Source organism: Dromiciops gliroides, chromosome 2, assembly GCF_019393635.1.
Source record: "Dromiciops gliroides isolate mDroGli1 chromosome 2, mDroGli1.pri, whole genome shotgun sequence".
Lineage (NCBI taxonomy): Eukaryota > Metazoa > Chordata > Mammalia > Microbiotheria > Microbiotheriidae > Dromiciops > Dromiciops gliroides.
In genome coordinates, this window is record NC_057862.1 from 32081261 (window position 1) to 32224262 (window position 143002).

At 46.5% G+C, this 143002-nt stretch overlaps 2 protein-coding genes and 1 long non-coding RNA gene across 5 annotated transcripts; 1 reads left to right on the forward strand and 2 right to left on the reverse strand.

Annotated features, from left to right (window-relative positions):
* Positions 1–275: 275 nt before the first annotated feature.
* Positions 276–4019, reverse strand: LOC122738850. Of its 2 annotated transcripts, none has more exons than XR_006354651.1 (3): positions 3792–4019; positions 1958–2039; positions 276–963 (listed from the first exon to the last, which is right to left on the reverse strand). It is a non-coding gene; the product is annotated as an uncharacterized LOC122738850 (long non-coding RNA). The 2 variants fall into 2 exon arrangements; XR_006354650.1 differs by lacking the exon at positions 3792–4019 and adding an exon at positions 3272–3398.
* On the forward strand, positions 3145–67266 carry TSPAN15 (tetraspanin 15). Of its 2 annotated transcripts, none has more exons than XM_043980747.1 (8): positions 3145–3316; positions 43268–43453; positions 44262–44336; positions 53125–53220; positions 56257–56373; positions 64442–64489; positions 65690–65806; positions 66557–67266. In XM_043980747.1, the coding sequence occupies exons 1-8, from the start codon at positions 3221–3223 to the stop codon at positions 66722–66724; spliced, it is 903 nt and encodes a 300-aa protein (XP_043836682.1). In that variant the 5' UTR covers positions 3145–3220; the 3' UTR covers positions 66725–67266. The 2 variants fall into 2 exon arrangements, with proteins under 2 accessions (XP_043836682.1, XP_043836683.1); XM_043980748.1 differs by lacking the exon at positions 3145–3316 and adding an exon at positions 3676–3781.
* Positions 67267–118221: 50955 nt separating this feature from the next.
* On the reverse strand, positions 118222–118893 carry NEUROG3 (neurogenin 3). Its single transcript, XM_043980206.1, has one exon. The coding sequence runs from the start codon at positions 118891–118893 to the stop codon at positions 118222–118224; it is 672 nt and encodes a 223-aa protein (XP_043836141.1).
* Between the last annotated feature and the right edge of the window lie 24109 nt (positions 118894–143002).

Below are 143002 nucleotides of genomic sequence, written 5' to 3' on the forward strand. Positions count from 1 at the left end.
GACTCCTCACCTTGGACTGATCCACCCTTTGGGCAGTAACCCTTTCTGGTTACTGGGCTGTTATCTGATGTGACCCTGGCTCTGAGAAAGGTCTCAGGCGTGGCCTGTCACATAGTCATGAGCTGATAAAGGCTCAGATGAATTCAGCCATGTCCGTGTGAGTCAGGGAAGGCCCTTGGAGTAATGCCCAAGCCAGGGCTCCCTCCCTAGCCCACTTTCCTGGTATGCCTGGCTGGGCTTTCCAGAAAAAAGTTCCACACCCTGGAGCACAGAAATGGTGTTCAATTCAATTTAATAAAATTTATTGAGCTCCTGCTAAGTGCAAGGCCCTTCATTGGGTCCTGGGAAAAAGAAAAGGTTCTGTCTTCATGAAGCTTCTAATCTAATAAGGAAGATGTGACCTATACACAAATAGCTGATACCTGATTGACTGGAACGGAACAAAAGGAGCCAGACGAGGATAAATATAGGAAATTTAGGACATGGAATTTTAGAACAAAGGCTATTAGAATCGGAAGAGATCTTAGAACATAGAATGTCAAGGCTGGAAGGGCTATTAGAACAAAGAATATTGGTATGGAAAGGGAACATTGAATACAGAATGCTAGAGCTGGAGGAGATATTAGAGCAGACTCTAGACCACAGAGCATAGAAATTCTGAGCGGGAGAACCAAGAAAGCAACATATCCAGGTAAAATTTGTTGTAAATTTTCATTTACAACAATGTAAATGGGAAAACAACCCCACCCTCCCCAAACAACAGAATGCTACATAATTAAAATAACCAAGCTTATCCTCCAAGACATAATCATGCACCTTCCCTCCCTTCTTTGTGGAAGGGGGGGGGGTCCACGGATGTAGAACACTTCATGTGATGCCAGACTCGGGTAATGTGTTGGTTAGGTTTGTTGAGCTGCTCTTTTTTTCTTTCTTCTTTCCTTCTTTGTTATACAGGATGGTTTTCTGGAGGAGAAAAGAGAGAGAGGGTATTTTGGGAAATGGAAGTGAGGTAAAAACAAAATATAAACCAAAAAAAACCTGATGGAATCTGAGGGTAGAGGGGAGCATACTTTTTAGACTCTATTATTCTTGGTTGGTTTTGTTTTTTTGGTTTGCATTTTCTTTCCCAACACGGCTAATATGTGAATTTTGGGCGTGACTACACATGTATAATCTATATCGTGTTGCTTGACTTTTCTGGGAAGGGGGAGGGGAGTGTGAGGAAGAGAATATGGAACTCAAACTTAAAAATTCAATGTAGATTCCTGAACTGAGGAGTAATGTAGTATATATAAACAAAAAACCCCAACAACCCAGTAACTCATTTACATAGGAATTTCACATACATTATCCCACAGATTCTTAGCACTACCTGCTCAGACAAGCGTTACTACCTCCATGAAATGGGGAAGAGGAGGCTAGACTGATGAGAATTATTCACAGAGGCAGCTGAAGTCACAGTGGATAGAGCGCTGGTCCTGGAGTCAGGAAGACCAGAGTTAAAATATGACCTCAGACCCTTAGTAGCTGTGTGACGCTGGGCAAGTCACTTCACCTCTGTCTGCCTCAGTTTCCCCAACTGTAAAATGGGAGTAATAATAGCACCTGACTTCCAGGGCTGTTGTGAGGACCAAAGGCGATAATATTTGTACCTAGCCTCATTTTGGGGAGGGGCCTGGGCGTGCTAGCCTTTGTTTCTGTTTCGGATTTCAACACCAAGCCTCCTTGGAGTAAGTTTACTGTCTTTACCCATTTCAGCTCCCTTTTGTGCTGTTGTTTCCCCCCACAGAGCAAGTGCTGGAACTAAAAAGTCCTGAGTTTGAACCTGGGCTCTGCCACTGTCCATAAGACCCCTAGTTGCTTCTCTCTTTCTCTTCCTCAGTTTCCCTGTTAGTAAAAAAAGGGGGTTGGACTCTGGTGATCTTTGTCGATCCCTTTCCTAGTTTCTGACACTTACAACTCAATGTGGAGCCACTTGGAAATTCCTTCTTATTTTCTTGATGCCTTTTTCATTTACCACCCTTCAAATTGAACCTTGCCTTGAGACAAAGAAAAATAATCAAGTCAAAAATAAATAAATGAATGAATGAATAAATGAATAAATACATAAATAAAGGATACAGAAACCTTATTTGGCTAATGTATACATTCTTCTGTCCTGGTTGACACCCACCTCCTGGCTGTAGAGGAGACGGTTTCTTATTTTCTTATTTCCTCTCTTGGCCTTTTGTGGATTCTCCCCCCCCCCTCCCCACCCCGTGCCGGCTTCTCCCATTTCTCAAAGTTCATACTCTTTTGCGGATCTGGCCCCTTTCATGGCCGTAGTCATTATGGGTTTTCGGTTCAGTACAGCCAAAAGAGCGCTAGGCTCTGGCACCTGAGGGCCGGGTTCAAGTCCCACCCCCAGGCTCGCTAGCTTTGCAGTTTTGGACAAGTCTCCTCCCAAGATGTAAAATGAGACAGACCTAACAGATGTCCCTCTGGGCCTGGGCTTCTCCTCCTCTCTCTCTTCCTCCAGCCCGCTTCTAGAAGGATGCCCCCAATCCTCCCCAAGTCCTCCCGGTGCAATCCAACAAACATTTGTTGAGCCCCCTCCACGCGCCGGGCGCCTGGCCAAGTGCAGGGGATACAAAGAAAGGTAAAGCTGGTCCCTGCCCTCCCGGAGCTCACCGTCTAAAGAACGCCAGCAGCCGTCCTAGGCGGCTATGCAAGTGGAGCCCTAAGAGGGGATCCCCTCTCCCCACTCTCTGGGGCAGCCTCTGCCCGGCCACCTTCGAGGGGCGCAGGCTCCCCTCTCCATCCCCCGTCCCCGCGCGTGCCGGCGGGTCTGTCCCCCTCGAGGGCACTCGCGCTCCCTCCACAGCTGCAGGCGACGCCCCTGAGGGGCCCGCCGCCCCCCGGACTCCCCAGAGTCCGGACCCGGGAGAAGCTCGGGAGCATCCTCGCACGCACGCATGAGGCGCCTGCTGTGTGCGCCCGGAGCTCCAGCCAGCTCCCGCTTGGGCCTCCCCTTCCCCGCCTCCGGCGAGGCACCGCCCCCTCCCGCGTCCATTGGCGGCCTCCGGGGCCCGGGCGCGGTGATTGGCACGAGCCGCTGCCGGTCGGCGGAGGGGGCGGGGCTCCGGCCGGGTCAGGCAGCAGCTGCAGCCGCAGGTGGGGCCGGGCCGGTCCGGGCCGGGCGGCGGAGTTGGGGTCCATCAGCGGCGGCTGCGGGGCGACCATGGCCCGCGGGGACTCAGAGCAGGTGCGCTACTGCGCGCGCTTCTCCTACCTGTACCTCAAGTTCTCGCTCATCGTCTATTCTTCCTTCTTCTGGGTGAGTGACCCTGGCTTTGACCCCTCTCCCCCTCCCCCTCCGAGGGAGCCTGCCCGGCGGGGGGCCAACTCCTTCCCCGGGAAAAGCCGGCTGGCCGTGGGAAGCGCGCAGCCCCGCCCCCGGGGCCGGGATCCCTCCCCCCGGGTGGGCGGGGGTCTCTCCGAAAGCCGGGACTGGAGAGTAGTTGGGAGGGGGAGACGGAAGAGCACGAGTGCGAGGAAGCGGACCATGAGGGGGAGGGGATAGCGTGGGAATGGGGGGGATAGAGGAAGGGGGAGGGGTAAGAAGGAAAGCCCTAGGGGGAAGGGGCGACTCCGACCCCGAGGCGGGGGAGGGGCCAGGATGCGCGCTGGAGACCCGGGAAAGACTGGAGAATGAATGAACGGGAGGAGGTTCACTGACCGCTTCCTCCCAGAAGTCCCCCATCCCCCCGGGAAGCTAAGTGGAAATCCCGCTGGAGCCCAGGTGTGTGTACCTGGAGAGAGGGAGGATGCATCTGCCGCGGGATGGTGCGGAGCCGCCCGGCTGCTGGGGAAAGCGCCCAGGTGCGCTGACCCTTCTTTCCGTCCTTATTCCTATGACCTGGATTGGGGTGCAGTGAGGCGTCGGACCCCAGCCCCTCTCTGCCCTCCCGCTGGGCGCAGCTCGGCTCCGCAGGGCAGGTTAAAGAGGATTCCCTTCATTAACAGCAAACTGATCCAGTGTGGGGCTGCGCAAAGAGTACTGGCTTTGGAGTCGGGGAGCCCCGAGTCACTTCCTGGGCTAGTCCCTGTTGTCTGGGTTTCGTGTCTAAGTTTCCTCATCTATAAAACGAGGGTGTTGGACTGGATGACCGGTAAGGTCCCTTCCAGCTGTAAATCCGTGATCCCCAAGCTAATAGAGGCTATTGATTGAGGAGAGGGAGGGCGGCCAGGAAGGCGGTACAAAGGTAACCGGGAGGGAAGAGATGTTGCCGAGCACCTGTGCCCTGGCTACCGCGGGGTCCGCTTTCCCGTAGGGAAGAAGGGGCTGGGTCTTATTCCAGGAGACGCAGAATCACGTCTAAGGCCTTGCCACTCGGTGCATGTGTGTCTGAGCAAACGACTTACCTCTCCAAGGGTCAGTTTACTTCATCTCTGAAATGGAGGCCGATAACTCTCGTTTACAACCTACAGGGTTGAGTGGAGAGTGCTTGTTAACCTTTGCTAGGTAAACTTGACTGTGCTGTTAAATCCCGGGACTCTTTCAGTGCCCCAGGCGGGTTGGCCTAAAGTTGCTAAGCTGGCAGCTCCCTTTCCTAGCTGGTTTAGTGGGGAAAGCTTCTGGTTTAAGTTAAAGTAGCCCCCTCTGTTAGAGAAGCTTTGAGAAAGCCACTTTATGGAGGTGTTTGTTGCCTCCTTCCTGACGGTCCCCGATTTGACAATTCCACTCTACAGGCATTTTGTAGGGAAGACAGATGAAGTAGGTCGGAAAGACCTTTCTTCTCGTCTTGCCTCCGGGAAAAATCAGACACACCCTCCTGGGCAAATCACTTAATCACTCTGTGATCTGGGCAACTCTAGGATTATAAGTTGAAAACTGATGCAGCTCTGCCTTAGGAAAGGAAGTTTTTTTTTTTTTAACCTGAACTTCCGTATATCTAAGAAATCATTCAGTTAGTTCAGTTAAAAAGTGTTTCGTTTTACAAATGAGGAACAGGATGAGATTTTAGCTTATTTAGGGTCGATCAATATTTATTAAGCACCTACTATGTGCCAGGCCCTGTGCTAAGCACTGGGGATACAAAAAGATGGTTCCTGCCCCCAAGGAGCTTACAGTCTAATGGGGGAGACAGCCAGCAAACAAATATATATATACGAAGTGAGTTATATACAGGACAAATAGGAAGTAATGAATAGAGGGAAAGCACTAGAGTTAAGGGGGCTGGGGGAAGGCTTCCTGGAGAAGGTAGGGTTTTAATTGGGACTTGAGGGAAGCTGAGGAGAGAGGGTCAGTAGTCAAGCTGCGGGGGTGGAGCACAGGTTTCGCCCGTACAATCCCAGGAGGGGAAGAGATGGACTGTTTTGTTTCTGGAACAGCCTACAGTCTGATTTCAAATCCGGGTCCTTTGACTTCCAAATCAGAACACTTTCCACTGGGCCACACTGTCTTGAGGGGCCGGCCAATTGGACCTAAAGGAGCAGTAATGCAAAATGTTTGGGAAGGTGGGTGAGTGGGAGCCAGATTGGGGAGGATGTTAATCAGTTTACAATTTATTAAGACCTTCCTTTATTCCAAGCTACTCTGCTAAGTGCTGAGAATACCAGGAATAAAACAAAAACAGTCCCTGCCCTCTAGTTTATAGTGAGTGCCTGAGGTAGGATTTGAACTCAGATCTTCCTGTCTCCAAATCCATCATTCTATCCGATGCATTGCCTACCTGCCATGTTAAATATTATCATACGTGTAGGTATATGCAAGATATATACAAAGAGGATTTTTATCTCTTCTAGAGGCAATATGGCTTAGTGGATAGAGAGCTGGGGAAGTCTTGCCTCTGACCACCTGTTGCCCTGGGCAAGTCATCTGACCCCTTAGGGGTCTAAGTAGCTCTCTACAAATGGAAGTCATTAAGGAGGGACTGACCTGCATTGGCAGCTTGAGTTTTCTCCCCTAGAAGTACCCTATACCAATGAAAGGACATTTTAGAGGCAACAGGGAGCCACTGCAGATTTTTGAGTAGAGGAGTGACATGGAATTTGGCAATTGCATGGAGGGGGAAGACTCTCCACTGGATAGCCCATTGGGCACCTCCTTTCTAAAGTGGTACATTGTCTCAGAATGAAGTTATGAAAAGAAGAGAAGTCACCAGAAGACTTCACATGTTGCACAACAGGCATCACAACCTGTGCTTGCACCACCCAGGGCCACTCCAAGTTCAGGTTTGCAAATCCTTGTTTGTGTGTGTGTGTGTGCATGCAATGCATGTACATACATGTAAAATGCACGTTACACATATGTGTAGATGTGTCTAATATATCTCAGAGGATCATTTGGTTAGAGCCGGAAGGGGTCTCAGAGGTCTTTTAATTCACCTTCCCCGAAACCCAGGATAACAGAGGAGAAATGACCAGTAAGTGACTGTGGCCCAGTCTCTGCCCTGGGCTGCATGATCTCAGTTAAACCGTACAACAAGAAGCCCCCTTTGAGAGGATACAAGTACCCCCTGGGTTCTTCAGGCTTTATAGTCCCAATTTTACAGAAAAGGACACTGAGGCAGAAAGGTTAGTTGATTATTTAAATTAAATCCAGGTCTCTTTCTAATCCCTGAGTTTAGCTCCCTATCCACCACCTCACACTCCCTGTTAAATGAATCTTCTCATATTCCAACTCCTCTTCTAAGGACTGGTATAGCCCACAGAGGACTAGATCAGGAGTTTGGAAGCTGGGTTCTAATTCCAGCTCCCCATTAAGTAATTCACTGCGTATTGTTGTTATTGTATGGTAGGGTTCAGTTGTGTCCAACTCTTTGGTGACCTCTGGGGTGGTTTGCCATTTCCTTCTCCAGTTCATTTTACAGATGAGGAAACTGAGGCAAACAGGGTAAAGTAACCTGCCTAGGGTCACACAGCCAGGACATGTCTGAAGCTGAGGAAGTGTGTGATTTGAACTCAGGTCTTCTTGACTCCCGACCCAGTGCTCTGTCCTCTGCCTTAACTACCTATGTACATAGCCTTATACTAATCACATCACTCTTTGTGCCTCAGTTTCTGTATCTGCCAAGTGTCGATGTGGACAGCTGGTCTTCTAGGAGCACTTCCAGAGCTGCTAACTGTGATAATTTCTGAGTTCTGATGGCCTGGCCAAGTGTGATGGCTTCTTCCCGCCAGGCTCTTCTCGGGGAAAGGGGCACTGCCTGTGTCTTCTCCTCCCTGTCCGGGCCTGGACAATTCCCCTTCCCATCTGCTATGTGATCAGTCTCTAAGCCCCAGGGTCATGGGCCAGATCTCAGATTCCTTTTGCTTGAGGCTTACTTCCCAATGATCTGTTCTGCTCCTTCAGCTGCCTCTAACATGGGGTCTGTCACTGTCCAGCTCACTGAATTTCTTTCTTTTCTTTTTCTTTTTCTTTTTTTTTGCTGGGCAATGAGGGTTAAGTGACTTGCCAGGGTCATACAGCTACCACGGGTCAAGTGTCTGAAACCGGATTTGAACTCAGGTCCTCCTGAATCCAGGGCCAGTGCTTTATCCACTGTGCCACCTAACTGTCTCCCAGCTCACTGAATTTCAGCGGCTCTCACTGCCTCTAATGGGGATCTTCTATCATGGCCCCCTTGCACAGTCTGGGAAAACCTTTGTGGACCCCTTTATGTTGAAATATACTTGGCTATATCTAACCAAAAAAAAAAAAATTCACAGACCTCTGGTTTAGATCCCTGGCTTATTAAAATAGAAAACGTCTTTGTTTGGCGTTGAATTCCCTACCCCTTCACATTATTCCTCCACCCTGCACCCCCTATTCCAAGGAGCTGGCCAGCTGGCTGTCCCCTCCCCCCATGCCTGGAATGTCCCCTCCTCCGTCAGCCTCTTAGAGTCATTGTCTTTCTAGCTCAAGCGGCTTCCCGCCTCCTCTGGGCATTTCCTGATTCCCTCCCGTTGTCATTGCCTCCTCCTCCCAAATTACTTTGTATGTATTTTGAAGCCCGTTTCCAAACCCTAATTAGCCGTGTTCCTTGGGGGTGGTGGACATAAAGGTGTCATTTTTTTCTCCTCCAATTGCTCAGACCCCCTGAAAGGACCCTCTGAAAATGGTCCCTCCACTCTGGATTTGTGGGTCCCAGGTAAGGGCTCCTTGCTAACCTAGTTCCTGAAAGGTTGATCCTCTGCCCCGCCTGTTCTTCTAATGAGCCAGGTTCAAGTTCAGTGTTGTCATTTTTACCGAGCAGGGAACCCCGGGCCCTTCCCCTTTCTTGTTGCAGCTTGGCAGGATACTCCAGCCTCAGAGCCTTCCCTCTCTTCCTAATTTCATTCATAAAGTCTGGGCCAGGTGAGTGAGGACTGATATCAAGAGGAGAGTGGGCAGACCTATTGGCGTTCTGGTGACAAACAGTAATGCAGAGTTAGTCGGGGCCTCTTAGAAATCAGATCACTCCCTCCAGGATGCCTCTCTGTGGTTGCTACTTCGAGGTTGTTGCACCCATTTTAAGAGGAGGAAACTGAGGCCCCGGTCTGTGAAGGCTCATCCCCAGCCCTAAAGCTGCAGAGCAGCAGAGGCAGAGTCTGGTCATCTGGGCTCCGGCTCCAGGGTCCACTGAGCTGCCTCTCTAGTTGTGGTTTCCAGCCTCTATCCCAGGGGAGGCTTCAGGGATTTGCTAGGCGGCAGCAGCACCAGGGATGGGGGAGGCACCTTAGCTATCATCCAGTCCAGGGAGTCTTTTGAGGGGAGTCCTGGGTCCCTCTGACTGTCTGCTGAAGCCAGACTATGGAGTCCTTCCCAGAATGTTTTAAATGTAAATGTTTTTAAATAAAATAAATTACACAAGATTGTAAAATAAACCAATGATCTGAAAATATAGTTACCAAAATCTATATTAAAAAACAAACACACCCAAGTTTAAGGATTCCAGGTTGAGAACTCTCTGATCTAGTTTGATTTCCCTCCATTTTACAGAGGAGGATCCTGAGGCCTAGGGAGCTGAAGTGACTTTCCCAAGGTTATGCAGCTAGTTAAGGGCCAGAGCTGGAATTCAAATCGCAGCTGAGAACCTCTGACACCCTATCCCTCCAGAGACTGCAGACTCCCATTAGCACGAGAGGCCTGCTGCTCCTCAGGTTGCTGGGTTTGAATAGCAGGGGAGGCTGAAGGAGAGAGAGATTTATCAGGAGCTGGTTTCCCAGTTGGCCCTGCCTGGCATAAAGAAAGGCAAGCTGGGCTGAGGCATTGAAAACCACTCACAGCCAAACTAGCTCTCATTGTTTCTGAGCAGGGGCAAAGGGCTGTTTGCTCTCAGAGGCCTGCAGTGATAAACATCCCCTGCTCTGCTGGTGGTTTCTTTCCCAGGGTGTTAATCCATTTTTAAAAGGGATTTTCTGCTGGAGAAGAGCAGTTTGAGGTAGGCCAAGGTTTCAGGGTGACATCTGGGCCCCAGAGAGTCGGAGTGACCACAGGGAGGCCAGTTTTATAGCAGCAGGTGTGTGGATTGCATCGGGCTTTCAATGTTGGCATAGACGCTAATATTAATTAGCAGATCCCCTGATCATAGATTTACAGCTGGAAGAGAACTCGCAGGCCGTCCAATCTAAGCCCCTCGTGTTACAGATAGGGAAACTGAGGACCAGGTAGTATCAGATATAGGATTCAACGCCATGTCCTCTGAGAGTCTTGAATGGAGAGAGCGGAGGTGGCCTTGGAGTCAGAGAGACCTTATCTCTCCTACATCCTGGTTTTGTGAGGCAATTGAGGTTAAGTGACTTGCCCAGGGTCACACTGCTAGTAAGTGTTAAGTGTCTGAGGCCGGATTTGAACTCAGGTCCTCCTGACTCCAGGGCTGGTGCTCTTTCCACTGCGCCACCTAGCTGCCCCCTCAACAACTAGTCTTTAAGGGTCTCTAAGAGATTTCCTCCACTGGTTCCCTGCTGGATGCAGAAGTAGGAAAGGGGAAGAACCTTGGTCCTAATACAACAATTAGTTTTTAAATATAAATGAAAAAATTTCATTTCTTAGAACTGGAATCCAAGAGTTTTTAGTCCCAACTCCATGTTCTTTATGCTGTGGGGTGAGAAAGTATCATACTGTGTCATCAGGAGCCACAGTACCTGGGTTCAGATCCCAGCTCTGCCACATCCTGTCTGTGTGACTTTGGGCAGTCCTTTCCTTTATTTATTTGTTTTTAAATAATAATAAACATTTTTATTTATAGTTTTGAATTCCAAATTCTATTCCTCCTTCCTTAGATGGTAAGCAATCAGATATAGGTTATACATGTGCAATTATGTAAAACATTAACATATTAGTCATTTTATGTAAGAAAACTTTAATTAAAAATGAAAGTGAAAAATAGCATGCTTCAGTCCATGTTCAATCAATATCAGTTCTTTCTTTGGAAGCGGATAGCACGATTCATCATTAGTCCTTTGGGATTGTCTTGGATCATTGCATTGCTGAGAATAATTAAGTCATTCATAGTTCTTCATCAAACAGTATTGCTATCTCTGTGCATAATGTTCTCCTGTCTCTGCTCACTTCACTATACATCAATCAGTTCACGTGAGTCTTTCCAGGCCTTTCTGAAGTCATTTTGCTTGTCATTTTTTATTGCACAATAATATTCCATCACCATCATATGCCACAGCTTGTTTAGCCATTCCCCCATGGATGGACATTCCTTTGATTTCCAATTCTCAGCCACCACAAAAAGAGCTGCTATAAATATTTTTGTACAAATAGGTCTTTTTCTCTTTTGGGGAATGTCTTTGGGATATAAATCTAGCAGTGGTATTGCTGGATCAAAGGAGTTCTTTAGCCCCCTGGACAGAGTTCTAAATTGCTCTCCAGAATGGTTGGATCTGTTGATAAATCAACCAACAGTGGATTAGAGTCCCAGCTTTCCTACATCCCCATCAACATCTAACATTTTCCTTTTTTGTTATATTGGACAGTGCTTTTATGTTTCTGAGTTTCAGCTTTCTCATCTGTAAAAGGAGAGGATTGGACCAGATTGATGGATCAAACACCTGAGTTCAAATCTCACCTCTAACACATCCTAGGTAAATCACAACCTCTCTAAGCCTCCTGTAAAATGGAGACAATAAGGCCTTCAGTACTGACTTTAAGAGATATCATGGGGACAGGTAGGTGGTGCAGTGGATAGAGCACCAGCCCTGGAGTCAGGAGGACCTGAGTTCAAATTGGGCCTCAGACACTTGATACTTACTAGCTGTGTGACCCTGGGAAAGTCACTTAACCTTCATTGCCCTGGGGAGGGGGGGAGATATTATGGACTGGTAGATACAGAGCTGGTCCCCTAGATCTGGGTTTGAGTGTCCCCTCCACCACATGCTGGCTGTGTGATCTTGAGCCAGGCTCCCCTTTTCAGGATCCGGACCCTTCTCTAAGACTGTTAGGTACAAATCTGGAGACAGAGAGCTCTTCCCTAGAACCTGTTCTCCTAATGAAATTGCAGTTTGGGGAAAAAGAAAAGTTTCTCTCTCTGGGTTATATTGTAGCTCAGATGAGATAATGCTCATCAAGCATTTCACAAACCTGGATAAGTGATTGCTGCCATTTCTTAGGAGGATATAATTCCTGCAGAGCGTTAGGGGAGTGCCAGGAGGGATCTGGCCAAACAGCCTGAATTTGAGCCGGTGTTTGCGCTGGACCTTGAAAAGCTGGGAGGATTCAGACAGGCAGAGATGTGGAGGGCTTGGGGTCCAGGAGATCAGGGTTCAAATGTTACCTCAGACCCACGCTGTCTGTGTGACCCTCTACAAGTCACTTAAGTTTTCTGGTTCTCAGTCTGCTCCTCTGTGCTGTGCAGGGGTCAGCCTGGATGGCCTCTGGGTCATCATCTCTGTTCAGCAGCCGGTGCTGGGCCCTTCAGATCCAGAGAGAGGGAGGGCAAAACATGTTTAAAAGAATAAATAACTGAGGTGAGGTGAGGGGGAGTGAGAGCAGAGAAGAGCAGAGAGACTTTGCAAGATCCAGTTTTCTCATCAGGGTTCCTGGGTGTCTGACCTGGCCCCGTGGGGGGATGGCAAAGCAGCGTCCCGGAAGAGTGCTTTGGCCTCCTAGTTATACAGTGTTCTGAGAAGGACGAGCTCAAGTTCTTCAGAAACTATCTTCTCATTTAAGTCTGGCTTTTTCATTTTTAAGTTTCCTAATATATTGGATTCAAGGGTGTGGAGGAGGCTTCCCCCATCCCTTCCAATAGACGTGGGAAGTATGTTAGAGAAGTGGGCAAGGGCCGTCCCTGGAATCTCTAACCATGGAAACTCAGAGCTGGAGAAACCTTGGCATGTAGAAGACACAATGTCCAAACTGGAAGGGGCCTTGGGACATAGAATGTAGAACGTCAGAGCCGTGGAGTGGAACACAGAGTGTTGGAGAGACCTTAGAACGCAGAATGCCTCACGCTAGACTTGGAAGGGTCTTGTCATGAGGAATGGAAGGAGGGAGTACATTGTCATTGGGCTGGGAGGAGGGAGAGATGGGTTCTCTAGGAAGGTCTCTCTGGGCTTCTCTGGGAGGACTTCTCAGAGGAGGTGTTTGCCCAGTCGAGCCTTGAAGGGAGGGCCTTCAACAAGTAGAGTTGGGGTTGTTGGGGTCTGAAGGACAACCTGGGTGTGAGTAGTCTGGTGGTTTTCGGGGGTCACATGGAGCCGAGGAAACTCATGATCTCAGTGGGCGCCGAGAGCAGCCTGCTCCAGGCTGGAGGGCCCCTAATGTGACTGTCCGGAGCTGGCAGGAACCGTAAGGTGGTCTGGTCCCGTTCTCTCACACTGTAGACAAGGAGATCGAGCACACAGGGGCCTACTCATGAACGCACAGCAGGCCAGTCACTGTTACACCTGGAACCAGAAACGAGTCTCCTGCGCCTGCAGAGGTGTTAGAGCTGGGCAGAAAAGTGGCATCCGTGGGTCTGAAGAAGGAAAGTCCTTGGAGATCCGTTGGTCCAGCACCTGCCTTTACTGACTGGGAAGTTGAGGCCCAGGGAGGTTAAGAGAGTCCATGGTCACACCCAAGTTATAAAGTATAGAGCTAGGACTCCACCCTAGGGCCTTTCATGATCTGAGGGAAAGCTGCCTGGATTATGGGTGATTGATTGACTCAAATCCTTCCTTCTCCCATCCAAGGTGAAGCTTGATGGGCAGGTGCGTTGTTCTGTTCTTTGGGACCAAACACATTTAAAAGGTCACACTTTTGAGGGAGCCAAGAACTGGAAACAAAGTGGATGCCCTTCAGTTGGGGTAAATAAACGCCATGGAATGTTTTGTGCCATCAGAAATGCTGACCTTAAGGAGTTAGAGAAGCCTGGGAAATCTTTTATGAACTGAACAAATGAAATCAGCAAAGTCTGGAAATGCCCCCACGCCCACTGGAAATGGAAAGAATGATAAAAAAGGGAAACTGAATGTTGCCAGGTTACTAGCTGTGTGACCCTGGGAAAGTCACTTAACCTTCATTGCCCTGGGGAGGGGGGGAGATATTATGGACTGGTAGATACAGAGCTGGTCCCCTAGATCTGGGTTTGAGTGTCCCCTCCACCACATGCTGGCTGTGTGACCTTGGACACTTTGTCCCCAATCTATCCGCTTGCATTTATTAAGTGCCTATTGTGTGCCCTCAAGGAGTTTACATTTTATGGGGAGAGGCCTTGTGTACAAGATACATTTGATAGAGATGGAAGGTAAGGGGTGGGGAGGGTGTAGGGACTGGGAAATAGTTAGGGTTCTACTTAACTTAGATGATGATCCGACTGGAACTGTATTTACTGGGAAGGCAGAATCCCTTGGGACTGGGGAGTCTTTCTAGCAGGACTAATGAAATTTTATTTTATTTACTTCAGGATATTAGGAATTTAGAGACACTTCCCTCCTTTTTTTTTTACAGAAGTACTGGGGGTCCAGCGATGGAACACACACATAATAATATATGTACCTATATATAATATTGATGTAGCGTACTGCATAAAATATGGTCAGGCATGAAACCAAAGAATCCTGGAGAACTAGAAAGGAATGTTTTGAGATTCAGTGACCTGATCTTTCTCCCTCCTTATTGTCCTTAATGGCTTCTTTTCTGGTGACGCTACCTGAGGCTTGGGTGGAGCTCTGAGTGAGTAAACCAGATAAGCTGAGGTTCCAGAGGGTTTTTTTGTACCAGCCTGTTCCAAAACCCAGGTGAAAAGTCCCTCTGGGGTTTGGTCCTTTAATTCTGAAGGCCCTTGAGACTCTGGCTGAGGGTAGCTAACAATCAGAATCATAGTGGATATTTTTACCACTTCTTGGAGAAATTCAATATAGCATACATAATTATAAACAATTTCACATAGTATGCTTATTAGCTAAAATGAATAAAAATGTAATGTAAATGAATATGTTTAATTTTAATGAATTTTTAATTTAAAATTTTCATGAAAAACAATTAAATTTAATATAAAGCATTTGTCAAAATGCTTTATATTGAAAAAGTCAAGAGAGCATCCCAGCAAGAAAATACAACTGACATTTCCATCAAGAGGCAGTGTTTTATAGTTTCTCATCTATAAAGTGGGGTTAATAAGTTCTCTACCTCCCATAGTACTTATGGGCAAAGTGATGTGATGGAGACTTGGAGTAAGGATGACTTCTGACGCTATTAGCTGTGTTACCCTTCTGGGGGTATCTTGCACACCCAAAATTCCCTACACTTGTGAAATCATGGCTCCAACCCCTGCCTCCCACTTCCTCAGTTATATGTGTGTATGTCTCTCTCTCTCTACCTGCCTACCTACCCACCTACCTACCTATCTAGATATATATGGATTTAAGATTAGCAGTGTCATTTGTACACCCTCATCCAAGCTGATGTGTCTGGAGTCACACAGCTAGTAAGTTTCAGAAGCAGGAATTGAACCCTGGTCTTTATGACTTTGGTCTCCTAGCATTCTGTCCCCCAGGCCATACCACTTAGAGAGCCTTGCCTCTCCGAAGTTGGCCACTGGGTGGTAAATTCTTTTGGCCGCAGCAAATAATAAAGGTGATTACTGAGGCGGAGAGGTAGGGAGGGGTTTTGACCTGAGTTAATGGAGGGGGTGTGACAAATTCTTGGCTCCCTGGTTGAAGCCTATGAACACTGAGCTGAAACAAGGACCTGCCTCAGAGACAAACTTTTGGGACAGGCCCTGGATTTCAAGCTCAGTCCTTCCTCTCTCATTAAAAAAAAAAAATAGTTTTAGAGTCTTTTGTTTTTACCCATTAGTGACTTCCATCTCTACCCCCCACTTCCGCAGAACAAATCTAATCTCTCTTCCATCTGACATCCCTTCCGCTCCTCCAAGATGGCTCTTATGAGTCCCTGGGGCCGCTGGTCTCTTCCTAGTCTAACTCCGAGGAGCCTTGTTGGGAAGAAGCAAGACCAAGAAGGAATCTGTGACCCCGGGGCTGGTTCCAAGGTTTTATGCAGCGACAATGACCTAGAAGGCTAGACTGCATGGTCCTTTGAGCTGCCTTCTAGCTCTCCTCACTTCTACTCAGGGTGGAGTGGAGATGGGGTATATGTGGAAGGATTCCTACAGGCTCAGGCCTATTAAGCCCTGGCACTAGTCACTGATCCACGTTGTTCCCAGCTTCCCTTGAACAATTACAAATCAGCTCAGGATGGGGCCCCCGTGGGGGAATGAGAGGATGCCTGTTCCACTACTGATTTGCCCTGTGACCCTGCATAAGTCACGCACTCTCTGGGAGCCTCAGTTTTCCCATCTATAAAATAGGGGTGATAAATTCCTTGCTTCTCATGGTTGTTAGGAGCATCTTGGTATTAGAGGAAGATCACTGGCCCTAGCGTTGCGTGACCTGGGTTGGAATCTTGACTCTGGTGCTTCCTGGTTGGGTCACCTTGGGCAAGGCCCTGAGCCCTTCTCCCTTCATTCCCCCCTTTGTAAGATGGGGAAGTTAATGGTGGCACTTTTAGGCTTACAAAACACTTGGTAAAAGAACTCCGATGTTATCAATGCAAATATTGTCATCCCCATGGGACTGAGAGAAAACATTTCAGAAACTGAAATGATTTGCTCAAGATTGTGTCCTTGCAGGAAGGGTTGGAGCCAGAGCCAGTGACCCTGGGTTATTATGAGGACCAGTGGAAAGAACGCGCATTGGGTCTGAATATTGTCAGTGCCACTTCCTTCTCATATGACCTGGGGCCGGGAATCTCACTTCTCTCTAAAATGGGGGGTGGGCTAGATAATCTCTAGGGTCCCTTAAATCTAGGATTTTGTGATCTGATTCACTTCAAACACCTTTCAAATCTTAAGGTTCAGTCCTGTCTGACTCTTTGTGGCCCCGTTTGGGGTTTTCTTGGCAAAGATATTGGAGTGGTTTGCCATTTCCTTCTCCAGCTCATTTTATTTCTTTTCTTTTTTTTTTTTTAGTGAGGCAATTGGGGTTAAGTGACTTGCCCAGGGTCACACAGCTAGTGAGTGTTAAGTGTCTGAGGCCAGATTTGAACTCTTCCTGACTCTAGTCCAAGCACTCAGTGCACTGTGGTGCCCCCTAGATGCCCTCACTAGTTGTCTTCTTTCATTAGAATGTAAGCTCCCTGAGGACAGGGATTGTCTTGCTGGTTTGCTCTCTTTCTAGGTACTCAGCCTCCTCCTGTTCCTCGACATGACACTTGGCCTTTCTCTCAACATTTTCCCTAGGCTGTCCCCTGTGCCTGGAAGCTCTCCTCCTCCCCCTTCTCCCTTGTGCCCTTAGGGCTTCCTTTCAGACTCATCTCAAATTCTACCTTCTGCCTTTAAGTGGTCTTGATGGTCCCCCTTTGGCTGGTGCTTTTGTAGATGTGCCCTGTCAGGGTCTTGTGCCCATGCTGGTTGTCCCAGTCTCTTTGCTAGGGCCTTCTGGTCAGGGAGTGTGTGCCGACCTTTCTTTGTAGCCCCAGCTTGAAGTGACCTGGGCCTGACCTGTAGTAAGTGCTTCACGGCTGGTGGGGTGATCTCACTGGGCAGAGATAGAGGGGGGATAGCACCAGCTCTTATCTTAGGGGATACTGGATCAGATCCCACTCCTGAGGTTTCCTGCAGTGTCACCACCTCCCTCGATCTCAGTTTTTTCATCTGTGAAATGGAAAGAGTGGACTAGCAAACCTCTGAGATCTGGATCTTTGATCTTGAGTTGGTGTTTTAGATGTGGACAAAGGGCTTCTCAGAGATGGGAAGAGATGAGTCGGCTTTGGCAGGAATGTGGCGTGGGGGCAGGGTGCTCAGCAGCCAGAGATAAGGCTGGCACTCAGCCTGGCACAGCGAGCTCTTACCCAAGGCAGGCTGATTGATTGGAGGGTGGGAGGCCCTGTGCTGAAGATCTCTTAGAAATGAATGGAGGAGCCAACTGGGCCTTCAAACAGCCCGAGTGTTCCCCTGCCAGACACCTGCTCCATCGATTGCAAAACCGAAACTGCCTCTGGAAGCTCCGGACTGGCCCCGGGGCCAGTGACCCCCCAGTCACTGGGTGTGTGGGGACAGGCTTGGTCCTCACCAAGCAGTTGGCTCTTTCCAGGAGAGACATAGCCCACAAGGCGCTTTGATGAGGGCCCTCCGCCCTGTGAGGGGGATGTTTACTAAGCTGAGCTCATTTGCCTGGGTTGAGGAGGAGGAGTGAATCTCAGATGTGACTCACTTGTTCTGCAACCAGCCCAAGCCACACAGAATCCAGGAGCCCTGAAAGCCAGTGATTCCTGAGTAATTCAAACAGGAGTCCTTCCGGGAAGATGGTTACCTTTTCTTTTTATAATCCTCTAGGAGTGGTGAGATGAGAAGGCGTGCTGGCCTTGGCGTCAGGAGAGACTTGGGTTTAACCCTGCCTCTAGACTAGCTGCAGAACTCTTCTGAACCCTGTTAAGGGCTAAAATTCTAGCTAGTCTGTCTAAAATATCCAATGAGTGGTCACCAATAAATTATAAGCTTTAGCAAGAGTTAGACTTTTAAGCATTTATTAAGGAGGATAAGAATTTGGTAAAGAGAGAAAAAAAGGCCTAGATTCCTATCTATTAAAGGGAGAGCACATTTCTAGCTCCGCTCTCCACCAGTCCAAAGGAAAGAGCCCGAGACTGAGTGCCAGTCTCTTCCTTCCTCCTCCCACTAGCCCACGTCACTTCCTGATGTCAAAGAAAAGACTCCTGGTCTTGCCCTCAAAGACCTTCACTTCATGGGCGGAACTCTTCTACAGTAAGTCTCCAGCAGGTGGCGTCATTCCAATCGTTACAACCCCCACTTCCATCCATAAAATGGAGCTAATAACACCTGCAGCAGCTACAGGGCAAGGGTGACTGTGGGCATCAAACGAAGTGCTTTGTAAGCCTCCCCATGTTGATGTCAATATCGATGACAATATCCTCCTTCCTCCCCCGCCCCCAGGAGATGCCTCTGCCCAGAGGCCCCTCTTCTGACTGCTGAGAGCCTAGCCTGGACCTCCGTTTCAGGAGGGGGCCCAGCCATGCTTCCTTGGCTAGCAGCCTTGCTCCCCTGAAGGGGCTCTCCCCCCTCCCCATTAGAATATAAGCTACTTGAGGGCAGGCAGTGTCTTTCTTGCTTATCTTTGTCTTTCTGCTCTTCTGCCCAGTATCTGGAGCAGAGTAAGCACCTAATAAAGCATTTTCTACATTAGTCTTCCCAGCCCCACCCGAAGTACTTGTGTAACTCTGGGTAAATCATTTAACCTTTAGGCAGCCCTCTAAGACAAGTTCCAGGGGGCAGCTAGGTGGTGCAGTGGGGCCCTGGATTCAGAAGGACCTGAGTTCAAATTCGGCCTTAGACACTTGACACTAGCTGTGTGACCCTGGGCAAGTCACTTGACCCTCATTGCCCCACCAAAAAAAAAGACAAGTTCCAGAGCAGGCAGTTTGCTCCCCTAGGAGCTATCCCTGTTCCCTCCCCTTGAGCAGCAGGACCTCCTTCTCCTCCCTTTCCCTCAGACCCCAGTGTAGAACAGGGTACAAGTTTATAGCTTGGGGACTGGATTGAACACTTAGTTCCTCTCCTAGGCTTGGGGGCTGAGGGGCTGCTTCATTAACAAAGAGGAGAAGGGTTTCTAATTGTAGCTCTGCCTCTGACTCACTGAGCCAGTCACTTCCGTGTGCCTGGTCTAGCTACAGGAGGCAGTGTGGTTTGGTGTCTAGGGTACTGGATTTGGATTCAGTAAAACTTGTATTCACATCTCACCCAAATATTTATTAGCTGTGTGATCTCTTAACCTCTCTCTCCAGCCTCAGTGTCCTCATCTGTGGAATGGGGATAATAACAGCCCCTAGCTCATAGGGTTGTGAGGATGAAGTGACTTGGAAGTCCGCAAGATCTAGGTTCGAATCCTACCCCAGATACTTATTAACCGAATGAACTTTGTACCTGCTTCACAAGGTTATTGGGAGGTTCTGATGAGATGATGTACATAAAGTGTTTTGCCAACCTGCAAGTGGCCTAGAAATTTTAGCTTTATTATCAATTGGTTATTCTTTTGGAGGGGGGTGCGGGGCAATGAAGGTTAAATGACTTGACCAGGGTCACACACCTTATAGGTGTCAAGTGTCTGAGGCTGGATTTGAACTCAGATCCTCCCAAATCCAGGGCTGTTGCTTTATCCCACTGCACCACCTGGCTGCCCCCTCAGTTGGTTATTCTTAGAGGATCTCAAAGTCCTCTTTGCAGCTCAGAGATCAGAGCATCACAGAGTCGTCACAGAGGCCTCCTGCTCCAACACCCTCATTTTACCGACGAGGAAATGGAAACCCAGAGACAGCGGGTAAGGGACTTGTCCAAGGGCACCCGGCTGGTAAATGGCTGAGCTGGGTCCTCCTGGTCTAAATTCACTGCCCTTTCCCTGGGCCAAGCTTTGTTCTGAGACCCCCATCCTTTGGTGGCTCCTTTCGACCTTAGTCATGAGCACAGCCCGCATCCCCGAGCTGGTAGGACCAGAGACAGCGGCTGGGGCTGGTGGTGATGACTCAAGGACTTCTCCTTGTTTTCTTTGCCCAGGTGGGGGTGGAAAAATACAAAGAGCACGCGGGCAGTGAACCTGCAGTGGGCCTGTGGTATATCCCCCTGCTTGTCAGATGTCATTTGCTCCTTCCCTTTCTGCCTCCATCTTTACCTCCCTCTGCCTCCTGCTTGAATTTCCCTCTGGGGTCAAAGACACCCCTCCTCCCCCATTGACTTCCTGTTTGCCCTCTCTTCTCTTCTCCTTGCCCTCCCTCTTCCCTCCAGGCCTCCCCCCATCCCCACTTCAGCTGGTCTTTCTCTTACTTCCCTCTTATCCCAGGAGGTCACTGTCTGGGGAGGTTTTGGCCCTGAAGTACCTTCAAAGAATATTAGACATCACGTCAGACCTTCTGGCTTTCTGAAGTCATCTGGGCCAAGATGAGGAAACAGGCCCAGAGAGAGCAGGGGACCTGCCCATAGTCGTGCACCCAGTACCTGGCAGAGCCTGGCCTTTTTGGGTTTTCCTTTTATTGAACGCTGACGGGAAGAATACCTGTCCAGGGAATGAGCAGGGAAGAGATTAGGGAGTGTGATCTCTCTCCTCTGGCTGCCTCCCTCACCTATCTCATTTCTAGCCACCTCAGTTATAGAGAGTGGGTGGGCCTGGGTAGCTGCAGGGTCCCACCAGCCTCCTTCTTCTCCAAGACTGATATGGTTTTCCACTGGTCCTTGGCTCTGCTCTGTCCTCAGCCCCATGGATTTCACATTCAGCTTCCTGCAGTGTCACAGGCATCCAATCTAGAACCTCCAGAGACCATGCCCGCTTGGCTAACTTACTGTGTGACCTTGGGCAAGTCACCTCACCTATGCCTCAGTTTCCATTTCTGTCAAATAAAGGGTTTGGATCGGACAGTCACAAGCATCTAGGCTTTAGAGCTGGGGGGAGGGGGTGTCTTAGAGATCATCTGGTCCAATCCTCTTATTTTATAGTGGAGGAAACTGAGGCCCAGAAGGAAGTGCCTTACTCGAAGTCACACAGACAAAAGTCAGAAGGGATACTTGAACCCAGGCCTCTCACTCTCAGCCCAGTGTTCTGTTGAGAACTCTGAGGTCCCTTGGAACTCTAGGCCCTGGTGGAGCCTAATTATTACTTTCATTTTATAGCCAGCGTCCTGAGTGATTGGCCTCCCTTTGTTACAAAACTTGGTCATAATGGGGGGCGCGGGTTGATGGAGCCAGAACTTGGCTTTCTTGCCCCTCAGGCCAGTGGATCTTCCATTCTGCCAAGTGTCTTTAGATGTTTATGAATGAATGGACAGGGCCTGGCACATTCAACCCTCCTTTAAGGGACTACCAAGTATACAAAGCCAATAAGAGTACACAAAAGTGCCCGCAGTCATTTCTAGGGCTTTGGGAGGTGGGAGAGATGCCTAATAACTGGGGACAACAGGAAGGCCTTGTCTGGGTGTTGTCTCTCAGCTAATCCTTGACGAGAGCCAGGGATTCCAAGAGATGGAGGAGTGAGAAAGATGGAACGTTGGTATGAGAAATATGGAGTCAGTGCGGCTGGAATGAGGAGTGTGAAGGGGAGCCATGGGAAATCATTGTGGAAAGGTAGATTGGAGCCATCCTGGAAGGGGCTTTACCTGCCAAACAGGGAGCTTGTATTTTATGGCAGAGGTGACTGCGAGCCACGGAGGCATCTGCTGTTGGGAAGGCCCTGAGTAGATTTCTGCTTGAGCTGTGGCACCGATGTGCAAGAGAGATGGGCTGAAGGAGGGACTTGAGATGGGGACACTGACTGGGAGCAGTCCAGTTAGGAGATGGGGAGGGCCTGAACTAGGGGGTTATGGTCAGGGTTACTGTGGGTGGAGAAAAGACTTGGCAGCTGATGGGATACGTGGGATGACTCGGAGCTTGTACATGTGGATAACTGAAAAGATGGTGGTCTTTCCTGGACAGAAATAGGGAAGTTTTTGGTGGGGTGGTGGGGAAGTGGGACACTTTGAAGGAAATAAAATGGACATGTTGAGTTTGAGATACTTACGGAAGTCTGGGTAGAGATTTCCAATAGGCAGATCAAGATGGGGGACTAGAACTTGGGAGAAAGATGGGGGCCGGATATGTAGGTTTGGGAATCTGCTCCCTGGAGGTGATTATTGAATCCACAGGAGGTGATGGCATCAGCAAGAAAGAGTGTGTAGAGAAGAGGGCCCAGGTCAGTGCTCTAGGGGTATACCCTGGGGTTGAGCTAGACAGGTGGGTGGGGAAGCAGGAGAGAGCAGTGTCTCAAAAACCCACCAGAGCCAGATGGAGGGGTGGGCAGCAGGCAGAAGACTGGCTTCCCCATCCTGGTCTGCTCACAGCATCAGGGAGCTAGAGAGAAGTCACCTTGGAGTCTGTCGCTGACTCACCTATGGTCATATAGGTATTCAGTGGCAGAGCCTGGATACAAACATAGCCTCTCTGGAGCTTCATTTGGCGCCATGCCCCGTGCTGGCCTGCTGCCCTGTGGGCTGTGCTCTGCTCTCCAAATCTCTGAAAAGGGCAGGTGTTTAATGAATGACTGGAATTTGAGTTGAATTTGTTGACAAGGCTCTTGCATGGTTTGGACAAGTGTTCACTGGGGCCCTCTAGACTGGGCTCTTCCCTCAGGGATTGGGCTAGCTCAGAGATTGCTAACTTTTTGTGTGTTATGGACCCCTTTAGCAGACTGGTGAAGCCTATGGGACCCCTCCTCAGAATAATTTTGTTGCCTACATTCATAACTGAAGGAAAGCCTAAATTTCAGTTAGAGTCTGGTAAAAATAAAGATGTCTTTCTTTTTCGCCATCAAAATTCACAGACCCCCTGAAATCTATTCATAGACCCTTGGGTGGAGAGCTCCATGTTAAGAACCTCAGGTTAAGAACTCCTGGTATAAAACAAGATAGAGATGTTTACTGCCCCTGTAGATTTCTCCTTTATTTTAGAATTCAATTTTATTTTATTTTCAGTTCTGAATTCTCACCATCCCCCTACCCTTTGAGAAGAAAAGGGAAAAAACCCTATATATGCATGCATACAGACATACACATGTACACATACATGTAAACATGCATGCATATAAACATGTGCAAAACAAATCTCTGAATTAACCTTGTTCAAAGAAAGAAAGAATATGCTTCAGTTTGCACTCTGAGTCCATCAGTTCTCTCTCTGGAGGTGGGCAGCATGTTTCACCATGAATCCTTTGGAATCATGGTTGGTCATTGTATTGATCAGAGTTCCTAAGTCCTTCAGAGTTGATTATCTTTGCAAGCTTGCTGTTACTGTGTAAATTGCCCTTCTTGTTCTTCTCACTTCACTTTGCGTCAGTTTATAAAAATCTTCCCAAGTTTTTCTGAAACCACCCCCTTCACCATTTCTTATAGCATAATAGCATTCCATCCTATTCATATACTATAACTTAATCAGCTGTTCCCCAATTGATGGGCATCCCCTCAGTTTCCAGTACTTTGCCACCATGAAAAGAGGTACTAAAAATAATTTTGTACATCTGGGTCTTTTCCCTCTTTATTTGATCTCTTTGGGGTATGGACCTACTATCAGTATCACTGGGTCAAAGGGTATGCACAATTTAATAGCTTTTGAGGCATACATAGTTTCAAATGGCTTTCCAGAATGGTTGGACTGGTTCATAGCTCCATCAAGATTACAGTACCTTTAAAAAGAACAAACAACAAAAACCACATCCCCACCAGCATTTGTTATTTCCCTTTTTTGCTATCTTGACCAATCTTATGGATGTGGGGCAGTACTTCAGAGTTGTTTAATGTAGATTTCACTAAGCATTAATGATTTAGATAATTTTTTTCATATACTGATATGCTATTGATAGCTTTGATTTCTTCCTCTGACCATTTATCAATTTAGGGAATGGCTCTTATTCTTGTAAATTTGACTCAGTTCCTTATATAGCTCATGTGTGTATATTTATATATATATACACACACATATATATCAGAGCAACCTGCTGCAAAGATTTTTCCCCCTAGTTTCCTGCTTTTCTTCTAATTTTAGCTGCATTGGTTTTGTTTATGCAAAAACTTTTAAAATTTTATATAATCAAAATTGTCCATTTTACCTTCTGTGGATCTCTCTGTCTCTTGTTTGGTCATAAACACTTCCCTTATTAATAGATTTGACAGGTAATTTCTGTGTTCCATGGATTTGCTTATGTCTAAATCATGTATCTCTTTTGAGCTTAACTTGGTATATATGCTGTGAGCTGTTGGTCTATGCCTAGTTTTCACCAGGCTGCTTTCTAGTTTTCACAGAAGTTTTTGTCAAAGGGTGAGTACTTGCTCCAGCATCTGGGATCTTTGGGTTTATCAAATACTAGGCTATTGTGCTCATTTGCTCCTTGTATATTGTTCATGTCATTTTTCCATTGATCACCACCTCATTCCTTATTCAGTACCTAATTGTTTCAGTGATTACAACTTCGTAGTTGAGTTTGAAGTTGGTACTGCTAGACCCTTTTCCTTGCTATTTTTTCCACTGATTCCTTTGATATTCTTGACCTTTTATTTCTACAGGTGAATTTTTGGTTATTTTTTCTAGCTCCTTATTCTCTTACCAGAGAAGTAAATTAACTTAGCCAGTATTCTCACTTTTGTTATATTGGTTCAGCCTAACCTTGAGCAATTACTATTTCTCCAGTGATTTAGGTCTGCTTTTATTTGGGTGAAGTGTTTTGTTATCATGTTCATGTGTGCATCCTGGCAGGTAAACTCACAAGTATTGTATGCTGTCTGTAAGTATTTTACATGGAATTTCTCTTTCTGTCTCTTCCTGCTGAGTTTTGTTGGTAATTTACAGAAATGCCAATGATTTGTTTGGGTTAATTTTGTTAACTCGCAACTTTGCTCAAGTTCTCAATTGTTTTGCCCACACATTTCCCTAGGATGCTCTATCTGTGCTGGGAGACTCAGCTTGGGAAGGGGGACAGACCTTTTGTTAGGGAATCACTGAGTTAGCAAGTTGGTTTTTGCCTTGGGACTGGGTGTTGTCTATCTTTGAATGGGTACAGAGGGAGGCAAAGATTCAACCCTTGCTAACAGGGACCATGGACCACCTTCCCTTCCACCTCTATATCTGGGGTTCCTTGATTGGCTCCTGGATGTTGGGGGAATTCCTAATATAGTCTTTTTCTTTTTGGTAGGGCAATGGGGGTTAAGTGACTTGCCCAAGGTCACACAGCTAGTAAGTGTCAAGTGTCTGAGGCCGGATTTGAACTCAGGTACTCCTGACTCCAGGGCCGGTGCTCTATCCATTATGCCACCTAGCCACCCCCCTAATATAGTCTTTTACTTGCGATGTTTAGCCTAGAGAAGGGAGGCTCAGGGGGAACATTATTGTTCTCTTCGAGTTTTTGAAAAGCTGCCCCTCACAGGATTAGACTTATGCTGTTTAACTCCAGAATGTAAGACCAGGAGCAATGGAGGTGGGGTGGGGAGGGAGTAGAAAAGGAAACCAATGTAGGATTCTAGTTCTGAGCTAGAAGGAACCTCAGAGGTCAGACTCTTTGTCTTACATATAAGAAAACTGATCAATCAAGAAAAGGGAAGTGACTTGCCTGTCTGAAGTCACAGATTGTTTTTGATTGTTTTTCAGTTGTGTCTGACTCTTTATAATCCCATTTGGGGGTTTTCTTAGCAAAGATACTGGAGAGGTTTGCTCCTTCCTTCTCCAGCTCATTTTATAGGTAAGGAAACTGAGGCAAACAGGGTGAAGTGACTTGCCCAGGGTTACACAGTTAGGAAGTGTGTGAGGCTGGATTTGAACTCAGGTCTTCTTGACTTCAGACCCAACACTGCCCCAGGTAGCTGCCCCCTGATATCACATACGAAGCCAGTTTTATAATTCAAGTCTTTTGCCTGAAGATCTAATGTTTAATTGTCCCTAAATAGAAAGGGCTGCCTCTGGGGGTAGTGATTTCCTTATTGCTGGAAATCTTCAAGTGCGGGCTAACACATAGTAAGTGTCTAATAAATGTTTCCTGCACTGAGTTGAACTAACATTAGATCTTGTCAGCAGACCAGAACCAGCCTATAACCTGTGAATGGCTGGAGTCGAATAGAGACAGGTGAGTTAGGAATTAAAGAGAAGTTTTATTTTTCAGAGTGAGGGAAGCAGCTTGCAAGCAAGGACTCACGTACTGGGGCCCAAAGGCCTAGTGGCTGGGCAGGGAGCTGTAGTCCTGGGAATGAGGGGAACGCATTTGATTCATTGCAGGACTTCCTGAGTTTGTCTAGCGCTTGTCCAGCTCAGAGAACACCTGGTGAATTATGTGATTTTTGTCAGAGGGTGAGCTCATCCCGAGGGTGGGTGCAAAGGATTGTTGTCTTGCCCGCTGGGCCTTAGCTCTGGAAAACAGGGGGTCTCCTCATATTTTGCCAACCTAAAAAGTCCTAGCATCGTTGAGCTGGAAAAGACCTCAGCAGCCGCCTCGTCCCCTCTGGAGAAGTTAGCCATATACCCTTGACCCACTCCTGTCTGAGACTGCAATGGCAGCTCCCTGAGGGCAGGGACTGTAGTACATTTTGTCTCTTTATTTCAGGGAACTTCCTGTTGTCATTGACACTGGCCTTTCCAGAATTCCTGCTGGGTGGGGTGGCCCAGTATATCCTGATGTCTGGGGTCAGCAGACAGTTTGTGTCCTAGGAGGGCCCCTCCTCTGGCCACTTCTCCAGTGACTCATTTTTGCTTTGGGCTTCTGTGCTTGTTTTTAATTTATTTGCACCCCTACGAGGAGGGAAAGGGAAAGAAGCAGTAAACAGTAATGGAAAAAAAGAGTAAAAGAAAAAAGTGGAAGTCGATGTCGGAAGGCCTGGGCTCAAGGCTCACCCTTGCCATCGTGACTTAATCTCTGGCCTTCTGAAATCAGGGGATGGGCTAGATCAACTTGTCTTATCCCAGAGCGCATGAACCTGTTTTAAAAAATACTTTGACAGGGGGCAGCTAGGTGGCGCAGTGAATAGAGCACTGGTCCTGGATTCAGGAAGACCTGAGTTCAAATTTGACTTTAGACACTTGACACTTACTAGCTGTGTGACCCTGGGCAAGTCACTTAACCCCCATTGCCCTGCCAAAAAAAAAATTAAACAGAGGAATTAATTAAAAAAAACTTTGATAACTATATTTCAATATAAATAATACAATTGTAACCCTCTTTATTTTACTTTATCAATTTAAGAACCTTTTTCTGAGAAGGGTCCATAGGCTTCCGCAGACTGCCCAAGGGATCCATGATACAATAAGGTTAAAGTTTCCCTGGGATTAGATGATCCCTAAGGACACCCCCATTTACAAAATTCCATATCCCTATGTTCTCATTTATTCATCCATTCCCTATGAGGGAGTCTCAGAATTTGGAGTTGGCCTCCAATCCGATGCACTCCCCAAAGGGATCCCCGCTATGACACATCTAATAAGTGGCTCTCTGGCTTCTGCTTGAAGCCCTCTAGGAAGGGGGACAGCCCATGACCTCCCGGGGAAGCTGCCATTGTGAGGAAGTTTCTCTACCACCCACCGCTCCTCATTCTGTCCCTGGGGCCGATACCTTTTCCACGTACACCCCTTTAGATGTTTAAGATCTTAGATCTAGAGCTACAAGGGAATCTTACAGGAGGTCATTAGCTCTAACTCTCATTTACAGATAAGGAAACTTGGGCAGGGACGAGTCAAATGACTTGCCCAAAGTCAAACGGAGAATAAGAAGCAGGGTTAGGATTTGAATTCACGTCCAGCTGATGAAACCACAGAAGGAGACTGCTATCCCAGAGGTGAGGTGGGAATGAATGAATTTGCCAAGTGCACAGATGAGCCTCTGCTTGTTGTCCTTTGACAAGGTGGGAAGGAGTTTCTCTGAGGAAACTGGAATTCCCACCTGGCCAAAGATGACCATGCCTCTGGTGGCCTTTAAGAAGCCAGCCCCAGGAGCGTTTGAAGCATTGTTGAGGCAGGGAGCTGCTGAGGGGTGGCCCCTGAACTTTTACCGGAAGGCTATTGGAGGAGAGGATCTCTCTGTCTCCTCCGCCATTCCCATAGGGTTTTACCTGCCCAATAGGTGACACCACATCCAGCATGGAAATTAAGTACCTACTATGTGTCAGGCACTGTACCAAATACTTGATAAATATGATCTCATTTGATCCAACAATCCTGTGAGGTCGATATTGTTATTTCCCCATTTCACATTTGGGAAAACTAAGGCAGACAGAGGTTAAGTGACTTGCCTGGGGTCAAGCAGTGTCTTACAGCAGTAAGTGACTTATGGCTAGTAAGAGTCTGAGACCAAATTTGAACTTGGTTCTTCCTGCCTCCAGGACTGTGCCACTTAATGGAGAAGAAAGCCAGCTGTGATGCCCTGGCATTGGGGGGCTGAGCCTTCTGCCCAGTGGAGATGCTACAGCCATGGAGGGGAAGACAGAGAGGTTAGGGACTCACCAGCTACCATTTTGCCTCTAGAACCCTCAGGTTTAGGGCATCATTTTCATCTCAGGTGCCCCCCCCCCACCCCAAAGCGGACACTTTAACCTCTATTTCTCCGTGATTCTCACTCGAGCTGGAGAAGCCACCCTGGCCATGCTTAATTAAGAGAGTATCCAAGCATCCAGCCTCCCAGCCCCGAGGGCCTGAGCGCTCAGGAGCACCTCAGTGCAGGGTTTGTTTGTCTAGCGCCAAGCCTCTTATATAGACCATTCCCGGGAGGATCTGTGGCTGGAAAGGCATCCTTAGGATGCAGGATCCTCCCCTGCAGAGAAAGCAGGCCCTTTAACCACCGGACTTCCAGGCTTCCGTCTTTGGAGGCAGCTGTGCCTCCAAGCTGAGGGACTTGGGTTTGCAGCCAACCTTTGCTGTTCAGTTCAAGAAGCATTTATTAAATGCCTGCTGTATACCAGATACCAAGGCAGGCAGTGGGAGATATAGACACAAAGATGGAAAACATCTCTCAGAGAGTTTACATTCTACTGGCGGGGGAGCGGGGGGGGGGGCAGGTAGGGGAGTACAACATTTAAACAAATCAGGCAATGCAAGATAGTGTGAGGGAGAAGTGAGGAGAGTGAGCTGGTCAGGAAGGCTTCTCCAGGAGATGGTATCCCCGCTGAGCCTCCTAAGAGGCAGAATCCTAGGAATGGCAGGCATAGCCTGTGCAAAACCATGGAGGCGGGAGACTGAAGAGGGAACACTTGTCGACTAGTTTGGTTGGAAGCAGAATGTGTGAAGGGGAGTCATGTGGCAAGCATAGAAATGTAGCCTTAGAGCTGCAAGAGACCTGGCCCCCTCACTCTCTCCTATGAGGAAACTGAAATCCAGAAGAACAGCATAGAAGTGAAGTGTTTGTGGCTTACCCTGGAGACAATAGAGAGCCATCTGTTCTTGAGCAGGGGAGTAAACTAAATGGATGTGGGGATGATGAGGAGATAGAATCAGCAGGAAGTGGCTGTTGGCTGGATGTATGGGGAAAGAGAGGACTCACTGGCTACTGACTGGCTCTGTGACCTTGGCCAAGTCCTTTTCCCTCTGTGGGCCTTTGTCAGATGAAGGCTTTGGACTGGACAGTAGCTGTGGTCTCTTTGGCCCAGTGAGCCCTTGTATAACTGTTAATTCTCTCATTCACTTTCTAAACTTGTGCTTGGTGGACACTCAGCTATTGAAGGAGATACAGAGATGAGGAAGGCCAAGTCTGGCATGTGGTGGTTATACCTTGAAGTCCTGTGGGATGGCAGCCTCCTCCGCCTGATCTCCCAACTCTTCCAGAGTGCTGCCTCACACCCCAAGGAATAGACCATACCACCCTGGGCCAGCAAACAACTAGGGGAAAACAACTCAAGCACCATTATTTCTTTTCTTTTTGTACATCAGAAATTCTATACCCTAAGAGACAGCATTCTGAGCCAAGAGGGCGAAGAGGGAGAGGGAGAGAGAAAGCAAAAGCAAAAAAGGATGGCTTTTTTTTTTTTTTGGTGGGGCATTGAAGATCAAGTGACTTGTCCAGGGTCACACAGCTAGTAAGTGTCAAGTGACTGAGGCTGGATTTGAACTCAGGTCCTCCTGAATCCAGGGCCAGTGCTTTATCCACTGTACCACCTAGCTGCCCTTTTCTTTTCTTTTTGAGACAGTTGAGGTTAAGTAACTTGCCTGGCAGTTACACAGGTAGTGGCCAGATTTGAACTCAGGTCCTCCTGACTCTATCCACTGAGCCACCTGGTGCCATTATTTCTAACACAACAATAATAACAAGCTCACATTGATCTAGCACTTTGAAGTATACAAAGCGCTTTCCATATATTATTTTGTTTTATCCTCCCTATGGTTCTCTTAGGTGGGTGTTGTTATTATTCCCATCTTTCAAATGAATAGACTGAAGCTTGGAGAGATTTTGAGTGACTTGACCAAGGTCACTCAGCTAATCAGGGTATAAAGCAGGATTTGAATCCAGATCCTTCTGGTTTCTAGGTCCAGCTTTCTCCATTCCACCACATTTCTTCCTTATGAGAAGAAAAAACCAGGAACTCACATTTCAATCACACATCAGGCTTTATAAGACACTTTCCTTCCAATAACTACACCAAGTCTGTAGTGTGAGTGGGTTTCATCCATTTTACAAATGATCTTGAAGCTTAGTCAGGTGAAGTAAACCTGCCCCCTCCACCCCCACATCACGTAGCTCTTCAGTGTCTGAGGCATGTTTTGAACCCAGATCTCCTCACTACTCAACCTACTTTATACATGGAGACCTTTTTCATCTTTGCTCTTCCCTCTGTACTATTTATAGCTACAAACAGGAGAGGAAACAAACTTGACTGGATCTTCCACTTACCCTTGTTTGCTACAATATTGTTCTCCTTGTGGTGGCTTGGGTGCTGGGGTTTTCCAAGGACTGTTGTTCCCTGTGAAGTTGCAGTGTGACCACTTCCCTGAGAACTGACTGCTCCAGTGAACTAGCCCTGTAAGTGGGGATCTTTGGCCATCACTGGCTACGGCTTACTGCATTCTTTAAAATACCATTCCTTGGAAACTGAGGGGATGGCCACCAATTGGGGAATGGCTGAACAAGTTGTGGTATATGAATGATGTGATGGAATACTTTTGTGCTGTAAGAAATGATGAGCAGGCAGATTTCAGAAAAACCTGGAGAGACTCATGAACTGATGCTGAGTGAGGTGAGCGGAACCAGGAGAACATTGTACACAGTGACAGCAACATTGTATGATGATCAGCTGTGATAGACTTAGCTTTTCTCTGTAATACAATGTTCCAAGATAATGCCATAAGACTCATGATGTTTCCATGCCACCCACATCCAGAGAAAGAGCTGATAGAGTCTGACTGCAGATTGAAGCTTGCTTTTTTCCCCCCACTTTTTTTTTTGAGGTTTTTTTTCTTTTGTTCTGTTTCTTCTTTCACAACATGACTAATATGGAAATATGTTTTACATAATTGCAGAGGTATAACATATCAAACTGCTTACCATTTTAGGGAAAGGGAGGGAGGGAAAAATTTGGAATTCAAAAAAAATTTCTAAATGAATGTTAAAAATTGTCTTTACATGTTACTGGAAAAAATAAAACTCCATTAAAAAAATTTCTGGGCCTCTTCTCAACCCCGTCTTCAGCTAGGTGTTTTAGTGGATAGAATGCTAGAGTCTCAGACACTGAACAGCTGTGGGACACTGGGCAAGTCCTCTCTGACTCGGTTTCCTCGTCTGTAAAATGGTGATAAGAAAGCACCTCTGTCCCAGTGTTGTTGTGAGAACCTATGAGAAGCACTGTGTAAACCTTAAGCATTCTACATATGCTGCTACTGGGATAATGGTTTGGGGTTCCACCTTATAGGGTGCTGTTGCATCTGCGGATCCTCTTGGGGATCTTTGGGCCAGGGTGGATTAGTCTCCAAGGGTGATTCCCAAAGAAGCACTTGGGTGGTCTCTGTTAGTTAAATACAGGAGTGCTTATTATTTATTTATTATCATCACCCATCATTTATTTAATATTTGTTTATTATTTATGTTATTTTAGGGTCACAGGCCTAGAGAGGGGCAGGGCTTAGAACCCATCTAATCCACTCCTCTCATTTTTTCTGGGTGAGGGAAAGGGACTCACCCAAGGTCACACAGGTAGGAAGCCATACAGCCAGGATCCCAATCCAGGGCCTGTGATTTCAGATCCTCGAGTCTTCCCCCATCAATTCAGTCACCGAATGTGATACCAGAGAACCCGTGTCAAAGCCTCCAATGTGTCAGGCCCTGTGCTGGGCCCTGGGAAGCAAATAAAAAAAGTGTGGGGCCCCCTGTCTTCCAAAAGCTTGTATTCTGTTGGGAGATAAGTAAAAAGCACTCCAAATTTTGGAGTTGAGCAAGCTTAAGACTGGCCTTGAACAGGAGGTGACTCTTGGGCTGAACTTTGAAGGGAGCTAAGGATTCCAAGAGGTTGAGGTGGAGAGGGAGAGAATTCCAGCCACGGGCCTCAGCCCGCCTGACACGAAGGCAAGAGATGGAATGCTGGGTGACCACTCAGCCTGGCTGCCGGAGGGCATGGAAGGGCAAGCGATGCTGCATCAGCCCTAGGCTGGGGCCAGGTTGTGAGGGGCTGTGAATGCCAAACCAGAGAGACACCACCAGGGAACTGCTGACGCTGTGGGATCTGGTCTATAAACATGCCATTTTGGCAGCCAGGGATACAGAGCCTGGATTGGCTGGGGGAGAAGTCTGAGGCAGAGGGAGGCCAGTTAGAGGGCTTTGACTACAGTGCGGGTGAGAGATGGGGAGGGCCTGAACTAGGCCTTAGTGCAGAGAAGGGGCCTATGGGAGAGAAAGCAATCACTGGATGTGGGGATGAGGGAGCAGAGGAGGCTGAGATGACTCCAAGACTGCAAAGTAGGGTGATTGCCAGGATGGGGGCAGGGGAAGCCAGACCAGAGCAGGAGCAGACCCGGCATCCAATTGGAGACTTGTTGAATTTGAGATGGTTTAGAACTGCAGTTCTTTTTTTTTTTGGTGGGGCAGTGAGGATTAAGTGACTTGTCCAGGGTTGCACAGCTAGTAAGTGTCTAATGTCTGAGGCTGGATTTGAACTCGGGTCCTCCCGAATCCAGGGCCTGTGCTTTATCCATTGTGCCACCTAGCTACCCGCAGAACTGCAGTTCTTAACCTGGCTTTGTGTTCAGAACCCCTCAGGCCAGCACTCTGGTGAAGCCTGGGGACCCCTTCTCTCAGGTGCATAAAACAAAACACACAGGATTACAAAGAAAATGAACTAAACTGAGATACAGTTATCTGAAACAGACCTAACAATCCCTGCTTTGGAGACCTATGATCCATTTAATAATAGAACAAAAGTCCCCCTGGCTGGTAACTAAAGGTGTCTGGAATCCTAGTCCTCAGAGAGCTTATAGTCAAGAGGCAAAAGAAAAGGCCCAAGGCCTGGGTGCAGTTCAATCCAGTCCAGCAGCCTTCTTTTGAAGTGTCTGCCATGTGTAAGGCCCTATGTTTGATAGGGACCCAGAGAGAATGACAAAGATCTGTTGGAAGGGGACCAATGGTAAGAATGTGCTGAGAAGCAGGGGTTTAGAGTGTGGGAGAGAATAGAAGTGGATTAACTCTCAGGGCAGGGCTGCAGAAATGGAGGAGAGAGAGAGATTAACCCCTGCCTGACTGGGTGGTAAAAAGAACAACAATAATTTGGCATAGCAAGTAATAAAAAGAACAACATTTGTCCCACCGAAAGGTTACAGTACTTCTCATCAGTCATTCAGTTACAATGAGGCTCCACACACATATATATTGCACTATGCAAATGTCAGGGATCATCATTATCTCATTCTGCCTTGTATCACACTTAAGAATCCTAAGTCTGGAACTGGAGGAGATTTCTCTGGCCAACTACTCCAACTTCCTCATTTTAAAGGGGAGGAAGTGGGAAGCTGAGGACCACAGAGGTTAATTGGCCTGCCTGAGGTTACTTAGGATCATAGATTTAGACCCCTAAAGTACCTTAGAGTCCTCTAGTCCAGGGGTGTCAAATTCAAAGCTGCGGATCCCTAAGGGCAGGATGTTGACTTAGAAAACCACAATATGACATTATCTATGTTGTACTGCATTTTTTTTTTTTGCAGGGCAATGAGGGTCAAGTGACTTGCCCAGGGTCACACAGCTAGTAAGTGTCAAGTGTCTGAGACTGGATTTGAACTCAGTATCTCCTGAATCCAGGGCCAGTGCTTTATCCACTGCGCCACCTAGCTGCCCCCTGTACTGCATTTTTGTTAATTGTGTTAGACATTTCCTGATTATAATTTTATTTTATTTAACATTTATTTTTTTTAAATGTTGAGTTCCAAATCTTTCTTTCCCTCCTGCCCCTCCCGCACCCATCAATAGGGTAAACACTGTATTTTTTTTTTTAGTGAGGCAATTGGGGTTAAGTGACTTGCCCAGGGTCACACAGCTAGTAAGTGTTAAGTGTCTGAGGCAGGATTTGAACCCAGGTACTCCTGACTCCAGGGCTGGTGCTCTATCCACTGCACCACCTAGCTGCCCCCACTGTATTATTTATACATGTGAAGTCATGCAAAACCTATTTCCATATTTGTTCTGTTGCCAAAAAAATAAAGTAAATGAAAAAAAGCCTGCTTCACTCTGCACTTATGGCGGGTCAGTTCTCTCTCTGGAGGTGGAGAGCACCTTTCATCATGGGGCCTTAGAAATTTTCTTCCCAGCCATATTTCAGTCTGGTTCTAGCTGCCCTCCAGAGTGTTGCTGGTGTTGCTGGCCCCAGGCAGCCAGCAACCCCTGTGTCTGACACCCCCTCATTTTACAGATAAACAAACTGAGGATCAGGCTAAATGACTTGCCCAGGGTCACACAGCTAGTAAGGGGCAGGGCTGGGATTTGAACCCAAGTCCTCTGACTTCTACCAGTATTCTTCCCACTCTATCTGGTGCCTGATGCTTCCTTCATTAGCTCTTCTCCTTGAGATTTTGAGCTCCTCCAGGACAGGGGAGGTGGGGGGGGGTGGTGGAGGCAACTAAGCTACCTTTATTTCCTGAGAGACTCATACCTGATGAGAGGAATGAAAATAAATTATTAAGTGCCAAGGGTCAGGGATAAATGGAAAGAAAAAGGGGTCTTTCTCTCCTGGGACTTAGAGAATGCATACAAGGAGGTGGTATAATTAATAGAGCACCTGAGTTCAAATCTAGCCTGACAGGTATTAGCTATTTGACCTTGGGCAAGTCACCTAACCTCTATTGGCCTTGAGTTTCCTCATCTGTAAAGTGGGGATCATAATAGCACCTACTACCTAGGGTTATTGTATCAGATGAGATATTTGTCAAGTGTGTGACTGGTGCCTAGCAAATAGTAGGCACTATCTAGATGGTCACTATGCTATTATTATTATTTCATTTGCCAAGTCCCATTGTAAGTGATTGTTGACATGAATTGAATTTGAAGGGCCCATCTCTGAGAAAATCAATTCCTGTTTGTGAAAGCCAGAGAAGCTCTTCAGAAGCTGGACTCCTATGGTTGGGGGTGGGTGGGGCTCCCTCTGGGAGGCTCTCTTCCCAAACAGACCCGGCCTAGCCTAGGGGAGCTGTTGAGGGCGTTTGCCAGTGAAGTATCGTGTACCCGAATGCAGGAGCTGGTAATGGAAACCCTGACCCAGCCCGGCCCTCCCTGGGAGCAGCTGGCCTCCCCTGCCGGCCTGCTCGCCCAGCCTTTGGCATCACTGCCCTTGGCTGAACTCATCTGAGGTCTGAGCAGGGCAAGGGGGGCTGCTTTTGTAATCACAGTAATGATGGCAATAATTAATAATAATAACTGACATTTATGGTTGGAGGCTTATAAAACACTCTAACTAATAACTAATCTCTAATGAGGAACAAAGGGCAAAACAAGCTTCAGGATCCCCCAGTGCTCCAGTATGCCTTAAAGCAGATACTTAATGAAACAAAACCGAATTTGTTTTTTTCTAGGGTGCTGTCATTGCTGTGGTGCCGGTGGTGGTGGCAACTACAACAGCACTTAAGTACCCCCTAAGGTATACAAAGCGCTTTTACAAATGTTATCTCATTTGATCCTCACAGCAACCCCTGGGAGGTGCTATTTTACAGATGAAGAAACCGAGGTAGACAGGTTAAGTGACTCTCCCAGAGTCACACAGCTAGCAAGTGTTTCCTGAATCTTAGTTCACTACCCTGCTGTCACTCAGCAATTATAATATTATTCTGTGGTACCGTTGGGAAAACGGGAGTCCTTGAGGATAAGAAACAAGGTGATACATATTAAGTGATTTACCAGTCAGTCAACAATCATTTATTGAGCAACTTCTGTATTTTGCTAGAATGAAACTGCCCCTGCCCTCCAGGAGATTATATTCGGAGGAGGAGAGGCAAGGAGAACCCAGGTCTACAGTGAAGGATGTGGTTCAAATCCCTCCCCCAGTGTCCCAGCCCAGGCTGGCTGCCTCTGTATTTAATCCAATTTCTCCTTGCCCTTCACCTCCACTGGAGGAAACTGAGGCCAAGGCCTTTTCTCCAAAGCAACTTGTCTTCCAGATTGGGGCTTTTAGCCGGGGGTCTATGAACTTGGTTATTTCACTGGAATTGGTTTCCTTTGTCATCTTCTATTTTATGAGGTGCATTTAAAAGTGTGGGTCTGAGAAGGGGCCCTGCAGTTCACTGAGTGAGTGCCCAAGGAAACCAGGGCATCCAAAGAGAAGGGGATCCATCGCAAAAGCCCTTCGGCTTGGAGGCTGACCCAGAAGGGTAGTCAGTCCTGCCCATTTGGCCCCAGGGGGTGTTTCTCCCTGCCTACCCTTCCTCCCCACCCCCCAAGCCTTGGTGCCCATTATCGAGGGTGCCATCACCACTGAAAAATGACTTGTTTGTTTCCTGCTCTGGGTGACTGAGCCCTATAATTAGCTAAGAGCGCCGGGGGAGGGTTTTTGCACTTGGCACTGTCGGAAATCCCTATGTCCAGAGAGAAACATAAACCAGGGTTGGCAAAGGAATAAGAAGAAGAGAGCGATAGTTTTCTATTTTGAAGTCCTGGGAAGTTGTAGAAAGGGCCTTGATGGTGCCCAGGCCTCACTCTTCCCCACACGGGCCACCATGAAGTAAAGTCAGCCAGGTGGAGGTGTGACCAGCGGATGAAATGTCTTCTAACATTCTCCCACCCCCAGCCCTCCTCCGGTAAGGTCGGCTGCCCTGGAACACTGGTGATCAGAGAACCAGGCGGGACATTTATTATTCTCTTTTGGTTAGTGGGGTCAAGTGGAAGGCACATTTTGTCTTTGTGACATCGGTGCCAGGGCCCTGGCATGTAGGGGATGTGGGTCCTCATAAGGCTTGTTGATGGAAGGGTTGATTTCTAGAACTGCCCTGCCCCAACATTCATATATATTCAGCCATGCCCCATCCTGTTCCCCGCAAGTCAACAAAATTATTTCTGAACTTTCCCATCTTGAGATGAAGTTTACACGAGCGAGAGAATATATCATGGTCTTACCTTTTCGATATACCTCAGCAGGGGTATATTAGGTGAAACCCCCCCATCATGGTGTGCTCAGTGGGCTTGGTCTTCTAGCTGGTGAGCTGCGTTATAATGGACTGGGAGTCAGGAGGCTAGATTCGAATCTAGCCTCAAATACTAGTGATGTGACCTCAGTGTCCTCATTTTGCAATTGGTGATAACACGTTACCCACCTCACAGGATAGTTATGAAAATAAAAAGAGATAATGAATGCAAAGTACTTTGTAATCCCGAAGGCTCTATATAAATGGGAGTGGCTGTGTAGTATGGGAGATAAGAACCATATGGTAGTGCTTGGAGTCTTGGGAGACTTGAGACAATTACTAGCCAAGTGACCCTGGGCGAGCTGCTTAACTTGTTTGCCTCAGTTTACTCTTCCGTAAAATGGGAATCTAATCATAGCCCCTACTTTCTTTAGTTGTGGTGAGGATCCAGTGAGATAATATGGAATACTACAACCTTTAAGGGCTATAGAAATGCTAGCTAGAATCATGACTGCTGCTGCTGCCATTCTTACAGACACAGTAGCTGCCCAGCTTTCCTCATTTCCCCAGGGGTGTCGGTGGGCTCCTGAGCTCTGTGTTCTTGGCCTCTAAGTCTGACTAGGATAGGGATTGTGACCCCGTGGTCTGAGGATGGAAATAGACGCGGGTACTTATGGGGATTTTTATCCCCTGGCCCAGCAGGAAATTGCCTCAGTGACTCTGGCGGAGCCCATGGCTGTGGGACTGACTACAAGGTAGACCATATGCCTCGTTTCTGTTGGGTTCTGGTTGTCCAATGGTAGAGATGTGAATCACAGAACGTCTGGGTCGGAAAGGTCCTTCCTTAGAGATCATGTTTAACCCTTTCATTTTACAAATGAGAAAACTGAAGCTTAGAAGGGTCTAGGCCACACATCAAGGAAGTGATGGACCAGAGCTAGAACCCAAGTTGTCTTACTTGTGTCTAATGTTCTTTCCCTGACACCAAATTGAAGGCCTGGAGGGGAGGGGTGGGGGAAGTGGCGGAATACTGGGAAGAAGTTATTTTTTGTTTTGTTTTAGGATTTTTTGGTGTCTCCTCCCCCCCCCCCCCCCCCCGCCAAAAAAAAAGCCACAAAGTTTTTTCCAGATTTCTTCACTTTTCTGCATTTCTACATTTTTGAAAAAGCTAAGCTGAGTGTTTTCTAAGCAAATCACAGTATCATTATTTTTCTAGAGACCGGAGGCCAGATGGACCCAGCTGTGATCTGGTGGGCTGACTTTTGAGTCAGGAAGCCGGAGATTCCATCCCTGCCTTAGACTTTGCTAATCACTTAACCCCTCAGTGCCCCCTGGCAACTCTGAGACCAGGAATTCTGAGTTGTTGATTGGCTTCCTCGGAGACCTCTTCTTTGGGGATCTGGAGTTTCCCCACTTTGATGAAATCACCCAGCCAGAGGCCAGAGTGATTGATCCCCCAGCCCCCAGACCAAAATGACTCTAAGTTTGTAAGAGACACTTAGAAAGAAGGGATTTTGTGTGTTTTGTTTCTCCCAGAAAAGAAAACCAGAAGCATCCCACGTTTGAGCCCTCCCACCAACCCTCTGTGGTGTCCTCTTGGTGTCATGAATATTTTTGCATCCCTGCTGGGGAAGAGAAAAGGGTTAAGTTCCAACAAAAGACCACTAAATTAGACCAACGGAAGTAGCGAACTTCCTGAGGACAAGACTGCTGGGCTGAGTGACTGGTTCCTGCAGAGACCAAGGCCATGGGCTTCCCACAGGGTATCTTTGTAATGTTATGGGGAAATCAGGTGGGGGTTTGGGAAAGGGATTCTTAGGAATTCTTCTTTAAAGAATTACACCCTCTTGCACACAAATCCAATTAGAATAAAATAATAGTTTATTTAGGGGCTAGGGAAAGGAAACCAAGAGAGAAATCCTTGGACTTCTTTCTTCTCATGGGGAGAAGGCATGGTACAGAGGCATGGCTCTGAGATACCTATCTCCTTTTTTTTTTTTTTTTGGCAGGGCAATGAGGGTTAAGTGACTTGCCCAGGGTCACACAGCTAGTAAGTGTCAAGTGTCTGAGGCCAGACTTGAACTCAGGTACTCCTGAATCCAGGGCCGGTGCTTTATCCACTGCACCACCTAGCTGCCCGATACCTATCTCCTTGAGCAGAAGACAGGCAGATACATTTTATAGAGGATCAATGGTGGTCCAATGAGGTGATCCAATGGTGGTCTGATGAGGTGATCGTCTGACTGTGGAAAGTTCCCTTACTGGGGGAGCACTGTCCCCTCACTGGTGGTGGCTGGGGGAAGTTGGGTTGAGGGGGTGAGGGGTAGCTCTGGATTTCTCAAGCCATCTCTCTCCCCCTCACAACACAAAGGCAGCAGCCACACCTAATCTTATCTCCCCGAGTGGGGTGGAGACTGGTTAGGTGTGTCTGTCCTTTGGTTTAGTTTCTCAAGGAGGAGGTTCTTTTGATTTACCCCAGAAAATGGTACAATAGGCCCATAACAGTAACAACAGAAGTCTCTCTGTAACGGAAGAGTGGGATCTGGGCCTCACTGGGACCAGGAGCTGAGAAGGTGTGAGCCTGTCTCTTGGGTTGTTTGGGGGTCCCCAGGGCAAGTTTTAAGAGTCTTGGTCCTCTTGCTCAGACCGGGCATACACTCCTTCCTTTCTTCTGGTTTTCAGAATCCCAAGCTTCCTACAAAGCCCCGCTTAAGTATGTGAGGCCTGTCCTGACCGTCCCTGCCCTTTGCACCCCCCACCCCCAAATTACTGTGATTCCAGCATGTATGTTTCAGATTTACTGAGACACCTCCGAGTTATTTTCTCTGATAGAAGCTAAGCTACTTCAGGGCACGGACTGTTTCATTTTGGACACTGTGCCCAGCACACAGTAGGCCCTTCACAAGGGCTTGTTCATATCCATACTGATTTTTTTTTCCTTCTGACTGGCTCAAGGAGGCCTCTGAGCCTGTATAGTTGACCTGCAGTAATACCCTGTGCTTGGTCCTGACAAACTGGGGCTTCTGGATGCAGGAAACCCCCCATTACTGTCCCTTCCCTTTTGTGGTCCCATTCATTGCAGCTGGGGAAGAGGGATTGTGCCCAGCCTGTTCCTTCCATCGGGTGAAGCCCTGTCAGTGCTGGGAGAGTGAAGGGGTTGACGCGTCAGCAGACACAGTCCGCAGGACCTTGCTCTGTTCTGGCTGCTGGAGGTTTCCTGGAGGTGGCAGGGCTGGCCAAGGATGCCCAGTGATAGGCCGGGATGGGAGGCTGATGGAGCATTCTGATTACCCAGTAACATTTTGGTTTGGGGGGGGGGGGGCGGGAGGGATGGCAGGAGACGCATTCCCCGGGGGGCACTAAACTTCTGAGTCTCAGTTTCTGAATCTGTAAAATGGGGGGCAGATTCTTGCACTGTTCACCCCACAGGGTCCTTGTAAACCTTAAAGCCACAGAAATGGAAGCTGTTGTTATTCCTTCTGCCCAGGGACTTTTCCTGGAAGACTCATGACTCTCCTTCTGGCTGGGGGGTTGGGGGTGGGGGTCAGGTCTTGGTCAAGCCCTCAGTCAGTACCTTCCCCAGAGCCCGGCCCCATGTGGCGCCTCAGGAAATTAGCTGTGCTTGAAAAATGATTTCAGCATGTTCCAGCCTTTGGGGACCTGAGCCTCCCAGGTGGTGATCTTATCTTCAGAGTCAGATTTTACCTCCTGGCATCTTTGAGTCTTTCTCTAGAGGCTGGGCAGAGATTGCCTTTGGTTTTGTCTTGTCAGTCAATCAATACGCATTTATTAAGCACCTACTGCATGCATCTGCACTGTGCTAAGCCCTGGGTTACAAAAAGACTGACCCTGCCTCCAAGTAGCTTACAATCTGCTGTCTGTGTGGCTAACTCTTTGGAGGTCACTTCATTTCTGGTCATTTGTGCTGTAGCTCAATGGCATGTAATGCTTCTATATACTGAGCTTTATAGATCTTCTTGACTCCTGGCCTGGCACTGTATCCACTGGGCCTTTGAGTTCAAATCCACCCTCAGAACTTCCTAGCTGGGTGACCCTGGGCAAGTCACTTCACCTCCATCTGTAAAACGAGATGATAATAATAGCACTCACCTCCTGGGGTTGTCATGAGGAGCAGGTGAGACAATAATTGTAAAGTGCTAAATATAATGCCTGGTGCATAGCGAAGCACTAGGTCATTATCATTATCATCCTCTAACCCAAGGGCTTTTAGCACCCAAGTTCTCCTTGATGGCCGCCCTTCGAGGCCTCAAAAGGCAGTAAAATGAAATCCCTGGGGCCACTCCTGTCATGGCCTATCTTTGGCAAATGGTGTATTTCTCTTGTCAAAATGTTTACTCAAATTCTTGGTTGGCATGACTACCACCCCGTCTGACACTCAGCTTCCAGCTCTGGGGAGCTCAGGGGGACGGCCTGTGCAATCAAACAGCCGCTTAACAAGCCCGAGTGTTGCCAAGCCTGCCCTGGAGAAGCTCAGAGAGGCCTCTCAGTGGACCTCTGGATGTGGGAAATGAGCAGAAAGCTCAGGGGTGGAGGACTGAGTGGCTCCTGTCATCTGGCGTAAGGCAGCTGCTTCTGAGTATATGAAAACAATCTCCAGGGTTCCAGATGTATCTAGACATAGCTTTGTTCCGAGCTTCAGGCATACCGAAAGAAATTTCTGAGGTTCTAGGTATATCTAGGAGTGTTCCTGTGGGAGATTCTAGATCTATCATGGGAGTCTCCAGGTTTCTAGATATATGAAGGAAGGCCTGTCTAGAACTCTTGTAGGTTCTGTGCCTATCAAACTTTCTCCAGGAACTGTATCAAGGGAAGGTATGAGGGTCAAGGTAAATCTAGGAACATGGATCTAGAGCTGCAAGGGACCTTGGGGACCATGGATTCCAACCTCCTCATTCTACAGGTGAGGAAACAGACCAGTGAGGATAGGTGACTTTCCTGGATTAACATAGCTAGTGAGTATCAGGTAGGATTTGATCTCGGGTCTTCCTGGCTTGGTGTCTAGAGCTCTCCCTACCCACTACCCCACCCAGCTGCCTCTTTGTGGCTGGTTCTAGGTATGCCAAGGGAAGTACAGGTTGCCAGTATGTCCCAGAGTATCCCTTTGGCTAGTTCCAGGTCAATTCAGGAAGTCTCCAGGTTTCCAGGTACATCTAGGAGACTCCCCATGGCTGGTTCCAATCCTCTCAAGAGATGCTCAGCTCAAACACCACCTCCTATGGTTGCTCATAATACCTTCTCCTCCTCCATTGACTCTGCATGAATACTTAAGTCTATGCTGGTTCCCTCTTTAGAATGTAAGTCCCTTGAGGGCAGGAATCATTTCTGCTTTTTCTTGTTTATTCCCTACCCTTGTCTTGGTGCCTGGAACATACTAAGGGCTTCGTTTATTTATGTGAAGTTTGTATCCAATGGATGGGGGGCAGCACGGCCTAGTGGGTAGAGAGCCTACAATAGAGCCAGGAAGCCTTGGGTTCAAGGGTCACCTCTGACACATAAATACTGTTCCTTAACCCCTCCAAGCTCTAGGCAGCTAAGACCAAGTCACAGAGCGGGTGCTGCCCTGCAGCGGTGGAGGGAGTTCCCCTAGCAGTGACATCACAGGTCTGGTTCCTATCTCTATCTGCTAGGTCTTGTCTTCCTGGCCCGCTTCTGCTGGCCACAGTAGAAACATGTTTATTATATTTTTTATCTTGTGTTTTTATGATGGAAGAGAAATAAGTCACGCTTTCTTTCTCTGCTTGCAGTTTATAGGGGCCTTAATCCTCTCCGTGGGGATCTACGCGGAAGTTGAGCGCCAGAAATACAAAACGCTTGAAAGTGCCTTCCTCGCACCCGCTATCATCCTCATCCTCCTGGGGGTTATCATGTTCATCGTCTCCTTTGTGGGGGTCTTGGCTTCTCTCCGGGATAACTTCTGTCTCCTGCAAGCGGTGAGCGGGCCCTTCCCAATGGCCTCATCCCCTGCTCCGAACTAGTCTGGGTCTGTCCTGCCCGTCGGCCCTCCAGGGCAGCGCCGGGCATCACAGATGTGGGAGGCTGGCACAGACCTGGGCTGTAGAGTGTGGGACCCCCCCCATCCCCAACCCCCAAGGCCATCATCAGTCCCTCTGTCGTTCTAGTGCCTGGCAGATACAAGATAGACACAAAGTAGATGGAAGGCGATATCAGAGGGCGGAGGTCCTCCCAGCTCCTGGAGGGAGGGGAAAGGCCTCCTGCAGAAGGGGGGATGGGAGTCTTGAAAGAAGTCAGGGATCCTGTGAGGAGGATGTGCACCCCTAAAGTCACACATTAGAATAACTAATAATAATAATAATAATAATAATAATATGATAAACTATAGCCAGGGTTTACATCATGCTCAGAGGTTTTCAAAGCCTTGGATGTTTGTTATCTCATCTGATCCTCACAACAGCCCTGTCAGGTTGATGCTGTTATTATCCCCATTTAACAGATGAAGAAACTGAGGCAGACAGAGGTGAAGTGACTTGTCCAAGGTCACCCATCTAGAAGGCTCTGAGATCCGATTGGACCTCAGGCCTTCCTGACTCCAGGCCCAGTGCTCTGTGCACTATGGTGCCACCTAGCTGCCTTATGTAGCAGAGAGAATGCTGGCCTTCAAGCCTGTAGTGGCCGCTTCCCTGCTCCGGAGCCTCAGTTATCTCACCTGTGAAATGGGGATGGGAGCGGCAGTGGTGGTGGTCCTCCATCCCTGAGTGATCGTTTGCTTCCATCCCACAGTTCATGTACACCCTGGGGGTCTGCCTTATCATCGAGCTCATCGGGGGCGTGGTGGCCCTAACCTTCCGGAACCAGGTGAGCAGCAAGGGGAAGGCAACAGGGATTCTGACTCTCAGCGCGGCTGACGGGCGGTCCCAGAGGCTGCAGAGGAGGGAAACTGAGGCCAGGAAAAGGGACTGAGGACCGAGGGCCATCTCTGTGCCCTCCTCCAAGGCCCTTGCTCACCCAAGAAGTGCCACATGACTTAATTTAGTTAATTAACTTATTAATACAACCACAGATCAGAGGAGCAGAGAGTTAGAGTTAGAAGGGACCTTAGAGACTGTTGGCTCTAACTCCGTGAAAACCCCAGGCCTGGGTGCTCAGTGGTTATTGTTATCCCTACTGCTACCATATCCTCTGCTGTGGTTGTCATTATGAGTGATGATGATGCTAAGCACTGAACTGAAGCCTGCTGACTCTTGTCACTTCTGGCCTCTGTAGTAATAATAATAATAATAATAATAATAATAACTATTATTATTAATTTTATGTCAGGTTTTAGGAGAAATTACTGGCTACTTTACCAAGTGGGCTCCAACCCAATCTTTCCCCATGATTTAATCCTAGGTCTGTAACACTTTTGCTAATAATAGGGAGTCACATTTTTATGGTGACTCGTGGTTTACTCTTTTTTTTTTCCTTCTTCTGGGGCGATGAGGGTTAAGTGACTTGCCCAGGGTCACACCGCTAGCAGGTGTCAAGTGTTTGAAGCTGGATCTGAACTCAGGTCCTCCTGAGTCCAGGGCCAGTGCTTTATCTACTGAGTCACCTAGCTGCCCCTCATGGTTTACTCTTAATCAATCAGCAAGTATTTATTAAACACCCACTACTATGGGAAAATACAGGGTGGGTTGGGTAGGTATTATTGGTTCCATCTTGCAGATGAATAAACTGAGGCTTTTAAACACATCCCCTTGGCATGGAGAAGAGATTGATGCTATGCCAAAAGCAGACACTTTATGCAGAAGACCCTCCTCTGGAAGAAGGCCCTCGTGCCAGTTGGCCTTTTCTAGGGGTGTGTCATCCATTTGTTGGGGCTTGGCCCTGAGTAGAGACTGGGCTGGCAGGAATGAGGAATGGTCCTTGTGCCAGGAATGGAAGCTCCCTGAGGGCAGGTGCTGACTTTATTCCTCTTGTCCTCTGCTGTGCCAAGCATAGGAAGCACTGAATCAGTGTTTATTGAAGGAACTTGGGAGAAGCACGAGGCAGCCTGGGGTAGTGGGCACTCACTGGGCCTGGGGAGGTTGGGAAACAGGCCACCATCAGGATGTGAAGGAAGGCCACAGAGGGCATCCTGTGCATCTGCAGGTTGTGGCTCTGTGACTTACTCCCTATACGATCTTAACCCCTGTGCCTCAGTTTCCCCTTCCCTCCCTCTCTTTGTGGTCCCGTGGATGGCTTAGGGTCACCCAGCTGCAAACATGGTGCCCAGACTGAGCCAAGCTCTCACCACTGTGCGTGGCCTCTCGTGTCGAAGGGATTCAGGGGGATGAAGACCTGGCCCTGTGACTGGGCGAGTGCTTGTCACCTCTGAGGTCAAGGGGGCTTTTGTCAGGGTCAGAGGGAAAGGCTGGGGAGCCCACTGACCTCCCACCCTCGTGTCTCATGCTCACCTGCAGCCACCGACACGGAGTCACTGATGGCAGAAGCTCCTTTGTCTCACCCACTCCCTCTGGCCCTCGTTCCCCTCTGCCCTGTTTGGCCACTTGGGCTGCTCAGTCCCCGGGCTCAGGGGTGGCTGGTCCACAGCAAGACAAGGTCAAGGTGGTGAGAGAGGGTGGAAGTGGAGAGGGAGCGGCTCTGGCCGGGCAATGGAATCTGGGAGAGCCAAAGGATCCCTACTAGGATCCACTGCCTCCTCCCCCTTCCTCCTCCTCTTCCTCCTCCTCTTCCTCCTCCCTCTCCTCCTCTCCCTTCCTCCTTCCTCCTTCCTCCTCCTCTTTGTCCCGGGACCCTGGGACCATAGCGCCTCATTCGCCATCCATCTGTCCCCAAATCAGAACCTCGCCTGAATCTCTCCCAAGGACAGGCTCAGAGGCCTTCTTGATAAGATCAGGTTTTAATCAAGCTAAGTAATTGAAACAGGGGCCGGAGGAGGGCCTGGCGGGGAGAATTGGAGTCAGTTTGTGTTGGCAGGAAGATCAGCCCTCTCCCTGGGATGGAAGAGGGAGGGGAAAGGTGTCGGGTTCCTGGCCCGGGAGGAGCCTGGCAGACCCAGCTGCCAACGCTCTCTTTGGGCCTCGCCAGGCCTACCAGGCCTGCTCTTCTCCAGTGGCCCAGTCCTGGGAAACCAGGCCTGGGGCTTAGGGAGCCTCACTGGGGAGCTCTGAGCTGAAGGGTCTCCTGCTGAGATGAGAAGATTGGACTCCACTGGGTTCTTAGCCCAGGGGCGAGGAACTTATTTGACACGTTTGGATAACTATCTGCACACAATTGGTTTCCTTTGTGACCAGTCTTCTGTATTTTATCTGATGCTTCTGAGAAGGGGACCTTGGACTTCACCAGACACTGTGACACCCAAAGGGTTAAGACCCCCTGGAGTTGACCATCTATCTATCTCTCTGGTCCTTTCTAGCTTGTGGGAGTCAGTGAATTGAAGCCTGCCCACCCTTGGGACGGCCAGGCAGAGAAATCCATCCGGGGTCTGGGTGGCGCCTGCAGAGGCAGGCGGGGGAGAGGAGCCACGAGTTCCCTGGGGCTCTGGGGGCAGTCAGCTCACTTGCAGGCCCCAGCGGGGAGCCCTGTCTGTCTGGACACCCATGCCCTTGTCTCCATCCCTGGGTCCCTGCCCCAGGCGTAACAGCAGCCCCCTGTGATTGCAGGGTAAGGCCAAGCTCCAGTGGGATTTTTCCATAGGGCAGTGATGGTGATGGTTGGCTGAAAGGACCAAGCACGCTCTTAGCTCCACAGTGGCCCCGCAGAGACCAAAAAGCAGTGTTATTGCCTGGCTGCACCATGTGTGACTTCAGACTGCTGGAGGACAGCCTCTCACAAGAGAGACCTCCCGCCATTCCCCCAGTCCCGGGACAGCTTTTGTCCACAGCAGGAACCCAGCCAAGAGGCTGCCATTTGGGGATCACGGGCAAAGGTTGGTGGAGAACATGCTGTCCCCAGAATCATCAGCTTGGCCTCGGGGGAGGCGGCTAATGTCTCAATCAGTCCTTCATTCCTGCCCTAGAGAGCTTATGAATTAGTGTTATTGATGACCAGCAAATGCCAAGAGCAGCTAGGAAATGGTATACAGAGCACTGGGCCTGGAGTCAGCAGGACCTGAGTTCAAATCTAACCTCAGATACTGCCTAGCTCTGTGACCCTGGGTAAATCACCTAACCTATCTACCTCAGTTTCCTCATCTATAAAATGGGGATAATAGCAGCACCTGCCTCCCAGGGTGGTTGTGAGGAGCAAATGAGAGAATATTTGTAAAAAGTTTAGTGCGGCACGTGGCACAAAGTGCGTGCTATCTACACATTGGCTATTAATGTTGTTGTTGATGTTACTATATAGTGAAATTCAGTATTGTGGTCTCTAGTATTATGATCCAACCACTACCTGAGCAAGAATTCTCTCTAGAATATCCCTCACAAGTTGTCATCCAGCTAGAGCGCCAAAACCTCTAGTGATGGAGAGCTCACTACCTTCCTGAAGCAGTCCTTTCCATCAAGGACATATGCCCATCCCTGACCCTTTTGGAGCCGTATGCCAGCCCTGTATGATAAACGGGCAGGGACCTTGGCCCCCATTTTACAGATGAAGAAACTGAGGTTCAGAGAAAGTCAATAATTTGGCACCATCAGAGACTGATGACAGACCCAGGTCTAGAGACCCATGTCTGGTGGATCACACTGAAGCATTGCTGCTGGGGCACTGCTTCTGGGGTGAAATGAGAGAAAGAAGCAGTATTAATGTCAGAGGGGAGGAGGAGAGGCTGTACTGGGTGGGGCCTTCATTCCCAGGCCTTGGAGCTCAGGTGATGTCCAGATGTGTGGCTGCCCCTGAGGTCCTGGGCTTCCCAGGGCTCCCCTGGGCTGCAGGGAGCCAGCCCCTTTGGGCAATGATAGGCTCCTTCCTACCTTCTTTTCTTCCTGTAAATCCCAGCCACTGGTCTTGCTGCCCTTTTCCTCTCAGGCCTCCTTAGGGGAAGGGACTACCCAACTGCTTTCAACAAATTCAGGTTTCTAGACCTGTTTGATCTATAGTATTTTTTTTTTTTAAGTGATGCAATTGGGGTTAAGTGACTTGCCCAGGGTCACACAGCTAGTAAGTGTTAAGTGTCTGAGGCCGAATTTGAACTCAGGTACTCCTGATTCCAGGGCCAGTGCTCTATCCACTGTGCCACCTAGCTGCCCCAAGATCTACAGTCTAAGAGACTGAATGATGCATTGGAAAGAGCCCTGGCTCTGGCTCCAGAAGACTCGGATTCAAATCCTGCCTCTGACACTTTCTGCCTGTGTAACCTTGGCAGAAGTCCTTCAACTCTTTGTGCCTCAGTTTCCTTCATCTGGAAAATGAGGGTGTTAGAATAGATCTCTTCTTGTTCTTGTTCTTTGATCCTCTGACTTGGCAGATATGAAGCAGATATTGCTGGGTCAGTATCAATGATGTTTGAAAGATTGTGGAGAAGGAAAGGGATACTGCAGTACTGGAGAAAGGAAAATATTGTTTAGTCATTTTTCAGTCATGTCCGACTCATGTCCGACTCTGGGGTTTTCTTGGCAAAGATACTGGAGTGGTTTGCCATTTCCTTCCCCAGTTCACTTTACTGATGAGGAAACAGGCAAACAGAATTAAGTAACTTGCCCAGAGTCACACAGCTAGTGAGTGTCTGAGGACAGATTTGAACTCAAGAAGATGAGTCTTCCTGACTTCAAGTCCAGTGCTCTATTCACTGTGCTACCTAGCTGTCCTGATAGGAAAACACCCAGTTTAAAAGGGAAGAAAATGACATTAAACCGCAGGCTTGACTTTGATTCCTGGTGAGATTCTAGAGCACACTTTTATTTTATTTTATTTTATTTTTGGTGAGGCAATTGGGGTTAAGTGACTTGCCCAGGGTCACACAGCTAGTAAGTGTAAAGGGTCTGAGGCCGGATTTGAACTCAAGTCCTCCTGAATCCAGGGCCGGTGTTCTATCCACTGTGCCACCAAGCTGCCCCTAGAGCCCACTTTTAGAGGCGTGGTTAGTGTCCATGTAGAAAGGGAAGCAGTGATCCTAGGAGTCAGTAGGGCTTCATCAGGAATAGGTCGTGCCACGCTTACCTCATTTCCTTCTTGGATAGGGCTCTTCATTGATAGAACAGAGGAATGCTATAGACCTGGGCTACCTACATGGCAGCAAATTGTTTTCCATTTCTGTCCTTGCTACTCTTGTGGACACTTTGGGCTGGACGATGGTACCAGTAACAGCTGATGTCTATATGGCATCCTTGGGCTTTTTAGAGAGCTTTGCTTTACTCCATCATCTCCGCTGGAATATCAGCTCACTGAAGGCAGGTACTGTTTTTGCCCTTCTTTGTTTCCCTAGCACTTAGCAAGGTTCCTGGTACACAATAGGTGCTTAGTAAATGCTTGTTGACTGACTGGTTGTTAATCCTTCCAGCTGTTGTACCCGCCCCACCAAGTCACCTACCGTTTATTACGTATGTATCCATACATGTTCATATTGTTTCCCCCCAGCTCCACTTGTAAGCCTTGGTGGCAAAACCGTTTCTAGTTTTGTCGTTGTTTCCCTGTCTTCTAGTAGAGCTTGGCGCATGGTGGGCGCTTAATCAATGCTCTCTCCCCTTTCTGGGGGCGGGGCAGGCTGGCCCAATTCCCGCTCCCACTCGAGCCGTTGTCATCACTGTGGTCTTTAGTCGGCTCCTAGCTCAAGCTGAGGATGCCCTGGTGCGCCTTGGCATAGAAGGGGGAGGGAGCAGGGGGCTGGACTGCTGCCCTGCCTGCTTAGCTTAATGGACTGTTCTCAGCAATTCCCTATCGGATGTGCAGGGGCTTGGGGCATTGGAAGAGAGGGCAGGAGGAGGGGGTCTGAGGCCACAGTCGAGAGGTGGCTTGGCCTCTGGGCAGTTTGTGGGTTTTTCCCTTATCCTGCATCCAGCCTGCCTTAGAGAGGACCAGATCGGGCCCATGCTTAGGCTCCTTGCAGATGGTGAGAGTTTTCTGTCTCAGTGATTGTCCGTGTGTGTTACTGGGCATGGCCCTTACCCAGGAGGGCCCTCAGGAGTCACCCAACCAGGAGCTGTGTTTACTGGAGAAGCAAAGGCCCAGTGATGGTCACAGCCCCCTCCTCTTTTTTTTTTTTTTTTTTTTTTTTGCAGGGCATTGAGGGTTAAGTGACTTGCCCAGGGTCATACAGCTAGTAAGTGTCAAGTGTCTGAGGCCTCCTGAATCCAGGGCTTGTGCTTTATCCACTGTGCCACCTAGCTGCTCCTAGCCCCCTCCTCGACCCTGGAGCAAGGTTAGCCAGAGGACAAAGGGGCTGTCAGTTGATTCCTTCCTCTGCACCTTTGAGAGCTGAGGCCTCTCATATGGCATGGAGGATCCTGGGTTTGGGGTCCTGAGTGCTAATCCAGGAGCATTTATTTACTGCCTCTGTGCCGCTGGTGTCCCCAGGGTCTGCTAAGGCTTGAAGGTTCCCTGTTACTTTGTGGATACCAGTTTGTGTAATACATGAAGAGCAGGGCCAGGGACTGGCCTTGGGGCTTCATGGGTATAGAGACTTCCCGGAGGGAGGAACACCCTCCACCAGAATAGCTTGGCACCTTTTATATAGTCTATATAGTCTTAGAGCAGGGGCTCTCCACCTTGTCTGTGTCCTGGACCCCTTTGGTAGTCTGGTGAACCGAGGGATCCCTCTTCTGGGGACTTAAATGCCTAAGATTACAGGAGAAACCAATCACATTGAAATATGGTTGTAGAATATTAAAAAATCAAGTTCATGGCCCCGGATTAAGAACCCTTGTATTAGAGAGTTGCCTGCAGTTATCCAATCTAGTAAACCTTTATTAAGTGCCTGCTGTGTGCTTGGCACTGAGAGAGGTTAAGGGACTTGCCCAGAGTCACGGACCTACTGTGTGCAAGAGGAAGGATTTGAATGTAGGGCTTCCTTGAGCTCTCCATGCTACTTTTTTTTTTTTTAAGGGGGCAATGGGGGTTAAGTGACTTGCCTAGGGTCACACAGCTAGCAAGTGTCAAGTGTCTGAGGCCGGATTTGAACTCAGGTACTCCTGAATCCAGGGCTGGTGCCTTATCCACTGCGCCACCTAGCCGCCCCCATCCATGCTACTTCTTAAAGAGCATTTCTCTTATACCTACATCAGCACTGTCAGAATGCTCCATTCCCAGGTGAAGGCCACGTGGCCTCTGTCTCCCTGCCCATGAGCGGGACCTTAGCGCATGAGCAGGACCCAGGACCCAGAGCGCCTGTGGTGGAGGCCTGTCCCATGGCCGGCTGGAGGGGATGGCCAGGCTTGGCGTCACTCCTTCGTCCCCTGCTTTTCTGTCTGGCTTTTTTTCATGGAGATGAGAAAGCCCCTTGTTGTGCCTGGCCTCGGCTGTCTCTGCTGGTGCCCCATAGCCTGAAAGCTCCCATTGTGCCAGGGTGGGCACGGTCGCCTGCCTGTCTTTGGGGCATCGCCCACCCATGGCTGTTGTGAGGCCCTTTGTGTGCCCGAAGATCTCTGACACAACAGATGGACTGTGAGGGCACACAGCGCATCGTGACTTGGTGTGGGACGTGAGCCAGACGGCATTCTTCCTCGGGGAGAGGTGCCCTCCCCCCATCATATCAGGAGAGAGGGATAGCTTTGTCAGGCACCAGACCCGGGTTCAAATGCTCCCTTGGTAGCTGCCTGTGTGACCTTGGACAGGTCACTTCACCCTGATGGGCCCCAGTTTTCTTATCTACAAAAGGAGAGCATTGGACTCATTGGTCCCTCAGGACTCTTCCAGTGCTGGGTCAGTCTCCCAAGTCTAGGAGCCTCTCTTTCTTCATCTGTAAAATGGGAACTGATACCAAATAGCTCGCTCATCAGAGGCCTTGGTAAACTTTAAAATGCTGCACACTTGTGAATTGTCCTTCTCATCAGCAAAATCTCTTACAAGCCATGAATCCGTCACACTCTGTTTGTCTGGATCGCCCAGAATGTTGCTAGAATCTCTCTGGGCCAGTGGAATGAGCACTAGACTTTTTTTTTTTTAAATAATAAGCATTTTAATTTAAAGTTTTGAGTTCCAGATTCTATCCTTCCTTCCCCCCTTCCTGAGGCAGTAAGCAGTCAGATAGAGGTCATACATGTGCAATTACGGAAAACCCATATTGGTCATTTTGTGTAATAAAACTGGGATAAAGAGGAGAAATGAAAGAAAGAAAGTAAAAAAGAGCGTGCTTCAGTCTGGAGCACTAGACTTGTGATGGGGAATCAGAGCAGGCGTGTGGAGGAGGAGGCCCTGGCTTGGAAGAATGGGGGGAATCTCAGCAGGTGGCAGGGCTATGGGTGAAGGGCATTGTACGCACGCGCCTGTGAGCCAAGGCTCAGAGACAGCCTGGCCGTTTGGGGCCGGGAGATCTGGCCAGCCTTGGGTTTCTTCCTCCTGCCATTTTTCCTAGTTTATGAGGTGAGGGTGGCAGTTCCTGCCCCACCTTCCTCCCCTGCTGGGCCAGCAGGGAGATCTCTGGAAGGTGTGGGGAGGTGGGGAGACAGCCGTGCGTTTACGGGCGGGCATGGATTTGTGTCAGCCGTGCTGAGCGGAATCGTGGGCACGTGTCAGGGAGCAGGGAGCGGGGCAGAATCTGGAGCTGACCTTTTCTGTTTCTGAACAGACGATCGATTTTCTGAACGACAACATCCGAAGAGGGATTCAGAATTACTACGATGATCTGGACTTCAAGAACATCATGGACTATGTCCAGGAGCAGGTGAGATGCTCATTTCTTGGGGGCTTCTTTGAAATTGTCCTTTTCTTTTCTAGACCTGAGCTTCCCTGGGAGGGGGAAGGAGGTGTCTCTTGTCCTCTCTCTCCTCTGCTTCCCTTCCCCTCTTCCCACCCAGTCGTGGGATCATTGACTTGGAGAAGGGAGGAGAGGGCGGCAGATCTGATAGCTTCACTTTACAGATGAGGCCCCAAAGGGCAGGTGACTTGTCCAAGCCCATGCAGGGGGTCAGAGGCCCGGCTGGGCTTCACACTGAGTCCTCCTGACCTTGACTCAACGTTCTCTGCTGGAGGTGCCTCCACCAAGGAGGCAGGAGGATATGTGGTAGAAAGAGCGAGGGGATGCATGCTCAGAAGACCCGGGTTCTAATCCTGTCTCTGACTCATTCTCTCTGGGTCACCTGTAAAGAGGAGAGTCAGACTGCATGGTCCCCAAGGTCTGTGATGCTGCAGACTGGCCAGGCTGGGGGGAGGCACCCGCAGTCACAGCAGGAATTATAACAGAGACATTTGTGGAGCGGCTGGAGGTTCACTCTAACTTCAGAGCAAGTTTAAGGCCTTTTAGGTCTCTTCCCCACAAAAGGCAGATCAAGGAGCTGCTGTGAGGCTTGTGCCTCTGCTATACAGATGGGGAAACTGAGGCTCAGAAGAGCAAGGTCAGAGCCTGGGGTCAGACTTGGGGCTCCTGGCCCTAGGGTCTGATGCTCTTTGCTGCCAAACCTTGTGGCCTCTAGGTATTGGCATGCCCGTGCCCACGGGCTGTTGCCCTCCCTAGATGTTCTCATTAAATCTGCCCCAGCCTGGGTATAGTGAAGCCACCTGAAAACCTCTTTCGCTAAATGGAAGGGTGTGTTGGGCCGAGTGCCTGACAGATAGAAGGCGCTTAACAAGTGCTTGTTGACTGACTGACTGACTGACTGACTGACTGACTGACCGACCGACTGACCGATCCCAGCCAGTGCTGGGTCAAGCCTGTCCTTGTGACTGGGTCACAAGCCAGAAGGGGCCTTGGGGGTCATATGGTCCTACTTACTCCCTGACAACACAGCTGACCGTGGCTGGGGGTGTGGGCTGGGGTGGGGGGCATCCCTTCTCTACTTGAAGACCTCCCAGGGAAGCCTGTCCCGAGTTAGCTTCCTGTTGCTTCTACCTCTGGCCACTCTTCCCCGAGGCAGCCTTTCCGTGCCCTGTCCCCGCATCCTGAGCTCACCATCCCCAGTCACTTCCAACCTTCCCCGGGCAGGGCACCAGGAGCGGGGGAGATGAGGAGAAGCCTCGCCTGTGGAAGCTTCCAAAGAAACATGAATTCTTCTCAGCCTCTGTTCCTCGTTCCATCCTCTCCCTCCCCTTTGGGAGACCCCGATCACGGTAAAAATAGTTTCTTGGCCCTCACCCAGGGCCTTGGAAGAAATGCACCCCCAGAGCCCGAGCGCCTCAACAGGTGGAGGGCGTCCAACCTCCCCTCCCTCCTGCTCCCTCTCGGTCCCTGCAGTTTGGCTCCAGATGCCAGACAGATGCTCACGGCCTCACTGTGAGCTCCCAGACAGCAGCTCCTCGGAGCGAGCTTTTGCTCAGGGCCTTTGGGCAGCGGACCTGTTCTGGCCGTCCTGGGTCAAGTCCTGTAGAACCTCCTGTTGAAAGGAAGATGGAGAGGAAGGCAGGGGGGCTCTTAATGAATCGAGCCGACCTGGACTCGACAAGTGGTGTTTGTCCTTGTCCCAGGCTTCTGGCCCCTGATTGTGAGCAGGTGCAGGGCTGCCTGGAACATGCCTGCCGCTCTCCCGGGGAGGCCACGCTTCAGAGCGGGAGCCTTTGGCCCGGAGACTCAGTCTCTATAAGCACAGGCCTGGGGGCTGCCCAGGAGTTTGTTTTTCCAAGCAACAAGACCATTTTCCTTTCTTTTCTTTTCTTTTCTTTTCTTTCTTCTCTCTCTCTCTCTCTTTTTAAGCATCTATCTACCAGATTTTACTGAGTTGCTGTGAAGAGTGCACTTTGTAAATCCCAAAATTATATATCAACGTCAGCCATTATTACCCCAGAGGCAGTGTGGTATAGGGGGCGGGAGGGAGACCCAAAGCCAGGAAGACCTGGGTTCAGCACACACCAGCCGTGGGCACAGATCACTCCACCTCTCACAGTTGCAGACATCTCTTCAAGGCTGCGAGTCACAGAGAGGTCGCTGGCCACCATTGGTGGGCTTGACATCCTTACCAGGGAGAGAGCTGGGTTCTAGTGATGGCTTTTTTGGCCACAGCATGTCTCAAAGACTGTGCACCAAGTGATAGAGAAGAACGGGGAGCCCACTGATATTGGAGGGCCCGCTTCTCCTTGGGACAGCTTCACAAGCTCTTGAGTGTTTCCATAGATCCGCTGAAATCTGACTTTCCCCAGTTCCAGCCTGTATGGGTCCACAATGGATCTGCAAGGACTTGGGGACAGCTCTCTTGTCATCATCCCATAGGTTTCTCTGGGCTCACCCTCCGTAGTGCCTTATCTCTTATGACACTGCCCTGGTTACCTCCTGCCCGGTATATTCCTGTGCTGCGTACAGAATCCCCTCCTGCCCGGTCCCCCCAACACTGAATTCTCATTTTACAGATAGGGAAACTGAGGCAGGAGATTGGACTCAACTTAATGCCCATGCCTTGTATAAGGCCCAATCCCAGCTTCTAAACCATGAAGTCAGAAATGACCTTCATCCTTTGCTAATTGTATAACAAGTAGGTCTCCTTTGGTGGAAGGGGCTCAAGGGTTTTTTTTTGCAGGTGTAGGCTACCCTGATGGAGGACATTACCTTGTTGTTGTCCCACCTCCTCATCCCCTCCTTCCTGTCCCTGCCCTCCCTCCCTCCCTCTCCCTCCCCCCTCCTCCCTCTCCCTCCTCCCTCCTCCTCTTCCTCCCTCCCTCTCTCTCTCTCTCTCTCTCTCTCTCTCTCTCTCACACACACACACACACACACACACACACACACTCACTCACTCACTCACTCACTCACTCACTCACTCATTTTTCCCCTTTTTAGTTTAAGTGCTGTGGCGGCGAAGACTACAAAGACTGGGCCACAAACCAGTACCATGACTGCAACGCGCCCGGACCCTTAGCTTGTGGGGTGCCGTATTCCTGCTGCTTCAGGAACAAGGTAAGAGTCACGTGGCCATTGTGGTCTCGTTCTCGTAACAGCCACGTTTGCAGGGACAGGAAGGCCGATGGTGTGCTCAGGTTAGGGCTTCTTAATGCCTGGCCGTCCGGGATGCTCCTCAGTGGGGCTGTGGGCTTCCCGAGACGGCGGGGGGCCCAGAGACAAAACGGCTCAGGACTCGTCCTCCGCACGCCGCAACGTAAGCCGATCCTCCTAAACACCCTCCAAGAAAGTTGAGATCGAGGCAATTTGCCCATGGACAGACATACAGAGTTACTCAGTGTCAGAGTCAGGATTTGAACCCGGGTTTCTGCTGCCTCCAATCAAATGACCACAGAGACGCAGCCCTTTCCCCCCACCCCAAACCACAGCTGTGGCAAAGCTCCCTCCCATCTGGTCTCAAGGATCTCCCTCCTTTTGTAACACTGAGGGACTAGATGAGACCTGTTTGGGGTCATAGTCCCTGTGTCTAAAATAAAATTCCTGGTATTCCAAAGGAAAGCAAGTCTGTTGAAATTCAGTTATCAAAATATCAAACCAGTGGGTCCATGGACCCCCCTGTACTAAATGATCTTCAAGGTCCCTTCTGATTCTGCATTTTATGATCCTGTGGCCAAATGAGAAGAATGGCTTGAATCCTGCCCTCCTGGTGCTCAGATACAAGCTCATCAGCATCGCATTTCGAGCCCCGCCGGTCAGGTCCCTCTGTAATCAGGGAGCCAGCCCTCCCAGGCTTATTGCATCTTACTGCTAGCCACTGGGCTTGTGTCCAGGTCATCTCCCATACCAGTACTGCCTACCATAGGCCTCTCTTCCTTTCAAGATCCTAGTTTTCTCCAAAGCGCAACTTTGGGCTGCTTTCTATAGGAGGCTTTTCCTGATGCACCCCCAGGTTCATCATAAATATGCTCACGATTAATTAACTATTAATTACATGTTGTATCTCCCCAGTAGGCCAGCAATTCCTTGTGGGCAGGGACTGTTTTCTTTGTGTGCTCAGCATACAGTAGGTATTTAATTAATGCATTTCTGATTGATTTGGGTGTAAGAAAGGCAGGAAACAAGCATTTAAGTGCCTACTGTGTACCAGGCACTCTGCTAAGCACTTTGCAAGTATCTTATTTGATCCTAAGTTGTTATCCCTGTTGTACAAGGGAGAAAACCGAGGTGGAGGAAGGCTGTGTTAAACAGCTAGCAGGTGTCAGAGGCAGGATTCTAACCCAGGTCTTCCTCACGCACGGTTCAGCTCTTGATCTCGTGTGTCACCAGCCCCTCTCTCAGCTGAGGTTCTTGGTTCAAGCCTGGGACTTGAAGCCCAGCAGGCATTCAGCCCACAAAAGCCTTGTTTGGACCCACCAGGCCAGAGGGAATCATGAGATGGAGAGCTGGAAGGGACCCACTAGACTTTAGGTTCCTTATCTGACAGAGAAGGAAACTGAGGCCCAGAGCGCCAGCTCCTGTGGAGGGAGGGACGCTGACACTGTCGCTAGGCAGACGCTTCCTGCATCGGCGAAGGGTTTGGTGAATGTGCTCACATCCCCCCGTCTCGTGTCTAGGAGCAGAGAGCTCTGCTGGGCCTCGCTCCCTTAACAGTCATGGAAAATTTCTGTTGCCAGACTAAGTGCTTTGAGGTGTTCCATGTTCCCTGTTTGCCGCCTGCCTTTATAAACCATCAGCTGCCGTCTGACACAGACTGATGGGGGTGCACTTTAAAAAGGGCAGGCCACCCTGGCTTTGCTTGGGGCGGGGGGGTGGAGGTTAAATTTTCCGTGCTGTGGTCGTAGTCCGACCCTCTCATTTGACAGAAGAGGAAGACGAGGATGGGTCTCACCCTGCTGCTGGTAAATGGCAACGTGGGGTCTTGGAGCAGGGGTCCCTAATTTTTTGACCACACGCCTATCAGTTTAAAAAAGTGAGCATGCGGGGAGGGCTAGGTGGCGCAGTGGATAAAGCACTGGCGCTGGATTCAGGAGGACCTGAGTTCAAATCTGGCCTCAGACACTTGACACTTACTAGCTGTGTGACCCTGGGCAAGTCACTTAACTCCCATTGCCCTGCCCAAAAAAAATAAAAGTTTGTTGTTGAAAAGTGAGCATGCACTCTCAGTATACGTATGTAGTGATGGGGCTGGGGCTGGGAGTTTACCAAGATAAGGAATTTCTGGGGGAAGAGACTCCCTCCACCGGAGCAGGTTGGCACTTTCTCTGCAACTTCTAATCTTAGAGAATTATCTAGCCCAGTGAGAAATGCAGTGACTTGTCCAGGGTCACACAGTCAGCTGTCCGAGGCAGGATTCAAACTCAGATCTTCCAGGCTTCAAGGCCGGCTCTGGATCCACTATGCTAGTCTGCCTTCCTGCTATTTACAAACATACATGCCTATTTATGAATTACATACATAGACTAATATAGTACTATATTACACACATTATAAAATATAAAATATAGGTTAGAGTTGGATGTGATAAAGAAGTGAGAGAGCATTGTGTTTGGATGGATGGCCTTATTTTTTAAGAATCTTACTTTAAGGGGCAGCTAGGTGGTGCAGTGGATAAAGTACCAGCCCTGGGTTCAGAAGTACCTGAGTTCAAATCTGGCTTGAGACACTTGACACTTACTAGCTGTGTGACCCTGGGCAAGTCACTTAACCCCCATTGCCCTGCAAAAAAAAAAAAAAAGAATCTTACTTTAACACCTTGTTATGCAGAGATTTGAGATTCTCCCAGAATTCAGGCTCAGTTTATTTTGATACTTGGTCTTAATAGTTGTGAGGTTTAAAACCTCACAAACATACATATAGCCAGCCTATAGATGAAATGCACCATAAACTGCACTTGCTATAAATAAACAAACAAAATTATTTTCTCAGTCCCATTAACCAATTTTGCAAAAATGTGTTTTTGGTAGACTTCTGTCTCCCCTAATGTCAACTGCTCTTGCAGTCTAATTGGGAGGTGTTGCAGAAGGGGAGAGGACCCGTCTTCATCGGTGAAGGACCCTCCCACACTCATGAAATCCAGCAGTTTGAAAGCATTGAAGTGTTGTCTGTAGAGAGCCACAGGGGTCCAAATGAACATGATACTTGTTAGACCCCCAAACGAGACTGGGAAGACAATGGAAATAGCTTTGGCTAAGATGAGGTTTGGCTTCATGGCTCAGGTCAGAGCAAGGACTTGGGTTTGAGGTTTTACAGAAAGTGGCTACTCAGGAAGCTAATGCAGCCAATCAGTCAACATTTATTAAGTGCCTACTGTATGCAGGCCTTCTGCTAAGCCAAGCAGAGAGAAATTAAAGCCGTGCACATGCACGTGCACATGTGTGTGTGTCCGAGCAGAGAAGTTGCACAACTTAAAGATGGGCTTTGTTGAGAACAGGTAATTGATGCCAGATATGGGAGGGGACATTCCCAATCATACCCAGACGTTGGTGGGGGGGATTCCCTGGGTCTTCTGCTTACAATACCAGGCTTAGGTGGAGGTGTTTCCTAATTGGGACCAGAAATGGGGTGAAGGTCTGAACCCAAAATTAGGGATTTCAGAAGTTGGTCAGGAGCCTGGTCCAGTCTAGAACCTCAGTGGTAATGTGTTTGATGTGAGGATGATGAAGACAGCCAGCCTATGGTCAGTCATTAGGGCCACGTAGCCTAACTCCTATCCCATCTACCTCCACCTCAAACAGTGCATTCCAAAAGTCACAGTGGTCATGTTCATTTTGAGTCAAGGGAGCACTGATGGAGTCCTCGCATTGTGCTGGACTGTGCTTGGGGCTGGCCAGTCCCTTGGCCCTGAGGAGCTTCGAACATTGTGCTCGTGGAAGAGCCCTGGTGGTTGGGGTTCTGTGAAGGAGGGTCATTTGTTAGGGCAGGTGGGAGGCAGCTGTCACGTTGTGACAAGTACTGGGAAGGGACATCTCCCCCCCCCGCTCCCAGTAAGTATAAAAGTGCCCGTAAGTCATATGTGCTTATGAAATTCAGTTTTTGACAAAGACCAAAGACCGTCATAAACCTAGAAGCCACAGATCAAATGAGAGAAAGTTCCTCTTGACAGCGGACATTAACAGGACACTCTGTGTTTGCTCTTAGCCCGAGCCGGCCTTTCATCCTCAGGGGTGGCATTTTGTGTGATTCTTGGGAGATCTCTGTGTCTCTAAGAAAATCTCTCCTCATTCTGATGCGATGATGTCTTTCCTGGCACATGTAGCGGCAAGCATAGTTTGACCTAATTAGGCCCCAGCTTCTAGCCATGACAGGTGAATCCTGACTCATGAAGCTGATAAAAAAAAAATTCAAATGATATTTTTGTTAATTTCACTAAACATTTCCCAATTACATTTGAAATTTTTTTTTCTTTTTTTTTTTTTTTTTTTTTTGGTGAGGCAATTGGGGTTAAGTGACTTGCCCAGGGTCACACAGCTAGTAAGTGTTAAGTGTCTGAGGTTGGATTTGAACTCAGGTCCTCCTGAATCCAAGGCCGGTGCTCTGTCCACTGAGCCACCTAGCTGCCCCTGAAATTTTTTTTTTAACATTTCTCTTTTAAAATTTTGAGTTCTGGGGGCAGCTAGGTGGTGCAGTGGATAGAGCATGGGCCCTGGATTCAGGAGGACCTGAGTTCAAATCCGACCTCAGAGACTTGACACTTATTAGCTGTGTGACCCTGGGCAAGTCACTTAACCCTCATTGCCCCACAAACAAACAAAAAACAAAAAAATTAAAAATAAAAAAAAATTTGAGTTCTAAATTCTCACCCTCCATTCCACCCATGGAGAAGGCAAGCAATATATCAATTGTACATGTGAAGTCTTACAAAATACATCTCATATTAGCCATGTTGTGTACACACACACACACATACACACAGCAAAAAACATAAAGTAAAAAGAGGCTACTTCAGTCTGCACTCAGAGATCATCAGTTTTCTTTCTGGAGGACTTTTTAAAAGAAATGTTCTGGGCCTTGAAGAATGAGTTAAGGCTTCAGAAAGGAAGACAGTACAGTTAAGAGAGCACTGTGGGCAGCTAGGTGGTACAGTGGATAGAGCACCGGCCCTGGATTCAGGAGGACCTGGGTTCAAATCCGGCCTCAGGCCCTTGACACTTACTAGCTGTGTGACCCTGGGCAAGTCACTTAACCCCAGAGAGAGAGAGAGAGAGAGAGAGACAGCGAGCACTGTGGAATAGTGGAAAGGCTGCTAACTCTCCTTGGAGTCAGAAGCTCTGAGTTTGAGTCCTGGCCCCATCACTGGGTGGTCCTAGGCAAGTCACACAATTTCTTTCTTTTAATTTTTTTTGTAGGATGTTTAGTTCCAAAATTTTTTCCCCTCCCTTAGATGGAAAGCAATCTGATAAAGGTTATATATGTACAATCACCTTAAACATATTTCTGCCTTAGTCATATTGTGAAAGAAGAATCAGAACACAAGGGGAAAACCTCAAAAAAGAAGGAAAAAAAAAACAGCCCCAAAGTAGAAACAGTATGGTTCAATCTGCATTCATAATCCACAGTTCTTTTTTCTGGATGTGGAGAACATTTTCTATCATGAGATCTTTGAAATTGTTTTGGATCATTGCACTGCTGAGAAGAGCCAAGTCTATCACAGTTGATCAGCACACAATGTTGATGATACTGTGTGTAATGTTCTTCTGGCTCTGCTCCTCTCACTCAGCATCAGTTCATGTAAGTCCTTCCAGGTTTCTTTGAAATTTTCCTGCTCATTGTTTCTTACAGCATAATAGTATTCCATTACATCCATATACCATAACTTGTTTAACTATTCCCCTATTGATGGGCATTCTCTCGATTTCCAATTCTTTGCCACCACAAAGAGAGCTGCTATAAGTATTTTTGTACATGTGGGTCCTTTTCCCTCTTCTATGATCTCTTTGAGATACAGACCTAACAGTGGTATTACTGGGTCAAAGGGTATGTACAGTCCCATAGCCCTTTGGCCATAGTTCCAAATTGCTCTCCAGAATGGTTGGATCAGTTCACATGATGAGACAGTCTGTCCACTGTGGAGAGATGATGGATTTAGCTGCAAACTAAGGTGTAGAGTTGTGAACATGACCATTGAGGACATTTGTTTTGCTCCAACTCTACATATTTGTTAAGAGAAATTTGTTTTTCTTTTTTTTTTTCCCTCCCCAGTGGGGTTGGTGGGAGGGAGAGAAAATAGATTTCTGCTCACTTTAAAAAAGAGAGAGATGGGGTACGTTGAGTACATTTTCAAATGTATCCTGAGTTTTATTTTATTGTTTTGCTTTGTTACAAGAGATCTCTCACCAAGTGTGAGTGATCTGTGAATCTGCGTAAGAGGAAAACAAAACAAATGAGTAAAACTTAAAAAAGAAAACAAAGAAGAGACAGATCAGAGTCCCACCTCTGACACATCCTGGCACACCTCACCACCTTGGGCAAGTCACCTACTCTCTCAGGAGTGGTTGACACCCACCCTTGGAAGGAGTTTCCTTCTTGGGAGTTCCCAGGCCTGACAAAATCACAGGTGAGCACGCTCACACACTAGAAATAAAAGACACCTGACAAACTTTAATAGGAAACAACTGAGAGAAAAGAGCAGCTTGAGAAAGCCCTTGAATACACTGACTCTGACTTTGGAAATAGTAAGGAAACAACAGCAGAAAAACCCAGATCAATACAAGGAAAAAGGAATCAGGAAGAAATAAGGTGTCAGTTTGGCTGCTGCTTTGTGGGAGTTATTTGTCTTTCATTCTCGAAGAGGACCGTGACATTGGGGTGATGTCATGACTTGCAGTGAATTGGATTAAAGTGAGGGAGGGCTGTGCAAGGTCACTGGCCTCACTCTCTCCTCCAGGGCCATCTGGGTCCAGTGGCAAGATAAACATCAGGATGACTGGAGATGGCCCTGGATGTTTAAGGCAATTGGGGTTAAATGACTTGCCTGGGGTCACACAACTAGTAAGTATGTGAGGTCATATTTGAACTCAGGTCCTCTTAACTACAGGACCAGTGCTTTATCCAGGTTTGTAAATGGAATACCTTTGTGCTAAAAGAAATAATGAGCAGGATGCTCTCAGAAAAACCTGGAAAGACTTACATGAACTGATACAGAGTGAAGTGAGCAGAACCAGAACATCATACGTAGTAAGGCAATATCATACAATGAAGGACTGTGAATGACTTGACTGTTTTCAGCAGTACAATGATCCAAGACTCATGATGAAAAATGCTATCCATATTCAAAGAACTAATGGCATCCAAACATAGACCAAAGTCCACTATTTTTTCTTCCTTCCTTCCTTCCTTCCTTCCTTCCTTCCTTCCTTCCTTCCTTCCTTCCTTCCTTCCTTCCTTCCTTCCTTCCTTCCTTCCTTCCTTCCCTCCTTCCTTCCCTCCTTCCTTCCCTCCTTCCTTCCCTCTCCCCTTCCCCTTGTCCCTTTCTTCCTTCTTTGTTTTTTTCAAGATTTTTTTCCCCACATAAAGACTAATATGGACATGTTTTACATGATTACACATATATAACCTATATCAGATTGCATATTGTCTTAATCATGGATGGAGGAATAGAATTCGGAACTCAAAACTTAACAACAAATGTTGAAAATTGTTTTTACATGCAATTGGGGGGAAATATTTTTTAAAAAAACAAAGCCAAAGACGAGATGCTAAGTCAGGGGTTTTCAAGCTTTTGTGTCCTGGGGTCCTTCAGCAGTCTCATGATGGCTCTGGATCCTTTCGCAGAATTGTGTTTTTAAGTACATAAAATTAAAAAATAGGATTACAAAGGAAAGTAGTTCTACTGAATGCATTTGTCAAAATGTTGTGGGTTTTTTTGAGGGCAATGGGGGTTAAGTGACTTGCCCAGGGTCACACAGCTAGTGAGTGTCAAGTGTCTGAGGTCAGATTTGAACTTGGGTCCTCCTGAATCCAGGGCTTTATCCACTACGCCACCTAGCTGCCCCTCTCAAAATGTATTTTTAAAAGTACACAGTCCTCAGGTTAGAAGCTTCTGTACTGAGGTGCTTGGGAGAACAGCCACGGGCTCTGGGCTCGTTGGCTTGTTGGCTCTTTGGCTGACTGTACCTTTCTGTTTCAGTCTGATGTCATCAACACCATGTGTGGCTACAAAACCATCGACCAGGAGGTGAGTTCTTTGAAGTCATCTGAACCTTGTGATTCTTTCTCTCTCCCTGATGCTGATGTGAGCAGCCCCGCCGTGCAGGCTGGTCTGAGGTCTTCATTGGCGCCCCTGTTCTGGGAGACCTTGTGTCATCCATGGGCTGTGCTGCTGAAAACTAGGGGTCTGGGGGCAGGAGATTTGGGTTTCAGGCCCAGCCCAGATGCTTCCTCATTGTGGGTACAGGTATTTCCCCAGCATTCTTATGGATAAGGAAACTGACTCAGAGAGGGTCAGTGACTTCCTCAAAATCACAGCCAATACTCCAACTAAAGTATCTGTCTGAGAGAGACAGAAACAGAAGGAAAGAAAGAAGAGAAAGGGTTGGGAAGGCCCTTAGAACAGGGAATGTCAGGGCCGAGAAGGAGCTTAGAACAGAGAATGTCAGGGCTTGGAGGGGCCTCAGAATAGGGGATGTCTGGGCTGGGAAGGAGCTTAGAACAGGGAACGTGAGGGCTGGGAGGGGACTCAGAACAGGGAATGTCAGAGCTTGGAGGGGCCTCAGAATAGGGGATGTCTGAGCTGGAAAGGAGCTTAGGGGAATGTGAGGGCTGGGAGGAGCTTAGAACAGGGAATGTCAGGGCTTGGAGGGGCCTCAGAACAGTGAATGCCAGGGCTTGGAGGGGCCTCAGAATAGGGGATGTCTGAGCTAGAAAGGAGCTTAGGGGAATGTGAGGGCTGGGAGGAGCTTAGAACAGGAAATGTCAGGGCTTGGAGGGGCCTCAGAACAGTGAATGCCAGGGCTTGGAGGGGCCTCAGAATAGGGGATGTCTGAGCTGGAAAGGAGCTTAGGGGAATGTGAGGGCTGGGAGGAGCTTAGAACAGGGAATGTCAGGGCTTGGAAGGGCCTCAGAACAGGCAGTGGCGGAACAGACTCTCTCAGCTGGCAGGGCAGTTGGGGGAACCACTTTAGAGACCCCCTTGTGGCTCTCCCAGTGTGGAGTCAGAAGGAAGCCAAGGGGATGGGGCAGAGGATGAAGATTCTAACCCTGCCTGCTCCCCCCAGGCCATGGTGTGTTGGGCCAGTGGCTTCCCTTTTCTGGGATTTGCAGAAAGGGAGGGAGCAACTTATAGCTGGGCCAAGCTTGGCCTGGGGGGGGTCTCTGTGCCCCCTTGGAGGGTGGAGTCAGGTGTCCTGGCACCTCCCAACCCCTCATTCCTCGGCAGCGCCTGAGCATCCTGGACGTCATCTACATCCGAGGCTGCACCAACGCCGTGATCATCTGGTTCATGGACAACTACACCATCATGGCTGCTGTCCTGCTGGGCATCTTGCTGCCCCAGGTGAGGGCTGCTCTGCCCTCCACGGGGGAGGCCAGGGCAGGGATCGTTTCCCCCAACCCCCCAGGTGGCAGGAGATTCCGAAGCGGGTGGGAGGGCTCTGAGCACGGTGGGAGTCGGGGAAAGTATTAATACTGACAAGCTGAGGGAGGAGTGGCGGGACAGAGGACAGAGCGCTGGACTCCAGGAGAGCTGAGCTCAAAACCTGCCTCAGACACTTCCTAGCCAGTCACTGAAGCACTGTCACCCTCAGGGTCCCATCTGTAACAAGGGCCTAATACACACTTGCTAGGGTTGTGGTGAGGCTAGAATGAGATATTTGTAAAGCGCTTTGCAGACCTTACCTTGTCACACAAACGCTTGCTCTTATTTACTGCCAGTAATAACAATAGTGGAAGAGTGAGGAACTGGACCTGGCATTTCACTGACACTCTGGGTGATGAGGTTTCCTCTACCAGTGCAGGCTGGCACCTTCTGAAAAACTCAGTCTTAGGGAGTTGCTGAGATTCCCCGGGATCCACAGCTAGTGTTTGTCAGAGGTAGGATTCGAACCCAGATCTTCCTGGCTTCAGTACCATACCACCTCTCATTAAGGTGATTGCTTAATAGTAATAACAGCCAGCATTTATGTATTGCAAAGCTCCTTGCACAGGTCAGCGGTAGGAAATGGTAGGAGCAGGATTTGAACCCAGAGCCTCTGCCTCCAAAGCCAATGGCATCCTTTCCCCTCTTCCTTTTCTTCCACACACACAGTTCCTGGGCGTGCTGCTCACGATTCTTTACATCACAAGAGTGGAAGACATCATCTCTGAACACTCGGCCACCGATGGCCTCCTCGGGGGCCTGGAGAAGTCAGGCCTGGAGTTTTCGGGAGCCGGCTGCTGCATGTGTTACCCTGGGGAGCATCCTCAGGGCCTGTGACAGACTCTTCCCTTCCACAGAGGATCCCGGAGGTCCTTGGCCTCTGCCCCTGCTGCTACTTCCCTTGGACCATCTGGATCCTACCCAGACTGGGAGTGTGGGAGTGCCGGAGTCTAGGGGCAGCCCACAGGCCCATCCTCCTTTTCCCAGGCTTCTGTGGGCCTTGAAGGACATTGAGAAGCCCTTTTCCTAACTCAGCCCTCCCCCTCCCCAGGAAGGAGGAGACCGAGTTGGAGGCTGTATGTCCAGAGCCTCTGGGGACCGAACCCCTTTAGGGACAGCTGCTAAGCCCTAGGGACATATGGGTGGGGGCAGTGTCTCAGAGCCCTGGGCCTCCCATCCCCCAGCTGTGGCCCTGGGGTGGGGCCGGCTAGCACTTCCCGCTTTTCTCTCTCTCACCCTACAGTCCATCTGGGTATTGATTCAACTGCTGTTCTGCACCCACTCGATGAGGCCTCATGCCCTTTCTTCATCTCAGCTGGGAAGCTCAGGGGCCAAAAAAAAAAAAAAAAAAAGGAAGAAGGAAGGAAGGGAGGGAGGGAGGAAGGAAGGAAGGAAAAAAGAAAAAAGATTTTAGTTAAGTCCGAGATGCTGTGTGGGAATAAGCAAGCTTAGCTGGCCCTGAACTGAGGTATCAGGGGCTGGTCCTGTGGCATTGAAATTAAATTTTGGGCTATTTTTGTATTGATTTATAAGCAAGTGGGAGGGGGGTCTGGATGCGTGTATTGATGTGTGTGCCTGCCTGGTGCTAACACGTCTTGAGGAGTGAGGAATGTCCCCCAGTGGATCATCTGTATCATAACTTTGTGGTTCTGTTTTCTAGGCTGGCCTGTGCCCGGTGCCTTGAGCCCCCATCAGGGGCTCTAGCTTTGGCGACTCCATTTTTATGTGACTTTTGTAACTGTAGAGTTTTATACACAAATATCAGGCCTATTGATTAATCTAAATCACACCTTCCAGAGTGTTGGGGTTTTTTTCTCTCTCTGATCCCCCACTGCTTCTTAAAGGCTGACAAAGCGTTCTGCATACATGACTGCATTGGATCCTCAGCACTCGGGATGAAGGGTCTTCAAGTGCCAGGCATTATGCCAGGTCCTGACATGACTTGACAGAGAGCCAGACGCCGCTTTTGAGTTTACATCCTCTTAGAGTGGGAAGGTAGAACACAAGAAAGGAAATACAAAACCATGTAAATGAATGATGGAAAAGCATTTTAAAGCCCTATAGATACCAAATGTTGGGAATGCCAAGAGTGAGCAACCCCTGTTCTGAAGGAGTTCTCCCTCTCATTGGGGGAAACAGCACCCAAAAATTCTCGACTTCGAGGCAGGCAAGGAAGGCCCAGGAGTCCTGGGGCTCTGTTAGGAGGTTCCGTGGTGGGGCTGGACTCAGACAGGAAAGGGCCCCCAGCACTGGTGTCCAGCTCAGAGAGGTGAGGCCACTACATCGTGCGCAGGGATTCCTGTGGGCCTCAAGTTGACATAGAAATGGCACGTGTTTGTTTACATGATTCTTTTTTCATTAGTTGCTTTTGTTTAAAGTTTCCCGGTTACATTTTAATGTGGTTCAGCTCACCCTTGGAAGTGCCGTGGGTCTCGTGTTGGACACGGTGAGTTGGTGAGTTCCATCTCATCCAATGCCTGTAAGCAGGCAGGCAGCCTGGGTGAGTCTGGGGGACCATCTTTGGGGGTCAGGGTTAAAGGGGGAAGGCAGGGGGGCTCATGCCCTTGGGGGTGGAATGTCTTCCCATGGAGCCGCCTTATGTGAGATCAGGGGGTGCCTCCCAACAGGCTGAGAAAGTGGGTTCTGCAGGTACGTGTTAGCCCAACTAGAGAGAAGAAGTGTCTTGTCCATGATGACAGAGCTAGCGTTGGGCTCAGGATTTGAACCTGAGTCTTTCCTGACCTCAAGTCCAGTGCACTGTCCACTATCCCAGGCCTCCGTCTTTAAGCTGCGGCACTCCATGAACCGTGGCATCTAGCCTGTGTGATGACACTTGCAGCAGGGAGCAGCTTGGGATCCCTGTGAGGGTGACATGATGTCCCAACTCCCCTTCTGGCCCAGACCATGGTGCCTGTTTTTTTTTTTTTGGGGGGGGGGTTAGCAATGAGGGTTAAGTGACTTGCCCACACAGCTAGTAAGTGTCAAGTGTCTGAGGTCGAATTTGAACTCAGATCCTCCTGAATCCAGGGTCGATGCTTTATCTACTGCGCCACCTAGCTGCCCCCTTATGGTGCCTGGTTTACAAAGCCCTTTGACCTTTCCAAGAAACAGAGGTGCTGAACCTGGGATCCACCCCCCACCCCCACCCCATGGACAGATGCCAGAGGGTCCCATGAACTTTGGGGGGGGGGTTACATCTCTATTCTAATGTAACTGATTTTCTTTGAATTCAGTTTTCTGCATTTAAAACCATTATTTTGAGAAGGGGTCCATAGGCTTCCCCAGACTGAGCCAAGGGGATCCAGGGCCCAGAAAGGGTTGAGAACCTCTCTAAAACTGAGCTGCAGAGATGTCAGTCTGCACTGATGAGGTTTCCTTACCTGGAAACGAAATCTCTGTTCTGTTCCAGGCACTAAGTGGGAGGGTCCTAGGAGAGAGACACAAAGTGAAGCAGTCCCTGGCCTCAACGTGTTTACATTCTCCTGGGGAAATTGGGATGATACCCTCCTCTGGGCCCCCTCCTCACTTCCACATTCTTCTAGAAGATAACCATTAGGATTAGCCTAAAGGCATCAGTCCTCTGCCCCCAAATCTTGTCTCTTGGCAGGAGGGAGAACCAAGATGCCAGGGGCCCCGGGCGGAGGCTGATGGGAGGGGAGCCCACAAAGGCTACGGATGAGATGGAGGGAGGCCTGAGAATAGGGTTGGCTGGGGCTGGGGCTGGGAGGGGGAGGGAAAGCAGGGGAAGTTGGCCAGGAGAGGTTTGGTGCAATCCATTTATGGGAATCTTTTCTCTGAGTTGATGAACCCCAGGCAGGGAGGGCCTGGCAACACCTAAAACGCTTAAAGATGCCAGGCTTATTTGTGTTTGTTACAGCCCTGAGTTTCAGAGGCGTCCACATTTCTGAGAGCAGGGGATGGGGCATGCTGAGTGCTGACGAGTTTAAGCTCCTCCCAGTTTACAAAATACTTTACATATTTAATACTGTTACCATAGTTAGCTCATCTTAAGTCCAGGGAGTATGGGCCAGTGGAGTCAGGAGGACCTGAGTTCAAATGTGGCTTCAGATACTTACTGGCTGGCCAAGTCACTTAACTCTGCCTCAGTTGCCTCATCTGTAAAATGAGCTGGAGAAGAAAATGGGAAACCGCTTCGGGATCCTTGCCAAGAAAACCTCAAACGGGGTCACGGAGAATTGGACGTGATGGAAACAACCACAACAAAACCTGATGACGGCGCAGGGTGTCCCAAAAGTCTTGTGCAGTCTTAAGCTTTAATGGGTTTAAGATAACTGCACTGAGACTTTGGGGATGCCCCACAGAATGTCCACACGGGGCCACAGGGTTCTGGCTCTTCCACTTTAGGGAGTTTATTTTAGGCAAAAAATTATGAGTTCAATGGCAATCATTCGAAATTCTTGGGAAAATTCCTAGCCTTTAGGCAGAGGTTGGGTTCTGAGTTACTTTACTGCTACGTCTCTCTGGAGTTAGCCTCCGGCCTCGTGATTGAGACAATGCAGGTTCCTGGAAACGCTTGGGCAATAATGGAGCAGACGAGAGGATAGTGACTGTTGCTGGGCAGGTACCAGGAGGGAAGTTTGCTCAGGACTTCCCTCCATCCTCAAGGTGGTGACCACACTGAGGGCCTGAGCCTTGTGCTGAGCTGTCTGTCGGGTCAGCAGCTGTGGCTCCACCCTGCCTTTGCTGGCATGCTCTCCTGCTGGGCTTGTGGCTCACTGGAACTCCGATTACCACTGACTCGATGCTTTTATGCCTGGCCAGAGGCCACGACAAAATCCCTCACCTGATTGCAGCTGATTTTCTCGTCCTCGATCATTTCACTTCATCCCCTGGCTCTGAATGCCTTTACCCATGGTCTAAAAAAGCTTCTGATTGAAGTTGACTGACCTAGTTATGGTGTATCAAGGCTGAAATGTGGCGGGGGGTGGGGGCTCAATCCTTATGCAAGCATCACTCTGAACTTGAGGATGATCCTTGGAAGTCGTTACTGTAAGGGAGAATGTTCCCATTTTACAGGTGAGGGAACAGACTTAGAAAAGGTCCCAAAAGCAATAAGAAAACCATTCAAAGGGTAAGTCAGAGGCCTGCAAGGCACGAAAGGGTGTAACAAGGTCCCAAAGCTCACTTCCAGAGAGATTTTGCCACCCCTGATGCTCCTGCCCAAGTATGTGCGCGCACACCTATTTATACATTTAATTTTGACTGAACCTTGATTCATTGGCATAGATTGGTGTCTGTTCTGCAACTAGGAGAGCTGTCTGGGCCCCTGAGAGGTTGTGGCTCCCTTAGGGGCATATGGCTGGAATATGTGGGAGGCAAGACTTGAAACCATGACTTCCTGACTGAGGCTGGTTCTGCCACTTCATACCACCATTCATGTATGAGTGCAGAAACATCTGTCAGCCAGCATTTAAGTGCTTAGTGCGTGGGTATACATACACATAGAGGGAAGTTCTCTCTCTCTCTCTCTCTCTCTTTCTCTGGCAATGAGGGTTAAGTGACTTGCCCAGGGTCACACAGCTAGGAAGTGTCAAGTGTCTGAGCCAGATTTGAACTCAGGTCCTCCTGAATCCAGGGCCGGTGCTCTGTCCACTGTGCCACCTCGCTGCCCCCTCTACTTCCTGTTAAAGATAAATAAGTGAGAGGGGCAGCTGGGTGGTGCAGTGGATAGAGTACCGGCCCTGGATTCAGGAGGACCTGAGTTCAAACCTGGCCTCAGACACTTGACATATATTATCTATGTGACCCTGGGCACGTCACTTAACTCCATCTCTGGAGTCTCTGGAGGCAGGATGATGACCTTTGTTGGGGATGTGTTTACATATAGTATTTCCTGCTCGGGTATGGATAAATTGCATTAGAAGCTCTTCTCAGCCTTAAATCACTATGTAAATACTAGTTATTTTTATTATGTGTACCCCTCCCACTGACCAAGATAACTTGTACTGTTCTGCCCTCTGGTGGAAAATTTTGGCATTGCAGGCTTCTGGATCGCCTTCATCCCAGCTCCCCTTTCTTGCTGCCCAGAAGATAGGGATGCATCCAGTGACAGCCAAGGCCAGAGAATGTGCTCCATTCAACCCATCCATAGTCTTTTTTTTCTTTTTTAGTGAGGCAATTGGGGTTAAGTGACTTGCCCAGGGCCCCACAGGTAGTAAGTGTCAAGTGTCTGAGTCCAGATTTGAACTCAGGCCCTCCCGACTCCAGGGCCGGTGCTCTATCCACTGTGCCACCTAGCTGCCCCTCCATAGCCTTTTTTTTTTTGGTGAGGTAATTGGGGTTAAGTGACTTGCCCAGGGTCACACAGCTAGTAAGTGTTAAGTGTCTGAGGCTGGATTTGAACTCAGTTCCACCTGAATCCAGGGCTGGTGCTCTATCCACTGCGCCACCTAGCTGCCCCCATAGCCTTTTAATGAACAGCCCAGCTGTGTACTAGGCATATAGTGGAGATAAAGAGGCAGACAGACTCACCTGCAGATGATCACAGGTGATTTCTCATCTGGTTCAATAGGTTAGCTCAGTGTCCCAGTTTGGTAAAGATTCTTTGCTTCTGAAAGCCTTAGTCCAGCTTTGTGGGCAACGGGAGTGTGAAGCAAGTGAGGCAAAGCCAGGGAAGGGCCCTGCTCTCTAGGACAATCTGATCAACTAACCCTGAAATACAGAGCCAATGACTTAGGGAGTAAGGGGAACTAGAATGTCAGAAGTGGGAGGATTCATAGAACATGGAACCTGGGATGTCAGGACTGAGAGGGACCTTAGAATATTAACACTAGAAAAGGATTTAGGACATAAAGTTAAGGCTGGAAGAGACTTTAAAACAATATGGAAGGAAACATCAAAAGGTAAGGCTAGGGGGCAGCTAGGTGGTGCAGTGGATAAAGCACCGGCCCTGGATTCAGGAAGACCTAAATTCAAATCTGGCCTCAGATACTTACACTTACTAGCTGTATGACCCTGGGCAAGTCACTTAATCCCTGTTGCCCTGCAAAAAAAAAAAAAAAAAAAGGTAAGACTAGAGGGGGCTCTGACTTTTGGGACAGAAGTCACACAAGATCTCACAGGGCACAGGGTCCGATAGGGACTGGTACCACCCAGTAAAAGGTGATGACATCCATGGCATATTTTCAGACTTCCAGAAACAACTAAAGTGTGGCTTGAGAAACTGACTTCCTAAAATTTGCCAGAGCAGGCAGAGATACAAGATCTCCTGAGCAGAACTGAGATCAGAACCCAAGAGATGACGTCAATCCTGGCTTCTACTTTCTCATCTAACCCAACAAACTTTAAGGGATTGCTATGGGAAAGGTACATGGGTAGCAGGGATATAAAGACAGAAGCAAAAGAACATCCCTGCCCTCAAGGAGCTTGCAATCTACGAGAGGACCACAACATGGACCTAAGTATAGACATAATCTAAGAAGGGAGAGAGAACACAGCCAGGGAGAGAAAGAAAAGCCCCAGGAGGTAGCCCTTGAACTGAGCCCTGAAGGAAGCTGGGGAAGAGGGAGTGTATTCCATGCTGGGCACATGCATGGGAGTGGGAGATGGCATGCTGTTTTGTGAAGGGCAAGTGGCCAGTTTGGCTGGAATGTAGAGTAGAGTACATGAAGGGAAATAATATGAAGCCAGGCAAAAGAGAGGCTAGATCCAGGTTGTGGAGGCAAATGATCTCGGCCCTTCAGACATTGAGTAAATTGGCTACCTTCTAGAGTAGGCAAAGGAGGAACTTACCTGCCCCCTCCTACTTCCCCCAACCCCCAAACACACTATAGATCAGGGCACTCCCAGCACAAATAGCAGCTCACTTTTATAGGGCATTAAAAAAAAATGTTTGCAGGGCAATGAGGGTTAAGTGACTTGCCCAGGGTCACACAGCTAGTTAAGTGTCAAGTGTCTGAGGTCGGATTTGAACTCAGGTCCTCCTGAATCCAAGGCCAGTGCTTTATCCACGGAGCCCCTGGGCATTCTTTTTTAAAAAGTGTTTTCCTTATAAATGTGATGTGCTCAAAGACATAATGAAACATGGTTTCAGGGAAATCTGGGAAGACTTACATGAACTGATGCAGAGTGAAGTGAGCAGAACCAGGAGAACAAGAACAATTGATACAGTAATAGCAACATTGTAAAGACAACCAACTTTGAAGCACTTAGGAACTCTGATCAGCTTCATGACCAATTACTGTCTCAGAGGATTCAGGATGGGATGTGCTGCCTACCTCCTGATAGAGAGGTAAAGGACTCAGAGGGCAGAAATACACACACACACACACATTGGACATGAACAATGAGGGAATTTGTTTTGCTTTACATGTTTGTAGTAGGAATTTGTTTTTCTTGCTTTATTGGAGAAGGGGGAGAGATGGGAAAGAGATGGAAGGTTTTTGTTTATTGAAAAAGCAAAATTTAATTTAACAAATAATAAAGTGTTTTCCTCCTCCATAGCCCTGTGAGGTAGCTAGTCCAACTCTTATAATCTCTTTACAAATGAGGAAGACTAAGACCCAGAAAGGTCAAGTGATTTATGTAAGATCACACAGCTTTTGAACCCTGGTCTTTGGACTCATAAATACAGTGATTTACACCAGGCTGCTCCCTCACCACATTCCCCAGGCTGTTTGGCTCTTGGCTGCCTCCAGGAGCTTAGAAGGGAGTCCTATTGAGTGCAGCTAGCCTATCCCTAACAGGATAGATGTTCATGAGCAGAATCACACAGCCTCAGAGTTGGAAGGGTCTTCTCACCTCTCCTTGACTCACAGTCCCCACCACAGTATCCCTAACAAGGAGTCCCCCAGCCTTCTCTTGAAGACCTCCAGTGAGGGGAAACCCACCCAAGGCAGCCGTTCTACTTCGATTCTGAGAGTGAGGGCCTTTTAATTTTTCTTTGTATCCCCCATGCCTGGCACATGGTAGGTACTTAGTATTTATTGACTGATTCCTTGTATTCTGGAAACCAATGCTGTAGTGGTCAGATCCCGGGGATTCAGAAGACCTGCTTTGGAATCCAGTCCCTGGCATTGACTAAGCTGTGGGACCCCTCCCCAGGCCCCGTATGTGAGCCCTCTCTGAGCTCTCACCTATAAAATGGGGATAATTATGCTTCCACTATTTGCCTCATGGGCTGGGTGAAGAAAGAAATTTGGGACCCTCATCATAGGAATCCTTAATAATATTACGGTGTGGGTACTATGATCTTGTCAGGGAGTGGGTCCTATGATCTTGTCAGAGCAGGAAGGAACCTTAAGAGGTCAGCTGCTCCAGTTGTCTCACTTTACAAAGGAGGTAACTGAGACTCAGAGAAAGGAATGGATTTGCTTTTAGTATAGAGAGAGGTGTTATAGGCTTTAGAAACTATCTGTATAATATTTAATGGTTACTCTATTTCTTGCCTTCTCAATGGGTGGGGAAGGGGGTGTGAAGGGAGAGAATTTGGAACTGAAAATTTTAAAAAGCAAAAAAAAGCCCATCTAACTCAATTTTCTCATCCTACAGGGGAGGAAACTGAGGCTGAGGGAGCAGGCAGGAAATGTGGCTAATTCAGGGCCACACAGTTAAAAAGGATTCACATCCAGCTCTTGTAAAGACAAATACATTCTACCCTACACAGGTAGAATCCAGTCTCCTCATCCCTTCACACATTCTCGTCCATGTCATTCTTGTCTATGTTGGCCCTGGGTGGGATCCTAACAGCCATGGAGGTCCACCCCGCCCCCCCCCCCCATCTTACAAGTGAGGATCTGAGAAGTTAAGAGAGTTGCTCCAAGTCTCACCACTAGAAAGTGTCCAGGCTCAAAGTTCGGTACTCCACCCATAGAAGGCAGGATCACAGCATGAGCGGGGAGGGTGACAGATCCAAATCTGGAAGGGACCTTGGAGATAATTTAAACCAATTCTCATCTTACATGAGGCACCAAGACCCAGGGATGTTATAGAGCTAGGGAGAAAGGCAGGATTTGAACCCAGATCCTTCGACTCCACATCTCTTTCTCACTGTACTGGCTGCATCTTCATGGATTGCTCTCCCTTTCTCATATGTTCCATATGGTCTTCCCTTCCACTTTCCAGGCAATAGAGACACTTTTTTTTTTCCTGAGAAGTTTCCAATACTCCATTTGGACACCAGGGGGCACTGCCCACTTGTAATTCAAAACCCATTGTCTCCAGGCTTGGGATCCAAAGGGATGCACTGCCCTTGGCAGGGTGGGTAATTGGGAGATGGGATAGTGATAGATACATGGGGACCCCCTGGGGAGGAGGAAGAAGATTCTCACCCCATTTGGGTGCTGAAAGAAGGTGTGCCCAATATGTCTCCCAGGACATCTGGACTTGAGTCACAGTTGTATCATTTACAATCAGGATGATCTTGGACAAATCACATGCCCTCTGAGGTCTTGTTTCCTCCTCTTTAGAATGAAGAGATGGGTCTAGAGCAGAAGTTCTTGACCTTTCCCCCACCATGTTCTGAACCCCCTGTGGCCATCTGGTGGAGCAAATCTATGATCTTCTCTCAAAATAGCATTTTAAATGCATAAAATAAAAAGCACAGAGTAATGAAGGAAACAAATAATGTAGGAATACCCTTATCACAATATCTTCAAAAGTAAGATCATGAGGCACAGGTGAGGATCCAGCCCTAACATGCTAGAACCAGGGACTGTTAGGAGAAATAAGGAACTCGGTCTCCAGGGGCTGCATCTCTAAGAGAAAAATGAGAATCATGGGAGTCAGAGCTTAGGCATGGAATCCAACTCTCCAAATGGATGGATTAGGAAACAGTCCCAAACAAGAGAAATGTCTTGCCTAAAATCACGTCATGGGAAGGCAATTTGGTGTAACGGAAAAAGAATTTGAAAGAGGATTGGAGATTTCTAGCTGGAAGGGACATTGGAGGCCAGCTGGTGCAAACCCCTCTTTTTTTTTTTTTTTTGCGGTGCAATGGGGGTTAACTGACTTGCCCAGGGTCACACAGCTAGTAAGTGTTAAGTGTCTGAGGCTGGATTTGAACTCAGGTACTCCTGAATCCAGGGCCAGCGCTTTAACCACTGCACCATCTAGCTGCCCCTACAAACCCCTCATTTTTACAGTTGAGGGAACTGAGGCCCAGGGAAGCTGTGACTTGCCCAGGGTCACACAGGTATTAGCAGAGTCAGAATTCAGACCTAGATGCTTTGACCTCAAACCTGGCACCATCTGCATGTATCCATGCTGCTTTTTTTCTAAACGATTGTGTCTAAGGTGGGCTTTTGTTTCAGGCGGAATTGTACGGCAGGCAGCTAGTTGGAGAAGTGGATAGGTGCCAGACCTGGAGTCAGTCAGACTTCTCTTCCTGAGTTTGAATCAGGACTAGCTGTGTGACCCTGGGCAAGTCACTTCACCCTGCTTGCCTCAGTTTCTTCATCTTTAAAATGATCTGGAGAAGGAAATGGCAAACTACTCCAGTATCTGCCAAGAAAAATCCAAATGGGGTCATGAAGAGTCAGATATGACTGAACAACAATAAAACACTCCACAATGACTCAGATGTTATCCAGCACACTCCCACAACTTTCCAATTCTGGGACCAGTTCATTTCCCATCTGTGATATGTGTCCAAAATATTTTACCCATGGGCCAGTCCATGCAACTGCATTATTAGGGTCTAGCCAACAGTCATTCTTCAGTACCTTGATCTTTCCTTCCAGGAGAACTGGGCCCCTTTTGGATGCTTGTCCATCTCTTTTAGGGGGCTCTCTAGTGTGCTGGAGCCCAATGGGAACAGAATGAGAGTGCTAGAAAACCTCCTGATCTGAGATCAGACTAGAACCACTGACCAAGGTCCTCATAACAGCCTCACTCTGTTTGGCCACTTCACAAATGCCAATTTCTTGACTGCTGGGAGGGAGTGAGAGAGTGGAGGCTTCTAGCATTCTCCCCCACCCAGTGAATGCCCTGCTGGAGGTGGGTGAGCAGCATTGAGCAGTAGCCAGGGCCATAAATCCTAAGGAGCCTGCTGCCTCATAGTGCCTTGGCATTAAAATGCAATATTGTCTATGTTTTATTCTATTTTAATTTATTTTGTTAAATATTTCCTAATTGCATTTTAAATCATAAAAGTATTTTCTTGTTTTCCAGTTACATGGAAAGATAGTTTTCAACATTTGTTTTCATAAGATTTTTAGTTCCAAATTTTTTCCTCCCTCCCCTCCCTCCCCCCTCCCCAAGACAGCAAGTAATCTGATATAGGTTATATATGTACAATCACTTTAAACATATTTCTGCATTAATCATGTTGTGAAAGAAGAATCAAAACAAAAGGGAAAAACCTCAAAAAGCAAAAAAAAAAAGTAGAAATAGTATGGTTCAATCTGCATTCACATTCCACAGTTCTTTTTTCTGGATGTGGAGAGCATTTTCTATCATGAATTCTTTGGAACTGTCTTGGGTCATTGCACTGCTGAGAAGAGCCAAGTCCATCACAGTTGATCATCACACAATGTTGCCGTTACTGTGTACAGTGTTCTCCTGGTTCTGCTCACTTCATTCAGCATCAGTCCACTTAAGTCCTTCCAGGTTTTTCTGAAATCTGCCTGCTCCACATTTCTTACAGCACAATAGTATTCGATTACATTCATATACCACAACTTGTTCAGCCATTCCCCAAATGATGGGCATTCCCTCGATTTCCAATTCTTTGCCACCACAAAGAGAGCTGCTATAAATACTTTTGTACATGTGGAATACAGACTTAGTAGTGGTATTACTGGGTCAAAGGGTATGCAAAGTCCCTTTTGGCATAGTTCCAAATTGCTCTCCAGAATGGTTGGATCAGTTCACAGCTCCACCAACAATGTGCCTAATTGCATTTTTAAGGCACTTGGGAGGGTTGTTGGTCTTGTGTTGGACATAGAGAATATTGTTGTTGTTGTTGTTTGTCCTTCATTCTCAAAGAGGACCATGATGCCTGGGTGATGTCATGACTTGCAGTGAACTGGATTTAAGTGAGGGAGGGCTGTGCAAGGTCTCCAACCTCACTCTCTCCTCCAGAGCCATCTGGGTCCAGTGGCAAGATAGAGCTCAAAATGACTGGACATGGCCCCAAATGTTTAAGGCTATTGGAGTTAAGTGACTTGCCCAGGGTCACACAGCTAGTAAGTGTCAAGTGCCTGAGGCCAGATTTGAACTACATAGTTAGTGGTGGGACCTCATTCTGCCAAAGCAGCAATAACTGCTTTGCAAACTTTAAAGGACTTATAAATATACAAAGTACAGCTAGGTGGTGCCATAGTGAATAGAGTGAACTCATCTTCCTGAGTTCAAATCCAGCCTCAGACACTTACTAGCTGTGTGACCCTGGGCAAGTCGCTGAACCCTGTTTGCCTCAGTTTACTCATCTGTAAAATGGGAGTCAGAATAGCACCTGCCTCCCAGAGTTGTTGTGAGGCTCAAATGAAATAATAATTGTAAAGCCCTTAGCACAATGCCTGGCACAAGGTAGGCACTATGTAAGTATTAGTGTTTTTTTTTTCTTTTTAAATTAGGAAGCCTTTAAGGTTCAAACTTAGCCTCAGATACTTACTAGCTGTGTGACCCTGGGCCAGTCACTTCATCTCTGCCTCAGTTTCTTCCACTTAAAATGGGGATAATAATAGCACCTACTTCCCAGGGTTGTTGGGAGGAGCAAATGAAACCATAGGCGCAACATATAGTAGGCGATATATCAATGCAGGAGAGAATGGTGGAAATGCTCAATTTTATTAAACTGAGATGCAAAGTTTAGACAGAATCTTTTTATTGTCCCTAAGGAACTTGTGGGGGAATAAGAGACACAGAGAGAGCCTAATGTCTCCTTGTGAGGGACCGCACAGTTTTGATGTCATTTTAGTATCTCCTCAGCCCCAAGACAATTAAGAACAAAAAGGTCGGAGTTCAAAAGTAAGTCAGAGGGTCATAGGACCAGTTGGAAGGGACCTCGGAGGCCATCAAGTTCGTCTCCCTCGTCTTACAGATGAAGAAACAGGCCCAGGGATGAAAAAGGACTCGCCCAATGTCACATGGGCAGTCAGCATTCCAGGTGGGATTTGAACCCAGAGCCTGTGACTCCAGACCACTCTACTTCACAGCCTTCTCTGGTCACAAGACAGGGCTAGTTGGCATCCCGTGTGAAGAATTTTAATAATGGTGCCAACTTTCATTCCTTCTGCCCTTTAAGGTGACAAGGTCCTTACCACCCTGGGAGAGAGGACAGAGGTTATTCTCCTGGGTTGGTGTATGGGAAAACTGAGGGCTGGAGAAGGGAAGTGATTGCCCGGAGGTCACTTGAATGGGAGCCAGTGCATGTGGAAACTCAGCCAGCTCCAAGCCCGGCTCTCCTTTGCTGCCACTGGTCCAGATGTTGGGCCTCCTTCACTATTTGGACACATCCTCCCCCCTTATAATAACTATTATAACTGTAGGTCTGATGGGGTCCACTTCCCGCCCCCCCTTCTCCAGATGTCCTTTCTTCTTCTTCCCACTGTCCCAGGACTGGGCTCCAATGCCCATTCTCATCCTCCTTCCCACCAAGAGAGAGATAAGTGCCCAGGAGCCAGACTTTTGGGTCCAGGGTGTTTACTCCCTAAATCTTAGCCCTCAGGCCAGGAAAGAAAAGGAGACCTGCCGCTTAGCCCAGAGCCAGTGCTCAGCAAATATTTGCTTAATTCATTTCCAGAGACAAGTCAGTCCCTGTAGGGCAAACTTTGCGGGTAAATAGTGTCTCCCTGTTACTTTCAGGAGGAAATAAATCCCAACTTCATTAGGTATTTCAGCCTTTCCATCTTTCTCCAGCCCTCCTTCCCAACCTCTCACCACGTTATTCCAGGAGCACTCTCAGCCATGCTGGCCTTTCTGCTAGTCCCTGTCCAGGCATTGTGCGCTCGGCCGGGAGAGTCCACCTCCTCCTCACCTTGTCTTAGACAGATTCCCTTTCCTGAGCTGGACACCTCCCCATCACTTTGTATTGCTTTTGTATTTATCTGGTAGACATTTCTGTATTCACACGCTGTCCCTCCCCTCCCCCCAATAGACTGTAACCTCCTCGAAGGTAATGACTGTTTCCATTTTTTACCTCCCCTCCACCCCACCACCCCACCTCCCAGTGCCCAGGACAGCACAAATTTGCTTTGTAAATGCTTATTGACTGATCTGTTAAACCTCAATATGACCCATAATTGTTCAGTGCACACATGCAATGTTATATATGTGTACTTTTCAGTATGCATACATGTATATATAGAGAAAGCTATCTACAGATATGGCTGGATATATAACTAGATATACTTCTATCTATCTATCATCTATCTATCTATCTGTCTGTCTATCTATCATCTATCTGTCTGTCTATCTATCTATCATCTATCTATCTATCATCTATCTATCTATCTGTCTGTCTATCTATCATCCATCTGTCTGTCTATCTATCTATCATCTATCTATCTATCATCTATCTGTCTATCTATCTATCTATCATCTGTCTGTCTATCTATCTATCTATCATCTATCTGTCTGTCTATCTATCTATCATCTATCTGTCTGTCTATCATCTATCTGTCTGTCTTTCTATCTATCTATCTATCTATCTATCATCTATCTGTCTGTCTATCTATCTATCTGTCTGTCTATCTATCTGTCTGTCTATCTATCTATCATCTATCTATCTATCATCTATCTGTCTGTCTATCTATCTATCTGTCTGTCTGTCTATCTGTCTATCATCTATCTATCTATCTATCTATCTATCATCTATCTATCTATCTATCATCTATCTATCTATCTATCTATCTATCTATCTATCCATCTATATCTATCTATCTATCTATCTATCTATCTATCTATCTATCTATCTATCTATCTATCTATCTATCATCTATCTATCTATCTATCTATTTATCTATCATCTATCTATCTATCTATCTATCTATCTATCTATCTATCTATCTATCTATCTATCTATCTAAACATTCATTGACCCATCCATCCATCTACCTCATGTGTATTTCCTTTCAAAGATATCACATTTTGCAGGGGAGGTGGAAACCAATACTTGGAGGATGAGTAGACAGCACCTTACTTTTAGTCTGAGGCTTACAGTCTGGGGGGGGGTGGTGAGGTGTAAAACAACACAATATGAGTGAGTAAGAGGGCCTGGGTTTGAATCCTAGCTCTCCTACCTACTACTAGTAGTACTACTACTACTTCTACTTCTACTAGTGGTACCACTACTATTACTTCTATTATAGTACTAGTGATGTGGGCAGAAATTTGGGGTCAAATTGATTGTGAGTTTTCCCAAAAGAATTACAAGACTCAGTGACTCAGTTTCCCAAGTTTTATTGTAATACCCCTTTTTGCCTCCCACGTCACTAGCAGTACTCTTTCTCCTAGTACTCCTACTCCTACTCCTATTGCTACTACTACTATTAATAGTATTGCTACTTCTATTAGTACTTTTACTACTGGTTGTACTAGTATTACTACTACAACTACTACTATTTCTTCTACTAGCCTGTCTTTGGGTAAGTCACCTCACCTCCCTGGCCCTCAGTCTCCTCTTCTGAAGGAATCAAGTCTAGATGCCTTTCTTTCTAATTCTAAATCCTTGGTTCTCAAATAAACAAGATTGGCTCTCTTCTTTTACCTGGGTGTAGAGTAAAACCTAGAGAAGGTGACTTGCCTAGGGTCACACGGCTATTAAAGGTCTTACTGGCTACAGGACTGTGGGTCTTTCCCTTCTACAAGGGGAGTTGAACTCCCTCCACTTCCCTTCCTTTCCCCAGCTCCCCCTAGCTTCCAGTGGAGACCCAGCCCCTTACCACCTTCCAGCTCCCCCCTCCTGCCCCCCCGCCCGGGCCTCACTGGTCTAAAGCTGTATGGGGAGGGCAGAATTCTGGCAAAGCCCCCCAGGAGCCAGCCCAAGCTGGAGCCCACAGACACAAGTCTCCAGCAGCCCTAGGCCACCCCTCCTGGTCCAGGGAAGGAGCTGGGGGAGGGGGCAGGGTGGGCTAGGACATTGTCAAGGCAGAGGAGGCTGCAGCTGCCAGCTACCGCCTGAATAGTTTCACAGCTCAGCGGAGAGAATTTAATTCAGGATGAATGGGGTGCCCAACCTCCTCCCCCGCTCCCCCAGCTCTCCTCCCTCAACCCGGGTCTAGAAGACATTTTCATTGCAGTCTAACAAGGGGAGAAATCCGATTACATCACAATGGGCCTCACTAATGGGCCATTCCGTTGGGGGTTGGGGGGGGATCCGAGGGATAGGGGATGAGCCCAGCCCCAAGTCTGGGAGGGAGGTGGCCTGAACTGGGATGCCTTGGGGGGGGGGAAGCTGTAAGCCCAGCCCAAGCCCCATGGGCCCCAGTGGGAGCCCAGAGGGCCCAGCCCAACCTGGTCCCTAGAATGCTAACCTGGGACCCGACCGCTGGCCCCGGTACGAGCTAGTGGTCAGTGTGTGCCTGTAAGAGTGGGCCAGGACTGGGGGAGGGAAGGTTCCGGGCCACTGAGCCCTTGTCCTCAAGGAGATTTTCAGAGCATCCAGACTGTACTCCCGGGAGGAGGAGGAAGGTCTACCCAGCTCTGTAGGCGATTAATAAATGCTCATTCTCTTCCCCCCTCCCCTTCCCAAGCTGGAGAAGGAAGGAAGGGCACAACGATGATTATGATCATCAATAACAATAGGCAGTGAGCCCATAGTGGATGAGAGTTGATTTGGGATTCTGGAAGACCCTACTCTTAATTCTTACCTTGGACAAATGTTGACAGAATGACCCTGGGCAAGTCACTTATTCTTCTCTGGGCCCTCTGTAACTCACTAAGACCAATTATAGCCGCAGATAAACACAGGTTGGTGACTGACAGAAAGGATTTTCGTTTGCTTTGCTTTACTCAGGGTAGGGATCCAGTGCACATCCAGGCCCACCAGCATGCTTATAGCAGGATTTATTTGACAAGAATTTAATCTATAGTGTGTCCTCACTTGAGACATGGGCTATGTAGACTCCATCCCCCCATGGCCATCAATCTGTATGTGTATTTCAATTCATCCAGTCAATAAGCATTTATTAGTCACGTACTATGTGCCAGATACTGTGCTGGAAACTGAGGCCACACACACACACACACACACACACACACAGAGTTGTTTTTATTCAGTTGTGTCCAATTCCTTGTGACCTCATTTGAGGTTTTCTTGGCAAAGATACTGGAGTGGTTTGCCATTTCTTTCTCCAGCTTATTTTACAAATGAGGAAACTGAGGCAAGCAGGGTTAAGTGACTTACCCAGGGTCATACAGCCACTGAATTTGTAAAAGGAGAATACTGGTCCTTAAAACAAGGTTGATGTGAGACAAGCACTTTGCAAACTGTAAAACAATGTTCCATGGGAGCGTCATTAGTTATCATTCAGTGATTTATTCCAAGGGCACAGAAGTCTCATGCTAGCCTCTTCATTCCTTCATTTTTTTCATTCCTTCATTTTAAGACTTCAGTGGAGTAGAGAGAGTTTGAGGCTTAGAACCAGGAAGCCTGGGTTCAAACCCCATCTCTGACACTAGCTGGGTCACTTTGGGCAAGTGGCTTGACCTCTCTGGGTCTCAGTTATCCTGATTCTGCCACTGCTTGCCTTTGAGATGTTGGATGAGTTGCTTTCCTTGGCCTCAGTTTCTTCATCTCTGAGTTTCAGTGGCCTCTGATGTCCCTTTCAGCTCAGGATTTGTCATCTTATGAAATTCTATGAGTTGCCAACTTTGTGGGGCAGGGGCCCGGTAATGCTCAAGGCACTACAGAAATGGTTGTCATTATTATTGTTAGTGGTCATCACAAGGAGCCTTTTATTCCTGAACCCTAGAGGCACAGACAGTATCACCACAAGGAGACCCTCTGGCACAGTCTCCCAGGATGGACTCAGTGGTAGCAAACCCCAATGTGAACACTGAGGTAATCTGGGGAGTGGGGAGGGGCAGAAGAGCTTCCTGTGATCTGTGGGACAGGCTCCCAGATGCCAGCAGACAGCAGCAGTGGGGGAGCCTGGAAGGGGATTCCAGAGGCCCAGGGAGGCTAAGAAGACCCAGTGAAGGGTGATCTTTGTGTGGAGAGATGGCCTTGTGCCTTACGGAGGGGCAAGGGCACCTAGAACCTGGAGGAGAAATTACTTATCACCAAGACTGGCATTCAGTCTGCCTTCCCTTTCTAGTCTTACTTCAAACTATTGTGTATATATATGTGTGTGTGTGTGAGTGTGCATGCATACATGCATGTGTGTGCACACATGTGCGAGTGTATGTGTATGCATATATGCATGCATGTATGTGCAAATAATGAACTGATCTGGGTTCAAGAGCATCCTTTGCTACTTAATGGTTGTGTAACCATGAGAAAATTACTTTACCTCTCAGAGTCCCAGACAACTCTCTAGCATCATAAAATACAGAGCAATTGAAAGGGTTGAGGGAATTCATCACCAGGAGGTCCCTACACTGAGAAATCACATATTCTTTCAAGAAAGGAAAAAGGTAAGAAGCCCTGGGTCTGGAGTGGAAAAATCTGAGTTCAAATCTTGGCTCTATTAATCACAGCATGACCTTGAATAGGTCACTTCTCCTCTGGACCTCAGTTTCCTGAGGGCTGAATGATGATATTCAAGGTGCCAACAAAAAGAGAAATTGTTTGCTTATTTATTTATTTATTTAGCCAATATTTGGAGAAAAAGGATCATAGGAGGGATAGGACCACTTCTTCAATGATAACAGATTACAGTTATCACAATGCCTGACATTTAGTAGGCACTTAATAAATGCTTATTGACTGACTGACAACAGTTTTTATTTTGCTTCTGTTATTCTGTCAATTAGAATGACCTTTGCACTGCATTTGACGAAGTAAAAATGAAAAAAAGGGGAGTTGATACCTGAGACAAGGCTGATGACCACTTGTTGGGCATGCTATAGTGGGGATGATGGTTGAAGTCCCTCCCAACTCTCCGAATCTGGGGTGATAAGTAAGGAGACAGCACTTAGTTGCCCTTGAGGAATTGAAGGCCCCTAACCTACATGGACTATATCTTTGGGTTATGAGAGAGCTAGAATATGTAATTGGTGTTGTTCCCAGTGATATTTGAAAAATCATGGGAAATGGGAGAGATGCCACAAGATTGGAGAAGGCAAATGTCCTGACTTTCAAAAAAGGGAAGAGAACAGAGTATGCAAATTGTAGGTCAGTGAGCTTGACTTTGATTCCTGGGAAAATTCTTGAAAAGAGCATTAAAATGAACAATTAGAAAGGGAAGCAGTAATTATAAAAAGCCAGTTTGGTTTCATTAAGAATAAGCCGGGGAAAAAAAAAAAACAACAAAAACCAAAAAACAAAAACAAAAAAGGGGCAGCTAGGTGGCACAGTGGATAGAGCACCAGCCCTGAAGTCAGGAGGACCTGAGTTCAAATCCAGCCTCAGACACTTAACAATTACTAGCTGTGTGACCCTAGGCAAGTCACTTAACCCCAATTGCCTCACCAAAAAAAAAAAAAAAAGAAAAGAAAGAAAGAAAGAAAAAAGAAAGGTACAAGTTGAATTTGTGATGTACTTAAAAAGAAAAGAAATTGTATGTATTAGAGGCTCCCGGTTCTATAGGCAGTCCTCTCTTTCACTTCTACAATGTTTATGAAAATGCTTATTATACCTCATGTTTCAATTCAGAATAAAACTAATGAAATAATTTTACTAAACTTTAATTTAATAAAATTTTTTAAAGGGGAGAAACCAGGATGTCATGAGTTCAAGTCAAATGAGGATCAGATGAAGGAATTCAGGATGTTCAGCTTGAGAAAGAAAAGACTGTGTTTCTACATTGAGGTCTTCAAGTATTTGAAGGTCACTTCTGTGGAGAAGAGATGAATCTCATTCTTCTTGGCCCCCAAAGAGCAGAACCAAGAGCAAATAGGTAGAAAGCACAAAGACCCAGATTTAGGCCTTATTGAAGGAGAACCGAATCCTAAGGATTAGAGCCCTCTAAAAGAGGAAAAGGGGTGGGGGGTGAGTTCCCCCTCCTTGGAGGTCTTCAAGCCAAGGCTGGATGGTAACTTGTTGGGTAAATGACAGTTGATTCCTCTGCTGTGTGAATTTGACTGTGTGGCTGCGAAGTCCCTTCAAGCTCCGAAAGTCGGTGATTCTTTATAAAGGTTCCCTTCAGCTCTTGTTTTTGAGCCAATCACTGTCATCATCTCTAAACTTTACAATCTTAACTGTTTTCCCAATTGACCTCTGTCTGGATGGGTAACGTCCCAATTCTAAGCCTATTTTTCCAATTATGTTCAAGCTGTGGGCATGAGGCATGAAGGGGAAATGAATGCGCCACAGCTACATCCATTGGAGATGGTTTTTCAGAGGCCTCCTGTGTGCCCAGAATCATGTGGGGGCCTCAGAAAAGGGGATTGGGGAGGTGAGGGGATTGGGTTAGAGGAAGGGAAAGGAGAAAAGAATAAAGAATGAAGGAGCTTCTAGGCCTAGCTCGAACACAAATCTGTCTCTCCTTTTGGTGAGTGGACATGGTTGAACTGAGGCGCCTGTCTGGCTTGGAGGAAAAGACCCACAGCTCCCTGCCTCCCCTCCCCCTCCAAAGAGCTGGCTCCCTGCAGGTGAATTAGCATTCCCTTCGTTCTGCCTAGCATGAGCAAATCGCTGTTTCAAAGCCATGGGCCCGTCTGGCCAGGGCCACACATGGTGTTCTTTGTGGCTTCCTTCCCCCTGCGATTCACTGAGCTAATTGAACTCTCCTCTGAAGGCAGGGATGAATGGGGTCCCTCAGAGCTGAGCTCTGGAGCAAGGTGGGAGGAAGACAGGGAGAAGAAGGGAGAGAAATAGAGAGTGCAGGCAAGAGGGAAGAGGCAGGGTGAGTGACTCCAGGTGAGGTCCAACTTTAAGACCATCTGAGAGACCAGCCAAACATATCTCCAAGGTGGCATGGGTTTCTGTGCTTTCTTTCCTCCCAGGGGATGTTCGTCTCTCCATCTCGGGTGCTGAAGACTCTTGCCCACTATTCCCTGAAGAGGAAGAGGAGGGCTACACTTGGAGGAAGGGGTCAAGTTCAGTTAATGGGCCCTTAGACCTTATTCCTACCCCTACTATTGTTAAGTTGTGTCAGACTCTTCATGGTCCCAGTTAGGGTTTTGCTGGCTAAAATACCAGAGTGGTTTGCTATTTCCTTCTCCAGTTGGTCCCCATTTTACAGATGAGGAACTGAGGCAAATAGGGGTTGAGTGACTTGCCCAAGATCACACTGCTAGTAAGTATCTGAAGCCAGATTTGAACTCAGGACCTTTTGACTCCAGACCAGGCACTCCATCCACTGTGCCACCTACTTCTTCTTCTTCTTCTTCTTCTTCTTCTTCTTCTTCTTCTTCTTCTTCTTCTTCTTCTTCTTCTTCTTCTTCTTCCACCACCACCACCATTTATTCAGGGTTTTCAGGATTGCAAAGCACTTTATATTTGATCCTCACAACAATCCTTTGAAGTAGATGCTATTGGCCCATTTTACAGATGAGGAAGCCAAGACTGAGAGAGTTTAAAGGACTTTCCCAGGGAGCCAGTACGTGAGGTAGGATTCAGGTCTAGCCCTCCATCTGCTGCCCTGCCATATTTATAAGCTAGGTAGCCATGCCAGGGTTCAAGTTCCAGCTTTGAGCCATATTAGCTATGCCAGCTTGGGCAGCAATTAAGATCGGGCATTTATTAAGCACCCAATGTATACAAGGCATTCTAAGTGCTGGGGAAACCAGAGTCCCTTCCCTCAAGAAGCTTTCATTCCTTGGGGGCAAACAACAGTCCATATAAAAGTCTATAGAAGTTAGATATATGGTAATGGGGGGGGGAGCAGGGAGGACTGTTGGAGGTGTGATAATCAAGGAGATGGCATTTGAGTTGAATTTTGAAGGAAACAAGGGATCCAGGGAAACAGGGAATGCACTTCACCTCCCAGAGACCCAGTTTCTTCCTCTGTAACATGGGGATAATCATCCTGGCACAGGATTATTGTGAAGAAAGGCCTTTTTTTTTTTTTGGCGGGGCAATGAGGGTTAAGTGACTTGCCCAGGGTCACACAGCTAGCGTGGCAAGTCACTTAACCCCCATTGCCCCGCAAAACAAAACAAAACAAAAGAATGTAATTGTCTCTCCCAGTTAGAAAGTAAACTCCCTGAGGGCAGGAGCTGTCTTTGCTTTTGTTTTGTATTTTCCAAGCTTAGCTAGGTGCCTGGCACATAGCAAGTGGTTTGTATTTACTCATAGGTACACCTGGTCTTAAGAAGGGTTGGGTGAGGTAGTCTGAATGACTCACTGCTATTACTCCACTTCTGGGGGTGAGGGGGAACACACCAAATCAATTAAGAATTCATTGTTGTTTAACTTCTTATGTATTTATACCTTATCTCCTTGGAGAACTGGGGCCAAGATTTTTATATCATACACCTAGTATAGGGTTGGGCTATAACAGGTGTTTAATAAGTACATAATTAATTTATTAACAAATAAATTAATGGACTCACAGGACATCTGTAGTGGAATGGAGCTTTCTTTGAAAGAGTGATGGGCTTGAAGTCAGGAGATCTGAATTTAAGTCCTAATGACCTGACTCATGCTGTCTTTGTGACTCTGGGTAAGTCCAGATGCTCTAAGTCCTTAATCAATGCTGTATAATTCTCTTTCCTTCCTTCCTTCCTCCTTTCCACATCAAATTAGAAATAATTTTTAACAGATATATTTTATTCTCATACAACCTTTATTTCTGAAACCATTTCTTTTCCCCATACCCATTGAGCCATCTCTGGTAATAAAAAATAAAAGGAAAAGAGAAGAGAGGAAAAGGAATTCAGTAAAAGTAAGCATTATATCTATCACCTGAGTTTGATAGGATATTAGATGTTCTACCACTATAATCTTGCATATAATGTCTGCAAAAAATAGAGAGGGTATGGACATTATTTTCTCATCTCTTCTTGGGGGACAGGCTTGGTCATTGTTTTTACACAGAATTCATCTTGTTTGTTTGTTTTTTGCGGGGCAATGAGGGTTAAGTGACTTGCCCAGGGTCACACAGCTAGTAAGTGTCAAGTGTCTGAGGCTGGATTTGAACTCAGGTCCTCCTGAATCCAGGGCAGGTGCTTTATCCATTGAGCCACCTAGCTGCCCCCCCTTTTTTTTTTAGTGAGGCAATTGGGGTTAAATGACTTGCCCAAGGTCACACAGCTAGTAAGTGTTAAGTGTCTGAGGCTGGATTTGAACTCAGGTACTCCTGACTCCAGGGCCGGTGCTCTATCCACTGCACCACCTAACTGCCCCGTACTTTCCCTTTTCAGTCTCAGTTTCCTATCTGTAAAATGGGTTTAATATCATACTTGCACTGTCCACTTACAACACCGAGGCATTGTGCTAATGTGGATGTCTTTATAGAAGACCTGTCCAATGTACTGCAAAGTTTTTCCTGGGCCTCACTTCCCCTACATACATGGTTTGCTTCCTTTTCAGTCATATATATAAAGACATTCTTTGAAATGATTAATTCTGGCAAATGGGAAGTGGAGAGAAGAAAAGACATTGTTTCTAAGGACATGGATTTGTTTTCCCCCTTTGGACAGTACCAGGCAGAGAGTAAAGACCTCAATGATGCTTGTTGATTAATGTTTAAGGATGACAAAGTGTTCACCATAATCTCATGAGGTGAGTAGTACAAATATTCTTGTTTTGGTCCATACCCGTGATATAATAATAATGTGAGAAGATCCCAGTGAGGAAACTCCCCCTATTGAAGCAGACTAGCAATGGTGCTGTAATTTATAGTCTTAGAGAGTTATCTAGGGCAATGAGAGATTAAGTGACTTGTCCAGGGTGACAGAGCTAGTATGGGGCAGGGGCAGGATCTGAACACAGTTTCTTTGGCCTCTCAGGGTAAATATTATTTGACATATGAGGAAAGAGAGATGAAGAGATGGGAAGTCACAGAACCAGTGCCTCAGAGTTGGAAAGATAGAAATTTCTCATGCTTTGGTTAATTTTAGAAATCTTTCTAGCAGGGATTAGGGGTCCTTCCAAGTATAGGATTTGGAGTATTGAAATCTCTTGTGGTCAGAGGTGGGTTATATAGTCTAACCTTTTTCACCCAATGCATTAATACAACAGGTGAATTTGGGCCAAATGCCACCAAGAAACAAGCCAAGTGAATGTAGAATGTCTATTGCCCAGAATATGGCAGGCAGTTAGAAGGACAAGCCTTAGAGCTGGTTCATCAATGGACTAATAAATGAGCCCAGAGTGGAATAAAATGTAGTCCCTGGGATCATGGGTCTATGCAAGCTCCAAAGTAAGTCTCCTCTATGACATCCCTTTGATGGGGGCCCTGCTAACCTGGCCCACTTCTGTTTCTCATTCCTGACCCTCCATCTCTCCTCTCTGTGCTTTGCAAAGACCTCCTTCCATCCTGAGGATGCTCTCCTCACTCCCCTTGACCTCTTAGAATTCCTAGTGTCTTTGATGGCTCAGCTCAAGGACTGCCTTCCATGCCATGGCTTTTCTGATCACCAGAGCCAATCCTCTTCCTCAAAAATCACCTCCCATTTAAACTGTATGTTTTAAAATGTGTATTTACCTATATGTTATCTTCCCCAATAGAACGTAAGCTCCTTGAAGGCAGGGATTGTTTCACTTTTGTCTTTGTCTCCCCAGTTTATGGGGATAGGAGAAAGGATAGGGATTTGTACTGTGTTTTTATTGGTATAGGAACTCCCGGGTGAGGAAAATCCCTCTTCCATTTTTAGGGAACCACCTTCTCTGCAACTTGCAGTCTTAGAGAGTTGTCTAGTATACCAAGAGGTTAAATGATTTACCTAGGCGGGTTTTGTTGTTGTTCAGTCACTTCATAGTCATGTCCAATTCTTTGTGACCTCATTTGGAGTTTTCTTGACAAAGATACTGGAGTGGATTTATTTCCTTCTCCAGCTCATTTTACAGATGAAGAAACTGAGGCAAAGAGGGTGAAGTGACTTGCCCAGCATCACACAGCTAGCAAGTGCCTCAGGTAGGATTTGAACTCAGGTCTTCCTGACTCCAGGCCAGGCCTCTATCTGCTGTGCCCCCTAACTGTCTGGCCCAGGGTTACAGAGCCAGTACTTGTCCAAGGCAGGATTGAGCCCAAGGCTTCCTGGCTTTGAGGCTGCTCTCTAGGGTCTTAATAAATGCTTTCTGATTAATTGGAGGCTTTCAGGGAACTCTGTACCTTCTGAGGTAGTCCAAGCACCTTCCACAGTCACAGGCTTTAGAGCAGCTGGCGTTCTGGAATGAGCAATGTACAGGGATCTGAAAACCAGTAGCTTAACATTGCGCTGACTTTTTGGGACACGCTGTATTTAGATTCAAAGGCCCTGGACGCACATTTAGACTCTCCCATTCACTACCTGTGTTACCTTGGGAAAAATCATTTAATCTCTCCAGGTCTCCATTTCCTCAAGTATAAAGTGGGGTTAGGGTTACATGACTTTCAGATTCCCTTCCAGCTCCAAGTCTGTGACCCTAGGCTAGAGCTCAATCCCTTTACTTCTCTGATAGGGGACCCAAGGCACATCAAGATTAAGTGACTTGGGGCAGCTAGGTGGCGCAGTGGTTAAAGCACCAGCCCTGGATTCAGGAGTACCTGAGTTCAAATTTGGCCTCAGACACTTAACACTTACTAGCTGTGTGACCCTGGGCAAGTCACTTAACCCACATTGCCTCACTAAAAAGAAAAAAAAAAGATTAAGTGACTTGACCCAAAGTGAATAGCTAAGCCAGGATATTATGAACTCAAGTTTTCTGATCCCAAATCCAGTGATCTTTCCATGACACCTCAGCACCCTTTAAATCAAATTAACTTTTGTCTTCATTCCCCCCGACCCACCACTCATTTGCCCTGGCCTTCTAAGCTCTGAAGGGTGAGGACTATCCTATTTCTTTCTCTTCTACCACATTGCCACACAGAGCTGGGTACAAAGCAGTTATTTAACCAGCCTCCTGGATGGGTGGCCTCCCCACTCCTCCCACACTTCTCCTCGTTCTTCAACAGAAAGGCAGCTCTGGGGCTGAAGCCATCCCTCGCATTGTAGCATCCCTGAAGGCTCGGACCCCGACTGTTGGCACACATAGCCCGTTGTATCTCCCTGAGGGATTTTATCAGTCCTTAGTCCTGCACCTGCTTCCATTAATCTTCCCCTGTCTGGGTCTGGGGCCCCTGGATCCTGGTCTCTCTGTTGACCCAAGAGGTGGGTAATGAGATCTCTAGGTGGAGCCTTCCTGGCATTGCTGAGCCAGGGGGCTGACCCAGGGTGGGGGCAGGGGTTGGGGCTGATGGATGAGAAATGGCAAGAATCACCTTTTCTTTCCCCCTTTCCCCCCTCTCTGTTCACATACAGACTGCTGCTTAGAAGCTCACAACTGATTTTAATCCTGCCTAGCTACAATAGAGCTGGTCATGACATAACCACACACAAGCAGCCTGGTAAAGTGGAAAAAATGCTGGAAGTGGAATCAGCAGTCTAGGGTACAAGTCCTGTCTCTGACACTTACTAGCTGTGTGACTTTTGCAAAGTGCAAAACCTCTCTGACTCTCAGCTCCCTCATCTGTATAAATGGGAATATTCAACTTAGACTATCTACTTCACAGAGTTTTTGTAAAGAAAGCATGTTGTGAGCCTCAAGGTGTAAGACTAGTGATCTACACACTTTTCTGGTTACATAGTGCTTGCTATGAATAAAGTTTTTGTTTTGTTTTGTTTTTTTGTGGGGCAATGAGCATTAAGTGACTTGCCCAGGGTCACACAGCTAGTATGTATCAAGTGTCTGAGGCCGGATTTGAATCCAGGGCCGGTGCTTTATCCACTGTGACACCTAGCTGCCCCCTATTAATAAAGTTTTTAAGCACCTCTTCCACATATGTATATTTGTTTGCTTATAAATTATATCCCCATATTACTTTATTGTGTGTGTTACAAAACTTCCATAAAATAGAAATTTTATTTAATTTTGGGAAGCAATTAGGGTTAAGTGATTTGCCCAGGGTCACACAGCTGGTAAATATATGAGGCTGGATTTGAACTCAGGTCTTGCTGAGTCCAGAGCCAGTGCTCTATCCACTATACCACCTATCTTTCCCTTAGAAATTTTAAAAGGATGAGATAAATAAATAGGAGCCATTGGAGTTTATTTGATAGGGGGAATGACATTTAAGTCACATCTTCATTTAAGGAAAATCAATTGTGTGGGGGATAGACTAGAAAGGGGAGAGGCTGGAAGCAAGGTGTCAAATACTGAGGCTATATATGTATATATGTATGTGTGTGTGTGTATATATACATGTGTATACATATACACACAGGCATATATGTAAATACATGTGTGTGGATAGATGGATGGATGGATGGATAGACAGACACAGACAGACAGCTAGCTAGCTAGCTAGCTAGCTAGATCTTGGTGTGAGGTAGTGGGGGCTTGAACTCATGGAATGGCTTTGTGAGTAGAGAACAGGAGAAGAGGCAGCTAGGTGGAGCAGTGGATAATGCACTAGCCCTGGATTCAGGAGGACCTGAGCTCAAATCCGGTATCAGACACTTGAAACTTACTAGCAGTGTGACCCTGGTCAACCCTCATTGCCCCCACAAGAAAAAGAGAGAGAGACAGAAAAGGGGAAAGATAAGAGAGATGCCATGGTGGTAGAAACAACAAGATTTGACAACTGACTGGATCTGTAGGATGAAGGACAATCACAGGTAAGTCAAGTGTTGGTGTTGCTGTGAGGTTCAGCCATTCTGGAAAGCAATTTGGAATTTTGTCCCCAAAGCCATGGAACTGTGCATATCCTCTGACCCAGAGACCTCCTAATTAGAGTTATATAGCAAAAGAAATAAAAAAAGGAAAAGGACTCTGGTGTACAAAAATATTTTAGCAGTTCTTTTTGTTACTGAGAATAATGAGAAACTAAATGAATGTCCATCAATTGGTGAATAGCTGAACAAATTATGGTATATAAATGCAATGGAATATTATTGTCCAATAAGACTTAACAAAAGGGAAATCTGGGGAAATTTATATGAACTGATGAAGAATGAAATAAGCTGAACCAGGAGAACAATTTATACAATTACCACCACAACATAAAGAAAAACAGATTTGAAAGACTCAAGAACTTTAATGAATGTAATGGCCAATCATGAAGTATGATCCCCATACTTCCTGATAGAGGAAGATGGATTCAATAAAAATGATGGATCCAAGTTGCAGAAAAAACCATACATGTTTAACCAATATGGGGATTTATTTTGCTTGACTATGCAATATTTGCTCCCACCCTTTCCTTTTCTTCAAGTTGAGGGTGTGGTAGGAAGGAGAGAGGGGTAGGGACAGAAAAGAAAAAGAAAAGAAAGAAAAAGAAATAAAAGAAAATAGGGTCATTGAAGCACTTCTAATGTGCAGAAGAGAATAGAACCGAGGTCAGAAAAACTACAAACAAACAAGACAGCTTTGAAAGTAAAATTAATATAACCTATAATATAATATTATCAAATTGCTTGTGTTCTCAATAGTGGAGGAAGAAGAGAGAGGGAGGGAAAGTATTTGGAACTCAAAATTTTTTTAAATGTTAAAAATTGTTTTTACATGTAATTGGGGAAAGTAAAATATTAATTTTTCAAAAATAAAAGTTATTTTGAATTTATAACATACTTAAAAAGAAAAGCAATCTATATATGATAGAGTTGAAGTTTCAGTCCTTTTCCAGTTCATGCCTCTTTTATTCAGTGCTTGTTTAATTCATAATTTAAAAAATATATTTAAAAGAGAGTAACACCAATACTGTAAATCTGGGTGATGGGAAGGATGGCGGAGCTCTCAACAAACATTGAAGAGATGGGTTTGGGGGGAAAGGTCATGAATTTGGTTTAGATGTTTTGAGTTTGAGGTGCCTATGAGGTACCCAGTTTGAAATGTGCTATTGGCAGCTGGAGATGTGGAAAATGAGTTCAGGAGAGAGACTAGAGTGGAATAAATAGATCTGGAAGTCATCTGCACAGAAACAATTAAGCCCATGGGAACTGATGAAGTTACCAAGTGAGAATATACAGAGAAGGGTGACCAGGACAGAGGCTTGGTAGGGGCCAGGATATGGAAGCTGATCTAGCAAAGAAGCCTGTGATGAAATAATGGGATTTCACAGATACTCAAAGACCCACCTGGAGATTAATTTAGACTGATTGAATCAAGTGAGAGTGATTGACTGCTGATTAGCCTACTTCTAGTTAATTGGATTGTAATCACACCTGGCTATCCTTTAAGAAGGTATTGTTCTCAGAAGCTAGACTGTGAACTCAACTTGCTAACACCTTCAAAACCAATGGATGACAACAACCAGTCAGCTTGAAGTAGTGTGTAAGGACTGCCTCTGTTCCAGACCTATACAAAGCTTCCACAATCTGCTTGCTAGAGAGTTCCTGATTAAAGCAGGCTCCTGCATGAGGACTTGAGGAAGAACCCAACCAGGCTGGAACTCTAGGCTAGGTAGGACTTCTTTTTCTTAACTTTCTGAACTCCTTGTGAATATCTGTATGCTTTAATAAATGTTTAATGCCCAAAGACTGGTGCTGAATCTTCTAATTTAAGGCAATCACACAATATAGATTTTAAATATCACAAGCCCAAGAGAATGGGCCATACAGGTAGGAGAAGAACAAAGAGACAAGAGAGTGTCCAGGAGGAAAAGGGGGTCAGCAGTGTCAAAGGCTGCAGAGAGGTCAAGAAGGATGAGTGCTGAGAGAGGGAGGTTCCATCTGACAGTTAAAAAATCAGTTCTTTTGAAGGGAGCAATTTCAGTTAAGTGAGGACCCAGAGATGGGGAGAAGATTAAGAATCTGGATGACTTAAGAATGTTGGTGTTCACAGAAGGAAGGAAGTTCAGAAGAAGGCTATTGGGTGGAGGGGTAAGTGGGAATAAAAGCAACAACAATAATATCATTATGTAATTATTATATCTTTTGAATTATTATAAGTTAACATTTATATAGGATTTAAGTTTTTAAAAACACTTAATTTGATAATGTAAGGTAATATAATTATAATTCTTCTATCCCAGTTAATCTTGAACTATTCAGTCTTTCTTACCAAAAAAATGAAAAGTGTGTAGAAGGAATACATGTTTGTGGGGAAAAGAAGTGTTCCCCACTGGTAACTATCCCAAAGCAGCAGTGGCTGACCACTGAGGAGTCCCTGTGGGAGGCAGTGAGTGATCAGGGATGGGAGTGGGCATGGGAGTGAAGGTGTACAAAAACTTTTGCCTACTGAGCTGTGGGTTCCTGGATCAGGATAGGTTATAACTGCCCAAGTGACCTATTCCTGGGTTAGCTACCCCAGAGGCTATTGATGGGATGGGGCAAAATGGGAGAATGTTGAAGGGGCCTAGGATAATTGGGGGATGCCATACATTTTCCCATCCTTTGATTGGTCAAGCATATGCCCCTTGAGTTCAAGCAATCACCTTGGGGTCATTTCTATACCCCTTACAGGGGGCCCCTGTGAATTATTGTTCTAAGCAATATGAAATATTACACACCCAAGAGATAGCATACACTTAAGGAGTCAGGAAAACTTGGTTTCAAGTGTCTGCCTCTGGCACATGCTGGTGGTATGAGCCTGGGCAAGTCACTTAAACTCTCAGTGCCATACACAATTGTTTATGGATGTAAGAGCCTAGGATCACACAACCAATTCATGTCAGAGGTAAGACTTGAACCCTGATCTTCCTGACCCTGAAACAGGCTCTTGAACCACTATGCATTGCTGTCCCTGGTTGCTAGGTGGTACAGTGGATAGAGTACTTTCCCTGGAGTCAGGAAAATGCATCTTTATGAGTTCAAATGTGGCCTCAGACATTTACTAGCTGTGTGATCCTGCACAAGTCATTTAATCCCGTGTGCCTCAGTTTCCTCATCTGTAAAATGAGCTGGAGCAGGAAATGATAAACCATTCTAGTGTATCTCTAGTATATTTGCCAAGAAAACCCCAAATTGGGTCGCAAAGAGTCAAACATGACCGAACAACAACTTTGTTGTCTCTCTCTCTCTTTTTTTTTTTGTGGGGCAGTGGGGGTTAAGTAACTTGCCCAGGGTCACACAGCTAGTAAGTGTCTGAGGCCGGATTTGAACTCAGGTACTCCTGAATCCAGGGCTGGTGCTTTATCCACTGCACCACCTAGCTGCCCCCTGTTGTCTCTTTTAAGATTAAAATAATTACTTCTTCTTCTTCTTCTTCTTCTTTTTTGTGAGGCAGTTGGGGTTAAGTGACTTGCTCAAGGTCACACAGCTAGTGTCAAGTGTCTGAGGCCAGATTTGAACTCATGTCCTCCTGACTCCAGGGCTGGTGCTCTATCCACTGCGCCACCTAGCTGCCCCCCAAAATGACTTCTAAAATGATATAGTGGAATGAACATATTCCAGAGAATGGAAACCAGGCAGGGAACTAGGAGACCTGGCCTCTAGCCTCAGCTCTGTTAATAACTATGTGGCATTAGGCAAGTCATTTTCTTTCCTTGAGTCTCAACAGAATGAGGAGATTGAAATAGATAATGCTTAAAGTCCTTTCCACTCTTATGATTCTAAATATTGCCAACATGGCCTAATAAATGGAAAATTAATCACAAAAAAAGAGTTGGAAGCTAATTTGACTAAGTCAAAGGATAGTGCTACCAAGAAGAACAGGACAGAGTGGGAGACTGGATTCTGACTTAAATTGGGAAAGAATGATGGTCAATAGCATCTATCTAAAGGCAAATGCCACCATTACATGTAATTGAGACTAACCAGAGAAATTTCCAAAGAGATCAGTGTTAGTAAGGATATCCATTGAAACTACTATTATTTGACAAAGTGCTAAAAATTCAACTTAGAGTAATAAGGCAAGAAAAAGAAGTTGAGGGAATCTTAGACAAAGAGGAGATAAAATGATTGATTTTTGCAGATGATATATTCATAGAGAATCCTAGATAATCAACTCAAATTAATTGAAACAAATAATAACTTCAACATAACATTAAAGAAACCCACCCAAATCATCTACTTTTCTACGTCACCCACAAAACCCGGTATGAAGCAATAGAAATTCCATTCAAGTTAACTAAAGAATGTATAAAATATTTAGTCATCCATCTGCCAAGACAATAGAGTAACTAGATGAATGCAACTACAAAATCTTCTTTATAGAAATACAGACCCACATAAGTGGAGAGAAATCTGTTTCTTTTTCTTTCTTCTTCTTCTTCTTCTTCTTCTTCTTCTTCTTCTTCTTCTTCTTCTTCTCCTTCTTCTTTTCCTTCTTCTTCTCCTTCTCCTTCTTCTCCTTCTTCTTCTTCTTCTTCTTCTTCTTCTTCTTCTTCTTCTTCTTCTTCTTCTTCTTCTTCTTCTTCTTCTCTCTCTCTCTCTCTCTCTCTCTCTCTCTCTCTCTCTCTCTCTCTCTCTCTCTCTCTCTCTCTCGGCAGGGGCAATGAGGGTTAAGTGACTTGCCCAGGGTCACACAGCTAGAAAGTGTCAGGTGTCTGAGGTCGAATTTGAATTCAGGTCCTCCTGAATCCAGGGCCAGTGCTTTATCCACTGCACCATGTCTTATGGTTGGGACAGGTCATATAAAAATACAATATTACTACTTGAATTAACTTACTTCTTTAGTGCCATGCCAATCAAATTAGCAAAGGATCATTTTAGAAAGCCAAAAAATAACAACATTCATCAGAAGGAACAAAAGGTCAAGATTCTTGGAAGAAACAATGGTAAAAAGTGGAAAGGAAGGGGTCTAGCAGTAGCAGATATCAAATTTTAACATTATACAGCAGCCATCATCAAAATTATTTGGTATTTGTAGAAACCAAAAGCTCATACTTATAAAGGTAAATGAAAAAGAGCCAGAAAACAATTGATAAAATAATGAACAGTTTTGAAAGACTTAATAATTTTGATGAATATAATGACCAACCATGATTCCAGAAGACCAATGATAGAGACTTCTGCTCACCTCTTGATAGAACAGTGATTGACTAAATATGTTTAATGAGATACACATTGTTGGACATGGCTACTACTGTATGAGAATGTGTTTTGCTTGAGTATGCATATTTGTTACAAGGATTTTTTTTCTATCTAGTGAGTAGGGGCAGGGAAGTGAAAGAAAAAGTAAGTAAATGATTTTTTAAAAAGAATTTTTAAAACCAGTCAGAAGAAGAGACTAGATACAAAATATTCAGAAGGAAAGGAACATAGTAATATGGCGCTTGAGAAACCCAGAGACTTCAACTACTACATAGTACTAGAAATGCTACTTATAACAATGACGAGAAAAAGAAATTGAGGAAATCATCATAGGGAAAGAGCAAACAAAATTATCAATTTTTTGCAGATGACATGATAATATACATAGAGAATTCTGGAGAATCAACTAAAATTAATAAAAATAATTAACTACCCTTAGCCGAGTAAGGGCTCACTTAAAAAAAACCCTGCTGGGATAACTGGAAAGCAGCCTGGCATAAATTAGGTCTAAATTAAGATCTCATACCATCTACCACAATGAACTCCAAATGGATACATGACCTAGATATAAAAGGTCACATCAGAGCAAAGTAAAGGAGCAAGGGAGTAAATATCTTTCTCAAAGGGAAAAAAAAGGTTTGATTATGTGAAACTGGCAAATTTTTGCACAAAAACAATGATGTTCAACTAAGAAGGGAGATAATTGGGAAGAATATTTATAGCAAGTTTGTTTTTAAAAAATAAAAGTCTGATACATTATTATAAAGAGCTGATTCAAATATTTAAGAATGACAGCTATTAATCAAAGCAATCAACAGTCATATGAAAAATGCTCCAGAACATTAAAATAACAATAAATGACAATTGTTGGAGAAGCTAGGGGAAGACAGGCATACTAATATAATGTTGGGGGAGCTATTCTGGAAAACAATTGTAAGCAATATGGAAAAACATTTAAAGCAGCTCTTTTTTGTTGTCTTGAAAAAGTGGAAACAAAGAAGGTGCCCATCCATTGGGGAATGGCTGAACAAATTACAGATATTATTTCTTTTTTATTTAGTATTTTATTTTTCCCCAATTACATGTAAAAACAATTTTAACATCTATTTTTAAAACTTTGAGTTCCAAATTTTCTCCTACCCCTCCCCCTCCCCCCCGAAAGTAAGCAATTCCATATAGGTTATACATGTGTAGTCATGCAAAACATTTCCATATTAGTCATGTTGTGAAAGAAAACAGATAAAAAACTCAAGAAAAATAATGTTTAAAATATATGTTTCAATCTGTATTCAGACACCATCAGTTCTTTTTCTGGGGCTGGATGACATTCTTCATCCTAAATCCTTCAGAGTTGTCTTGGATCATTGCATTGCGGGGAATAGCTAAGTCATTCACAGCTGATCATCTTAAAACATTGCTGTTACTTTCTATACAGTACATTTCACTTTGTATCAGCTCATGTAAGTCTTTCCAGGTTTTTCTCAAAGTATCCTGCTCAACATTTCTTATAGCACAATAGTATTCCATAATAATCACATACCACAATTTGTTCAGTCATTCTCCAATCGATGGACATCCCCTCAATTTCCAATTCTTTGCCACCAGAAAAAGAGCAGCTATAAATATTTGTGTACCTATAGATCTTTTTCCTTTTTTAAAATCTCTTTTTGGATACAGACCTTGTAGTGGTATTGTTGTTGTTTGTCCTTCATTCTTTCTTTCTTTCTTTCTTTCTTTCTTTCTTTCTTTCTTTCTTTCTTTCTTTTTTTGGTGAGGCAATTGGGATTAAGTGATTTGCCTAGGGTCACACAGCTAGTAAGTGTTAAGTGTCTGAGGTTGGATTTGAACTCAGGTCCTCCTAGATCCAGGGCTGGTGCTTTATCCACTGCACCACCTAGCTGCCCCTTGTCCTTCATTCTTAAAGAGAACCATGACAGATGTCATGACTTTCAATGAATTGAATTTAAGTGAGGGAGGGCTGTGCAAGGTCACCAGCCTTATTCTCTCCTCCAGAGCTACTTGGGTCCAATGGCAAGATATACATCAGGATGACTGCAGATGACTCAGGATGTTTTAAGGTAATTGGGGTAAAGACTTGCCCAGGTTTGCACAGCTAGTAAGTATCTGAGGTGAGATTTGAACTCAGGTCCTCCTGACTCCAGGGTCAGTGCTTTATCCACTGTGCCACCCAGCTGCCCCATGTTAGCCTCATTTTAAAGATGAGGACATTGAGGCACTGAGAAGTTCATTAGCTTATTCAGGGTCACACAGCTATTGAGTGTCTGAGGCAGAGTTTAAACTCAGGTGTTCCTGACCTGAAGTCCTATGCTGTCTCTACTGTACCATCCAGCCTAAGTCATACAACCTAGGGGCACAGTGCTGGGCCTGGATCCAGGAAGACATGAGTTCAAATCTAGCATCAGACACTTACTTACCCTTTACTTCTGTTTACCTCAGTTTCTTCAACTGTAAAATGGGGATAATAATGGCACCTACTTCCCAGGGTTGTTGTGAGGATCAAATGAGATAACATTTGTAAAGTGCTTAGCATGGTGTCTGGCTAACAGTGGTGTTTATTCAATATTTCTTTCCTTCCTTCCTTCCTTGTTTCCTTCCTTCCTCCATTCCTTCCTTCCCTCCCTCCCTCCTTCCTTCTTTCCTTTCTTCTTTTTTAGACTAGAAGGCACTATAGAAGAATTCAAAGCCAGATGCTTTGATTCCAAATCCCCTACATCAAGGCTGGATGCTCCGGCCCAAATCAGGAATAATGTAGAAGGGATTTATGCTTTGGGTTGGAGTTAGACTAGAAGACCTCTAAGGCTCCTTCTAGCTCTGAGACTCCAATTCTTCCTAAGGTGGGCAACAAGGCATAGCAATAATAAGTACCAAGAGTGCTAGATTTCAAGTGAGAGAATGTGGGTTCAGATCTCAGCTCCAATGCTTGTTGTCTGTGTGCCTCGGTTTCCTCAACTGTAAAATGAGCTCAGACCAGAGAACCATCAAATCCTCTTCTAAATCCATGCTCCTATGTTTACTAAGGCCTCTTTCAGCTCCCACTCTTGGATCCTTCGGTTTCAGTCTCTGTACAATGTGGGTCAGCCATGAGCCAAGTTCGAGGACTAACAGGTAGATGGCTCAAGCACTATTTCAGCACCCATGCACTGTCACTCAGTCCAGGGGAAAGCTTCTGGCACTTTGGGTATGCCCTCTTTGGAAAGAAAGGGGTGAAAGTCACAAGGGATAAGAAGGCAATGCAATTGAGGTGAGGGGTGGATGGGTGGGTACCTGCAGCAATGAGGAGGTGAGGGGTGGATGGGTGGGTACCTGCAGCCATGAGATCTCGGATACAGTTAAGGATTCTAGCTGGTCTGTGTGTTGTAGGTTCTTAGGGAGTGTGTGTGTGTGTGTGTTGGTGTGTGTGAGGGAGGGAGGAAGGAAAGGAGGAGGAGGGATACTGGGATTTTAAAGAGATTCCCAGACTCCTCTATCTGTATTGATTTTCATTTGATGTGGTCAGGGGAGCTGTGGAGTGGTGGAGGGAGGAGGTGGGAGGGAAGAGAAGGATGAGGATAGAGGACTTCGGGGGTGGGGTTGGGGTTGGAGGGGGGCAGGATTCAGTGGGAGACACGGAAGAATGAAATAAAGAAGATTCCAACAAAAGGGAGTTAAAAGTGAGTGACAAGTCTGAGGCTGCAGCCCCGAGGCCTGTGAGGCCGTTAGGGTGAATAATGGGGACAAATGAGCTGGATTTTTATGCTTGGTGGACAGTGAATGAAGGAGCATCTTTTAAAACCCTATCAGGAGCTCTTTGGATTGTCATTAGAGCTGGAAGAAGAAGGGGGGAAGAAAGAAGTGGGGAGGCTTTTGAATTCTGACCCCCTGTGAAAGGATCCCAATTCGTTGCCCTTCCAGTCAGGGGGTTTCTGGCCCCCTCCTTGCTGGGGCAGTGGGACACCTGGGCCCCATAGAGGATTCGGTAAATTATTTAGAGGGCCCTTGGAATTCAGCCCAGGGTTCAACCTCCCCTTTTGCTCCATGACTCCACACTGTAGAAAGGGGTGGGGTGGGTGTGGAAATGGGGGAGGGGGCTTAGGGGGCTTCCGGCTCCATTTAAGGGGGAGTGGGTGGGAGGGACAGGAAAGGGGTCAGGAGCTAGAAGGAGAGAAGTAACTTGTCTACTAGGTTACAAACTGATGGGGGGGATACAGGTTGGAGGGGGTGTTTTAGACTCCCCTCCATCTAGGTCTCAGGACTTCTTGCTTAAGATCCTGAATCTCACTGTTCAGTGTCCCCATCTGCCAGGAGAAGGCAGCAGAATTAGGGAAAGAGCTTGGGAAGAGGCATGGAAACTTTCTAGCCTCTTGGCTTCTTTCCAGCTAGTGGGGTGGGTCGGGAAAATGAGACTGAGATTTCTCTGGATGAGCTCACCAGTATTATAGAGATCTGTGGAGATAGGGGGTAAAGGCCAACTACTCAGCAGGAGAGATAAGGAAGATTTAGTGCTGGAAAGGACTTCAAAGATTTTTTAAAAGCCATTCATTTTACAGACAAGGAAACTGAGGCCCAGAAATCAGACGAGGCTTTCCCAAAGCCATACAGTGAGTGGCAGTCAAAATGTGGAGCCCAGGGCTCCAGCCTCCTTCCTGGAAGAAAGAAGAATACTTTTAAAACTCCCAGAAACCTATTTAATGCTTTAGAAGAGAGTAATAGAAGGAAAGCAACTCTTCAGGGTGTACAGATTACAAAGAGATTCACTTTTCATGCCTTTTCCTTCAAGTCTCACCTCCCATCTCCTCCTTTTATCCAAAGCATGTCTCTCTTTCCAGGCTTAGCCCAAGGTCTTCCTCCAGGAAGTCTTCACTTACTCCTCCATGCAGGCATCAATTGTCTCTGAACCCCTATAGAATATTGACCAGTTGAATCCCACACTCCCACTTCATTGTTTCTGTTTGGAAAACCTTAGTTCACTCTTCCCAGTTATGTTGTAAGCCTTGGACATGCCGCTTAACTACTCTGTGATCCAGTTTTTCCATTTGATGTTTAGTTTTTAATATGATGGTAAAGATTCATCTCCGAGTCCAAGTTGAAGAGGGAATTTCTGGGCTTGGTTAGCTGACATCGTTGTGCTGATTGCTTCAAGCTTTGGAACATTGTGGAACTTTCTGAAAGAGATCAGTGATCACTTAAATGGCTCAACCATTCCCATAGGAAGGACCAAGTGGATGAAATCTATCTATTCATCTTCCTCAAAAAAGAATAATAACTGCCCTGCCTCCACGTTAGGGGTGTTACGATAGATGGGAGAGTACAGTAAAAAGCATAAGGGTGATGTAAGTATAAGGTAGCATTGACTACTAGGAGGCAGGCAGGGAAAGGTAATGGAAAGTGAAATAGATTTGGAGGCAGAAGTCTGGGGTTCATCCTGGCTCTACCAAAACTCACTGTGTGACCTTTAACCTTTTGGAATAGTTTGCTTCTCTGTAAAACGGAGAGTTAAGTTAGATGGCTTTACAGGTCCCTTTTAGTTGTAAATTCTATTGCACACAGGAAGGAAAGAAAAGGCTTGTCCTGTTCCTAAATTATAGACACCATTTTCCAGCTAAAATGTATTTTCCTTCTGTCTTCCTTCCCTGTACATTACAGGGAAAAGAGGCCCCATATGTGGTACCTGTCCCTCTGAAAATCAGGACAAGAATCAGGCTTCCTGTGTGCCTGTTGTGTTTCTGTGCCAATGAGGGCAAAGACAGATAGCCAGATGTCCTTGGTAGTAGGGGAATGGTACAGGATTTTCTGGGATTCTCAGCTTGTGCTTGGAGTCAGAACTTGGTGGAAACCAGCATAGAAGATACAGAATATACTGGACTGGATTAAATCCCCAATTTGGTGCTTTCTGGCTATGTAATCTTTCTCCTCTCCGGACCTGAGTTACCTCCTCTGTAAAATGAGGTGCTTCGATTAAATCATCTCTACGATACCTTCCAGCTCTTAAATACTGCCACACGTGAAATAGCCACCTGTTTACCCCTCTCTTAATAGGGATGCAAGGGCTCTGTCAGGAAGGTGGTAGGAGAACTCTGGGATAGAGAGACCCAATGATCGCCCTCCCCAACACTCAGGGAAGATAAATGGGAACAGAGTCTTTCAGTCTTCATTTTGGAGTCACCATGGGTTTGCACAAACCATGGCAACCAATTCAAGCAATGATTAACCTAATAATGTGGAGGCAAAGGGGAAAAAGATGCATTCAAGACCCTGAGGCAGGGACTAGCTCTCCCCAGAAGCAGTAAATTTCCCCTGCGTGCTGCCAGGCCCAGGGGCCAGACATGCTAAATCTCCAAGGGAAGAAGAAAGCCAGTAAACTTATTTCAGAGAGCAGTCCTGGCACCTCCAGAATTCAAATTTTCCTCCTCAGTTCAGCCTCTTTAAGCCAGTCCCAGACCCCAAAGGACAAATTACCTGGTATTGTGAGTCTGAGTACTGGTGGAACTGGGGAGACATGGGTTAATGCCCCCACATTCACATAATACCAGACAATACTGTTTATGAACAAGGAATCAGGGGCTACATACCTGGTGCACTTGAAATTTACTTGGAATTTCTGGGTGGACTGATAAGGGATCCAACTGTGGGCTTCTTGGACAAGAATTTAAAAGTAGATTTTAGAGTCTGGTCTGAGATTTCTTTTTTGCAGGGCAATGAGGGTTCCCTGCGTCCGCCCCACCCCACCCGCCAGAGATCTTTTTTTGCCACAGCCCTTTCTTCAAAATTTCTTACTAATTGCTTTTGGGCAAGGGGGTGGCATCTGAATATAATTTTATTAAATGGATTGGATTTTTTGGACCCTTAGGCTCTGATTCATTGTTCCTGATTGGTGAGTCAGAAAGACTTGAGTTCCAATGGCCTCAGATATTAACTAGCTGTGTGATCCTGGGAAAAGCACTTCACCTCTGTCTACCTCACTTTCCTCATCTGTAAAATTTGGATAATAATAGCACTTACCTCCCAGGGTTGTTGTGAAGATCAGATGAAATAATAAATGTAAAGTGCTTAGGAAAGTGCCTGGCACATAGTAAGGATTATATAAATATTAGCTTTTCTTCTTTTTTTTTCGGAGCAACAAGGGTTAAGTGACTTGCCCAGGATCACACAGGTAGTAAGTGTCAAGTGTCTGAGGCTGGATTTGAACTCAGGTCTTCCTGAATCCAGGGCTGGTGCTCTATCCACTGTGCCACCTAGTTCTTCTTCTTTTTCTTCTTCTTCTTCCTCTTCTTCTTCCTCTTCTTCCTCTTCTTCCTCTTCTTCCTCCTCCTCCTCATTGTCATCATCATTGTTGTCATTGTTGTTGTTGTCGTCATCATCATCATCATTCTCCAGGTCCAAAAGGAGCTGGCTCCCACTTGAGATGGGCCAGACCTGTAGTCAGGAAGACTCATTTGCTTGAGTACAAATCTGGCCTCAGATACTTACTAGCTGTGTGGCTCTGGGCACTTAACCTTGTTTGCCAGAGATTCCTCATTTTTAAAATGAGTTGGAGAGGGGAAATAGCACTCCAGTATCTCTACCAAGAAAACCCCAAATGGGGGCATGAAGAGTCAGACATGACTGAAATGATTGAACAGCAGCAACAAAAGCTTAATGTTTTTGATAAAGGCATAGATAATACCACGATCAATTTGCAGATGACTCCAAGAAAGAAAGGATTGCTAACACATTTGGAGGCCAGTCAGAGACTCAAAAAGAGATATTGGTAGAGTAGAATATTGGGCTGAATCTGAGAAGATATAATTTAGTACGAAAAATAGATAAAAATTTCATTTGCTGGTTCCAAAAATTCACTTAATTAGTACAAGATAAAGGAGGCATGACTAAAGAGCATTTTCTGGGGGAAGACCTGGGGTTTCTAGTAGATTCTAAACTCAATGTAAGTCAATGATGGCATAACCAAGAAAGTTAATGCAAAAGAGACATGATGGTCAGGACTGGGGAGGGTTTGGTCCTGCTTGTTCTCTGCCCTGGCCAGTCCACATCTGAAGCTTTGTTTTCAGGTTTGGGGTCACATTTCAAGAAGAATGTTACAAAGTTAGAAAATGTCCTGAGGAGGTCATTCAGGATGATGAAGGGCTTCTCAATGATGCCTTATAAGGACCAGCTAGTGCCAGGAACGGGGAGTGTTTAGCCTAGAGAAGACTTAGCTGTGTTCAAATACCTGAAGAAATCTCATGTGGAAGAAGGAACTGACTCGTTCTGCTTGGCCCCAGAGGGAAGAACTAAAATATGAGAGGAAATGGCCAAAGTGGAAAATTTTACCTTGATGTCAAGAAAACCTTTTTAATGTTAGAGCTGTCTAAAAGTGGATTGGCTTGCTTTAGGAGGAGATAGATGCACTCTAAATGGAGGTCTTCAAGCAGGGTTTGGACCAACTCTTGGGTTTGGTTTGGAGGGGATTCTTTGTATCATTTAGACTAGGTGACCTCGGAGGACGTTTCCAACTCTGAGAATCTGTATTTCTGGGAAGTAGGTCAGAAGCATCAGAGGGGGAGGATAATAATGATGGTTCCCATTGCTGCAGATTTTGAGATTTCCCAAGCACTTTTCTCACAGCTCCTTCTAAGAGGCAAATAACATAGACACTCATTGAACTCCTCTTCCCTCATTACCCAAGCTCTTTTCTTCCCTTCTTTGAATGTCTACAGTACTCATGGACCACATTATTATGCTTAGTTAACACATGTTAGCCTTGCCTCCCTCACTAAAACATAAGTACTGTGAAGGTAGAGTCTTCTTTTCATTTACAGATGATGAAACAACCTCAAAGAAGGTAAGTGACCTGCTTACATACAGTAAAAAAGTTGAGCCCTGGATTCCTTTTGCCTTTGGATTCACCACTCAGGTAGGTTTAGACTCCACATATGCTCTGGTGTTGGTAAGTCAAGAGATCCTAGTATCCTGTCTGGCCTCATTGCAGAAGTACCTTAAGAATGGAGTTGTCATATTCATCTATCTTCAAGTTCCTGGAAAGATGGGGAAAGTAAGTCTGAGCTCACAAGTACCATCATCATTGACCTAGTATAGTCATGAAGGAACAAAGACCTAAAAGAAGTCAGAGTTCCACTAAAACATCAGAGGATGTGGTTGAGTAAGGATATCGAGGTTCAGGTTTGGTGCGCCCACTTACAGGTTTGTGACCTTAACTTCTCTAGGATCACCCCCATCTGTAAAAAGAGGAAAATAATATTTGTATTTCAAGTCTCACTAATGTGTCGCAAGGAGAGACATATGGTTTTCAGTTCAATCAATCAATCAATCAATCAATCAATCAATCAATCAATCAATCAATATTAAAGTCCTCCACAATCTGACTCTATCCCATCTTTTCAGAATTACTCACTCCCACTAAAGACTCCCAATTTTGTCCCCCATCTAGATATTGCATCTTTCACCTTTCTGCTTTTCCATAGACCATTCCTATTGGAAAAGAAAAAAGAAAAACCATGCCCTTGTAACAAATATGCAGCCAATGTAGACAATTTCATTGCCTCTGTTAAAAATCTATTTCTTGGGGCAGCTAGGTGGCGCAGTGGATAGAGCACCGGCCTTGGATTCAGGAGGACCTGAGTTCAAATCTGGCCTCAGACAATTAACACTTACTAGCTGTGTGACCCTGGGCAAGTCACTTAACCCCAATTGCCTCACCCCCCCCCAAATCTATTTCTTATTCTGCTTCTTTGTCTGTCACCTAGAAGAATGGACTTGATACAGTAGATCTGGAACCAAAAAACCCGAACCCTTAAAGGTAATTTAGTCAAGTTCCCTTATTTTACCTCTTTGAGGCCCAGAGAAGATAAGTGACTTACACAAGGTCACACATGTGTCAGGATCTGAATTCAGTTTCTCTTAAACTTCTAGTTCAATGCTCTTTCCTTTGTACCAAGAATGCCACACCCCCTGTTAAATAGCATAAGCACCATGCATAATCAGGATTAGTATCCAGGGCTCCTGACTCCAAAAATAAACAATCTTAAAGGTAACTACTCCACAATACCCTCTATTTCCTGAAACCAGGGCCAAGCAGAGGACCCAGAATAACCTAAATTGTCTTTTCTAGAATCACAGACAGAGCTGGAAGAGACCTCAGAGAGCAACCAGTCTAACTCTTCACTTTAAAGAGGAAACAGAGGTGGGGCAGCTAGGTGGTGCAGTGGATAGAGCACCGGCCCTGGATTCAGGAGGACCTGAGTTCAAATGCGACCTCAGACACTTGACACTTACTGTGTGACCCTGGGCAAGTCACTTAACCCCAATTGCCTCGCCAAAAAAAAAAAAAAAAAAGAGGGAACAGAGGCGAAAAGAGGGCAAAAGACCTGCCCATCGGGTCACACATAGAATTAGCGACAGAGCCAGATTTCCTATTTCTAGAAAGCGTCAAGGCTTATAAAGCACTTTATTCACTAATTGTAAAGTAGATGGTGTAAATCTCATTCTCCCATTTTACAGATGAGGACACTAGGGATGGGAGGTCAAGGGACTGCTGGAGAGACACACTGAAATCTCTTCTAACTCCAAGTCCTGAGCTCTACTTCTTTCTACTGGTGCCACCTTCACTCCAGTGCAGCCAGCAGGGATTTCTTCTCTGCCCTGGATCTTGGAGGGAGTGGAGGTGGGGCGAGTCACGGTGAACCGGCAGTGGGACTTGGGGTGGGGGTGGGGAGGAGGAGAGTCACTGATTGGACTACTGCGGAGTGGGTAGAGTCAAGCAAGCCATCTGCTCCTCCTTCTCGCCCGCTGAACCTCCATTTCAGCACCATGGCCAGGGGCACGACGCCAATTCCTTGCTTTAAGCCAACTAGGGCAGAAAGAGGTAGGGGCCGGCCGGGGAATAGTGAGGCTAGATTGTTGGGTCTTGGAGCTCGGTTTATTCACCATGAGGGCAAGGAAGAGGAAAGAAGACAGCGTCCTGGGACGCAGGGACTGGGCGCTAGGTGCCTAGGGGCCACATGCCGCGGGTATTTCCGGGCTTCCCGCCTCCTCCCCGGCCCCACCCCACACCTCAGCCCCAACCACTGAGGACTCACACCCACCTGTTCTCCCTTCCTCCTTCATAGTTCCCAGAACCTGCTTAAATCAGAGATTTGTTTGGTGCCCAAGACTTTCTCAAGCTCCCCACGCAATCATCAGTCATTCAACTAAGAAGGACTTATTAAGAGGCGATAGGGTACATTGGCTAGCAAGCGCTGCATCCGGAAGCAGTGAGCTAGGGTTCGACCCCGGCCCGGGTACTTATCAGATCCGTGACCCTGGACAATTAATTTAATCTCTCGGGGCTTCGGTTTAGTAATACTACCTAGCTCGCAGATTTGTTGGAAGTGAAGCGCTCCGTTAACCTTGTAGCGCTACGGAAGCATGACCTACTATTGTCTCATTTCACGCTCGCTTATTCCCATTAGGCAGATGAGAAGATTAAGGCGCATCGAGACCAGGCGACCTGCCTTTGCTCCCAGAGCGATTGACTTCCGGGTGGCTGCTGGAAGGTTTGGAGGCTGGTGGGGTCACGTGCGCCGCGGGGGCTCCTGGAGTCCGGCTGGTCTTTGTCCCAGAATCGTTCCCCCCTCCCCCTCTTGCTGGCCGGCGGCGGACCTGGCGCCAAGCCATTAGCATTCCAATAGACCTGCGGCTGCTTTGTCCTCCAGACTGGAATGGGGGAAGGGGGTGGGTGGGTGGGATAGAGTCCCATAAATCTACCTGCGGCAAACCCAGCTCGGTGGAGGGCGGGGGGGGGGGGGGGAGGACCCCTCGATATTGCATTCAAGCTCGGCTTTTCTGAATACTAGTCAAGGCAGCACACAAAAGTTTGGGGGATAGGACTGGGTGGTGACCCAACCAAGGGACTCCACTGCTCTGATGCAGTGTGGGAGACACCTGCTCCGAACGGCGCCCTAGGCAGGGTTTTCCCCAGTGACATCACTGGGAACCAGCCAGAATGGGGCGTGCACGTGGGATTGCTGTGTGTGGCTGTCGCCTGGGGTGGCCAGAGGGCCCAAAGAGGACAAGGGACGGCTCTTCTTAAGGAGGCTCCACTTCTCAGATAGGGTGTGAGTTGGCTGCTCTGATTGGCTAGCACAGAAGGTTTCCAGGCCTGTGGCCTTCAAGCTGACAGTAGCTCCCAGGGAAGAAATCAAGGGAATTTCCAAACTATTACCACGACCCTGGTTGTTTTCAATAGATTTAAAGAGAGACAGCCTGAGGGGAGTGAAAAAAGCGCTGGCCACTGGAGTCAGTATCCCTGGGTCCAAGACTTGGCTGCCTCCCCAAGCTGTGTGACTTTGGATAAATCTCATCATCTCTCTCAGACTCAGTTTCCCTGTCTGTAAAAATGAAGACTGAAATTTCACGCACTACTTCCTTTACACTCTTGTTTGGGGGGGGGACCTTAAAACCCTTTCAAAATGTTACCTGTTATCATTTAAATCATGAAATCTGTTTCCTCCTTTGTTCCCCAAATAGCACTGTCCTGGGATGAAAGGAACAAGGAAAGAGGGGTCTTATCTCAGGGTTGTTGAACAAATAATGAGATCTTAGTTTAGATGTAGGAGAGACCTTTTTTTTTTGTGGGACAATGAGGGTTAAGTGACTTGCCCAGGGTCACACAGCTAGTAAGTGTTAAATGTCTGAGGCTGGATTTGAACTCAGGTCCTCCTGACTCCAGGGCCCGTGCTCTATCCACTGCGCCACCTAGCTGCCCCATGGAGAGACCTTTCAAGTCACCCAACCTATCATTGTAGAGATAGGGAAACTGAGGCCCAGAGAGGGGAAATAGGGCTGCCCTCTATTCCTGGAACACTCCCCTTCTTCACTCCCAGTTCAGTTTCTTGAGATCCCTAGCTCCCTCCCTTCAAGGCCCAGCTGAAGTGACCCTTCCTACAAGAAAGCCTTTCCCCTTTTTCCAAGTTGTTCATATCCTCTTCCCCCTCCTAATTTTGTAAATTACAAACTAGAGAATCATTGACGTCCCCTCCCTATTACCTTGTACTTACTTGTAAATGTGTTACCCCCTTTCTTCGAGGAGGATTCTCTTTCAAGGAACAGACTGTTGAGGTTCAGTAGGTGCTGAATAAATACTTGTTGAGTTCTATTAGGCAGGTAGCAGAGCTGGGATTGACACACTATCTGATTGATGCAGGACTCTTTCCATTTGACCAGTTGTTAGACTTTTTGGTCTCTGGAGCCATTTGCAATCATTCAGTTAATAAACATTTATTAAGTACCTACCTAGGGAAGGGGAAAAGGAAATCAGCATTTAAATAGTGCCTGCTAAGTGCCCAGAATACAAAGAAAGGACAGTCCCTTCTCTCAGGGACCTCGGAATGGAATGGGAAGACAACATATAAAGGACTATGTACAAACAAGCCATATAAAGGAGACATTGGAAATGATCAACACAGGGAAGGCACTAGAATTAAAGGGGATCAGGAAAGGCTTCCTGTAGAATTTTCCATTTTAGCTGGAACTTGAAGGAAGCTAAGAAGACCAAATTGGAGAGGAAGAGCATTCAGGGCATGGGGGGTGGGGGTGGGGAGCCAGTGAAAATGTTAGGAGTAAGGAGATGGAGTGCAAGAAACAGCAAGGAGGCCAGTGTCATTGGTTCAAAAAGTACATGGAATGGAGATGTAAAATTTGAGAAGACTGGAAAGCTTGTCGGGGGCCAGGTTGTGAGGGCTTTGAATGCTAAATAAAAAATTTTGTATTTGATTCTGGAGGTGATAAGAAGCTAATAGTTTACTGAGGAGATGGGGAGGCTACAACCCAAAGAGCTTTGTTTACGTTGTTATATCTATTGATATTTACTGTATTAGAAATTAAAGGGGCAGCTAAGTGGCTCAGTGGATAAAACTCCATCCCTGGATTTAGGAGGACCTGAGTTCAAATATGGCCTCAGATGCTTGACACTAGCTGTGTGACCCTGGGCAAGTTACTTAACCCTTATTGCCCCGAAGAAAAAGAGAAATAAAACATCTTAGTATTATTAAGAAAATAGTTGTTTGTTTGTTTGTTTGTTTTGCAGGGCAATGGGGGTTAAGTGACTTGCCCAGGGTCACACAGCTAGTAAGTGTCAAGTGTCTGAGGCCGAATTTGGACTCAGGTCCTCCTGAATCCAGGGCCAGTGCTTTATTCACTGCGCCATCTAGCTGCCCCTAAGAAAATAGTTTTGACCCGAGGTGGAGGTGGTTTGGGGGTCCTCCTATGTATCCCCAACCACATTTTGAGAACCACTGTCAGTAGACTATAATCTCTTTCACTTTCCCCATCCCTCCTTCCCAGAAGTAGTATCCTTACTGCATTTCAGCAGATAAGCACCTTCCTAGTTAGTTAAATTAAATAAATGGGGGAAGGGGGCAGAAGGTCAACTTGTATTTATCAAGTGAATAATGATTCCTAGACAAAAGTTTTCTTGATGGCTTCTAGTCACCTGCGGGGAAAGTGTGAAGTTTACACACCTCCAATTCAGGATGCCAGTTTCCAGTAACCCCCCCTTTCCAGGCAAGACGGCTTCTGAGAGCTTCCAGAAGGATAGGGAAAAGGATGGCGGTGAACAGGAGCTTTACATGACCAGAGAACGCCTCCTCTTTCCAGTTTCTGCCAGTATATAGGAGATCTTCTCTCCAGGCACCCCCTCCCCTCCCCACCCCACCCCAAGTGAAACCAAGCCACACACCTGCCTTCAGGCATGGGGCTGCAGGTGAAAGGAAAGTTGGCCCTGACACTACACCTGAGCACAGCCAGCCGCCACGGAGAAGTCATTAATCTCCTGCTTCCTGATTAAATCCCTAGGAATTAAACAACACCTCCCTTTATTCTCGTGTTTGTCATTCCCTCTTCCCTCCCAAATCCAGCTCTTGATTAAGGCAATCTATCTTCTCTTTGGTTAGTAGGTGACTTGGGGGGGGGGAGGAGGAAGAGGAAGAGCACAGAGACAGGAGACAGAAGAGGGGAGGCAAGAGAAGAGAGAAACATCGAATGTGCCCCCTTGATTATTTTCATCTCCTCCAAATGGAAATATTACAAATTAGACTCCATAACACTGTAATAACCTCTTTGTGTCAGTCCTCTCATTCTTGTCTTCCCCTCCCCCTCCCCCATCAGTTGACCTAGGAGTTTGAAGATAGGTTGGGGTGTGTGGTGGGGTGCCTTCTTTCCAAGTCTGAGGCAGGCTAGTGCACTAGGAAGAGTGCTGAATTTGCATTCAGCAGTCCCTAACTCTGTGTTTCAGTTTCCTCAACTGTAAAATGAAGGTGTTAAATCAGTTAATAAGCATTTATTAACAGGTTTTAACAGTGCAAGTCGAATGGTCCCACTTGTCTCTTCCCCTTTCCAGTCAGGGAAACTGAGGCAGAAGCCCAACTTCCTCCCCTTAGATCTAAGCAGTCGGAGAAAGGTTGCTGTGTGTTGCAGAAAGAGCTCCCAAGTTAGCATCCATGGACCTGGGAATATTGGAATGATCATTATCTCGTAAACTCTCTCCTGTTATTAGCCAAAAGGGTCAGCTGTGGGACTTGACATTGGAAGGGACTCTAGAGTTCATCTAGTACAACCCCTTTCCTTTTACAAAGGAGATATCCGAGGTCCAGACTGAGGAAGTGATTTACTCAATAGAAGAGGTAATCGGTGGATCTAAGATTTAAATCTATCTTCTCTGACTGTAGATCCAATGCTCTTCCCACCATATTACCTGCTTCTCTGACTGCGACTTCAGGTAAGTAATTTTTCCTTATTTTCTTTATCTATAAAACGAAGGGGTTTGCTTAGATGTTCTTTTAAGCTCTGACATTTTGTGATTCTGTGGGTTTCATCCCAGAGAGAAATTGGGGGCTAGATTGGGTTGGGGGGGAGGAATGTTCGTATGGAGGAAGCCTTGGGTTTTATTGAGGGAATTCTTACCAAGGCCATTTCTTACAGATTATAGCCTCCCTAAACCAACTCCACCTTTGATAATAGCAAGCACTGATGTACACTCCTGGACCTAGGCCACAGCAATTTACATCTGTAGGGAGGGAACTGCAAGTGGAGCTGGGTTTGGAGGAGGGGGGCACTCTGCAGGGAATCGGGAATCACAGCGCCTTCAACCAAGCAGAGAGGATCCCCAAGTACGCCCCACATTCTCTGATCTCAAGAGACCCCGCAGCCCTGGAGCAGCCAAGGGTTTGCATAAGAAGGGCCCTCCAGGCCGTGGGCTCCCTTCATAAAACAGTCCAGGGAAACATCCAGGACAGAGGCCTACTGTAGGTCACTATCCCAGAAGCACAGCCCACTCCTGGAGCGTCCCCGGTCTCCCCCTTCACCCTTGAGTTATTCTAAACCCGAGTAACCTCGATTTGGGGGGGGCATAGTATGTCGGGTAGGGGAGTAATCCGATCTCAAAACCAATGGACTTGGAGTCAGAAGAAAGGGATTCATATTCTAGCTTTTCCATTTACTAGCTGTGGAACCCTAAGCAAGTCTCCTCACTTCTCTGCACCTCAGTTTCCTCCTTTGTAAAAAGGTCCTCCCCAACTTTAAATATGCCATTCTATAAAGCCTCTTCTAATTGACTCCAGGGAATAACCACAGTGATTCCTGCTTAAGTATATTTCTCTTCCCCTCTAACTTTGGGCAGGGATGGGATCCTCTAAATGCTAAAGAAATGGGTTCGAGTGTCAGCTCTGTTTACTGTGTGACCTTGAGCAAACCCCTTTCCCTCTCGGGGTCTCATTTTTTCATATATCAAACGAGGAGCTGGACTAATTTAGACGTTCTTAACCCGGGGAAAAGGTGGGAGTCAGTGAACTTGGATGGGGAAAACATCGTCTTGACTTTTCCGTCTCTAACTGCAATTTAGCATTTCCTTCAAACATTTAAAAATATGATCCTGTGAAAAGGTCTGTGGGCTTTTTAGGATTGTCCAAGGTGGCCATCACACGCAAAAATTAAGAACCCTCACTTCAAGATAATTTTAAGGTTCCTCCCAGCTCTGATTCAAAATCCCCTCGTACCGTGCCCACCCTCACCCCTGACCCGCATTCAGTTAACTCCTGATCAATCTTTTCCGTTTATTTTATTGGCACCAAAAGGCTTTCACCGAGGTCAAAATAATCTTATTTACAAAATATATATATTCCCTCTATGAAATATTAATAAATACAAAATGGAAAATTAATATAATTTACTGTGTCCGAGTATCAAAAAATCATTCCAAAAGACATCATAAAAATCACGACCTGATTTCAAGAAGAGATATTGTCCGCCCTAGGTCCGGCGCCAGGGTCCCGACCTCCGCCACCCAGAAGGGAGGCGAACTGTGGGGGGTGAGTTCGAACGATGGCCGCAGTCGAAGCCTTTTTGGCCCCAGAGCTCCATGGAGTTCAGACCTCACCACTATTGCCTTCGCCGCCGGCAGCTCCGGAAAGTGCTAGAGGAGAAGGCTGAGCGTCTTCTCCCGCTATTGAGAAAGAGAGGAGCTGGGGGTCGGGAGCCGTGGAAGTGTGTGTGTGTGTGTGTGTGTGTGTGTGTGGGTGGGTGGGTGGGTGGGTGGAGACTGCAGGGGAGGGTCGTCCCTAGTGGGAAAGCAGCCGCAAGCGGAGGAGGGAAACCTTTAAGGTATGTGAAAGCAGAGTTTAACCTCTGTGTGTGTGTGTGTGTGTGACAGAAGGAGAGACAGAGAAAGAGACAGAGACACAGAGACAGAGAGAGACAAAGACATAGACACAGAAACATACAAAACGATACAGCTAAAAACAAAGTTGTACAGAACAAGACAGACACGGGAAGAGAGACATCGAGAGAAAGAGATGAAACACACACACACACACACACACACACACACACACACGGAAATGGGGAGGGACAGACGGAAAGACAGACAGAGACCAGAGAACCGGTCAGGCAGACACGCATGACGAGCATGTGGCCATGGGAACGTGAATTTGATTCTGGCACTATTGACTTAACCCTCTTTGTAGGCGCTCGGTGGCTGTGGGCTAAGCTGCGGATGCTTCCGAGCATGCTGACTCTTGGCTTGCTGGAGAAGAAGGCTTATGCTTCCACCAAAGTCGGAAGAAGCTGGGGGCTGTGGGAGAAGAATCTGAAATGGGAAAACTGCCCATAGGCCGAAGAGCGAGTGCCCAAGAGCGTGCGCCCGCTCATGGGCACGTGAGTTAGCCCTAAGAGCCCACTTGCTTCTCAGGCTCTCCTGGGCCGCTCTATACAAAGTCGGGGAAGGACAGGCCTTCGGGCCCCAGGCAGACCGGGGAGCCGGATGAGTGCAAGGGCGGTTGATCCTCCAGCGAGGCGGTGGGACTCAGGCTGCCCGTCTGCGAGGCTGGAGAGTATAGCGAGCCCCACTCCCCGGCGGAGGAGGAGGCACTGCCAGGGCTGCTAAGCTCGGCTGAAGGGAGCGGCGGCGGGGCCAGGCCCAGCTCCAGGCCCAGCCCTAGCCCCCGGAGGCCGTGCTCCCCCATGCGAAGCGTCTCGGTCAGCGCCCAGATGTAGTTGTGCGCGAAGCGCAGCGTCTCAATCTTGGTGAGCTTGGCGTCGTCCGGAAACGTGGGCAGAACGCTGCGCAGCGCGTCCAGCGCCGAGTTGAGGTTGTGCATTCGGTTGCGCTCGCGGTCGTTGGCTTTCATGCGCCGGCTGCGCCGCTGTCTGCTTAGCGCCGCGTCGCTCTTGGGCCGGCTGCGCCCCCCGCGCCGGGCCCTGCCCTTCTTGGGAGCGCCCCGGGACTCACTTTCGGCGCACGTCCGCGGAGGCGCTGGATTGGGGCTGCCGGGCGGGGACAAGACACAGGAGGCGCACGGCGCGGCGTCGGTGGCTATGCCTGAAGCTCTCGGGAAGGACGGCTCGCTGGTCACCACGCAAGCGGGCTTGGGGGACATCCTGTAGTGGGCAGGAAGAGAGGTGTCAGCGGGACGCCCACCCCTGTCCCCGCCCCAGCTGGGTACCCCGGGGCTCAGTCCCCCTGGGAGTGGGGAAGGGTCCAGAAGCCCGGAAACCTGCCTTGTTGTAAGAGGACACCCTGGCCACCCCTCACCCAGTGACCTCAGGGTGCCCCCAGAGAAAGTTTTACCTAGCTCGGAGGGAAAGCAGAGCACAGCCAGGGAGGAACCGAGACCCCCTTCCTGTCCTCCCGCCTGCCTCAGGAGAGGTGCAAACTCTGGCCTCCTGGGGCCTCTGCGCTGGGTCGGGTGAGCACAGAGGAGGAGGAGGAAAAAGAAGGAGGACGGAGGAAGGACCAGAAACGCCGCAGGCTAAAGTCCAGCACACGACTCGTCGGGCAGGGGCGGAGGGCTCTTCCTTATATTTGCTTGCCGCCCCAGGGACAGCGGGGGATTTCCGGAGCCACCAGACGTGTGCCCCCCTCGGAACGCTTTATCTCATCGGCCCGGGCCTGGAGCGTGCCTGCCCCACTGCTGGCTGCCCAACGAGCCAATCAGCGCGGCGGGCCCTCGGGGCCCCGCCACGCGAACCCTCCCTCCCTTCCCCCCTCCCCCGCAGGGCACAGCTGGATAGGGACAAAGGGCCTGGGGGCGGAGTGGGAAGGGGGGTATCATTCAGTCTGCCCTGGAGTTCACTGCTCTCCACCCGCAGCGTTCCAGTAACTTTGGGTTCATCAAAGACCCTTACTCACTCGGCGGACCAGAACTTCCTCTCTCTGTCTCCCCGCCTGCCCCACTCCTTGGCCTCATCTTCTCAGGATTTCGTTCTCGTTCTTCTACCCTACCCTGTCGCTTTCTTTACTCACAAGCTCTGCTGAGTCTCATTTAATTTACTAGGGAGCTGGAGTGTGTGGAGAGAAAGGAAGCAAGGGAGAAACAGACAGGGATGGACAGAGCCACAAAGAAAGGGGGGAAGTTATAAAGTGATATTGTCCCCATTTTACGGCCACCCTGACATAGGGACCAAAAGTGTTTTAGAAGGGTCTGGACTACACTGTAGAGGGCGCTAGGCCAGAGGCGCTGGAGGACCGTCCCACAGCAGCCTGGGCTCAAGTCCTTCAGAGAAGCCGCTTTGTCTTCCCTGCGATGGCAGTAGTGAGAAACCTAGAGGTCACTTCATCTCTCTGAGCCTCCCTCTCCTCCACTCTAAAATGAGAGGAAACTGAGGACGGTGTGAGGAGGGAGAAGGAAGGGGCCTCAGAATTGAGGAGGAAGACCTCCGGGTTCTGAGGCAGAAGAGAGGGGTTCAAATCCTGTGTCTGTGTGACCTTGGGCAGAACATTTCCCCTTTCCTGGCTTTAGATGTCCATGTCTGTAAAGTCGAAGGTTAGACCAAATTATTTCTAAGGCCTCTGCCAGGTCCTAACCATGTTATGCTGTGAGTCTCTGAGTTCTTTGATGACTTGTTGAATGCATCCTCTCCTCCCTCCCAAAGCAGATAAACCTCTCTCTCTCTCTCTCTCTCTCTCTCTCTCTCTCTCTCTCTCTCTCTCTCTCTCTCTCTCTCTCTCTCTCTCTCTCTCTCTTATCCCTTCTATTAATTTCTGTCCTGGAAGGAACCTCCAGATGTCATCCAGTCCATCTTCCTGCGACCAGAAGTGCAGAGAGGCATTTATCCTGTGCTTAGGTACTTCTGGGGCAAAGAGGAGCTCCTTTCATTCCAAGGGCTTATAACTGCAGGTGTCAGGAAGATCTACCCTCCCATCTTCCCTTGGCACTTTTTTCCTCTTCTAAGTTGTTCTGACCTTTCCTCAGGCCTCCTTCCCCTCCCCCTCCTCTGATTCCTGGATTTCCTGGGAGAATCTTTCCTTAGTGCAGTGTGTTCCCCATAGTGTTCTGACAAAGAGGCCAGAGGGTGATGACCCCAGGGTCACCCCCTCCTTCCCTGAGGCAGTAGATCAGGTCCCTGAGTATCCAAGAATGCCAGTTAAGAAAAGATTATCCTTTCCTCCTACTCCTATCCTCTTGGCTCCTAGAAGCTCAGCCAGAGTAGTGGATTTTCTTGGCTCCACAGCCTGGTGACCTGGCCTCAGCCTGAAGCACCAGGACTGGATGGAGTTGTAGAAATAGCTCTGGCTTAGGCATCCAAAGAGCTGGACTTGAATGTTGGCTCTGCCACAACCAGTTACATCCTTTTAGGCAGGCCACTGAATTTCTCAGAACCTTCCTTTCCTCATCTCTGATTGGAGGGAGCAATGATATTTAAAATCCCTTCTGAGTCCTAGCAGTTTGTGATTCTGAGTTTGAGAATTCCAACTGTGAAATGCTGATCTACATCCGAGAGAATAGGAGAGAGAGAGAGAGAGAGAGAGAGAGAGAGAGAGAGCGAGTGAGCGCCGGTGAGTCCCAGGAGAGAGAAGAAGCGACGGCAGCCCTCAGGCCTCTGATGGACAGAATTATCCTTTTCCCCCTTAGCACTACGAAAGCCAGTGAGAGACGAACCCCTCGACTGTTGTTTGCCCCCCGGGGCAACGGTAGTGGTGATGGAGTGGAGGAAAGGGGAGAGAGGTGAATTCTCTCCAGATTGAGATGCGAATCTCTTCCAGGGGAAGTAGATCCCAGAGATTGGGGGGTGGGGATTTCTTCAACCGTTGGGAGAATATCTTGGGAATCATCCTTGGAATCCTTCCCATACTTCCCCAAAGCCACCGGGGCCCTGTTAATCCTTAAAGCCGCCGATTGCGACTGCTTCCTCAGTGCGCAAAAAAGGAGCCATGTGCTGGACGCGCTTTGAGGTGGGGAAGCCTCCAGCGCACGAGATATTGCAGAGTTTTCTCCCACGATCCGGAGGGCGGTGCTGGAGCTCTGGAAGCCCCTTGGGCTCAGGGATCGGGGCCAATCCCCTCTCTCCCCCCTTCAGGGGGCGCAGCTGCGCGGTCTCCAAATTCAGAAAGCCTGAGAGCCGGGGTGGAGACGCAGGAGGTGCCAGAGAAGTCCTGTGCGCAAGCGTTGGTGCTGAAACAGCTCCTGCCTTGGCTGGGCTCGCTGGGCCCTCACGCCAGCAGCTGGCCTGCCGAATCAGGAGGGCTCCTTGGACCACCAGCCCTCCGGCACCCGGGCCCCTTTGCGCACCTGGGGGCTGCAGAAGCGCAAAGGAGACTCCGGGCGAAGCCGGGGCACCTGGAGACCAGGGACGGATTGTATGGGAAAGGAAGCGGCAGAAGGGGCCTGCCGTCTTCTTGTGTACTGGGGGGATCTTTTCAGCTAATGGGGCGCTTTGAGAGCCGCTTCAAGGGGGAGGGACAGGGGGCCAGGGAGAGCTGAATAGCGAGGGAGCTGGCAAAGGAGCCGAATTCTCCTTTTCTCTCGTCTTGGCCTCCGCACTAAAAGAGGGCCGCCGGACCAAAATCTGGCTAGCGAGCTTCCCGAGGCGAGTCTGGCCACTTCAAACAGCCCTTCAAACAAAAGGAGAAGACGAGAAGAAAGCCCCACCTGCCCCCAGTGTTTGCTAAAATAATAATAAATAGATTTCGTTTAATAAATAATTGGAAGAGATTGTAAAGTGGAGGGCTTTGGAAAACATCGCGCACGGCAGCCCATGCAACCAGCCGTCACCTGCTCCCAAGGCGAACAACTTTATTGTTAAGTCACCCCCACACCCCCGCCCCAGACTTGTCCGTCTCTGATAAACTCTCTGTGCTTCTCACAATGACTGTTTACTCATACTTACCACACTATTACCTTTGCTGTGATAACCCTCCCAGGGGAGACCTGGCCTGGAACTTCTCGCCACACCTGTCCTAGGAGCTTACACACAGGCCTGGCATCGAGTCGCCCTCCCCACTGGGGGCCCAGCGGCCGTTTACTTTGCCCCAATTGACGGCTCATTTATAACAGGTTGACTGCAAGTCCTATCTCGGCCCTATTTGTCTTATTTTATTGAAAACATATGGTCACCAGGGGCTCAGGAGCCCCATATTTCATCTGCCAGGCGTTGGGGAGGTTCCTCAGCCTGGAGCTGGCTGGCCCTGCCGCTGCTTACCCAACGGCTGGCGTGCCAGTTACGGGGGGGGTAAAGGGGGGGTTGTTGGAAGGAGAGATAAGGACAGTGCCATGCATAATCCCCCTTGCCCTGCTCGTTTTCGAGAGGTCGCCCCCACCCAAGGAGCCTCGTGCGCTCCAATCTTCGCTGTGTGTTTTTCCCTTGGCTAGGTGAGAGGGCACCATATGCCACCCCCGAGGCGCATAGGGAGCGGCTGGGGAAGGAGCCTCCACACAAAGCGAGGAGAGCGCCTGGGTGGGGGGAGCGATTTAGGCCCCTTTATTCTCAGCTTCCCCTCCCCCTCTCGGACTTCCTCCCCCTCCGCCTTTACTCCCCACAGCCTGGCTCAGCCCTTGGGAAAAAAAGTCTCCACGGTTGGGGGACTAAGGAGCCGGTGAATGCTTGAAAAGGTGCAGGGCGCACGGAGACACCTGTTGCAAGCGCGCCTCTTCTCAGCGCCCCTCACAGACTCTGCTCTCTCCTTTCCCTCTAGGGCTGGGGGGAGGAGGATCTACGTCCTGTGATTTATGGTGACATATGTTGAACAGATCGCTGTGCACTCTTCAGAGGGACACACACACACGCACACACACACACAAATACACGGAGGCACGCAAGACACCCTGCGCGAGAAGCAGCAGCTGCTCGCCTCACCTTCCTGGAGAATAATGAATACCTGGGATTCGAGCTTTGAGAAGACATCGCTCCCGCCACCCCCACCCCACCCCCCCGACTCTCCCCCAGCTCAATCTTGGCAGCTTTGCTTTGTGATCTCATTGTAGAGGTCTAACAAATGCACACTTGTTCCCAGAGTCCGGAACCGGGCACAAACACAGGCAACAGAAAATGCGGCAGAGGACACAGATGCAGAGCGCGAGGTGCCCATATGCCCAGTTCTGCAGCGGACGCAGCCAATTCAAATATCCATAAGATTTATCCTACTCCTCTTTCCTTCCCTCGCCCAACTCTGACCCGGTCTGCCTCTCCAGTCTCTTTCCCACCCATTCCCTGCTCTCCACTCACAATCGCTCTGGTTCGGCTCCTCAACTCTTCCCGCCTGGACTATTCCAACCACCTCCTAGCAGGTCCTTCTTCCCGGTCCTCCCCTCTCCTATCCATTGTTCCCAAGGCTGTCAGCTTTCTGAGGAACAGACCTGTCCTAATTTCCTAGTTCAACAATCTATTTTCTTTAAGAAAAAATGAACTTTCCCTTTGCGTGGCTTCAAAGAGCCTCAGAGGCCCGGTTTCCCAACCTTATTTCACATTCCTCTTCGATTCATTCGCTCAAGGGGTTGGGAGGTGGGGATGGGGGTGGGTGGACAAGACTGGCCTAGGATTGCTCTCTAACCCCCATGCTCTCCTACCTAGCTGAATAGGCCAGGCCCAGCGAGACGCACTCCCCTCATGTCCTTGGCCTGATGAAGGCCATTTTCGTCTAGCTCCTCCGGGAGATCTTCCCTGACCACCCCTGAGCCCAACTGCGCGTGTTCTTTCCTTGTTGAGTTTTCCTAACGAACTGTGAAGCTAGTCTCTCCTAACCTCTGCGCTCTTTCTTAGGCGGCTTTGCTCCATGCTTGGTAACCATACCCCGCCCCACCAGAGCAGAAGAAGCGTTTTGGGGATAAGGCTTGTCCAGTCTCTATCTTGGTTCCCACCCCCAGTGGCCAGGTTTTGGCCCATTGTAGGAGCTTTCGTGCGATGAATTGAGCAACTCTGGACTTAAGTGCCCCGAAACCAAGCAAAGAGAGGCCGGCAACTGTCTCTAGTTGTCACTACTTTCTCCAAGTACTTGAAGGAGCGCAGCACAGCCCTGGGGAGGACAGGACAGGCCTGGACCCTAGGGAAGGGCCAGGAGAGAGGCCCAGAGAGAGTCAGCCAGCATTGGAGCGGCCCCTAAAGCTGACAAAGGGAGGCGGGAGCGGATTGGGCCTGAAACCCTCGGTGGCACGTGCATCCAGACACCAACTCTCGACCCCTTCACCCTTGTTCATTTGCAGCCTGATGATCCGGGGTCCTTACTTGACGATCCTGGATCTGCTGGTAGACATTCCCAGGTTCAGGGAGACTCTATTCTCACTTTATCTTAGACCTCGACCTGAGGTCCAGTCTTCAAAAGCATGCTTGGGGGCTGGCTGTCCAGAAAACAAGATCTGCCTGGGGCAGAGCCGGGGGAGGCAAGAGGAGGGAAAGGAAAGCGCACGACTCCTGTTCCAGCACCTTTGTTCTTTCTTCACAGTCCCAACCTGGCAGGCCCGAGCAGCAGGCGCCTTTTGCTCTGGCTGGGAGGCAGCGTGGGGAAGCGGAAAGAACCCTGGGTGAGAGACGGAGGGACCGGCTTGCACGGCCCAGACTTAGCATTTAGGCATGTCTTTCTATCCCTCTGCGCCTCGGTTTCCTCGCCAATATAATAAGGGGGCTGGACTCTATGGTTCCTGAAATTCCTCCAGTTCTACAGGATGGAACTTCTGGAGATGGCGAAGCTTTTCTCCGAAGTTCCTGGGCAAGAGGGCCGATGGAACAGTGCGCTGCTGAGATGAGGAGTGACTGGGCAGGAAGGCCCGGGAATGTATCCGGGGGCTGCCGAGGTTCCGAGAGACCAGGAAGCCCAGCCTCCAGCGCCCTCACCCCTAACCCAGTCCCTCGGTTTTTGCCTGTAAAAGTAGGCAGCTGTTTGCTGAGGGTTCTCCTGGAGTCTTCTCACCCCCTGCCATCCTTGCCTTGATCCCAAGGAATCCTTATCACCAGCCCTCCCCCCTCCACTTTTGAGTGTCAGTTTAGAGATCAAAGAGACCATCTTTTTGGGGGGGAGGGGTCTCTGTCTTCTCGGGGATGCTTTGTGGTGCCTATAATAACCTGCCTTTTCAGGCTGGTTCTGCCCTGTTCCTAGCTCCTGAAGAGGAGTCTGCTGAAGTAGAGACAGCTCCAAGAAGTCCAAACTGCCTTCTGGCTGTTTTATTGGGTGCTGGGAGATCGGGAGGGAAAGTGTAGGCGGCAGCTGAGGCTGGGGGATAGTTTAGTTCTCTGTAGAGCACAGAGTACAATTTATTTAGCCGTTGAGATGATAATCAGGCTGAACCTGGGAAGGTTCGGGTGGTTGGAGAGAAAAATTCAGTCTACACTAAATCTAGGGAGCATAGACTCAAAGGACCAAAGATTTTGAGTCTCATTTTACATATGAGGAGACTGAGTCACAGAAGCAAGGTCACACAGGAAGAGCAAGCAGAATTATAATGACCTCCCCCTTCTCCACACCAGCCTCCATTGATTAATTCTCTAGAACCCTTGGAATAAAGAATAGGACCAAAAGGGCATAGATTTGGAGCTGGGAGGATTCTAACTGTCCAGAAGGGGACCCGAGTCCCAGAGAAATTGAATGACTTGCCCAAAGTGACACAGAGAATTGCAGAGGTAGGATTCAGGTCCTCTGATTCCAAAGCTAGTGACATTGTGCCTCCATGGTCTAGTAAAGGAGAATATCACTGGATTTACTCAGAGGACATGGGATTCAGTCTTGGCTCTGCTATTTGTACAATCTGTGGGATTTTGGTGAGACATTTCTCTGGGTCTTTTTTGGGTTGGACTACATTAGTTCCAGGGTCCCTTCCAGATCTAAATTCTATAATCCCAAAACAAGATTCTCATAAAGGAACACCGTGTGTGTGTGTGTGTGTGTGTGTGTGTGTGTGTGAGAGAGAGAGAGAGAGAGAGAGAGACAGAGAGAGACAGAGACAGAGACAGAGACAGAGACAGAGAGAGACAGAGACAGAGAAAGAGAGAGACAGAGAGAGAGAGAAATGGTTTCTGACCGCAGCCTGCATCTAGACTGGGCACAGATGTTAATCTTATCAGGTCTTCAAATGGGGTCAGAGTTGAAGGCCCCTGGAAATCTCCTGAAGGTAGAACTTGGTGGGAGGGGAAATATGCAAGTCTTGACAATGAATAGGACAGCTGGTCTTTTCTGAGCCCTGGCAAAGCCTGGCTCCAGGCCTTATAATTGAGTGGATGGATGGAGCCTAAGTTAGGCTGGGTTAGAAGTGACAGGGTTGAGCTGACCATAGGAATATCTGGCTTTGCCTGTGCCTAGGGAGTATGCTGGGCTGTTGGGATGTAACTAACTTTTTCTGATCATTCTTTATCACTTCCTTCTTTAAAACCTCTCTCTACTCTCCAGTTGAGAGGGATCTCTCCTTCCTCAAGTTTTCTTAGAGCCCTTTGGATCTCTTCTCTGCAATTTGGGTGACCCACACATCTGTCTCTTCTGCTGCCTGGTCAAGATGATGACTAGGTACACTACAAAATTATATTATGCAGGGGCAGCTAGGTGGCACAGTGGATAGAGCACTGGCCCTGCATTCAGGAAGACCTGAGTTCAAATCCAGTCTCAGACACTTAACAATCACTAGCTGTGTGACCCTGGGCAAGTCACTTAACCCCAATTGCCTCACTAAAAAACAAACAAACAAAATTATATTATGTAGCAATTGGGTCAGATAGGCACCAGGCCTTGGAGTTAGGAAGACCTGAGTTCAAATCCAACCTCAGACAATTACAAATTGTACGATCCTGGGAAAATCACTTCACCCTGTTTGCCCCAGTTTCCTCATCTGTAAAATGAACTGGAGTATCTTTGCCAAGAAAACCCCAAATGGGGTCATGAAGAGTTGACCATGACTGAAAAAATGATTCAACAATAGAAACTTGGGCCAACATCATAGCACAGAATTTTTAAAAAATTTATGTCTTATTGAAACCTTGTCATGATTTTCCCAAACCTTCTTCCATATCAAGTCCTTAACTCTGTCTCTAGTAACACTCCCCTCCCCAATATACCTCAATGGATGACTTGATCTACTACTACCTTACTGAGAAGTTTGAGACTATTCAGCCTAATATATGCTTTTTGAATTGAGTTGATTCAAATCCAGTATTCCATCTTTCAATGCCTTTCTTTTTACTCATTGTCTCATTCTTTGCCTTAGTAGGAGGGGTTGAGGAGGCCCTTCTTATCAAGATGAATCCTTTCCCTCATCCTCTGCCATCATTTTCCATCAATTATTCTCTTTTATCTTCAGTCTCTTCCAGTCTGATGATTCCTTTCCCATTGCCTACAAAAACTAGTTTCCCCTATTCTAAAAAAACCCACCAAACCCCAAAATAAACAAACTCCAAACCAAAACCCTTCACATGACCTTGCCAAGTCCTCAAGCTATGCACTATACCTCTCTTCCTTCGAATGGATGAAGTCTTAAACATATTAGTTTTCTGTTCACTCCTGTCTCTACTTTCTTAGCACCCATTTACCACATAATCCCTAGCAATCTGACTTTGAACTTCACTACTCTACTGAAACTGCTCTTTTAAAGGTCACTCATGACCTCTCAATGGCAAAATCCAGTGTCTTTTTCTTAGTCCTTAGCTTCGTTGATCTTTCCCCAGCATTTGTCACTGTTGGCTACCCCTCCCCCTCCTTGCCACATGGTTTTCTCCTTTGGCATCTGTGACAATGCTCTCTCCTGGTTCTCCCATCTGCCTGATTGTTCTTTCTCAGTCTCATTCCCTGAGTGTGATGTCTCTCAAGGTTCTTCCCTTTCTATTCTTCCTTCTTTGGGGATCTCATTAACAAACAGACACACATAGACACACACACAGACACAGATTACTTGTTTATATATGTTGGATACCAAACCTTTAACAGAGAAATCCGATACAAATATTTTCTCCCCTTTAACTGCTTCCCTTTTTATTCTAGATGTGTTAATGTCATCTGTTGAGAGAGTCTAAAATTATCCCATCTGCAAGAAAAACCATTGAGGCAGAGCTCTGAGTGATTAACCATTTATTAAAAGGACTGGATCCCTTCAATGAATGGGACTCAGATATTCCTCATGATCTGAGATGCCCCCTGGGTCCCGGAGATGTACTTTTATAGATCTTGATTCTCAGATACTCAGAAGAGGCAAAGTAAAATGCAATCACATCGGTTGATTGACCTTGCTTTTGGCCTCTGAGGAGGGTCAGAAATCAGCAAGAGTAGTCACAGGATGGGCAAGGTAAGGGTCATCTCTGCTGACTAAGTGGTCATAGGATGGCCCACTCCTCATGGTGGGCAAGAAAGGGTGGTATGGAGGTACAAAAATATGTTGGGGGACTTAACATATCATGTGAAGACATCCCACCCACACTGGGTTTGGTTATCAGCATTCTTGTGATTAGGCAAGTAAACTTCATAACTGGTAAATAACTGGTGAACAGCAGATTTATAGTTTTAAAGTTTGAGGCCTTCTATAAGAAAGAACTTATCTAATTATCCCTATATACTTTATGAAAAACATATATTAATACATGTAATTCCTATATTAATGTTATGTCACTAGACCGACTAAATGTATATTATTATTATTAGATAAGTATAATGCTAATAATCCTTTATCCCTATGGAATAACACTAACCTGATTAATACCGATTGGAACAAAATAGGGGTCTAATCAAAATCATTTTTGTCACTGTGCAGAAGAAGCTTTTCAGTTTCCAGTAATCAAAGCTGCCTATTTTGTCTTTTGTAATTGCCTCCATCTTTTGTTTGGTTAAGAATATGGTTACTCTTAGCTGTACGAAGTATATAATCTAGGGGCTGCTAGGTAGCACAGTGGATAAAATACTGGCTCTGGAGTCAGGAGTACTTGAGTTCAAAATCTGGCCTCAGATACTTGACACTTACTAGCTGTGTGACCCTGGGCAAGTCACTTAACCCCAATTGCCTCACAAAACAAACAAACAAACAAGCAAAAAGAAGTATATAATCTGTTTCTCTTCTCATTTTTGCAGTATGATCTTTACTATTAAGAACACATATTGGGGAAGCTAGATGGCAAAGTGGATAGAACACCGGCCATGGAGTCAGGAGGACCTGAGTTCAAATCTGAACTCAGACACTTGACACTTACTAGCTGTGTGACCCTGGGAAAGTCACTCAACCCTCATTGCCCTGCAAAAAAAAAAAAAGAAAGAAAGAAAGAAAGAAAGAAAGAAAAGAAAGAAGAACACATATCTATTTCGAATGTATTGGGGAGTGTGATATAAGGTGTTGGTTGAACCCTAATTTCTGCCAAATTGCTTTTTAGTTTTTGCAGTCGATTTTATCAAATAAGGACTTTTCCCTCAGGTAATTTATGTAACCTGTTTTATCAGTTGAGTTCTATTGTTTCTAAATTTCCCTTGTCTAATCTGTTTTACTGATGTAATCTCTATTCTTCAACCAATGCTAGATGGTTTTGATGACTGCTTCTTTATATAATGTAGTTTGAAGCCCAGAAGTGCTATTCCCCCATTATCTCTACTTCTTTTCATCATTTCCCTCGATATTCTAGATATATTCTTTTCCCAAGTGAATTTTTTTAATTCTTTTTTCAACTTCTGTAAATTATTCCCTTGGCACTTTGATTGGTATAGAATTAAAAGTATAAATTACTTTTTTTTTTTTAAGTGAGGCAATTGGGGTTAAGTGACTTGCCCAGGGTCACACAGCTAGTAAGTGTTAAGTGTCTGAGGCCAGATTTGAACTCAGGTACTCCTGACTCCAGGGCCAGTGCTCTATCCACTGCACCACCTAGCTGCCCCATATAAATTACTTTTAATAGTGTTGTAATCTTTATTATATTGGCACAACCTAGCCATGAATATTGAATATCTCTTTACCTTCTTTATTTCTTTTTTTTCCTGGGGCAATGAGGGTTAAGTGACTTGCCCAGGGTCACACAACTAGTACACTTCAAGTGTCTGAGGCTGGATTTGAACTCAGGTCCTCCTGAATCCAGGGCTGGTGCTTTATCTATTGTACCACCCACCTGCCCCTTGTTCTTTATTTCTTTAAGGAGTACTTTGTAATTGAATCTATGCAAGTTTTTTTGTGTATTTTAGTTTGTTGATCTCCAGATCTTTTATGTATTTTGTAGTTATTTGGAGTGAGGTTTCTCTTTCTATTATTGCTTCTTATGTTTTATTATTATTATTATATAGAAATACTATTGATTTTTGAAGATTTATTTTGTGGCTTGCAACTTTACTGAAGCTATTGTCTCAATTGGTATCTTTGATGATTTCCTAGAATTTTGGAAAGAATAAGGAACTAATAAACAAGACCCTAAAGGGGAAGGAGTAAGGAATGAGAAGAAGAGGTAGGAAGTAAGGGGAAGAGAGCTAGTAGAAACTGGGCCACATTAAATAGCAATTAAGTTGTGTTTACAGCAGAAGATGGAAAAATATAACTTGAAAAATTTTTTAGAGTCAGTCAGAGGAAAGTGTAAACCTAAATTGTATAACTTTAAACATGAATGGATTAAACAATCCAATAAAATGAAAAAGAGAGATCAAACAAGAAAACAAAGCCCTACAATCTGCTACTTACAAAAACATAAAAAAACCCAAAGACATACACAAATCAAATTAAGGGGATTGAAAAAAAAGTTGCTATGCAACAAGTGAATACAAAAAAGCAGGACTTGTCATGGTCTTATCAAAACAAAAACAACATTCAAATAATAAAAAGGGATAAATGAGAAATCTATATTATACTGAAAGGAACAATAGACAAGAAGTCAATATCAATAATAAAATTCTATGCTCCAAATGGCTTAATGCCTAAATTTATAAAATAAATGCTAACTGAACTCCATGAAGACATAGATAGTTACACAATATTGACAGGAGATTTCCATATTGCTCTATCAATTTTGGATATAACCTTTTTTTATTTTTACTATTTTGGATATAAAAAAGGAAAATATGAAACTGAACAAACTTCTGTAGAAACTATAGTTAAAAACTTATGGCATCAGGGTATCTAGGTGGCGCAGTGGATAGAGCACCAGCCCTGGATTCAGGAGGACCTGAGTTCAAATCCAACCCCATACACTTGACACTTACTAGCTGTGTGACCCTGGGCAAGTTACTTAACCCTCATTGCCCTACCAACCCCCCCCCCCCCCCCCCCCCCCCGCAACAAACCTTATGGCATCTTCTAAATGGGAGAGCAAAGGAATATACACATTTCTCAGCAATACATAGAACTTAAAAATTATCCATGTACTAGGGTACAGAGATACTGCAAACCAATTTTAAAATTCAGAAATAGATAATACATCTGTAGTGAGTGAGAGATGAAATGACTAAGGAAACAAAGGTTCAACTTCTGAGCATATTGCTTTATTAAGCAATACATGCCAATTGCCCCCCAAAATCAGAACCAATAGCCTTCCTCAGCTTTGACACTGGACCCTGATTCTGGGGGGGGGAAGGACATTGATTTTTATACATTAAAAACAATAAAGTAAGACCAATTAATTAAAAGGAAACAATTAGCCAGTACATAACATTAGGTAATATGATTTCTAATTGAAGAAAAAATTAAAAACTATACCAGTTGGGAGAGGGAAATTGAATAGGTACAATTCCCTGAAATCAGGAAAAGAAGTGTCTTACTCCTCCCCAAGTATGTGTATTCAATCAATTAGGTGCTTCTTTCTAAAAATGTTTCAAACTCTGGGGCAGCTAGGTGGTGCAGTGGATAGAACACCGGCCCTGGATTCAGAAGTACCTGAGTTCAAATCCAGCCTCAGATACTTAACACTTACTAGCTGTGTGACCCTGGGCAAGTCACTTAACCCTACTTGCCTCACCCCCCCCAAAAAGTTTCAAACTCTTCTTTATTATTGAATATTTTTTCTATTTTTCTGTATGGTTAAGTTCAGATGTTCAGGGTAGGTCACCCTTCATTTTCTTTGAAACACATTATTCCATTCCCTCCTATATTTTCTAAGGGGTGCAGAATAGTCTTTCATTATTCAAATGTTCCTTCCTTCGTGTCATATTTCCTTATATTGTTACTGTTTTTCCTGTTGATTTGTCTGTTTATGTTCAAGGTCTTTGTGTTTTCTTCTTCATGAAATCTTTGGTAATTTCAGTTTTTCTTTTTTCCTTATTTCCCCTATCATTCACCTTTTGATTCCCTCCTCTGGGATTGAGGTTTTCTTAGGGACTAGATTGCGAAGTGTCTCAGCCTCCTCCCATTGATGGTAATTCACAGGTCTCTGCTCCAATTGACTTTTGGGTGGTTAGAAATGGCTCCAGATGGGGGCGGCTAGGTGGCGCAGTGGATAAAGCACTGGCCCTGGATTCAGGAGTACCTGAGTTCAAATCTAGCCTCAGACACTTACTACCTGTGTGACCCTGGGCAAGTCACTTAACCCCCATTGCCCCACAAAAAAAAAAAAAATTAAAAAAAAAAAAAGAAATGGCTCCAGATGGATACTGTGTGTTTTCCCTTAGACTTGGTGGAATGCTGTACAGTTCCCTTTCCCTAAATGATGTCCTGTCCTAGTGACCTGTCCCATTCCCTCTGTTCCTCAATTCTCTGGCTCAGCATTGGTAGTTCAGACCTTTGCAGTTCTTGTGCTTTGAGGTTTCATCTCCCAGAAAGCTTTTGCTCCTGAAGGTCTGCAGCCAAACTGACTGTCTCAGGCCTAAGCAAACTTCCATAGTCTGGAGCTGGGGTCTCCATGGTTTTGAAAAGAGGGAGGGCAGGGCAGCTAGGTGGCATAATGGATAGAGCACCGGCCCTGGAGTCAGGAGTACCTGAGTTCAAATCCGGCCTCAGACACTTAACACTTACTAGCTGTGTGACCTTGGGCAAGTCACTTAACCCCAATTGCCTCACTAAAAACAAAAAACAAAAAAAAAAGAAAAGAGGGAGGGAGACCTAGGATATAGGGGAAGATTTTTTAACCCTGTGTCCTGTCCTTGGGTCTGCTAGTATAATTTTGCCAGTAATGTCAGGAGAGGTGCTGAGTGAGCTCAGGGTCAATAAGCATTAATTCATGGCTTTGTTTTTGTTTTTACTTTCTTAAGGATTCTGGGTGTCTTAGACCATGGAAATAGTTGAAGTTACTTTATCTTTTTCTTTGGTGAATATTTTCTGTTTATAGAGGTGTGAGAGGTCATGGGACTCAGAGAAAATGTCTAGTCCTCCATCTTGTTGCTCATCTGACCTGTTGAAGTTGTTTATAAAGCATTTTTATTATTATATAAGTTGTTTCCCTGGTTCTTCTCACTTCATTTTGCTCCAATTCATTCAAGCTTCTTAGTTTTTTTTCTGAAGCCATCCTCTTCATCATTTCTTATAGCACAATGGTATTCCATTACATTTGTAAATCCCATACTTATATCACTATAGATCTTACTGTATCTACCTAGTGAAATTGAATCTTCTTGAGAGCAGGCATTCTATCATTTCTATTTTATATCCCTGGCACTTAATTCAGTACCTTGCACATATCAGATACGATAAAATGTTTGTTGAATACTGTATAATCCTTCCACTAGATAATGAGGCATTTCTTTGGCATTCAAGGTTCTCCAAAACCTTGTGTTCTCTTACCTTTCCAACCTTGTCTCTTGATTCCTCCTCTTGATACAATTTATACAAAAAACAAGTAGTCTACTCTGTGTCCTACAAACAGATTCTGGGCTCTCCATGTCATTTGGACTATTCCTCATCACAGGGTGATGTCTTGACTTGTAGGTGAATTGTTTTTAAGTGAGGCAGAGATGCACAAAGTCATCAGCCTTATTCTCTCTTCCAGAGTCATCAAAGTCCAGTGGCACGACAAAAGTCAAGATGACTGGTGATGACCCTGGATGCACTGGGTGACCTCCGCATCTTGGATGTCTGACCAAGCTCTAAGCACTCCACAGTACCTATTTCAGTTACCCAAATGGCCATTGGAATAAGTTGTTTTCAACAGCTATTCTGCCTGGGGAAGTCTTGACATGCTTGGGGTAGATACCCCCCACTTATTAATGGGTTTGAGGCCTGTCAGTGATCCTCAGTCTTGTTTATCCCCTGACCATTTTTCTGTGGTGAGGTCACTGCACATGCTACAGCTTTTGGGGGCCACAGATGAGGGTCTAGAACCAGGTAGACCCCAAAGATAGATTTGCCGCCTTGAAAAGGGCTCAGCAGCCCTCACACCAGAGTTGCTGGTTCTCCCTGAATACCCCCCACTCCCCACTCATCTTGTAAAGGCCACTCAGAAGCCATGTCCCTTGTTGTTCTTAGACCTCACAAGGCACTCCCCCACCACCTCTCTAATATGCTTATCATGTACTATTGTGTATCACAGTTACTTGTCTCACTGTCTTATCCCCCTACTACCTGTGGATCTCAATGAAGGCTCGAGAAGTGTCTTCTCAGAACTGTATTTCTTTCCCTCCATGGAACCTAGTGCTGTTTTGGTAAGCACTGTTTGTGCTTCTTGGCAGGGTCCTGCTGAGGCTTACTATGGTGGAAGAGAGACAAAGAAGAAAATCTCTGGGGAAGGGAAGTAGGGATTCAGGATCAGAAACAGAAACAGAATTGAATCTTGGGGAATTGTTCCTTTACAACCCATAAACATTTTTGCCTGTGTTCTTTTGAGGGGCACAAGGTTTGGGCCCAAATCCTGATCTTTTTCAGCTCCCAAGTGTATAGGAACCTCCCCTTACCCCAATCCCATATCTGCCTCTGCTAATGCCTGTGCCAGGGTGACAAGATGGCATATTTACCAGCTGGGCACCACCTTGATGCCCTTCAGTAAGCATCTGTGAAGGGTAATTACATGGAGGATGGTGACCAGCTGTTCTCCATGAGCACAGAAGTAAGGCCCAGAGGAAGCTGGCTTTGATTGGAGTAGCAGGGATTTAAGTTAGACACAACCAGCATCAATTTTCAACCAATCCATTCATCAACAAGGCTTTTTAAAGCACTGACCACATGCCAGGCACTGTGCTAAGCATCAGGGATGTAATCTTAGTCTTTAAGGAACTTTATTCCAATAGACAAGCTGAGCTGAGATACACACATACATATATGTAGATACAGAACATATTGAATACAAGATATTTGGAGGAAGCAGGGCATCAGTAGTTGGAGGTATCAGGAAAGGCTTAATGTGAAGGGGATACTTGAATGGAATCTTAAAGGAATCTAGAGATTCCTATTGATGATTAGGAGAAAGGTGCATCCCAGGCATTGGGAGCGGGGACTTTCTGATTATAAGGCTTATTAGCATACAGTATGTGGAGAAGGGAAGGGTGGGAGTTCTTTTTGGAGGTCGAAGCCTTCCCAGGAGTTTGGGATTCAATTCAATTTAATAAGCATTAGGACTTCAGGATAAAAAGCCAAAACAAAGGCCACCCCCTGCCCCCTAAAAAGTTCCTGAAGATGGAATACTGAGTGGAAGGCAGATTCCCCTAAGAAACAATCTTCTCCAGAACCCCGCCCCCCCAACAACCAACATTCATACTCAACTGAGTAATGATCAGGAAATTTAATGAGAAACTACACTAAGTGACTTCTTGCATCCATTCATCCAAAAGCCCAAGAGCAGTGGGAATGAAAGCCAGCAAAGCCAGCACCAGCAAAGGCAAACAAGCCCAGCCTACCCAAGACTGTTGTTTGTCTGTCATTCTTGAAGAGGACCATGACATTGGGATAATGTCATGACTTGCACTCAATTGTCTTTACTTGAGGGAGGGCTGTGCAAGTTCACCACCTCACTCTCTCCTCCAGAGCCATCTGGGTCCAGTGGCAAGATATAGATCAGGACTACTGGAGATGGCCCCAGATGTTTAAGGCAATTGAGGTCAAGTAACTTGCCCAGGATCACACAGCTAGTAAGTATATGAGGTAAGATTTTAATTCAGATCTTCTTGACTCCAGGGCTAGCCCTCTATCCACTGTGCCACCTAGCTGCCAACTAGATGCCCCCTAACCAAGACTAGTCAAGGGCTGAAGATAAGCATAGTTGTAAAGGCTCTGTGTCTGGAAGCAGTAAAAATAGAGATTCCCCTATCCCTCAAGAAGGCCCTCAGGAGGTCAGAAAATGCCAGGGTGGTGGAAAAAGTCCCAGATGGGGACCTTGAAAGTCCTGGGGAGTGTTGGCAATCAGAGAAGTACAGCAGTGCTTAGACCATCTATCTTTCCATCTTGAAATATCATAGCAGGCCCTGAAAATCCAGTAACCTGAACCTCAATGACACCTAGGGCTTAAGTATGGGAGGTAGATGACAGTGAAGAAATCTAGGAGACCTTGTGAGACCAAGCAGGGCTAACAAGAACCACCACATCCAAAAGCAGAACAAGAAGCATCAAATCAGGAACAAAAGCTAGAGAGATGAGTAAATCAAATAAAATATGGACCAGTACTTTTTTTTTTTTGCAAGGCAATGAGCGTTAAGTGACTTGCTCAGGGTCACATAGCTAGTAAGTGTCAAGTGTCTGAGGCCAGATTTAAACTCAGGTCTTCCTGAATTCAGGGCCAGTGCTTTATCCACTGCGCCACCTAGCTGCCTTTAGTACTTTTTAAAATTGCAGAACTGGAGATTTCTAGAAAGGAGAAAGTACCTGTAACAACTACAGGCAGAGATGCAAAAGAAAAAACAGATTTTTTCTAAAAGGACTATCTAGAAGAAATAAAGTGAGATAAAAAGGTGAAATGAAAGCTTTGGAGAAAAAAATTTAGAAGAGACTTATAAATGAAAACTAGAATGGATCAAGTAGAAATTGATGACACCAGAACACAGCAAGAAGTATTAGAACAAAATCAAAAGATTGAAAATTTTTTTAAAAGTAAGGTATCTGATATTAAAAGAAGATAACCTGGAAAAATGGTCAAGGAAAGAAAATTTGAGTCACTGGACTGCCTCGAAACTATGATTTAAAAAAAAGGTATTTTATTATTTTCCAGTTACATGTAGAGATAGTTTTCAGCATTTGTTTATATAAGATTTCCAATTTCCAATTTTTCTCCCTCCCTCCCCCCTCCCCAAACAACAGGCAATCAGATATAGGTTATATACATGCACACACACATATCCATATACATAACAACATTAAACATATTTCTGCATCAGTCATGCTATAAGCGAAGAATCAGAGTAATAAGGAAAAACCTCAAAATAGAAAAACAACAGAACCAAAAACAAAAGAAATAGTATGGTCCAATCAGCATCCATATTCCACAGTTCTTTTTTTTTTCTTCTTCTGGATTTGGAGAGCCTTTTCCATCATGAGTCCCCTGGAACTTTCTTGTACCATCGTATTGGTGAGAAGAATCCAGTCTATCACAGTTGATCAACACATAATGTTGATGATACTATGTATAATGTTCTTCTGGTTCTGTTCATCTCACTCACCATCAGTTCATGCAAGTCCTTCCAGATTTCTCTGAACTCCTCCTGCTCATCTAAAACATGATTTTTTAAATAAAGAGTTTGGACACTATATTTCAAGAAATCATAAGCAGAAACTGCTTAGATCTATTAGAACCAGAAGGTAAAGTGAAGATGGAAAGAATTAACAGGGAAGGATTTCAAGTATCAAGGAATGTTAGTCATGATCACAGTTTTTTATTGTCTTGGAATACAATTTTTCTCAAAGCAAAATATACAGGCTTATGACCAAGAATAACTACAAGGGGAAAATTAGTGATTTTTAATGGAATAGAGAATTCATTCATTCCCATTGAAAAGACCAAAGCTTAGTAGAAACTTTGAAATGCAATCAAAATAATCCAAAGGAACCTAGAAAGGTAAATTTATTCAAGCAATTTGAAGGAGCAGTATGATGATGTGGTGCTAACATTCCAATAGGGGAAGAAGAAATAATTGTCTCTTCAGAACTTAAATGAGTTCGGGGGCAGCTAGGTGGCATAGTGTATAAAGCACCAGCCCTGTAATCAGGAGTACCTGAGTTCAAATCTGACCTCAGAAACTTGACACTTACTAGCTGTGTAACCCTGGGTAAGTCACTTAACCCTCATTGCCCCTCCCAAAACAAAACAAAACAAGAAAACAGAACTTAAATGAGTTCAAAGGGTATTAAAGGAGTAAGATAAGAAGAACACAGGTCTTGGAAGAAAGTGATGGGTTCCACTCTAAGGGTCTGAAGATGAAAAGGATAAGGGAAGGTAAAGAAGGGAATACACAAGTATAGAATAGAGGAAGAAGGGGAACTGATAATTTCTCATGATTGTGGTTCATAGCATCAGATAAACCACGTTCTTTCCTGAAGGAGAGTTGAACGCATGCACAGTTTGGTTTAGAAGTACATCTAACTCTATACATGTAGAACTTGTATTGAATTACTTGTGTTCTTAAGGGGGGGTGGGGAGGGAGGAAGAGAATTTCAAACACAAAGTTTTTTAAATTGACATTAAAATTATTTTTACATGTAATTTGGGAAAAAATAAAATTCCAAATAAAAGAATTTTTAAAAAAAGAAATAATGATGGGAGTGGTTTCACAGAAACATGGAAAGACATGTATAAGCTGAGCAGAACCAGCAGAACACTTTATATAAAACCACAATATTTTAAAAGTAAACAACTTCGAAAGACTCAGAAACTCTGATCAAAACAATAATCAGCCACAATTCCAGGTGACTCAAGCTGCCCTCTTCCTGATAAAGAGGTGAAGGACTCAGAGGACAGACTAAGAAATTTTTTTTTACATGGACAATGTGGAAATTTATTTTGATTGACTCTACATGTTTGTAAGAGAGGCTTTGTTTTTCTTGTTTTCTTGTTGGAGGAGGGGAGGAAGGAGAAAATGTAAATTTGAAAATAAAATTTAATTTAAAAAATTAGTTCAAATCTGGCCTTGGACACTAGCTGCGTGACCCTGGGCAAGTCACTTAATCCTGCTTGCCTCAGTTTCTTCATTTGTAAAATGAGCTGGAGAAGGAAATGGCAAGTCAATCTAGTATCTTTGCCTAGAAAAGCCCCAATTAGGGTCATGAAAAGTCAAATAAGACAAAACAACAAGGATCAATGTATTTTTATTTTACTTGTACCTAATATCATTATGTGGCAAATGAGTGCGGAAAATGCCAGTACCCATGCAAATTAGCTATTAATTTGCAGATTACAGTTTTATAGAGTTTCCTGTAACACTGAGAAGGTAAGTGATTTCCCAAGGGCTGCATAGCCAATTTGTACCACAGGCAGGTCTTGAACACAAAACCTTTGTACTGCTTCTGAAACACAATTAACAATATGAAGCACATTAGCAATATGAAGTACCACCTTGGAAAATAGAGGAAAGCTTTAGTTTCACAACAAAGAAAGGAAGCACACACACAAGGCAAATGTTGACAGAGCTTTAACAGTAAAAGAGGACTGTTCATTATTGATACAAACCCCCTGTAAACATTTGGCTTGAGGACAAGAGCTTCTTAATCTGACCGTCCAGTTCATTAAGATATGGATGGTTCAATGTAATTCTGTCAGTCACCCATTTGGTGGGATCATTGACTCACATTGTAGAAAGCAAATCTCTGTCATGTTTCATCCAAGTTTTTGACAACCAGTGTCAGGCTTCTTAACCAGGAAGCCCACTTGGGGGATGTATTGTTAAAATCCTGCCTTGGTTTCTTTATCTGTTAAATGAACTGGAGAAGGAAATGGCAAACCCCTCCAGTATCTCTGATAAGAAGACCCTAAATGAGATCATGGCAAGTCAGATATGAATGAAAAAAGAAGGAACAACAACTGGAGATGTAGCTGTCCTAGTAGCTAAAGTACAGAATGTGGATAGAGTGAGATTTATGTTTAAAACCCACCTTAGACACAAGCTGTATAGATATGGGTAGGCCACAACTTCTGGTACTTTCACTTTCTTCATCTGTAGAACAGACACAATATTTATACTACCCACCTCACAGGGCTGATGTGAAGAAAGTGCTAAAGATATTGCAGTTGTTGTTATGATAATAATAAACATAACTATAATCATTAGCAATTATTATAAAGGTAAGGGTCAATTAGACTTCTCAGTTGAGCCAATGAATCAAATATGGACCAGGTGTGGGCAAGGCACCTCTACTGGATCTATCACCCTTCCCCCACTTGAAGTGACTACCTCAACACTTTACTGAATCAATCAATTCAATCAAACAACAACTTGAATAGTTTTGAGAAGACCTTGAAAGCCATTGGATAGAATGGAGTAAAACTGCATAGGAGATAAATTTGGGTTGGCTAAAGAAACTTGGTGATGTTCTGTGGGTTTGGCATAAAACAGCAATCTAATTCAGATTCTAGGATGATAGTATCTGACCAGTAAATGGTAGAAGAATTTCCAGCCAAGTCCCTGAAAAGAAATTGATTGGGGAGGGAGAGGGAGTGGAAGATGAAAGTACTTCTATCTATTCTTCCCCTTGTCCAGAGTATGACCTTATGAACTTTGGAGGGTCAAAGGATCTGGAATTCTCATCAGCATCCTAGCAGCATCCCCAGGAAAAGTAAGGACTGGTGGAAGTGTCTGAATCAGAAACTCAGGACAAACTCAACATACCAAGAAAAGGTACCTTCATGAAGGAAACAAAGAACAAGGAACTTAGCAGAAAGTTGCACCTTACCTAAAGGAACTATTTAAAGACTTAAACATAAATGATAAAATTATTTTCCCCACAATTACATGTAAGAGCAAGGAAGACATTTTAAATATTCAATTTTATTTTATTTTCAGTTCCAAATGTTCTCATTCTCCCTGCCTCTCCCATTCAGAAGGCAAGAAAAACAAAACATTAAAATATGTGTAGTCATGTAAACAAATTTCTGTATTAGCCATGTCTAAAATGAAAAGAAAAAAAAAAGAAAAAGGAAAAAATATGCTTCAGTTTGTACTCTGAGTCTATCAGCTCTCTATGTGGAAATAGAAAGCGTGTTTCATCATGTGTCCTTCAGAATTGTGGTTGGTCATTGTGTTAATCAGATTTATTAAGTCTTTCACAGTTGATTATTTTTACAATATTACTGTAATATTGTACTTCATTCTCTTGGTTCTGCTCACTTCACTCTTCATCAGTTAACACAGGTCCTCCCAGGTTTTCCTGAAAACATTCCCCTTCATCATTCTCTTATAGTACAATAATATTACATTACATTCATACTTTGTAACTTGTTTAGACAGTCCCCAGTTGATGGGCAGTTTCCATTTCTTTGCTATCACCAAAAGAGCTGCTAAAAATACTTTTGTACATATGGGTCCTTTTCCTCTTTCCTCTTTTCATGGTATAAACCCACTAATGGTATCACTAGGTCAAAGGTCACAACAAATCTCTGAAAAAAGCTTGATATTCAACATGTTGTCTATTAATATAAATATATAAGGACAGAAGCCATTACTCAATGTATAAATGGTTAGAAGATAGGAATGGGCAGTTTTCAAAACAAGAAAAATGCACATAATTAGCAATCATGTGAAAAAAATGCTCTGAATCATTTATAACAAAATTAAACAAAATTAATAGGCTTCTGAAGTCCCAGCTCATACCCATTAGATTGGCAAAGAGAACAAAAAAGGAAAATGGCAATTGTTGGAATAGCTATCAGGTACATGAATTCACTGTTAGTGAAGCTGTGAATTGGTTCAACCATTCAGGAAAGTCATTTGGAACTATACCCCAAATGACACTGAACTGTACATACTCTTTGGTCCAGTAATACCACTATTAGACATATACCTCAAAGTAGTAAAAGGGGCGAAAGAACACATATGTATATACACATACTCACACTCATACTGACACACAAACACTTTTTTTGACATGGTAGAAAAAAAGAAATGGAAGCAAAGTGAGTATCTATCATTCGGGAAATGGCTGAAGAAATTGTTATATAAATGTTTATATAAATTTTTTGGCCATAAGAAATAACAAATAATGGATTTAAAGACAACTGAGAAGGCTTGTATGAACTTGATGCATTGTGAAATGAACAGAACCAGAAGAAGAATTTATATGATTATAGCAATAATGAAAAAAAAAACTTTAAGAGATTTATGAACCGATTGATGTTTTGATCAGTCCTTATTTCAAAAGTCCAGTGGTAAAGTGCATTTCCTGATGAGCAGGATGATCTCAGAAAAACCTGGAAAGACCTACATGAACTGATACAGAGAGAAATGAGCAGAGCCAGGAAAACATTGTACATAGTAACAGTAATATTGTACAATGAACAATTGTGAATGAC

Excerpts from the sequence above, each read along its gene's own strand:
- TSPAN15 (XM_043980747.1), top strand. The coding sequence starts at position 3,221 with ATGGCCCGCGGGGACTCAGAGCAGGTGCGCTACTGCGCGCGCTTCTCC. Across the intron at positions 53,221-56,256 it reads TGGACTATGTCCAGGAGCAG|TTTAAGTGCTGTGGCGGCGA; the intron begins GTGAGATGCTCA and ends TCCCCTTTTTAG. Across the intron at positions 64,490-65,689 it reads ACAAAACCATCGACCAGGAG|CGCCTGAGCATCCTGGACGT; the intron begins GTGAGTTCTTTG and ends ATTCCTCGGCAG.
- NEUROG3 (XM_043980206.1), bottom strand. The coding sequence starts at position 118,893 with ATGTCCCCCAAGCCCGCTTGCGTGGTGACCAGCGAGCCGTCCTTCCCG.